The sequence below is a fragment of the Platichthys flesus genome, chromosome 1 (genome assembly GCF_949316205.1).
Source record: "Platichthys flesus chromosome 1, fPlaFle2.1, whole genome shotgun sequence".
Lineage (NCBI taxonomy): Eukaryota > Metazoa > Chordata > Actinopteri > Pleuronectiformes > Pleuronectidae > Platichthys > Platichthys flesus.
The window spans coordinates 25,425,723-25,552,874 of NC_084945.1; the positions used below are offsets into that span (position 1 = coordinate 25,425,723).

At 42.0% G+C, this 127,152-nt stretch overlaps 1 protein-coding gene across 1 annotated transcript; it reads right to left on the minus strand.

Annotated features, from left to right (window-relative positions):
* Positions 1–41,307: 41,307 nt before the first annotated feature.
* On the minus strand, positions 41,308–98,364 carry adamts18 (ADAM metallopeptidase with thrombospondin type 1 motif, 18). The gene is made up of 24 exons (XM_062393005.1): positions 98,338–98,364; positions 97,845–97,926; positions 96,219–96,532; positions 83,064–83,355; positions 81,600–81,814; positions 80,717–80,800; positions 80,464–80,623; positions 78,817–78,922; positions 77,821–77,958; positions 77,574–77,727; positions 76,013–76,108; positions 74,532–74,680; positions 68,597–68,769; positions 67,477–67,607; positions 65,505–65,628; positions 64,985–65,229; positions 56,484–56,604; positions 53,636–53,762; positions 47,823–48,027; positions 45,867–46,061; positions 44,566–44,636; positions 44,217–44,382; positions 43,220–43,415; positions 41,308–42,842 (listed from the first exon to the last, which is right to left on the minus strand). Exons 1-24 carry the CDS (start codon positions 98,362–98,364, stop codon positions 42,727–42,729), a joined length of 3,687 nt encoding a protein of 1,228 aa, XP_062248989.1. The 3' UTR covers positions 41,308–42,726.
* Between the last annotated feature and the right edge of the window lie 28,788 nt (positions 98,365–127,152).

The following is a 127,152-nucleotide window of genomic DNA, read 5'->3' on the forward strand; positions in this document are numbered from 1 at the left end:
TACTTCTGAATTCTTCTGAACAACAGTGGTATTTTTCTACAAGATTCCTTTGACAGAACCAATTTTAATAGAATGATTTATACTACTATCATACAATGGCACCAATATCTGCACCAAGTTTCCCGGCAGTCCATCCAACTATTTCATGATAGCTTGTTCTGCTTCAGCTGATATTGTCGCGCTCCTACAGAAGCTAAACATATGGACATATGGATTATTCAAATATGTTACTTACCAAATTCCTCAGCCTCAACCACATAAGGTCAAAAAAGAGCTTGGACAAAGTAGCCAAGGATCAATATGTCAGAATTTCTGTGTCAGATTGTTTAGCTCCTCTATACAGTTGAGCACTTAAGATGCATCATACTGTGGCAGGGTGTTTCATTAGGAATCAGAAGAACCTCAGGAAAAGAAGGAACAACGAATGGAAGCAGCAAAAAATAAATCCGCTAAAAAAATCTGTATTAACAGAAAATTCATGTTCAAGTCAGTAATCACAATCACGCTGCTGCATCTACACTCCAATGCCTCTGACAATGAATATGACAATTTTTTGTGTCACCCTGGCGGAGTTAAATCCCAGTGAAAATCTCTGGAATAACTTAAAGACAGACTGTCACAATGTGAGTATACTTGAGCACATCTGCATCTTAAGAGGAGAGAGGAAATGTACTCATGTGCAGAGCTGGTACACGTATTGACAACGCCTGGGAGTAGCGCCTGGAAATCCATTTTAAAATGTGTTTAAATTATTATTCAAACTAGGTCTTTGTGTAATTTATTTATTTACTATAGATTGAAAAAACTAAAGACAAATGAGGACAAAAAACGAAAGACAAATGAGGACATTTTATTTGTAACATTAAGTATGTGCATACGTTTTTCGTACAATTAGAAAAACTATAACCATTTCATTCAGGCTTAGTTATGTGGATGATCATTTCCTCAAAAAATGCATTTGCATGGACATTTATATTGTCATCCTCTAAATGGTGCTAAACTGGTTATTATTGAGCCATGAATAAATGCTGGAGAAAAAGAAAAAAAAATCTTTATTTGTTCACTATTCCTTAGTTGAGATGTCAGAGCTACCTCCAAAGTGACCGAGGAGAAGCAGTACGAGGTGTGACAGCCACCCTGGGTCATAGACCCACCATTTCAGCAAATGGCCTTCACTTATTTGCAGGGTTGGGGGCTGCGGGGCGAGGGCGATATTGACAGGCTCATTTGCATGTCTGCCAAGTTGCAGGCAGGAGAGCGGCTGAGGGGGAGCTTCGAGGGAATAGATGGAATGTGATGGCTTGTATAATCCCCCCAGGCCCGATCAGTCGGAGGCGATCATGCGCTGGCTGTGGATGGACAGAGAGGGAGTGACGACTGGATGAGCTCTGTTGAGATGCCACTGTCAATCGAGGAAGTGCTACTTTTTACTCCTGTGTTAACTTATTCGCTATTGTGGAGAACTGGCATGCTTCCTTGATCAAGACAATATCAACACGTTACATTTTCAACTTTATTTCTTGGTCTCGGCATTTCGCTCCCAGTGTTTGTTATTAGAAAATAACAAAGCCTGTATGTAGCATGCATTATTTGTTTTTATATGGCGCGGGGAGAGAGTTGTGTTGCCAGACAGAAGAAATTGAGTTTTTATTGGTGACATAAAGGTTTTGTCATAAATTGGAAACTGCAGTTTGGTTTATCGCTTTTTATGACTTTGGTCAGATAAGTGTGACTATACATAAATTTATATTACATCTGTCTCCTTTGTTGATACTCAGAGTTGTATCAAATCCATGGCTGTCTTTCCTATAATACGTTAACAGCAGATCTATATTGTATTGGTATGCCTTTGCTGTGTTGCTCTTTTGTTTGTTAACCTCTTGTACAATTTCACCTACACTTTTATGCTGTGCTATAAAAAAATGTAAACTGTTAATGTTATAACTCCAACACCCCAATGCATGTCCACCGTATCATTGTAAGGATCAGGGTGAGGTTTGGTAAAGTAAAACATCTGTCAATCCATGTCTTTTTCATTTCATCTTTAAAGCAAGGTAAATCACTCACACTGCAGGTGATTAGACTGAAATTCACTTAACCTCTTCCTCATCTTGGCTATAATGTGTGCACAGATTTTAAGCTTGATGTACAAGGAAAGTGACTCAGACTTATATTATGCCGCATTCCAGTACCCCTCGGAGCTCGGCCCTGAGAATGACATCACACCCGAATAATCCGAGTTGATAGCATTCCAGACGAAAATTTGCTTACAATGTTTATGTTAGCCAGCTAGCCATTGTTAGCAAATCCATTCATCAAATTGTATTTGTATAGCCCATTGTCACAAATCACAATTTGTCTCATAGGGCTTTAACATGGTGTGACATCCTCTGTCCCTAACCCTCAACAAGAGTAAGGAAATACTACCAAAAGAATTTTTAACAGGGTAAAAAGAAGTAGAAACCTCAGAGAGAACCACATGTGAGGGATCCCTCTCCCAGGACGGACAGAAGTGCAATAGATGTCAAGTGTAGAGGAGAACATCAGCAAGATAATGTTTTTTGCAGCATTGATTAAAACATACACTTTGTAGCATAAGGGAATGTAAATTAATTGATGGATTTTTTTCAGTAATGGTCGAGTATCTGAGAACAAATATTATTTATCAAGCATTGTCTTGTTTTAATAATAGTCCATGGTCAGCAACCACCACGATCATGATCCACCATCAAGATCAGATGCCACTATAGTCCACAGTCATTCACCATTAGCAGATGCCAACATGATACAGGATCAGCCGTTATTATCACGATCAACCAGCACGATACAGGATCAGCCATACAGGATGCCCTTCATAATAAAATATTACACTGCATTTTACACATTCTAACACCATAGTTACACTTCCACAGACAGTAATTGGACAGTACTATGTGTACATATTTAATGACAGGAGGTCTAAGAACCAGTAGAAACTACAGCTTTCATGTACTGATACAGGCAGCAGCCTTCATGGATTTCGAAGCTGGTGGTGGTGAGGTTCCTCTCAAGAGTTGAAATTCCGGCTCGGGGGTATAATGGAATGTAGCATTTTATTTTAGAGCACAGCACCAAGCATCTCCAGCAGATGGTGTTTTACGATACTGGCCTGAAAGTTCTCTAAATATATGTCATCAGTGAAAGAATATCATGTTTAACATGAAAAGGGACACAGGCTCATGTATACTATACATGGTTACTGTGTTGGCTACAATCACTGAGTGTTTCAAGGTTTAGATGCAACATGAAATGTATCCAGCTGTCATTAAAACCCACATGTTGTAGATCCATGGGTCCACCACTTTAGGACATAGTGAGATGTGGTCATAGATTTCCCCAACAGTGAAAACATTTATCAATCCATTTACCAGCTCAAACAAACCATGAACAAAATATTTTACTTCTATAAAATATATTATTAAATTAATTCATAAACAAGGGTTAGAATAAAATCAAAGCAGATTTGAAACCCAACAAACTGACATGAAAATGTTTGCTTATTGTATAATCCTATAACAATGAGAGGGAAAGTGCCATTACCAAATACACACTCACTGTGGATAGGTGCTTACAGAAAACGTCATTCTCTTTATGGTACTTTGATTTTTCCTCCATCAACAAGCAGCTGAGCAACTGATAGAGAGTTTTTCAGATCTGAATGGGACAAAACAGCAGATAACATCAGACCAACCGTTATGCAAACCCCACATAAGTTCGATGTCGGTGACTTTCAACAGGGCAGTGTGACGTGTGTGTCTGCATTTTGATTTGGGGTTGACTGCTCATGTAGTTCTTGTACTAAGCTTTGTGTGTTTGCAAAACCGGACCTGCGCAGGAATCGGACATTACATTTTCCAGTATACACATGTGGAGTATTCTATCGAAGCCATAACACTGGACACAATTCCAGCAGGTATTCCCTGTTTTGCTTCAATCTCCAGCCAACCCAGTCATATTCATGTCAGAGATCATCGTTGTTCAACTTTGACCTGACAGATTTGGTCAATATAGACACCAACATATTTTCTTCATTGTCATGCCACCATATTCATGGTCTGGTAGGAACGTAATACTATAAAATCCAAAAAGCTGAATGATTTTGTGTTAAATGATTTTCTCAAAACCACAATAGTTTGAATTCATGTGGCAGTGCATCTAGGGCAGCAATGCTTTCAAATGCTATGTTAATATGATACTGACTAGGTGACTCTTGCTACAATATTATAGTGGCTTCTTACCACAGGCACTTGAGTGTCGATGAAAGAGATGCTATGTAGACACTGAGGACACTCCAGGTGCTCCCAGAAGCATAAGATGCTCTACAAGAGCTCCTTCTAGGTGTGGAGAGCTAAATCCTGTGCCGTTGAAAGGTCAAGTACCACAGAGAAAGCAGGGGGCGGAAACTGTTTTCACCATCAACACCTCTGTGTGTGTTTTGTCTCTCTGCACTGCACAGGACACAGAGCCAAAGGCTAGTAGGACTTTTAATGGTTAATCAATAGAGCCAAGAGTCCCTGGACTATGTGTTGAGATATTTGGGAGCTGGACCAAAATAATAAGCTTGCATCTGCCTGCACAGGCTGACAAGGAAAAGTCAATACTTTTGTACTTGGCCTCCAGATTGATGGCAGATGACCGGCAGTGAGGTGGTGGACCTTTTGGGTGAAACAGAGAGAGACATAAGGGAAAGCCATAAAAAACGAAGAGAAGAAGCTCGTCTTAGAAAGACAGCAGAGTCTCAACATCTGGAGTGTGATATGCGGCAGATAGATCGTATCATGAAAAACAAAGTGCCCCTCTGTTCTGCTTCCATCGTCTCATTTTTTTTCTCTGTAATACTGCAGGTTTATCCTCCGTATCTCTCACCTTCATATATTTATCTGTATAGGGATTCAGTTTCTTTAATGGGGGTCACCTGCCTATCCACAGCAGAGAATATTTTTAAAGGGGAAGTTACAGCTCTTCACATATTTTGATTTGTGCTTAAAATCCCCTTTTACCTTGTGTTCAATAATTATCTATAACCACTCTGACGCTATAGTAATTGTTTGTCATTTTTATTTCTTAGAGGATAAAACCTTATTTGGATATCTTTGTGGTTTCATCCATGGTCACGGTTAGCTGCCATCATGAGCTAGCATTATTCTTATATATTCAATGTATTCCAAATTAACTTACAACTTGGTGTAATATTCAGAGTAGGAAAAAAAACACCCCCTAATTTGTTAGAGCTCACTTTCAGAATTGGCAAACACCAAAGAGGCTTCATCCTCGGCGACAGATCTTGTGCGCATCTTGTTTCGACCAACTACCATTTAGCTACTGTGTGAAGCCGCTGTCTTTGCCAGGCTCTATTTGATTTTCCCCCAAGAGAGCGCCTTATCTCGATGCCTTGATGTGTATCTGGACACTCGGCATCTCATTCTATACATCAGCTTCATTCAGCAACAATATGGATCACAGGAGAGCCGAAGACATGTTCAAAGGCCCATATTGTCATTAAGAGGCCTAAAATATGGTATTTTTTGACTAAAGGCTTTTAAAGCCCATTTACCCGAGAAAAGGAAAAACAGACTGAGGATTAGACTCATATTTAAAGAAGTGCAAGTTGAGCCTTTTTTAATATGCCAACCTTCTCTTTTTTTCTACAGCCGTATAACTGTAGCAAGGGATTTGAAGCGTGTTGTCCTCATTTTCAACAAACGATGCAGCTGCATGAACAAAGGATGAAGCAGAAATTATCAATGCAAAGTATCATGAGACAATGGCGCTGCATATCACTTGAAACACAATTGAACCACATGTGCATCCACATCAATGCAATGTCCATGTCTACGCATGCACGCTTAGACATTGGATAAGAAACACACATACACAAGCACACACACACACAAGCCATTGCTTCACATTCAACACAAGTTGTCGACTCAATAAGACCACGCACAACCCTTTGCAGCACATTATTAGGATTGAGAGACGCTACTATCAGCATTTGTATTCTTCAGCCGATACCTTCCTCACTTAGTCCAAACTTAGAGACTTGATCGTGTCCAGAAGAAGGGTTCTCTCCCACTGGAGCAGAGAAGTCAAGGCGGTACACTGCCACCTTGTGAGAGAAAGACAGGCAAACACGCTGCAGTAGCAGGCATATCAAGCAGGATTTGCCTGCCTAATGACCATTACAAATCACTGGTGGGGAACATTTGAACAGTTCTGTCTCTTATAGCATTGTCACTGCTAAGCAACTCAAATGTACCCCACTTTTTGGCACTGTGAAATCCCTACACAGATACACACACACATTTTTTTTTGCATGCACTTAATATGCACAGAGACATGCTCGCAGGTGAGTCAGAAATGTATTATCAGTGCGCTTTTCAGCAGAATAGAGTGCTTAATCCTAGATGAAAGGACCACTCTGAACTCTTTTGACGAGCATTAGCATGCTAATAGCCTGCTCCCTTTGTTACCCCTCTCATCTGCGAGAATGTCAAGGCTAATCTGTGTAATTCCTAATGATGGCAATGGGGTGATAAACACTGCACCGTGTTCTCCCTTCAGTCTGCAGAGATGGCTGAGGGGCGGCAGTGCTACGGAGGATCTGTGCTTATCAGATTTCTGACTGCTGCAGACACTGGAAACAGAGCAGCATTTTTTCACTATAGTCTTTTGTGGACCTCTTTTTCTCCTGTTAATTTGTCTTTATTTTTTTTAAGTGCTCGTTGGGATTTGTTTCATCATTTCCTAAATTCCTCTCCATCCTCATTGTTGTCTCATTCATCTGTTTCTTTGTGTCAGGTGATTAGACCATGTCATGTTATCTTTCACAAAATTCTAATCAAGAATTCGAAAGGGTTTATATGTCACACACAATACAGTGAAATGCAATATCGCATGTTCTAGATGCCGCACTAATAGACAAGTTTAAACTTTTGTATTTAAATCAAGTCTGGATCATCCTTCGTTTTCAAAACAAATCCTTTGCTTTGTTTTCTCGTAATAGAGGTGGGGATTAAAGAAACCTGTTTTCCTCAGCTGGATTTCTCCTGGAGATTTCTTATCTTTGTACACAGGATCAGTGGGTTTTTAATCAGACTATACAAGTAGGCTCATGTTCACGACAAAGATTTAAGATAGAGAAAATTAAAATGGAGCAGATAGAATATAATGAAATAGTTTCATCTGAAAACTAAAACTAACACAACCGGCAGGAGAACGTCAATATGTCTGTTATCATTAGTGAACATATGACTATCTGTAGGTCTGAACTTATTTGCCCTTAAAGGAGGGGCTCTGCTCTGTCTGCGTTAGTATTCTGTCTTCTCAATGTGCCGTCAGTCGTCTCTGACTATAGCGCGCTCATGGCAGACCACATCGAGGCTGCGTTTGGAAAGTCCAAATAATCTCCTTTCTAATCACTATTCTTGGACTCCGATGGAATACATCATGGGGTGAAGGTAAGATGAGAAACAGAAGACTTAAGGAGTTAGGAAATGAGAACTGTGCAGAGACAATCCGACTCCACTTACACTCTACGTTTAAAAAAAAAACAGAAGGTACGGACAAAAAACACGGTACTTTGTGCTGTAGGCTGTTATAATAAGGTCTGCTGCTTAAAACAAAATGACAAGTCCTGAGAATATATGATTTCATTTTATACAGAGGAAATACTCACAGGAAATAACAATAAAACACATTTAAATGAAACAAACAGGACTGAAATGTTTCCAAAGATATCCAAGTGATGCCGAAGTTCATGATCGCAGCACATTTGAAAAGGATGAAACAGGCAAGACCTGAAGCCAGTTGATCAACAAGCAGTCAATGCCACTTTGGATGAGAACCGTATGATGCAGAGACTGACTTGCTTACACAATCACTGCATAAGGTCATTGCATATCTGCTGAAAGACACCAGTGAGCTGTCAAGCACCCTGGTACAGGTATTCCAAGCAGCCAACCTCCTCGACAACAATACCTCAGTTAAAGATCACTTTGAGCGTTGTTTGGGATATAACAATTCCAACAGTCAATGGCGTATGATGGAACCTCACTCTGAATCAGGTTAAGGCTTTTGTGCCTTTATACATGCAAAAATTGTCCACTGTGTTGGAATGGGATGGGCCAAAAAGCCTTATCTTATCTCTTTCAGCATACACTCAGCTTAGAGGTCTGATCGAAGTTCTTGATCCGTTCTTAGATGCAACTCAGAGTGAGAAAACTCTCACCGTCTGTGATTGTACCCTGTGTCTACACAATTACCTGCAGAAAAAAAGAGGGAAAGGCAGCTACTGTGAACCCCTGGCAAGAACTCTAGAGAGCTCCTTGAAAACAAGGTGTGCAGTGGTGCTTTTGAGTTTGAAATGCAAGTACAAGCATGGGAGACAATAGTGCCAACAGCTTTATGTTCCTAACAAAACTTTTTATATGCACACTTTCAATGTGTTTTTAACCACATCTGATATTCAGAAAAGTTGCAGTAGAATAAGTATTGGTATCTTTTGCACCTGACATTTTTCAATATATCACAAAACATCTAAAAAAAAGTTCCAGCGTCAGTGACGTGTCACTCAATAGTTTTAGAGTCCTGTCCTGCCATGACAGCATTACCTTGACCAGCGATGTCGGGACCTCTTAGACTAGCCTTATTGTCTGAAAAACTATGCCCCATTCTGTGTTTGTATCTTTTTTGCAAGGTAAAATGGCAGGGTAGAAAAAAGGCATAACATTTCCACATTGAACAGACAATGTAAAAGGGAATGTTCAGCAGTTGTAATGCAACCTTGTTTAAAATCTAACATACAAACCAACAAACAAACAAATGGTTATACTTGGCCGAGGTAATGACCATCAGGGAACCTTTCTAATAATAGAAACAAGGAATTTTATATATATATGTTATAAGTACTATAAATAGACATGTATAGTACTTATAGCAGCAGTGTTCATATTTAATTGTTAACATCAAAAGTTGAATTTGAGCTGGAGTCTGGAACTATTAGAAGTAAATATTTCACTTACATAAAATACACAATGTTACCATCACATCATGTGCACTTTAACATGCTTCATGACTCAAACAGCACGAAGCAAGGGAGTTTTGATACAATACATAAATACAAAAGTAGCCTTTTAACAGTCTTTGACTTGTTTCCTTTTTTGTAACTGGCATCAACAAACATCATTTAGATTTTGCATGCATTTCAACTTCAATCACAGCTTGCCAGACATAGTCCAACCTGACAAAGCTCCTTTAGAAATTCGATCCAGATTTGCAAGTAAATCAATTCAACGTGTTCATTTTCTCAAATGGATGACTGATATGCGAATTGACGCACCACTACTGTCTGCTGTCTCTGGCTCTCTGTCTCTCCATGAGTCTCTGCCCTTGCCCCTGGTCTGTTGGTATATCAGGCTGCAGAAGCCATCAAGTTAATGCCCTCTATCAAGACCTTGTTATGAGACCCGACCATGCTCCCCGTAGCAGATGAGAACTATTCCAGTTGTGCCTAATGCTTGTGAGTGGAGGCTATCTGCATGGCCAGACAGGCTTAACAGGGACAGGTAGCATTTAACACCCGGGCCACACAAACATCCCTGCGCGTTATGGCTACACTATCCTGTCACATTAGGAGCCAAAGAGAGGCGTTTGGATTGAAAATTAAAACCCTTTCAACCCCAGCAGATGGAGCTGGGGGGCGGGGAGACAATGTGGGGCGTTGCTGGGAAAATGGCAAACACAAGTTAGCAATGGCAGGGTGTGTTTGTGTGTGTGGGTGGGTCGGTGGGCAGGGGGGGTGATGGGTAGTGTTGCCCATTGCCCACCCACCACCACCTTGACTTCAGTGCCAATGAAAACACGGCAGGCTTGAGTTTGAGCACACAAAAACCCAAGGTTAACACAGATGGAGGGGGGCGATACGGTCACTCCCGCTCAGCTGAAAGAGGAACCCTGATGGCTTTCAATTCCAGTGTTCATCTTGTTATCTGTAATTGTTGAAGGACGGGGCACTGCTATAGTCGCAGGCTGGCCCTTTATAGTCTGACCGTGTAAGCGCCATGCAAATTGATGCTCTCTGTTGCAGGTGGAAGTGTACCGCTGACATGCATGTGTCCCCGTGTGGGAGGGGGGAAGGTGTGGCACCTTTTTCTTTCCCTGGAGGAATGTATGGAGTGGGGTGATGGTGCAGCGGGGGGTGGGACATAATTATGAAAAAGGTCGTTGTCGGGCCCTCCCTTCAGCGTGACAGATAGACGTGCTGCTGATGAGGTGCATGGACAGAAATGAAGATAACAGCGAGATGTGACAGCCGTGGGCATGTTTAAGATACATGTGGTCATTGGTCCATACACATGCACTTGGAACACATGCACGTGGAACACATGCCTGCACACATACAGAACCAGGTTATTCTGTGCAGTGCTCTTAGAGGGCATGAACATCTAATGAAAGAATATTGATTTAAGAATTTACTATTTTTTGCATCTCCCCGCCTGCCCATTAATATCATTATTGGTGATGGGCTAATGCTGTTAGTATCAGTCTCTGGTGATTTCATCTGCCTGATCATTATTCATTATTAACAGGTTTGATTGAGTTAGTACACGTTAGCAATATCACCAAGGTAACTCTTTTCAGCATTGGCTGTGATTCACCTTTGTTCAGCTTGCTGGGCCCTGTGTAAAACTATGATGTTATGTTTGTGCCTCAATCCTGAGCAAGCAATTTTGAGAATTGGAGCACAGAAAAATATGTTTGTGCAAAAACATGAAATTTGTTTTAAAGAGAAGTTATATGCAAGCAAATAATTATTTAATTGAGCAAACATAAATATATGCTGTAAAAGTAATTGGTAAAATCCAGGTTGTCACAAAAATGTTTACCATTATCCATATTGATGTGCATTAATAACCCCTCTCTTACAGTTTGACTCACTCACATTGTGAAAAATTAGCTTTTTCTATTAACTATTTTTGGGTCAGATCCCCAGCGAGGTCAAAAGAAAGAAAAACTTTCACAATAAGTAGCACGCTGGCCTTGTAAAGGGAAACTGGAGTCTTGCTTTTAGATATTATTATTTGTTACGTTGGATTTTGTAGTCATGGCTGCTGCTCGGGCAGGATCAGCAAAGGAAAAAAGAAGAGAAAGGAGTGAAGAACAAAGAAAAGCCAAAAGGGCTGGTGATAAAGCACAAGGTAAACTGCGAGTCAACCTTGGTCGGGGCATTCAGCAGATGGAGAGAATTACGTGATCAGAAAGGAATCAAAACCAATCCTGAATTGCCTTTCTCCCTCCTAAACAGACATGTGCTATGTTGATTATATTTTTTGATTTGTGAGATGTGGTTCGACATAAACAACAAAAGATACACACAGCAAAAATAAAAAGTTGCAATGCACATGCCGAGGTTCATGACAAGAGATGGTGGAAAACTACCACTTCAACAACAACAATGAAAAGGTCCATGTTGGAGCTTTGTGGTCTATTTAAGGGTTTTCATCATAAAAACAAAAGGTAACTCAGCAAGTTATTGTCTTTTTTCTTCAATGTTCATGTTGCAAATTTGATATGGTGTTTTTGAAATATTTTTTTTCAGTGATAATAAAGATATTATTTAGATAATAGTAATGATTTCAATTACTTCCAGTTTGTGTATGAGTACTTTTTCTGTACATTTTAACTGCAATAATAATGATAACCATAATAACATTGGTCACTATAGTAGAATTTATGCCTGCAAATAAACTCAACCTAGCACAGTGTGACATTTGCCACAAAATCCAATGTTCTGTCAGAATTAACCTGCCAAGGGGCGGCGTGCCCAGCGCCTGTGAACACCAGCTCAAAAGTGATTTGAAATGTAAACTTGTTTGAGACAGCACAAACCTCAACAACTGCAAAGATTAAAACAGGATGTCTCAGTTCAGTAAAAGCACCCATTACCTGCTTAAAGTGTGACATATGGGTGATTAGTCTGTCAATCACAAACTGTAGATAAAAATTCCATATGGCCGTGATAATGTATGTAGGGGAAATGTGCTAACAAGACACACTAAGTGAATAATGTCTTCTGTCAGGAAATTAAAGAGCTAATGTTCCTTTTCAAATCTTCTTCGGCAGTCCTCAAGTAAACCTGCACCTTATTTTGCTGGAGTACATTAAATACATTAAATACCCATAATAAAAGTTATGTGGCCTGTTTAGGGAGAACGAGCTGTGCTGGGAGCAGATGACCATATAAGAAATAAAAAAAAAGTAGAAACAAGCTGCATTCAGACATGCACTGAAATGAGGACATCTTCATAAAATCTTCTGGAGGGGCTGTATGTGACACAAACCTGCCTCCTGCCAGCCCCGACGTAAAATGTCTGGGCAATGTACGAGGGTACCCATGTAATGAGAATATTCACAGCAAGCCAGTGAGAGTGTAAAATATATCAGGATAAAAAAGGGTAGCAAAACACGTGGACAATGCTAATGTGAACTTTGAAAGTCAATAGAGTTTTTGTGTAAAATTGCTGTATGCGAAAAACAAATAATTCATATATCATGTCCTGCTTCCCTCATGATCAAACCCAGGCGACCCATCTGGCCTGAACGTGTTTTCCTGTTGTTTCAAACCTGCACAACCTCTCGCTGTGCTCGTAATATGCAATAGATTAATGTCTGAAAACAATTTGAACCCCCTTTAACAAATAAATCCACAAAACTGCCACATACTGTAATACATTGTTTTGGACTGAAACTTACTTCTCGTACACTCAACTGAGAGGTTATAGTTAGTCTTTTTCCAGGGCAGATATTTCTGAAACACCTTCAGGGGAGACTCATCATCACTGAATCATCAGTAGAGTTTATGTAGCTGTGGTGATGTGAAACGTAATTCAATTTAATGATGTACCGACTTTCCCTGGGCCTGTCTGGAAGGGATTTCTTCCATTTTTCGGAATGTCTTGTGATAACTGCGAGACACAGTGTTGCCAAATTGCACTGACAAAAAGGAGCCCAATCAGAGCCCAGAACCTGCCCAGTTATCATGAAGGAATTTAAATAAAGTAATATATGTCTAGAAGGATATCAGAGTAGAAGAGAAAAAATGATTGGTCCCATCGCCTTTGGTCTTTTGAGTTATCAGTGTAATTAGGCAAACTCAAAAGCAGTTACAATAATGATGAAATGATAACAGAAATCACAGAAAAGTCTTGGGTGATGTTGTTGGAAGATGAAATACAAATAGCAGTTAAATGAGCCCTGACTTGTAAAACTACATAAATAAAGTCACATTTTCTGAAGTGATTAAAACAGAAAAATAATCATCAGTGTTAAAATATTTGTCTTACACTTCAGTAAGATTATTATTCAGTAAAATTATTATTTCAGGAAGATTATTATTTTAGTAAGACTCGACTGCCTCCCAAAATGCCTTCAGACGTAGTAGCTTTAATGAAAAGTAAATTTGTTCTCACAAAGACTCACCCATAAGGAAAGAGCATACCTGTGTATAGACACAGGCCGTTTGTAGGAGTGTCTGTGTGCTATCAAAGGGATGGAAGAGGGGACATGGATTACCTTTCGTCTCAGGTGGGACGGCTGCAGACAGGTGGACATCAGGGGAAAGGTCATTCTGCAGCGACGAACCACAGAGGTCTTTTAAGTGTGAGGGAAGAGAAAGAGGAGGATTTTACTTTGTGTGTCATTGCCCAGTGTGTGTGTGTGTGAGAGTGTGTATGTGTGTGGGCGCAAGAGAAAATTGTCACAAAATATCAAAAACTCCAAACCATCACTTTGAGGATTAGCGCCGTCTAACACATTCAATTGTAGGTATTAGTCTTTGATACATCACAGCCGAGAGATTTGATTTCATCTCTCCCATCCTTTGGAGATGGAGGAAAAGTCGCTAGAAGGCCTTTTACTTTTAATGCAGAGGATCTGGGATTTAGTTCTGCAAACACTATCAGTTTTAAGGAGGTTAGATCTCTACTATTTATTTATGGGAAACTTAAACACAAAGTGAAAGAGACTTAAAGGATGAGCATGGAGATCCAAAAGAAGTTATGGAATGGGGATATCAAGTTTTACCTCCACTGCCTGACATGAAATTAAGTTAAAAAAGACTTTTGGGGAAATTAAAATTGCCCCCAGCTGCTCACATCCTTCATTCATTTTCAGACAAGACCTCCAAAGAATATCTGCACAATTGGCTCTGGGGACTTTCTCAGGAGTTTGTCTTTAACACATGAAAGCGGGAGAATCTGTGACATGTTCACAACACAACAATTTCTTTATTTTTATATATATATATATATAGATATATATATATATCTCATCCATACATCATGTTGATTACAGTCTAGCTTCTGAATGTAACAGTGAGACATACTGTAGGTTATCGCAGTAGCTACTGGCTAATATTAACTTCTACTGCAGTGCAATATCAAGGGCTTTGCAAGGCTTTGTGTTCGAGTGGCAGACCAGACCACATCCAAATATTTAGGTCAGAAAATAATAAATTATTAGTGTGACTTTAAAATGTGGAGTTAGTCTGCATCCCCTGGTAGGATTCAGCATTTTTTGTTTTGTTGTTTAGGCTACACTAGTCAACCACAGACTCTTGGTGAGGCAGGTAACAGTGACCTGGACCAGGAAAGTCTAGTGACAAGCGGAGCGAGGGAGAACAAGGTAAGAGGGAGAGATGGTTGGAGTGGATATGAATGAGCAGGGTGCCAGGCTTTAGAGGTGGAGGAGGGAAGTGTGGTATAACTGGCATATGGTCCGGAGACAGAGGCCGGGGTCAAGCTGAATGTGGCGAGTCTGAACAGGGTTTTAATGGCAGGCCTAATCATTGAGTGGCAGCTGGCAACCTGACTCATGCTCTGTTTGTCATTCGTGCAATTTCACACACACACACACACACACACACACACACACACACTCTTAAGGAGGGAGAGAGAAAGACTGCACACTAGGTAGAAGTGAAATCAAAGGAAGAGGTTGTGACATTTTATGTAGGGCCCTATGGAATCTGCATTATAGCTTTTTTAAATTCGGTTATCAAGTCACTTGCCTGCGCCGGGCTCCTGTCAAAAAAGACATTTGGCCATTGGCCCCCATCAAAGGTTACTAGCCAGCGGGCCTAGCAACTTTCCTCAGGCAAACCCTAAATTCTCAACGTATGCATCCTAGCAAGCTACTGAACATGAATAATTCTTCTGTCTCGTTTTATCTGCCCACTAATTCCAAAAACGTCAAAACAGGCAAAAAGCATAGTGCATTCAGTCCTAACAGTTCGTCTGTGGATGAAGTTGAAAATGTGTTCTTCTTCAGCAGTTGTCGAAAACTGTTGCAAGATGATTTTTTGATAATCTGATTATTTTCATTCCACCACAGTGGACTGATAAAGACATTTACGGCTGCTGATCTCCGTCGTAGCAGCAACATTGAGAGTGTCATTTCCTCTGTAGCGATTTCTTTACAAATAAACGCCAGTTGTTTTCTCCTTTGATGCTTTATACTTAACAAAATTAAAGATTGATTTATTTTGAAAAGTCTGATTGCTCAACAGATCTCTGAAATAACTCACATACAATGTATGAAAAAAATAACAGTACATTTTCAAGTGTATATATAAGACACACAAGTAAACAGTAATAAGGTCAATTCAGTTTTCTCTAATGAAAAACATTGACCTTAAAATATGTGCAAAAAAACTGAATCCAGTTAATCTCTGTTCACTTAACATTTTTAGAAAGAAAACTGCGCAGCGTCACCACAGGCAAAGCAAACAGCCAATTACAAACAGGCAGGTGTACACTGCATCTGTCATTGTCCTGTATCTGCATGTCATATTGTATGTTCATTGCAATTGAACAACCATCATTTAATAAGGAATATGAATGTTAAGAGTGTCCACTGTCAGCCCACAGGCAACCCATTTTAAAAACTGGAGTTCTGACCTGTCGATTTCTTTACTGACTATTGTTCCCTGCTGAGGTTTATTATTGTAATGCAGGTGTTTGGGAAGCTGCTAAGCTCTGTGATGGGTGCTCCACACAACTTGTACTCCTTGTTCAAATTCAGTTGGCAACTTGTTTCCCCTCCTTGAGATGGGAAGTGTGTGACTGCTGCTCATATTAGAGGATAACACCGCTCCAGGCCCTGTGGCTCTGGACTGGACACTGCAGCAGAAGATGCTGGCCAGCTTCAGAGACAGTTAAGCTGTCATGGTCTGTCAAAAATGAACAGCCCCCTGTGATGACTGATGATCACATCATAAGATTTTTATGCGGGACCATGACTTTGGTGGCTCCTTTAAAAGATTTGTTGTGCATCATCGACATGTTTTCTATGGTACTCACTTGCACTTAGAGGAATATGAACAAAAGCAGATATGAAGTTGCTGAAATTTAACCATACATGTAAATTAAATTTAACATAATAATTGAACATCCATATGCAACAACGGCACTTTTATGTGTACACGGTTTTAACAGAATAAATACATTATAGCTAAAATTGTAGATGAATGTGTTAATTCAGGGTTTAATTCTCCATTATACGACTTAATGAAATGTAATGATTATTTGATCATTGCTGAGCATTTGAATAGCTTGAGTCCACAGAACTCTTTTTTCAGGGGTAAACAGCGCTGCAGCCGAATCCAATAAGTAAAAAATCAAAAAAAAAACTGAAAATGCCTCCACCCTGCTCCTGTTGTGCTATCCAAGTGTCCAGAAGCCCCGACAGTCAAATTCGACTCAAGAGTAGGATGAGAGCGGCCATTTAGGCTGAAACATGGTGGACATGACACCATCTCCTGTCGTATTGGAATGTTGACAGTCGTTAAAAGAGTGTCATCACTTGACATTAAAACCTGAAAGAAAACCTGTGTACGGCTGATTTCACATGAAACTGCAGCACAACATCACTGCGGTATGAACTTCAAGTTGTTAACGATCCTCCAGTAAACTGAGAGAAGAAGATGAGGAAGAAGCAGAAGCCTCCAACATGTTGCCTCCTTTGTTTCATGCCACCAGTGATGTTGTGGTGCTTTTCATCGTGAAGGCAGCTTTACACAGTTAGCAGCTGACAGTCTTCTTTGAAGACTCGATCTCACACTTTTAACGACTCGTCTCCTCTGCATCATTAGCACCGTTCGTCTCCACCATTTTTCAAACGTTACTCCAGAGAGGAGACGGCGTAGTCACCTGAGCAACACAAGGCCCAGGATTGTCTGGTTTACTGCCCCGACTCCAGGAGATGTTGCCACAGTGTGTGGCGTGCAGTGTTACAGGCCTGACTAAATTAGTCTTATTTTTTAAATCGTTTACAAGTGATTCAATCAATTAGTTGTTGCAGCCCTAATTACAAGAAGCATGAAAGAAAGTGCTCTTAGATTACTCATTTAATGAATACCCAGGACATTCTGAGTTGGCTAACTGTTAGATAGAGATTGACCTGTATGCCTTGTAAAATCCTATTAGAAATGTATTTGAGACACGATCACCAAACATATTAAATAAAAGGTGACTGCTGCTGTTTGCATACTGTTCAGGACAGTATTAAAGAGCAGTTAGAATGTCCGTTAACCAGCACCTCCAAATAACTCTGGAGCAGTAATTGACTGGTGTCTTTGTGTAAACTGGAAAAAGATCATATATGGATTAGGGTGCAAGTAAAAATAAAATAAACTTGTTCCCTTGGAGTTTAATTTAATGTGGGAATTGTGCAGCATTGGTTAAAACCAAACATAGAACACAGAGTATTTGTGAATGAAAACTATGTGATGAATTTTGAAAGAATTGCAAATAGTGGAATATCTTTTGTTTTACCTACTATCTGTTAAAAGGGTTAGGGTGACTATTTTGATTATTTTTGTACTTGAACGATTTATTTAGTGCGTATGACTCTGCATTTTGAACTTTTCACTCACTTCCCTTCCTGCTCTGTATGATGTGGTCGCCACATAGTCTGATCAATACCAACCTCAGTGACATTACCACAGACCTTTGACATTAGTGAGTATATGCTTAGTTAAATGGCTTAGTAGCTGGATGACGACTTCAACATGAGAAAGGCATTACTGCACGAACAGGAGTGCTCCTGTTCACATACATCAACAGCGATCAGGTTATATGAAGTTCTTTTTTAAATACAAAAATGTGAGATTATCACTTGAAGGTATCACCATGAGAAGCAGGTCATTTTCTGCTATCAGGATCAGTTGAAACTAGGGATGGGCGTTCGATTAAATAGTCTTCATCGATCGTCGGGAGAATTAATGAGGAATTTTCGAGTAATCATTCATATTTTCAAGTTCAAAAATTCACTATTTATAGGCTATATTAAATGAAGTGAAAAACAAAGCGTGTTTCCTCATTGAGATCTTTATTACAAGATGAACAAAATATGCGAAGCTGTAATCTTAAACAGCGGAGCCGACAGCTAGAAGACGGCGCTACTAAACACAAATTACCCTCGTTTTTTTTCTCCAAAATAATATAATAATAATAATAATAATATAAAAAACATCATGTTAAACAACAACTTAACCACATCTATATAATACTTAGGTCTGACAGGTTTTGCCAGATGTAACTCAAAACGATCAAACAAGGCACCGAGTCGAGAAAGCTTCATAAAAATAACCAGCAACTCTCATACAACCTCAGCACCAGCCTACGGGTTTGTGTTGAGAAAGATGTACATGTAAACAATCCCCGAGGTCAGACGCGAACGCAGCCTAGTGACCGTCAGTCCAGCCGCCGAAAAAACTCGCTCTGAAGGCCTAATTATAGTCCTGCGACTGCAACCGCGGAATGCCACGCAGCTGCATCGACGAATCCGTTTTGGTTTATGCTTCCTAAAAGTGTTGCCCGTGTTGCAACGCAATTCACAGCCAGAACACTAGGCGGAGTAACTATTTTTTTCGAAAACAAAACACACAAAGAAGAGACGTCTTCTTCTTCGTCGAATGTTTATTTATATCGCCAGTCCGGCTCCTCATAGCCTATATCTGGCGGACAAATCGGCCAGTCAGTGACGGGTTATACAAGTGGTCATACTTTCGGATCTCTTCTGCCAAGTGCTCTTCTATTTGGTCCATATTCGTTCTTCTAAATCTTCCGTGATTTCCGCGTATTGTGGGGCATGAAACCGGAAACTAGACTCCGGACGGGATGTAGTCAGCCGACCAATCACAAGCCTTGCGGGCTGCGTGAGGCCCGCGTCGTTTTGTCGTATAGTTAGAAAAATTGGCGGACGCACGCAAGCCGCCAGAGGGCTCGAAAGGGGCGTGTTGCGTGTCTTGCGTGCATGCGTGCGTCCGTGCAACACAAGTATAATTTGGCCTTGAGGAGACTGACGTCCCGTGATACACAGGTAGCTCCGTGCTAACTTCCCTAGCCTGGCCGCGGCTCCGGTGTTCGCGCTCCCCTCGTCCGTGTCAGACCTCGTCTCCCCAGTCTCTGGGATGGCTTCGCAGTATTGGCAGTGAACCAACTCATTTTTAACTCCAAATGGTCCCACTCTACACTTCGCCATGACCTCTTAATGTTTACTTTGGAAATGGAAATACACGGTAACTCGCAGCCAGTCGCAGGTAACTGAGTAGGCCTGTGGCGTTTTTTTCAAACACTGCCCCCCGTGGTCAAATGTGTAATTAGCGAATTTCTCGATGAAAAAATAATTTCCTCGACGTAATTCTTAATGATCAATTAATCGATCATCGATTACTTATGCCCATCCCTAGTTGAAACATCTATATCATGCATCCCTAGTTTTACCATAAATATACAAAGGAACAAAACCAGAACATCTTTTGAATGCATACATCATCTGTGAGATTTCATAAAAGGTGAGAGACAGGAGGCATACTCTATATGACATCACTCACTTGGTAACAGGCAGATATGTGCCACCTGTTTTTTGTGGGGGGTTTTAAAGACAAGGCCGCACACAGCTCCTCTCCTGGCTCTGGCCAGACTCAAGCAGTTTAAAAATCGATGCCACTGCATCAGGGAAGTGAAACTGACAATATTGATTGAAATCAGTGAATCATTACACCACTAAAAAGGTGCCAACTACAATAAAAAGCTACTTGACTGAAGGAATAACCTGTGCTTTCTCCTTTAAGTGAAAAATGTCTGAGCTGTCAAACAAAATGTTGTATAAATTATATTGAAATGTGTTCCCAATATCCTTCTGTAATGCAAGGTTTACTTCTAATCAGACTGGCGCAAAGTTCTAAACCTGCCGGTTTGGAACAGGCTGTTTTCTCCCCCTGTGTTAATGCTGCAGAGCTACTTCAGAATTATTCCTTGTCATTAGTGAGTCCTCCTCAAACAGTTCCCTTTTCATTCCTTATGTGCTGGACGTTGTGTGCAGAGTTTGTTTACAAACGGTCTAAGTTGCATAGTGAGCTTAGAAATCGTTGCGTTCATCCTACCTGGTTTATCTTTAGTACAGATTGTAAAGTCAATGTTTTCATGTAGTGATACTGAATGTTTCCTTTATTGTGGGGGGTTTTCATACATTGCATGTCAATACAGTCGTCAGACCCAAGTTACAACACCTGTTTTATATGAAAGCTTGCTAATATATCGTGATATAAAGCAAGTGATTCTTTGAATGGAGTTGCCATGACAGAGATCAGCACCTGTGAATCACACGAATGTGTATGTTAGTCTGATATGAAATGATACAGCTTTGAATATGACCAAGGACTTTACACTGTTGTCGATCACTGAAGGCCAACTTCAACAGATTTTTTAATATTGAAAGTATCTTGTGTCCTTATCTTTCCTGGACCATTACCAATATGCAGGCCAGGTGTTAAACTGATAAGATGAATGGTTCTCAAGATATGCGTCCCACACACAGACAGACAGTTTTGGACTTAGTGATATATCAGAACCTCCACTGAGAACAAGGTCAAACTTTTGAGTCAATACTTTAACAAAGAATATTTTACTTGCATTCAACACTATGACATCAACTCACAAGTTAAGTTCGGGTTAAAACCCATCAAAACCCTTTTCGTGAAGAAAGTTAACTTTTACTAACATCAAACCCTCCAACTTCGGCTGAGCTTTATTCTATTGCAATCATTCGACCTCAAGCATCCAATCTGTAGTCCCATAGAAAGCTGTTTCCCCCTCATTTAAAATCATTAGGCTTGACATTTGTTTAGTTATGAACTGTGCAGCTTTCACTCTAAGCTCCCGGTGCTGCCAGAAAAAAACTACCCTGCCCATCTGAAATGACGACTTAAAAACTTTGTTGCCCTGTAGCATACAAGACAATTTATGAAGCAAGTTTGAAATAAGCCTTTGGTTCGAGCGACGCTGCATTTGTCTGGCATTAAAACCGAGCGATTCTTTAAGCACAACCGTATTGTTAACACTTGCCTTTCGGTGGGCTGCGTTTTGGGATAAGAACGCAATGCTGTCAGAAACATTAAGATGTACACATTTGGCAAGAAAACAGAAAAGCAAGCAGAGATGGAGCGGCACCGGCGTGTTTTGATGCTCGAGTGTGTGAGACACCCTATAATAGCAGGCCTCCAAATTAAGAATCCCTTTAAGTCAGTAAGCAGCTGTGCACTTTCCATTCTGCCCTTCACATTGGGAGCTTGTAGTTCGGTTCATGAATAGAAAGCAGCTCATTTTTGAGGTGGCTCTTTCTTCTAAATGGCCCCTCAGATCCTTGAACAACACTTCATCCTCTCCCCAGTGAATACCAAATCCATTTCTCTCCCCCTCTGACTTGATCTGTCTTTCTGAGTCTCGCCCTGCACCTTCCACTCTCGCACTCTGATCTGAAAAGTTGAAATGGAGGGTGTGTGTATGTGTGTTTGTGCATGGACGTGTGTTACCCCCCCCCCCCCGCCGTGACAAAGTGGTGTGACAGGCGGTGTCACATGGTGGACAAGTGGTGGATGGGAGCTCGCAGACACAAGATAGAGCCTGTCAATCTCCTTGGTTTGCAGTGTTTCTAGCCATCTGCCGCCCGATGTGTGGCCTGCAAACAAGGCAGCAGAGACACAAACACACACACACACACACACACACCAAAACCTGCGTTAACCCAGCATCACCCCCGACTTGTTTTTCTTAGCCTGCAGGCCTCCTCGTGCAAGACTCGGAGGTCTGAGAGAGTTGTCTCCCCAAAGACACACAGCTGACACTTTCTGTGCAGCATGTACTTCCTCACCTTCTTTTCCTTCACTTAAATGATCATTCTAACCCGACAACCAGCTACAAACAAGCCCTCTGGACAGCAGAGTCTACAGTGTGGGAGCCCCACGGTATCGACGAGAGGAAACAGAATGAGGAAATAAAGCAGAATAACAAAATGCTGCATACGCCGTGATTGTGTGAGGCAGCATTTGTCAGGGAATTTTGGAGCATGGAGGTTTCTTACGTGCAAACAAATCTGTACATTTATCTCCATTTGTATGGCACTTATTGACCACTGTGTTGATGGAAACACAAACACATGATCTCTGCAGAGAATCTCCTGCTGTGTCATTCATGTGTGAAACTCCTGAGAAAGCTCGGACCCCATTGTGTGGACATTTCTACTGTGTCAAATATGAGGATCTGATTTAACAAAAGAAACAGCCTGAAGTCATACAGTATATATTCTATTCCTTTTGTATATCCTCTATATTTTTCATCAGAGACCATTATTGGTCAGGTGATTATCATTTTCTGTAGTGTTTCATTATTCATGGTACATTTTGTGTTTTTAATGTAAGTTTGTTAGAAGTTTTGCATTTATATTTCTGTATTGAAGTGCTTTATGCTGTTAACAGTTTATATGTTAAATTTAAACTTCCAAAAAAAAGCTGCTCTTACATCTGTTTTCAGATACTGGCACCAGTATCTGAAAAAAACCATACCCAACCTTACTATTGAGACTCACATTAGGGAATACAACACACTTGGTCAAAGTATATTAAAAAGCTACTAATTACTTAATGTGGTACTTTTACTTGAGAAACTTTTGCCTGTGTATTTGTACTTCAATTTAAGTGAAATAGTTGAATACTTCTTCTACCAAGGTAGTAAAGTAATTAAAATAACTAAAGTAGTATAGTAGTGACTTTAAATTCAGTTTGAAATTTCCTTTCAAGGGGAACGTTTTCAGATTAAGATTAAGAGATTAAGAGAGAAATTAAGATGCATTTATTAGTCCCAAACACATTATGGGGGAAGTTAAATAATATCTTGTGTTGTAAACTAGCATTTATGCTAATACACTGTAAACAATGCATCTGGTTCGTCCAATGACATTGTCATGTCCATGTCCAAATAAAATAAAATCCAAATAAATAATCTCCCAGTGAAATGCCTTGAGGCAGAGGGGGCTGCCAGCAGAAGCCGACTCGTGGGCAGGACCGAGGGTCAGGATGTGTGTGAGTGTAAAGTCAAAGGGCGCTAACACTGACCAGGTTCTCTCAGTCCGCCTTCTCTGCATAAATAAAGGGCAACAAACTGTGAGCCTTCACTTTTCTCATTCCCTGTGTTTGACCTCTCTCTGCTTGTGACCTATCGCACCTTCCTCCATCTGTGCTCACAGGAAGCAGTACAGACAGTAACATTTCACTGTACACAGTTCACGGCGTCCTTCTACATTTCATTGCTTGTTTCATGGGTGTATGATGTAGCAGCTGATGTGCAACCCAACTGTAAGAGAGGAACACAAACACACACACACACACAAAAGGTTCTTCCTAAACAGGCTTGTAAAAATTATCTGCGGCCCCCTCCTGTCCTGCGTTTAAACTGCCTCCATCAGGTACAAACTGCCTCCGTTCAGCCAGTCTTTACAACTGCAGGAATACGAAGGGAGGGAAGTGCGAGCACGGTTTATGTCTACACTTAGTCTTAATTCATTAAGTCTGTGAACGCACTGTGAATGTCGGTCACTGCACTTTAATTGTCTGTGTAATTGGGACAAATAAGGCAATCTTGAATCGCGAGCCACGCAAGCATGGACACACAAAAACGAGGCCATTTAATATTCAGGGAGAAAAAAAAACAGACAAGGACAATAAGAGGTAAGGGACAAAGAGAATGAAAGTGGCAGACAGAGACGAGCGGGAGGCAAAAGCAGAAACACAGGCTCTGGGAGGGTAGACGTGTCACGGTGGGTTTTCTTGCTTCTCTCACCGACTAGCGGCTGGAGAAGACATTAAGGAGTGAAAAGCTTATTTGGCTGTGTGGGCACCTTCTGACACCGAGCCCTCTCCCCTCCGCCGAGCGAACAGACCTCCACTACTTAGAGACCCTCCTTCATACCGTCAACTAACACACAAACCCTCCTGTCGGTACCCCCTACCTCTTCACCCCCCAACTCCCCTCAGGCCTTCTCCCACTCGTGCAGAGTCAATCACAGCAGATCTTAGAAAAAGGAGGAAATATTCTCTCAAACTGTCACATTGGACACCCACTATCAGGTGCTGCTGAAACAAGGTTAAGATTACAACTTTGTATATAATGGTATCAAATGGGGGGAATGTAATTATTGCTATTTTTTTGGGAATATCGTTTGCTGGGAAATTTAAACTTAAATTTAAATTGTAAGTCCTGCATTCCTTACTTAAGTAGCAGTACATTTAACATTGTTCATCTACTCCAGGTACTTGATAAACTGCTAATGCAAAGATTTATCATATTGTTTTTTGCATTTTTTAAAATCTGAGTTGAGCTGATGATGTCAGCTGCATCATTGACAAATAAATGTAAACAGAGGAAAACCCTGTTTCCTTGGAGACATTGGAGGCTACAGATGAATCCCTCATATATAACAGGGGTATAATTACAGTTAGATTAAAAGTAATCGAGCAAGTTAACCTACTTTGTTAGTCTCCATGACGAGTTAACACCTCAGTAAGGAAACAATGCTATAATAATAATTATTGTCCTATGTTATCTAGTACTTCTCAAAACAAAATTACTAGTAACAAAAGGTGTGACAAAATTCAAGCACGATACAAATGTTAAACAGAAGAATGAGGTTAAATCCAGGAATGCAGTATGATGAAAGTACGTTTTAATCTTTGCATTAAAGGAAACTATGACATAATGATAATTAAAGACTAAAAAGAAAAAAAATGAGCTGCAGTTAGTAAAAACTAATAAAGGTAGAGGAAAAACACACACACAGGTTTGCGCAGGACTAAGCTTCGGTCCCAATGAGGCTTAGCTCAGTGTTTATGGTGGAAAAGTCAGAAATATTTAACAAAAACAAGCAGCCCGCCCACCCACCCAAACAGACACACACACACACACACACACGCACACCAACACTCATTCCACCTGTATCACACACACTTTGCTTCCTGCTGGAGATCAATGTGAGTAGTTGTTCATAATAAAACACTGACGCTCACATCTCTACAGGTGAGATCTACACGTGTTGCGCGACAGCAGCAGGAGTTTACACGTGGTGGCATGCACGTGAACATCGTTTATGAAGAGGTTCAGCATGACAGAGAGTCTGCAGATCACCCACCTTTGAGATCAGTGGGTGGAGCAGCGGGATGGACACACACAAACACACACACACACACACACACACACACAAACACACACACAAACACACAGTACTGTTGCTCTGTACTGATGATTATTCCACAGGGGACCACACTGTTTCGTGATCGGCGTCTTCCTTATGGAAAGTTCTCCTGCTTTTTATATCACTTGCCTGCTTTTGTTTCATTAATTTTTTTTCAAATTGTATTATAAATGTTATTCTATGTTATGTATTATTCTAGATATATATATCATGTATGTCTCAACTCTACATAAGTGAGTTCTTTGTAGAATGCTTTTTCAATAAAATATAAAAGTACAATATTTCTGTGTCAAGTGAAGGGGTAGTTTGAAATAAAATTATTAATGGATTATTATTTGAAACATAATTTCTTGTATATGGGATAATTCAGTGTTTACCCCTTTTTCAGTTTAGGGTCTGTCTGCTGTTTTCTCTTGTGGGCTCACCAGGACATGTTCTGGATATTTAACCAGCCAGCCAGCTGGAAATGTTTCAGGAAATTTCTTGAGCTTTTGCGTTCTCACATACAGCCCCTTGTATTTTAAGGAAAATGTCCAGACTTCAGTGCATGTCTGAAAGCAGCTGTAGTGTCTTGTAGCCATGATCTTGAACTGCCTCTAAAATGTGTCTGGGCTGCAGATTGTGTTCCACCTTTGTCTGTCCCTAATTTGAGACTATCTTTCTTCCACTCTGATTTTCTCTATTGATATTTTCTGGTACGATCCTGAGCCTGTTCGCTTTGAATAAGACGATACCTTGTGAAACAGTTTTCCAAACTTTCTCCTCACCTCCCATCCTGAGTAAATTAGGGTGGAGACAGACTATTTCTGTCTGCGCTCCCGGGTCTATAACAGCAGCTGATATCCGCAGTCTTGTCAGCCTTTTGTCATTCCATTGTTTTCTTTGTCGCTCCCAGTAATCCACATCAAAAAAGAAAGCCCTGTGAGCATCGTGTCATTACTCTGCTTGTCACGCACTGCTTCAGAATCCGTTTTGTTCTGCAGCGTCGCTCATTTGTACCATCCGTCGCTTTGCAGAATTGGACACTTCAATCCATTAGGCTGTTTACAAGTACAAACTTTTCTGTTTGCTTTAGTCAAAGCGCTGCCACAAATTGAATATATTTGTCCCCTTCAAACAGAGGAAGGTGTTGACAAAATTGTCAGCAGAGTCTTTGTGAGAAGGGATGTTACAAACGTACCAACCACTGCAGCTTATTGACTCTTCAAAGCGGAGAGGGCAGGGTTTCTATGGGGCGTGAGACAGTGAGCGTTGGCAGACCTGGAGATTTGATCGTGTTCATATGGAGGTAAGATAGGCACAATTCAGATAGATGAATACTCTGTAATGCGGTAGCATATATTTGTGCGTTGTTTCAAATGCAGTGTGTGTCTCTGTTGGATTGTGCATGTGTGTGCTTGCTGGCAGCGTGCTCTTTGCAGTCACAGGCAACGGCGCATAGTTCAACCAGACAACAGAGTCCAATTCCCTCTCCTGCAGGTTCAGGTCGGCTCTTACAACGTCCCCCCCCCCCCCCCCCGTAATCTTTGATTACCTTTTATTTTATGTCCATGCCCTCATCTCCTCATCTCCTCCACCCCTTGTTTCTCTCCAGAGGGTTGGTGACAGCTGTAAAACCTTGTATCAAGGCGTTGACCTACGGTGCGCTGCCCCGTCCTCACGCGCTTCTCCTCCCCCTCCAATTCTCCCCCTCGATACTTTGCTGAAGTGTGACCCCCCCTCTCCCCTCCTTCCTCAGCCCCGCACCGGCACCGCTCCGCCGCTGCCACTGCCGCTGATGCTGTGGAGCTGATAACAGCCTCTTTTATCTGTCGCTTAGCAGCACAAAGGGACCTGGGCATTGATCAAATGCCAGCAGACTGATGGCTGCTCAACAGGCTGCTTTTTATGCCCACGACACTGCCTAGGGGATGGAAGGAGGGAGGGAGGGACGGAGGCAGGAGGAGGAGGAGGAGGAGGAGGAGGAGGAGGAGGAGGAGGAGGAGGAGGAGGAGGAGGATTGGAGTCGAGCTGAAAATACAAGGCCTAAACTGACAGCCTGATTCAATGGTAATGGTGAGAAAATAGCACAAAACAAAATCTTGCAGGTTTTGTGAGCTCTCTGCAGTCTGAGCAGAGCATGACATGTGATTGGCTGGATTATAGTGTCACAGCCGCTACCAGTAGCACCAGTGCCGGTAGAAAGCTGGCAACTGTTGCTCCACACGGAAAGTGAATCTTGAAGACAAGGAAACAAATACAGGATATATGATTATGCAAAGAAAAAAAGACCTACACGTTACCCTGTCCTCTTCCTGAAGCTCCCAGAGGTTGGATTCAACTGAGCCTTTCCTAACATGTTTTTAGGAAAATACATCAAAAAGTATTAGGGGTTGATTGTCATTCAATATGGTAGAGATATTCATGGTGCCCAGAGGATAAGACTGGTCATTTGTTTACTTCCTTAACTTTTGATCTGGCAATTCTTCCAAAATTAGTCAATCTGTACTTTGTGATTAGGGCTAATTAGCAAATGTAAGTAGTCCCATGCAGGGGGAACACGTCAAACATTATACCCACTAAACATTATGGGTCAAATCTTCATTCTTGAACTTGGACAAAATTATCTGATCACAAGCCCTACCCATTGGCCTTTTCCAGAATTAACATTACATGTCACAGTCTTCGTCAGAAGGTATCATAGAGCTCCACATGACTTTGAGGAAGAGTGTGAGATACAAGCTCTAGAAAAGGCCTTTTTGTGTTAACATAATTTCATCAAAAGGTAAAGAATGTTTTGAGTCAGAACTAGATCTGTATAAGGGTGATGAACAATATCCTGCTTAGCACATACAAACGCAACAGTTTGCATCAAAATTAATATTTAATAACCTGTGATTTTAGAAAAAACAATATGCATGGTTGAAAAATCGTCATAAAATCTTTTTAAAGAAAATAATAATAAAAAATATCACCCAGGTTCCACTTCTTTAGAAAAATAATCCTTAACGTATGCATCTACAAGATGAACAAAATACTCCCAATAAGATTTTTCTGTGGAGATACAAACCGAGTCTGTCATGGAGGAGAACCTGGGAGCTGTTTTTTTCTGCCCTGAACAAACCAGTGAAACAAAGTGTGATTGTATGACTTTTAAAAGAAAGGCTTTCATTAGTGTTCGACCTACAAAGCCATCAGTAATTATGCTAAGCACTGTTTCTGAGAAAGGCACATGTCGTTATTAAAACACATACCGCCTTTATATTCAGTAGAATGTGTTTGTTTGCTTCTGCACCCTGTAATGATTTCCCTCTTGTTTCCATTCAAGACATGTTGTTGTGTTCGAACCACCCATACTCAATCATTTGCACTGCATAGGGCAAAACCTTGTGTTCGATTACTGATTAATGCATGAATGGACCCGAAAGCACTGAGATCATAAAACTTTTCTGTTCAAATCTCTCCATCCTCCAGTCAGCCCAACATTGCAAGAGTTCAAGAAAAAAAGGAGACTTTTATGTTATTAAACCTGACAGTGACACCTCGAACCCTCGATGCTATCTCGTCTGGATAATCCTTGTCACAGCTCTAACTATTATTAGAGGGAGGTGCCTCTGCATTCATGTGTGCCACAGTCTGTGAACACAATATTTTAATCCTGTTGGAAGTGATGTTAGGTTACGATGTCACTCGGTTCCCATTTTGGATTTCATATGAAATTGCGAACTTTTGTGAAACCACATGTCACTTCTTGGAGCAAAGTCGGAGATGTGGGAGATCCCCCCAGCCGTCTCGGCTAAGAATAGAGACACATAATGACATTTTAATTTAGTGCTGCTAACACAGCCGCTGCTTCGCTTCCCCCCCGTTTTGTGTGAACTGCCAAACCCTCGAAATCACTGCTTTCACATTTAAACAGAGGGTGTCAAACAGGCACCACTGAGAGTGGCATCGTTCTCTTGACACTGTGGCGACACGGGCCACCTTCAGGTTGTTTGTGAAGCTCCAACATGACTCATGCATTTAATTATGGTGGGGCAACAGTGGTTCATTTGCCTGCTTCTTGGGGTAAGTTTCTATAGAAGAGGAAGGCGTCAGCTTCAATTATCCTCTGAGGATTATTTTTGACATTTGAAGTAATGGTCCACTTCACCCAAAGCCCTATAGCGATGCAGATAGTTTTTTGATATCTGCTGAGGTTTCGAGATATCAGGCTCCGAGCTCTCTGCCACCACCACTATAAAATAGGGGTGAAATTGAATCAAATGGTTTTTTTTTTTTTCAAAGCCTAGAGAAACACAAATAGTCTCATTCACCTCAGTCAGATGAAGTTTCAAGAGTGAATATGTGAAAACTCTTGGTACATAACAGCAGAAACCTCCGATATATAAGGTTCAAGTGAAGGTGTATTTTACTATATTATAACTTTTGGTAATGTAGAAGACCTGGATCATTAAGCCAAATGTTTATATTGATCATGGATGACATCAGGACATTTAATATGATCAGGGTCAATCAGAAGCTGTTTTCAGACATGACCTGGGCCTGGACTTTCTCCAGAGGTTTCCTTTCACACAACCCAGTAAGGGGGGGTTGGTCTCTGCTCAGATTTGACATATTAATTCTGCTGCGGAGATCACATGAGTTTGCTTACAGCACATCGACACCCCCGTTGGCTCCAAAAGCTCTCTCTTGAAGCCAAATCATCCTGATGCCGTCTGGTGGCTGGCTGCAGTATAGGACAGAAACTCCCCCATGTTAGTGGATGGGACATTGACTGAACTATGGAGTGACAGCACATACCAGTGATGTTTCTTTCCTAGTTGTTTTCTGTAATTTGAGGTACCTCTTGCCACGCTGGTGTAGGCAGTATTCAAGTACTCATTTTTGTGGTTTAGTTTGAATGAGTTATTTGATGCTAAATGGTAAACATGATTGACGGCTGAGGACGTGTAGCGGTGGGACTTTGATGCCACAGCTCAAAACCATGATGACTACTGAGCAGACGTTGTCAAGGGAATGATGGCTGCACCCGTACCTGGAATATCTCAGCTCAACAACAGCAGAAAGTGGAGACACATCGTCATACACAGTCTACGGCTCACTGTCACCAGTCACAGACTCTCAAGCCAGAGCAGGCAGTTGTTTCAGTAAAAGAAAAGTCCTGTCTTTCCTCCCTTTACATTCTACTACCTGAGTAAAACTAGCAGCTGTGTGATTCTGTGAAGTTTACAGATCCGCTGCTGAAACAGAATATCCGGGGCCTGTATTTCATTGTTCATTGTTCCACCAAAACCTGAAGCATTACACAACACAGGACCTTGCTTTGTTTCAGCATGTTTTGTGAATGCAATCTCTTCACTGTTTATTTATCACCATCTGTAGCACACCTCACTGTGGTGTCACTAGTGCTCTAGCCTGACATCACTTGACCCATGACCTCTCAAAGTTGTTGGACTGTCCATTGATATGGGTTTCTGTTGATTGGTGCTCAGTTCAGGTGTCGGGTGGAAACACTTCCTGTAGGATGAGAGATCTTTTCACCTTTCGGACAAATCATTTGTTCAGTCCAACAAGCTTCAATGAATTGGTCCTTGTTTGCATAATCTCTGATGCTCATGTTAAAAGATTTCACTTACTGTAGTTAATGCAAGAAATATTACAATAATACAGTAATGTTCCATTAATAATTCAGATTGACATCAACACTATCTTCTTGTTCTGTAATGTTTTCATAGGTTTGGGCAAAATATGGTGTTGTTAGTTTTCACATTTTCATTTAACTGTCTCATCTTCTTCATTTGAGTCCACATTTTAAGTTGCATTCACTTTTCTCTTGCATGCCTCCCTGATGTAAGAATATGCAACGATAAACACACACACACACACTTAACTATTGCTTTCATTTCTGCTGTTGATGCATTGCTGTAGTTGTCCCCCCCCCCCCCCTCCTGTCCATCACTCCTCCATGATAGTTATTCACAGATGTTATGCACCCTTACATGCACACGCACATGAGAACTGTACTTTTTTCTCTGACAGTGGGTTCAGGGGAAGCTAAAAAATGCTTGATTGATCTGGTATTGTCACGACACAGCACTCTTTTCATCCTCTTTCTTCCTCCTCTCTTTTCAACCTATATCCATCTATTTTTCGATTTCCCTCTCTCCTTTTTCTTCAAAAGTGACAATGGTTCTCATTTGTCATGCCATCGACACCACTGTAAAACTAAGCCCTGAGAAGATTGGGAAAAACTTGTCTCGGCTGATTTATGAAACCTCCCTGAGTATTGATACCAGAATCCAATGTGAAAGGTGGCCCGGTGACATTTGTCAGAGCCACGCAGTGGATACAGTCTGCATGTGGTTTCTCAGGAAATGAGAAATAGGCTATGTTTGTAGTTTGTCGGGCGATGGCTGAATCTTTCTTTAAAAAAGGTTTAGTTAATTCACCAAAGAAGAATCTATTCAAAGGGGATACAGGCTTTCGACAGGAGAATACTACCTCTGAATACAAAACTGTGAATCTGGACGTTGTGCTGTTCAAAAACAAAACAAACAAAGTCAACTCATACTTGGCTTCTTATTTCGTAGCGCCAGACTTGATGTGAGGTGGACGCTCACACTGGCAGCAGAATTCAAATGATACGTTTAATGGATGCCTCCCGCTCTCTCTTCTCCCTCTGACTTTTCAAAATGAAATGTACAAATAAAATAAGGAGATGTGTACCCACTTGCCTCCCCTGAGTATTCGGCTATCATTGCTAATTCCGGAATATTGCAGCCACTTCAGCCCGCCGCTGCTCCCCAGTCACAAGTGGCTCTCGTGGCCTTTTTCATAGAAATTCAAGGAGGGTGTTCTGGGATTTTTTTGGTATCGCACAGGTGCAGAAACAAAGAGCTATTATCCCAACCTTTTCACAGAAAGCCACTCTGAGATGTGGGTTGTGGAAACAGGCTGTGTAATTTCCTGCCCTCCAAAATAAAGAATGCATATCAAACAATCACAAGCTCGGGCCCTTTGAGGGCACAAGTGTAGCTCCCTACACAGCCCTATTTCTGCATACAATACAATCGAGTGTGCATTTGTGGCAGCAGTCAGTGGAATATATACATGTATACGCTTTTATGTGCATTGATTTCCCATTGCATTTATGAGATGAAAAACATAGTTGTGAGTATTCACTTCTCCTTATTGTTTTAGTCTTACTTTGCAATTGAAACTGATCATTTTGTGAGTCTGAAGGAGAAAGGAAGCATTGCACATGCAACATATATATATTTCATGGGTCTTTTTCATAGGTATGGCAAAATGAATCAATAGCACCGACTTTAACGTAGCCCTCATGGTACGTATCTTTTACATGTGTAACATTATTTAGGCACATGGAACATGGAACATCCCAAGCTGCGAGAGGCAAGATGGTGCAAGGCTTTTTTTTGTCTTTCTTCTTGCTAGTTTCCTTTTTTGGGGGTGAAATGTTTAAATTAAAGCGAAAGAAAAGTGTAAAACAGAATATTATAAGTACAGCAAACATGCATAAATATACACAAACATACTTATGCAAACATTTCTGTTATCCATTACAATCCATTTAAAGAGAAAAAGGCAATTACGCACAAAGTACTGTCATTTGAAACATTTCGTCTTCATATTTTTGGCAGCCTGTATGAACCTTTGCAACCTCCCAGGGGCATCACAGCACATTAAGATGCTACAAATTGAGGATATGCTGAACAAGAAAAACATGAAACTGTGTTTAAATCTACATTTCTTGGATTATGTCCCATTTCCCTTGGACCTCACAGCCCCTTTAAAGACTGCAGGTTGACACAACCTTTCAACAAGTCCTCAGGAATAAAAAGCAAAACACATTTTATGTCTGTGCCCTTTAGAATGACACATTTTCTGATCTCCTCTTAATATTCAGCCCATTCAGCACATAGCGGGAGAGATGCAAAGTGAGTAACTTAGCATGAAAGGTCGGACTGCTTGGCTGACACATTCAACTGCTAAATCAGCTGTGGCTGAAGGAGCCGTCGCCTGATCCGCCGCTACAAGGAGTTTTGCTTTGGAGAAAGTGGCTGCTACCTAAAGGTGATTGTAAATTTAGACCCGTGGCTCAGCTTGCCCACAGACCTCCTCTACTTGTGCAGAGCTAGATTTGACAGATGAGAGGAAACTTTCCACTGAAGGCTGCAGCACAACCATGACTTCGGTGCCAGTGAGTTCAAATAACCACCAGCGTCGACATGTTGTGCTTTTAGACTCTTCAGCAGCATGGTGGTGCCTGTAGTAGCCTATAGGCTAAGCTATTTTCAGTTGTAGGAGTATTAGGACCATACTGAAGAAAACTAATTGGAGTTTTTCAGCATCATAATGTAAGAATAAATAGATTAAAGTCTTGAAGGGGCAAGTCTCTCAAGGTCTTCAAATTTAGTTTAAACTAAAACAAGTTGCTCCACATGATAAAGGAACACGGTGATCTTCAGATATTATCAACGTAATATTGTTATATTAAGATGATCCCCTTTACATGACCCTAATACTCATCATTTATAGTAGCTCAGGTTATGAAAACCTTTCCAAAAAAAGGTTAAGAACCTCAGTCTTATTAAAAATCCTACTGAGATCCTGTGACACTTCATGCTGCTGTTTGCATTTTCTCAGTCTCTATTCTACATTTGGAACATGAGGAGGATTCTGACTTCAACTCACTACACTGACTGAGCCAGGCATCCATTTCTCTTACGTTAGCTCTCCATTTTGTTGTCATGAGAAGAACTGTGAAAAATTACAATAATTGTAAGTAAAATAAAAACTGTACCAAGCACATAACATTAATTCAAAGAGGAAATATTGTGTAGCACATGGTCTGAAAATGTATTGAATACATTTCACACACACTGCAAAAACCCACAGACAATTAGCCCGAATGAAGGTGGAAGGAAAGTTTTGCTTTCCAAAAGTTTGTCAGATTTTTACTTTCAAACTGAGAAAAATGCCTGAAAAACAGAGAGGTTCTCACAGCAGTGCTGTTGACTATTTCTGCACAGAAAAAGGAGCTTCTTCTCTCCCTGGACGTGTTGTAGGCAGCAGGATAATAAAATGAAGAGAGTCACAGTGACACTTGCAGTTCTGCACCATTGTATCAGCTGAATAACTAATCTGCATCTGCCCGCTGATTTGAACAACGCTCCATTCCATACACCCACGAGTAGGGCTGGGGTGGTGCTGGGTTGGGGGATGTCTTGCCTCGCAATCAGTCCCCAGCAGCACATGGAGAGCTGCTGTAATTAAGAAGCAACGTCCCCCATGAATCCCATCCGTGGAGCAGGACTTTAATTCCCCACTAATTGAGGCCGACATGGGGAGGGTGGAGGGAGGGACGGGGTATTGGCTTCTCCCGCTGCGTGGACCGACCACTGAGCTAGATGATTAGCCGAGGTGTAGCAAAGGTAACTGGGAAACTTGAACCTCGCCAGCACAGCCAGACACACTGGCCCACCTCTCCCCGCTCTCCCTACTCACTCCCTGCTGCTCTCCGAAGGAAACCCGGCCCGAGCGGAGGCAAACTTCCCCATTTCAGCTCCACTTTATCGGCAGCTGTTTTCTCTGCTGGTGGGAAGTGGGTGGATGAGGACGGGGGGTGGGGGGCGAAGGAGCAGGCAGTTTGATTGATTTGCCTCATTTGGATTTGCATCCATAGCTGTTGTGAATGCTGTCGACAGAGGTTGATACAAATTTAGAGAGAACAAAAGGGGTATATTTAGAGAGTAGTCCTGGCTGCTACAAGTGCTCCGTCTAATAAAGGGAATCATTTGTAAAATGTGATTTATTGTGTTTGTGTGTGTGTGTGTGCGCATGTGTGTGCGCGCATGTGTGTGTTGAGAGCCTTTTTTGGTTTTGTGTTTGTCGTATTTCCACCGTTTAAGTTCCCAGTAAACACGCTGCAGAAAGTGAGGTGAGCCAAGCCGTCAAACCGACTGACTCTAGCTTCAGGTGACAGATGTTTTGTATCTGTAATGGTGCCGTTCGACGATTTGGCTGCATGTGATGCCTCCTTCACTTTCATGTGTGTACTTCACCAGAGGCACCGGGTAAAAAGCACAGAGGAAGTGGCTGTAAGGCACATTGTCACTGAAATCTGTCAGACTCCTCTCTCTCACTCCGTCTCTGTCTGTGTCTCTCCTTCTCCCCCCCTCTCTCTACCTCCGTCTGCATATATTTATATAAATCTTTCCATTTCAGAGCAGTTGCTGACAGCCACAGACGATTCAGCGGGATGAGATCGAATCGCAACTGTCACTATTGTCTTAAGAAAAGTTGTGATTTATTCCTGCGCAACTTTGTCGTGTGCACACACATAAATGCCATGCATGTCAAGAACACACAGCAAAAAACACACACACACACATTGTTAACGGCCCTAAATAGCTTCTGCTCGTGCTGTCTGAGACGTCACAAAACCCCTCCATCACTGACTTTTTGGGAGAATTTTAAGATCTAAGATTAACAGCACACAGATGGACGCTATCGGTGCCTTTTTACACTAGTTTTCTAAAGCTTCCTGTAAATCCTGTAGGTTTGCTTGATATGAAAGTCACACCAGCCCCCACAGAGCACTGGGGTATTTAAAGCAACGTGAGGCTGAGGTGGGATGACACGCAGCAGCAGCGATTTAACTGGAGCTCGCCTCGGTTTGCGGAACACCGCTTTAGCTCGACATGAAAATTTCATCGAGCCATTCTGATCCATTAAACTGATCTGAGCTGCCAGAGAGGGAGACGATACGAAACATCCCCGAAATTCCCCCCATTGAGTTGAAATAAGTTTCAGCGGATATCTGTCGGATGTCACTTCAGAGGCGTTTTGTTCAAGCATGAGGCCTTTCACTCTCAAAATGCAATATCTTCACCCCTTCATAAAGGGCTAGATAAGATAAAAGTCCTGTTGAAGGTGGACCTGATGTTCAGGCTCCTCATCCACCATGCGGGCCACTTCATGCAAGTCAACGTGCAGCGGGAGGTCAAGTCACAGGGAGCGCTGTGAGCCAGATGTGGGCAGTACAGTTGTTAGGTACGAGGATGTCGGCAACTAAAGTGTGTATCTGAAAATAATGCATCTGCCGTAGTGTGACCACTGCTGTGTCCTTGTTTGAAACACTCGTGTGGCTTTGATTTATTGAGGTTTCTAACCTTGGCCACTTACCTACAAACACGCTCCCTTGCTGTTTTTCCACAATGAAGGAGAACACTTCACTTTCCGCCATAACACTTTTGTTGCTTGCCTTGCACAAAAAAAAGTAATACTTAATCAGTAATAGTTCTGACCTCGTTTCTTTCTGTCTGATGATGTTTCCCCCTGATTATTTGTAATTCGGCTTTGCCCTCGACTTGCTTGGAGCGCACTTCATTTACTTAGGAAATCACCGGTGGTCTAAAAAATCAAGCCTGGCTTGTTGTTGTGCCTATTCGTCTTTTTATCCGCAAGGGGCGAAAATGAAGGATCACCTCAGAGATTCGTCTGGCATGGCGGACCAAAGAGTCTGAAAAATTGATAGGTCTAGAATTAGCATATCTGTTGTGCGATTGCATTCCCCTTCGGCCAGTGTGAGTACACGGTTCATTAATAAAATATGACTGTTACAAACACTGAGCTGACGCCTGTCAAAATCAAGTTTGGGAATGTGAATACTGCAGTTGTCTAGTTTCACTTGGCAGCAGAGGTCAGATGAGTCAATGCTTCTGTTTGGGGAAATAAGAAATCAGGGGGTAATATATTTGCTTGTATCTGATAGGTGTAAGAGAGTATGATTTATGCTTCTTTTTTGCTGTTATTCTTTGTTTATGCTCTTTGTAATTTGCCTTTAAAATGAGCTTTAAAACGTGGCTGGAGGAGGGCGACACGTCTTTGGAATTATTGGGTACACATTGCCCTCTGGTGGTCAGACAAGGTACTGATCAGTGCTGCCACGTTCTCCTCCAGTGCCTGCGGCAGCTTGAAGCCTGCTCCACTGTCAAATACAACATTTCAAAGACTGCCTGTGTGCACATGTGTATTTATACATGTGTGTGTACATGTAGTGTATATGACTCCATATGAATACATTGATGTCAATCCAAGCAATGGATCCCCAGGGAGGAGGAGGGGGAGGAGGAGGAAGAAGAGGATGCAAGGTGAAATGGATGAGCTTTCTGCTTTACATTGATTAATTCACATACATACTGACACTGAACAAATACAACATTAAGGGGAAAAGACAAGTTACACACAGACACACACACACACATATAAAGCAGGAGCTCTCTGGAGCTACTTGGACACTGCTTCCTCAAGGTCGAAGGGTTAACAGGCAGGTGGGCACTGCTGCAGCTGGTGCCCACATGGCCCCGGGGACCCTTATCAGCTCTCAGTGGGGGGAAAATGATGAGAAACCAACCACTCAAAGGAAGATAGATGAGAGAGACTTGCAGCAAACACACAGATCAATAATATTCATAGCCTGCAGGAGAAAATACGTTAAGTAAAAGCTTTTTACCCGATGGATCTGAGCGGGGATGCTCGGAAACAAAGCTGTTGTGTCCACCTTGCTTGAGTCAGAGAGAGGGGCAGAATCAGATTAGGAGCAAGAGAAGAGAAATGATTGGCTGTCATGGCTCTGAAACATACATGCAAGGTGGGAGGGTAATGTAATGTAATGATGTTTAGTATGTTTCTGTACTCGTGTAGGAGAAGGAGGATTGTGTTAGAGTGGTGCTCAGGTAACCACAGGGAGCCGTGGTGCAGCATCACAGAGAGAGACGGTCCAACGTCAGGGAGCAAAATGTTCCAGTCATCAAGAAAACCGAAACTCTATCAAACAGGAGCAAAGGGTCGTCTTTCTTCTTTACTTTACTTCAAATAGAAACTCATCATCCCGATGACTCCCAACCATACGGTCCATGCTCCCAACAGAGAGAGGCTTCTCCTGTAAAGCATGTACAGACACATTTATAGACACGGCAGCTGGTTCCCAGGTGACAGCCACTGCAGACGGAACACACAGCAGGTGGGGTAGTGAAGGGATGTTGGTGCTCCAACAGCACAACCTGAAAGAGATGAGAGGAGAGAGAGAGAGAGAGAGAGAGAGAGAGAGAGAGAGAGAGAGAGAAGGAGTGTGATGAAGGAGAGGGACTGGAGTGGTTGGGATGGTGTAAAAAAAACAACTCAAATGGAGATGGATGGAGGAGCAGGCTGATGACAGGCAGACTGGGAGTGTGTGGTGGTTAAGGACCAGGGCGAGGGTTCAGGGGAGCCAAGGAGGCTTAGCAGGGGCACGGGTGAGATATCCACGGGTCTTTTACCCGACGCTTAAATCATCCAGCGTGACAGAGGCACAAAAGCTTGGCTTGACGCAGAGCTGTCACTCGTCTCTGGAGCTGTTAATCACGGAGATCTGCGAGGGGTAGATCTCTTAACGTCGGAGGAGACGCCTGGCAGCAACAAACGAGCCCCACACTGGAGCTTCCACACAACCGTGCACCTCTTGAGCCCTGCAGCCACCTGCGATCGCCCTGCAGCAAATACCCAGTGCTCCCCTGTGCAGGCAGCCTCCTTGCCTGTGTGTGTCTGTGGGTCTGTGTGTGTGAGAAAGACAAAAAAAAATATATAGGAAGGGGCAAGAGTGTGTCTGTTATCTTTTTTGTATGTGTGAGCACGCGCTCAGTGAACTCTGCCTGATACACAGGTACTGATGAGAGAGGTGGCGTTTGAAATATGACAGCTCTCACTTGTTCTGAGGCCTGCCCTCGCAGTAAGCCCTGCAAAAAAATGAGAGATCACTCTCACGTTCTCCCAGTCCACACACACACACACACACACACACACACACACACACACACACATACACACACACACACACACACACACACACACCGGACACACTCACACACACTGAGATGGAACTCTGTTAAGATGTGATTAGGCTGACTGTCAGTTGTGAGAGGTCCTATCAAGGTTCACTGCACGCCAAGCGCACACAAACGACCGTCTTAGCCGGGCTGCCTGACAGTTGGCTAGTGGAGGAATGTCGAAGCTGGAAATAACAGCGAGCCCTGACTTACAGCCGGACCGACAATGAGTGTTGCTTTGCCAACTGAAATAAAAAAAAGAGAAGATGGACCTGGAGAGCATACTGAAACCACAAAAGAGATACCGGCATCGATCAGCCTGGGTAGGGGAGGTATTAACAGAGACGGGCCTATTTTGGAGTTGACAGAGTGGGGCATCTACTTTGGCTCAGTGTGCGTGTATTGCAGACTCATTGGAGGGGGGGAGGGGGGTGCAGTAAGCTCACTTTGGACAAGGTGTCTCAAGAGAAAGGTTTTTACAGTGGTCCTTGAAAAGACATGGGATGAATCAGGAATTTAGAGAGGACCAAAAATCTGCAGCATTGCCAATATTTTCATATCAGTGCGAATAATTGATCTTACCTCTCTACCAATATATAAACTATATTACTGTATTTGTCTATGCCTTATCTATTTGTATAAATTCGCCAAATGTCCCACTTTCATCAGCGATTGCATCAGTAGCTCTAAGATTGTAAAAATTGTGATTTTAGAAGAGATTTGAATCCTTTAAAGAGTAAACAAAAATATGATAGTTTGATTCTGACTTTCTGGGCACATTGCCATTCTCAAAGCTACATACTCAGTTGTTCTGGTGCTGGAAGGGTTGAGATCCATAACACGTGGGTACGGGTCCAAATTAAAGCCAGGATAAAAACAAAAAAAAAATTCTGTTTCGACCTTTATTCAAGTCTTGGCCTCTTTATTTATCTGCTGCAGTAATGCTCAGGGTCGATGTAGCAACCCATGCTTAGTTAATCAAAATATGATATTATGAACCAATATGGACTAGACGAATGGAATCCCATCTGGAACTGAGAGCAGGAAGAGCTGGAGAAAGAGAAATTCTCACATCAGCCTGGCAGTAAAAAATTGCTGCCCCACTGAGAGGAAGACATCTTAAGCAGGTCTTTAAGGACATGCATATGTATGGAACAAGCATCCTCTCCATTTAAGACAAACAACCTGGAAACACAGACACGCATCCGCAAATCACGATAAACATGCATGCGCGCACAATTTACACATGCATCCTCTCGCCTACACAGATCCCAACATCGCAGACGCACACCTTCACACCTAGCCTGGTGCCCCATGGACATGTTATATGGGTTTGATAGCTGAGTCGACATATTTGTCTGTGAATGAGCGTGGGCCTCGGCTTGTGGTGTCTGGCTCACAGCATGCCAGTAAACAGCATGCAGCCGAGCCGATGTCGGGACTCCAGGCTCCGTGATTCATGCAGACGGTTTGATTAAAGAGCAATCGCAGCCCCCGCAGTGCGAGAGAGGGTGGGATAATCACCGTAAGAAAAACACCGTTAAGCAGCGTAAGTCTCAGCACGCTTCAAGTTATGGAAGTTTTGAGGGGGCAAAAAAGTTATCGAGTGTCTGAAGTTGCCGAAGAGGCCGATGGTGAATGCCGATCCCCACTGAGCGGTGAGACAGACACAGGCCATCAAACATTAAAACGTCCCCTTTGTTCATGGGGAGGGGAAAACAGTTGAGCATAAAGGAGAACACTGTCGTAAAAAACATCAAACGTGCTCTGTTAAATATTTTATTACCAAAATGTATTCAATGAGTAAAATCCACAGAAAACCTCCATCAACCTGCAGTTCCCGTCAGAACGTTTCGGTATCTTTAAGCTCATCGTTTTGGTATTTCGGGACGAAAAGTTTTCATTCACACCCTCTGATAATAATAACTCTATAATCAAGAAGAAAAAAAAGAGAAAGATTAACATGAGCTCGCAGCACACAGTTTGAATTTGAGACATTTCAAATAGTTGAAATACTGGAACAGATGAAGTCATAGCGTAAGTCGCAGTTGGAATACAAGCACTCAAAGAAGTTGAAAGAAGTCAGTTTAAATGTAAGCACTGATTTGAACCCAAGTATCAACTAGAAATCAATGAAAATTTAATTTTCTGACAACACAGATCAGAACAGTGGTAATGAATCCAAACAGTAAGGCCGTGGTCAGTAAATCCAAACGAATTTGCTCAGAGACACTAAAACACTCAAAAGTGAAGGGAGTTGCAGGATGTGTGACAATTCTCTGTGGTCGAGCCCTTCTCATTATCATCCAGCGTGATTCAAATATATATTCTGTCCCCTCAGCCCTCCTCTCCTCTCCCCCAGGCCTGCAGGCAGCTTCTGTTCACCTCCTTAATGCGGCTGTAATCGATAGAGAGAGCGCGGGGGAATAAAGGGAGAAGACAAATAGATCTTCAAGTTGTATTAACATAACGATACAGGAGAAATAAAAACGACCAGTTACAGAGAGACTGAGTATAATGTTTAACGTACACACACACACACACAGGCATGTTTTCATGGTGTTTACATGAATGGAATGCACAGGAAAGAATCGCTCTTTGATTCAGCAGCAGCGAACAGACGAGCGGAGAGCCAACGTGAAGGAGGAGGACAAATTCTGACCGTGGATTACTGACACCTCACATCAAATCTCATGACGTGGATTCAAGGGTGACTGACACAATCTTAGAGTAAATCCAAACATAGAAATAACATGTCACAGATCCACTGTACATCAGACAAATTGTAAATCATATATTAGGAACCATAATAATTTAAATAAAGGCGTGGGAGACCGCCTTTAAAACATACAACATAAAGTTTACAAGCAAGCTGAGAACGCTATTGTCCTTTCCTCTTCTCTGGATGGCTTGTAAATTCAGAGGTTTCCAAAACACTCTGCGAAATAACAACAACATCAGCAAGTCTTCAGATGCTCAGTGATTTGTCTTTCCAGTCTCAATGTGATCACTCACTCAATGACACTGCTTTGGCAGATGAGCATCAGCAACCACTTTGCCTTCTTTCAAGAAAAGTCCACTGATTCTTTTTTATTTGCTATTTTTCCCCCAAAATCCATTAGTCAAGTACTCCAGGAAGAAAACCCACAGTTCTGTGTCTTCGCACCCCGAACCACCTCTGGAGTACAGTGTCCTTCAGAGGCTGGTCGGCCACAGACTCAGATGCACCGGAGCTCTACGGCCTCTTGCTGGAGCAGGACCTGCAGCACTGCTGTCCGTAGAACCTGTGGTTACAGACGCCGTGCTGCGGAACCAAGTGGCACCAGCTGAAATGATCCACACAGTGTTCCTCTGCAGAGAAAGAAAACAGGAAAAGAATTTAATAACAACTACATTTTGTGGACCTTAATTACATTTTTGGATTTGTTATTTGATCATTAAATGATGACCACTCAAGGCACTTTAAAGTACAGAGAGCTGTTCATTGTTTAGCCAAAAATGTCAGGAGTAGTGAGAAAGGGTCAATTTCCCACAATCTAGATTGTGTTTTTCCAATGACTGAGCGTTGCCACTCAGAGTTCATTTTATAAGGATAAAAGCAAGTAAATAAAAGAAGCTGAATATAACATTTAAGAAGCTGGAACCAGAAAATGTTTCCCTTGTTGCTCGTCTTTGGTCACAAGTAAATCAAACTTAATGAATTTGTTTCTTCCTTCTGAGGAATTTACCTTTCAGTGTCGGTTCGGCAGCCGTCATCCAGCCGGGGCGCTGTGCCGGAGCCGGGGGGGCGGCTGGGCAGAAGTGTGTGTTGCACGCCCTGGAAGTGACAGGCCTCTGGTGGGGCAGGCAGCCAGCTGCGGGACGACCTTGCCGGAGACACTGGATGGATCGAGTCTGAACCCCTCCACCGCAGGACACGGAGCACTGAGGCAGAGGCAGGAGGAAACAGCAGAGAGTCAGAAATGTGAAGGGAAGGCAGGGTGAGACGGAGAGAGAAATGAGAAGGAGCGCGGGGATATAAATAGGAGGAGGAGATCCAAATGTTGAAGCGCAGGGAGGGAAAAGAGTTACAAAAGGAGCGGAGGAGAGAGGGGAATCGGTGGAGAAAAAGTCCATACAGAGATAAAGAAGAAATGAATAAAACAAACATCCCATCCAGCATGTTCTTGCCCTCCAGTGAGCTGTCATGACATATCTCTCTCTGGTGGAAACATACAGGGATCAAAGGCTCCACATCAAGCAGAATGAGACACTGTGCTACATGAGGTGGCCCCTAAGACTTGTTACGCCACAGATGAAGTAACACACAAACTACACAACCTGCCCCAAAAGGCTTCGTCACAGAACGGAGCTTTCAGTGGCAGCTGAGGCTCATTCAGCACAGAGACGCCAGTCAAGGTTTACATCTACAATACTGCACTAGCAACAGATGGATCATTGGAGGAAACTGGTAACCGGCAAGAGCTCATCCTGATTTCAGAAACCACGATAACACAAGGCTCCTCCCCCTAAGTTGTAGTTGCCCCATCTCTCATGTCTGCCTAAACTGATTTTTTAAGCTATGATTGAAAAATGTATGTGAGTGCAAGAGGATTAATAAAGTTCTAATGGATTAAGGATTATTTAAGAGAAAGAAAATATACACACGCTACCATTACATCCATAAGTGTGTCACAAGTCTGTCATGTAGTTTGTTTTTTTGTATCAAAGCATGAGCAAGTGTACCTGCTGCCAGGGAGAAGGGTACCAGCCTAACACCACAGCGTTGGAGGTTGTTCTGCCAGGGACGACCCGAGGGAGCTCTGGGCATGGACCTCGGTTGCAGCCCTGCTGGAGATCCACCAAAGGCTTGGCCATGCTCCTGCACCTGCGTACGGGGAACTCTGCATACCTGTGCAGGAGAGAGCAGGGTGCCTGTTCAACATGACTTTGCCGACAGCGCTAATTTTGAAGACACTGAAGTTCTGACTCGGGGGAGGGATATACTACACAGGTGACACAGTGGGGTCCTGAGCTTGTGTACAGATCTATTAAAGTGTGAGGGATGTCTCGGTGTGCAGCTGAAGGCACATACCCTCCCTGGGAGTCTCTCTCCCCGCAGCGAAGCTCTCTCTTCTGGATGCCTGCGCCACAAGACCTGGAGCACTGGAAAACAGCACAGGCAGGGGGGAACAGTTTTAGAAAATGAACTCTCTGAGAATTTGTGTGTGTGTGTGTGTGTGTGTGTGTGTGTGTGTGTGTGTGTGTGTGTGTGTGTGTGTGTGAGATGCAGAGGGTTGCTCATAGCAGCAGACACCACAAGGTCACTGTAGAAAAAGAGCCAAAACACTAAGTGCTCAACTGAGCATTTTCTCAGTAATTAATTATATTTGATGTGTCATCGTGTCTGGGGTCTTCTCTCCCTCCAAATCACGTCAGCATTCTGGGAACCATCTTGACTGTGTTTTATCTTTCTAACATTGTGCTGGAAACAGAGTACTGAGACCAACCATGCATAAGGGGATGACTGACAACGTTTCAAAATCACAGCAGAAAACAAACAAAGCAAAACTGTTAAAATAGAATGGACAGCAGATTGACCTGCAGCTTGAATATAAGGTGAAATATTTTTACAAGTCAATTATTATTATATACCAAACAAGTCCATTTAACAATAAACCTTTCTTGTTGTTAAAACCGTTTCAGTTTGTTTTGTCATTAAACTTGAAATTTAAATAATCTTGTAAACATAAGTAACCTTCAATGTTAGACGAAGCAATTATGTGTTCATCACAGTGACATAAATATCCCGTCATATATAACAGAGAAATAAAACAGAAATTTAACGGGCAATACATTTGTGGCAGTTCCCGAGTCGCGGGGCTCTTACCACAGCAGCCAGAGACAAACCACTCAGGTTTCAGCATGATTTTATAAATACAAAACAAAACTTAAACTCTAAACTTAAAGTGCCAGCTGGCCCCTGGGTTTGCAGTTCAGCTTAATGTGTCTCCACGTGTCCGTCTCAGTCCAATCTAATTTTGATTAATTGGCCTAATAATTAATTCCAAAAATTGTCATGAATTGATTTGACTAATGCAGCATGAAACATTTTAAATTATGATTATTCCACAAATTGTTATATGAAAAATATACTGTTCTTTATTAACCATCCACTTTTAGTTATTCCTTTTCCCCTGACCGACCTCCTCCGCTTCCCAGACAGATTTTATGTCATGTCTTCCCCTCCATGCAACATAAAGTGCGTCACCTTTTACTTTCCCCACACAGCGAGTGCTTTAGTGCGGAGCTTGCCTTGAAATTGTTCAACTGGACACCAGACATTTCACTTGTGATGCTCCTTGTCCCTGAGCTGTGTGTCTCTTTGTTCCTTACCTCTCCCCAGGGAGTGGGTATCCACTGCAGCCTTTCATTTTTGGGGCAGCGCCGCAGGACGCAGGTCTCTTGGGATTTGGGTCTGTGGTGCTGTCTGCACATGCTGTCGGGCACCACAACTGCTTTGGCCCCGGGGTCGGTGCTGCTGCAAAACACACTGCGCTTCCTCAGTCCACGGCCACAGGTCTTGGAGCACTGCGAGTGGAGGAAGAGGAAGTAACAGAAGTCAGCGTGGAGTAAAGGGCAGAGGCAAAGATGATTGCATCATCAGGAGTTTAGTGATTCAATAAGCAAACGTTTAATTATCATCAATTTTACACACACACACACACACTCTGAAACTTATGATTGTTTTAACCTTCAGCTCTCACCACGTTTAAGCAGCAGGCCATATTAACAGAGGTTAAATCCTTGGCACTGTCAATGCATTTGCAATTCACCACATGGTGGACAAGCAAACAGAAGGTCAGTGGTTTGACGACAGTCCATTATGGTCTAACATCAAATACAATAAACCAATAACTGGGCGATGAATGTGACCCTGGCCCATCACAGTCTCCACCAACGGAGACATGGCTGCTGTAAACTCCACGTGAACCGTTCAGAGGCGGACGGCCGAGTCCCACTGCTCCGCTGGGACTGATGACCATGGCCACCACTGCAGTTTATGCAACAACATTACAGTAATTTATTAGGCACACGACACATACACATCTGTGCATATCCATTTAGATACACAAATCCCCAATTGTCCTTTTGTCATTGAAAGGTCCGATTGACCTTTTTCACGCACACTGGCCTCGTCTCTGAGTGACCGCCGGCTGAACTCGGAGTGGCGGTGCAACACGAGCGCCCTAACAAATGATGGCTGAGTGTCCGGACTGGGCAGGTCACACCGGCTAATCAAACTTTGACAAACGATCTAATCTGCGGCCAAGCTGTTAATATGGTGTCCAGGAGAGTGAGGAAATAAAATCCCAGCGCAGTGTGTGACACATAGGGAAAGGTCCGAAACTTTAAGTCAGACTCAATTAAAAATAAACATGACACTTAAAATCATTATGTTTCATGTTTTCATGCAGGACACACTTTAAAAGCTGCAAATGAACATTTGACAAATCAAGAGTTGAATGCGGAACAAGCCAAGACCACTTTTGTGTGGCTGGTTTGTGATTAGTTTAATCAATTCTGATTTAACTGCACAAATTAAAATGCAATAACTTTAAAATAGAAAGTTAAGGGAAAAGAAAAGGGATGTTATTGGGATGACGGCAAAGACTTTTTCAGCAACCAGCTGAAGGCACAGAGTATTCTAATATTTCTGACATCTTATTGAAGGCAAGTCATTATTTTCCCCATGCGTCCAACAGAGGGCAGCAGAGCGTTTATTTTAGCTTGAGTGAAACGTTTTGCATAGCCTGCAAAAGAAACTCAGTATGTATGTGTGTGTGTGTTTGTGTGCGTGTGTTGACACAGACTGATTAAAACCTGTTTTCTTATGTTTTTCCTACAATTCATCACATCACATTATATTTTATTTATTAAGTCAGGTGAGATCTTAAAATTACTATTACTAACAACAGGTCAAACACATTGCATCAGTGCAGTATCACACTTTGATAATGTATGTAGCTGAATTGTCGTGACTGACTGTAGCCTGACAGTATTTTCTGTTCGGAGTCTGCACATTTACATTTTATCCCCCCTGCGGATTTACACCGTGTTCTTACACTCTTCTAAACTCTGCCAGCCTGCAGACAGATTTATCTCTGAAAGTTAAAGCTGAAAGTTTGAAAAATATAGCAAGACTGTGATTCGCAGCCTCAGTGTTGTACAGGCACTGTGAGGCTCTACATCAGCCCGCCAACATGCTCTGAATAACAATGTCAAAATGCTGGTGTTTTTAGATAATGTTTTTTACCATGTTCACAATTTCAAACTCTTCTGCAAACCCACCTGTGACCAAGATCCCGTGCTCCACTCGGGCGGACAGGCCTGGGTGTGGCAGGGCTGGACTTGGGCCGGAGAAATGACGGGGCAGAGGGAGTGAGCCGCCACCTCCTCCCTCTGGTAGGTGACCTTCCTCAGGCAGCGCAGGCTCCTGGTCTGCTGGCCTCCTCCGCACGAGCGACTGCAGGAGCCCCAGTCGCCGGTCGCCCAGCTGTGCAGAGACAGAGAGAGAAAGAGAAAGAGAGAGGGAGATGTTGAGTGAGGAGACTAAAAAAACATGGAGTGCTTGCATCAGATAGTATCAATATAAAAAAATGGTAGGTGTAAAACCAGCCTCATCTCAGGAGAGGTGGTGGTCTAGTGGTAGAAACTTGGACTATGGGCAGAGAAGGTCTCTGGTTCGACTCCACGGAGAAACAACAAAAGACTAACCTTGATTGATCTGTCCAAAAATCCAAGAGTCTCCCTACCCTGTCTAGTGCCCCTGAGCAAGGCACCTTACTCCCCCTAACATCTGCTCCCCGAGCACCGTACATGGTCGCTCACTGCTCTGTGTGTCCTGCACCAGATGGGTCAAAAGCAGATGTTAAATTTCCCAACTCTAATCTGCTGTACTTCTTTTAGGTCCAAACAAACCCACAGCACACAATTTCACCCTAAATTACCAGTGAGTGCCATCAACATCACTTAGTATCATTTAAAGCTCCAAACAGTGAACGCTCTGGGGTCTTCCCTTTCTGCTCTATTAAAACTTGGAACTGCTACTTTTAAAATACGCACAATATTTTCACATATTGATCTAAGTCATTGGTCAAAGTGATATTTAACGACATACAAAGAAAATACACAAGCCGAAATATATATACCCATATCCATCCATCTCTCTCAGTACTATTCGTATCTGAAAGTAAACACGGAAACCATATTGTATAAACAGCTCTCCATTACAGTGGTCCCAGGGCTACATAGCCAACCGCAATATACAATATGAAATAAGGCCACAGACAGATGTGGTCAACAATCCTTCAGTTCTCTCCTCTGTCCATTTCATTCCTCTTTTTTGTACGTTTTTCACCTGTTCATGCTTTTATTTCTCCGGTCTATCCTTTCAGTTCATCGTACTTTTACCTCTCCTCTCCCTGCGTGTCTCTGAAATCCTGCTTTGCCACTGATGAAAGCCTACTGCTGCTGCGAAAATAGCTTCTGTCTTGGCATCGGCTCTGACTGGGGGGAGATTACAGCAAATGAGTGGTTTGACAACCACAGGCTTAGAAGAGGGACGTGGAGAGATGGGCAGATGGCTCAGTCCAATTCTGGGACGACATGCCACCGCAAAGACCATTCCTCCACGCCTGCCCGACCTGCTGCAGGGGAAGAAAAATGCTTTCATTCTCCTTCAAATGCCGCAGACAAAACTGCAATTTGGCAAGAGGGGAAGATGTGAACCATCGGGACCTGAAAGCCTCGGTTTGGGATTTTTGGCTCTGGGACTGTTTGCTTTTTTTTTTGCCCAGGCTTATAAATACCAATATATCATTAGGGGAAAGTGGCTGAAGTGCCACTCTGCTTCGCTGCAAACCACCACTGACCCAGCTGTAATTTGTATCTCTTAAAGGTTACACTACCTGACATATTTTGAGGTGGAAGGTTGCAATTCTGCAGGAGAGGCTCTGGAAAGCTCCATCTATTCTTAAACTAATATTCAGTGTGATTGTAGGTTTTTCTTGAGTAATTTGACAGAACCCAAAATGATTGTTCTTACAAATCCTTTTAAAAATTGGTGGAGTTTGGTGAAATTTACCATCTGTACTAATTTTAATTGCATACTCAGCCCTGCTCTCTTTTCTTTTAAAGTAAAGTCATTCAGTTATATTCCTTCCTTCATTACATTGTTGGTATTCCATGATGTCTTACTGTGACAATTCAACACATCTGCTCTGAAAAAGGCCTGTTAATAGTTCAAATGTAAACCTGGGACAGTATTTATTAAACTGCTGCAGGTGAAATGTTAGATTTCTGAGACAGAAACTTGTAAAACCAAACTTAAGATCTTCTTTTTAACATGCATGAGAGGCCTTGGGGGCTCTGCTCCGTCGGTTCCAGTAGTTTGCAGAACAGAAACAGAGGCGCGCAAACACTGTCTGAAACATGCTACTCAACAATGTGTCATCCAAATATGTGTTATTCAGAATTGTGTCGTTAAATTGTTGAAGCTGTTGCTGTCTACAATGCCATGAGCTCTCTTTTAAAAAAAATATTGATTTCGTTTGATTTTGTGACAACAGTGCAAACAATGGTTTGATTTGCAAACTTTAGTTCCTGCTATGCTGTTGCCTGTGTGGTACTCAAGCATTTCTCTGACCCCATCTACCAGCTGCAGAATCATTTCCTTCGCTTTTTTTCCACCTGTGTAAATTTTACTACAAGTATAAATTGTTATGTTGGGAATATACATATTTAATATAAATATAAAATAAATGTGACAAAAGTTACATGTGTTTTTACCATGTCGTTACATCTTTTTCTTCATGTGGTCATTCAAGAGCTGCTCTTTAACTTTGCTGTGAGTAGAAGTCACATTATAAATGCATCTCATTCTTCACTTTTAACAAAGAAATATTTGACTTGCAAGTTGGCTCTTTAAAGCATTCTTCAGTTTGACTCTCTAATAAACAAAGGCTCTGGTCAGCATCGTCTGCACACTTCCTTTGTCTCTCTTTTTCTGCTCATCTTCTCTGGCACAGGTACAATGTGCCTCGCTAGTGTCCATCTATGCTGCTGCGTGTTGACACGCAGAGAAATCACCAGCCTGTGGAAAGCGAGTCTACAGATGGCCGTTGCCACGAGAAAGAGCAAAGTAACTTCAAACAGCAGAGATGGAGCTCCAGAGGAGGTAGATAGAGAGGTTGTAGAAACTGGTGAAGGGGGCTGGGAAGTGGACAAAGCAAGACAGGACACAAACTTCTATGAAATATGACTTCTGACTGCAAGCTGAGCTGGAGGATTGAACTGACGCCTTTAAATTCTCCTCGCATCCCTGTTTTATGCTCAGGAAGTGCTTCAACGCTACAGACAGACACCAATATGTTGAGTGACAGTTTAAAACGGGTCTAAAGCGTGAGGGGGTAGATGGGAGTGAAGGAGGGGGGGTTTGACTGCCTCTGCATGGCTAGACTGGCCGGGCCCTGTGGGAATCTCGCCGTCTCTGCGCAATAAAACATGGACAGGCCTGTCAGCACCCGAGATACACGCTGCAGAGATAAGCAGGCATTTTCACATTCCCCCCTCACACACACACACACAAGCACGCCGAACCACGTACGCACGCACACACTCCCGCCTCATTGACGATTTTTCTCTTCTCTGCTGGGCTCTTGAATGCATGCGTGGCCATACATCCCGGAGGTCTTAATGCTGTCATTAAAGCTTTCAATTCCGCTCAACCGACTCAACTGTCTTCCTGTGCAGAGCCCATGAATTGGCTTGTACACATAAGAAGACGAGAAACGGTGTCAGCTATTGAGTAATAAACACAGCTTTATTTCCCTGGATGAACAACCTGATGCTATTTATCTGGACTATACCACTGCCTTCACTCAGAAAAGGAGGGGGGATTTCAGGACATCAGCAAAGAGGCTGTTTAATACCTTTCGGCGAGATAAGAGAAATGGTATGCCCGAGATTAGGGGCAGGAAATGCCCTCTCGGGTGGTGGGAAACTTGGTGAGAAACAGAGGCATTATGTTGGAGGCGTAACCGATAGTTGTCTGACTTGTCCAACACTGGACAAAGTTTGGTCTGGACTTTTTGAAGCTTGGCTGATGGCGGACGAGAATGACAAATTCATTAAGATCAGACATAAGCTTCTTGTGTTTATATATTTACCTCAAGGTTTGAGTATTTCAACATCATACATAAAAAAAACTTGTGTGGATATGAACTGTAAATGTGCATGCTGCCATGTATGTGTGTGTGTGTGTGTGTGTGTGTGTGTGTGTGTACACTCTGACTACACTCAGGTCCCTGCCTGTTCTTTGGAGCAGCGCTGTAAATCCAGTTAGCTCCAGTTCCCTCAGCCAAAGGCCTACATAGGAGAGGGGCCATTTATTCAGTGTCATTGCAACTTGTGACTCTGCTGCACTTCAGCCTGGTTTCCTCCTTCGCTTTCTGCACTGGCCTGAATGCTCAAGCCTCCCTTAGAAGTGCCATTAAGTACAACGTCTAGACAACCGAGTTAAAACACGGATTTTGCTGCAAGTCATGCAGCGTTTGGCTGAAAACATACAAGAGGGATGATATTCACAGAAAGCAACAATCACGCTGAATTGGCTCTGATGTCTCCCTCGTTCCCTTCGGCCTTGTCTTTCTTTGTTTTTCTCTCTCCTTGCATATTCTCAAGTGTTCGCTTGAGTGAAAGATCCACTGCAGACCTGGAACCATCATCCTGTATTTACAAAACAGTCAACCATTTTGTCGAACTTTACGTCTGGGGATTCCAGGAGAGGGCAACCTTTCCTGGGCCCTGGGTCAAGAGAGGGCCTATATCAACTTCAAATAAATTTGTCAAAAATATGTAGTTATGAAAAAATGTATAATGTATTTGTGAGGCATATAAAACTACATTTCTATCTTCCCTAATTGTCCTTGACATAGTTGTCGAATACAATTTCCCTTTCCTTACCTATAATGTAAAAAAAACGATTTGGTCCATTACGCAAAAGTCAAAACTGTGACGTACAGTAATGGGCGTCGGCCTTTAGAGATCATCTTGGCTCGGACATGAGACACACAGACACAGATTTTAGAAATAGAGGTCGAAAGTCCATATTCCAAAAACAGAACTCCACCCATCTAAGAAATGTTTTGACCATAACCTCCAACCAAAGTAGAGAACTACATTTTTTGCCAAATGCTAACACCAGCATGCTCAGTGTGACAATAACAGACGTCCATATAAAGATTGACAATAGTGTTTGTGGGATTAAAGTGCAATATCGAGGTCTTACAGTTACACACTCTCCTTTTGTCACTCCCTACCACTCAGCTGTCGATGAAGACGTTTCACCCCATTTTCATTGCATCAAACAATTAATCACAACTATACACATTTTTGCTGTTTTGCTTCCTACACCCTTGTCTGAAGGGTGTAGGGTTGGCAACACACATCCCCCACATGTGCACTGTAAACTTATAATGCCATTTACATGTCATTCTAAATTAAATGCTACTTATGCTAATAACGACAGTGAGCATTGCTTTCTGACCTCTGCTTAATCTAGAGCTGAGAGCACAAGGCTGATATTCCTTTTAAAAAGTGAATGGTGTTTAAAATAGGTGTCCCTAACTAAAGTTACAAATAATAAAAAATGTCGTTTTATGCGGTGTTATTAACATGGGTCTAATGCTGAGACAGAAATAGAGCTGGAGAAAACCCTGCAATGCAATAAGTAGAGACTGATTCAAGAGTTTTTTTCTTGTGTTTTCTCAAAAAGGGAAAAGGAAAAAAAGATGAGAAATTAGAGAGTGAGCAAAGAAGAGAGGAGCAAGTAGAACACAGGCAGAGCTGAGTGGTGGCTGACCACAGCAAATGGACCACAGGCAGTCTCTAGACTGCTAAACCACTGTGTGTGTGTGTGTGTGTGTGTGTGTGTGTGTGCGTGTGTCTGTGTTCGCACGTGCGAATGCCTATAATATAAACAGTGCCTGGAAATTTGGCAACATAAACATACACGCCACAGATGTCCTGACCCCCCCCCCCCACACACACACACACAAACACACACACACACACACACACAAAAACACTCCAGCAGCACTTACTATGAAGGGCAGGGCTGTGTGTTGCAGAGGTGGGAGCCCAGTGTTGGTCTGGAGAGCGGATTACACATGGTGGAGTTGACCTGAACTTTCTGGTCCTGCAGACAGATCGCCTTAGTGGAGATACGACCTGATTGAAGAATAGATGCCAAAGAGACAGAGTTGATTTAGTTGATTCAGTCTATTTTAATATTCAGTTACATTTAGTAAATGTCAGGGATCAAAATCTCTGTGCTCAGTCCGTTTGTCTGTCATTAAACAAGCTTGGGTGGAATTTGGTGACTTGTCAGAACACAAACGCATAAATGGAATAAGAAGAGTCCTGGACTTTGTCTCTGTGCTTCAATATGATAGATGGGCTCTGAAATGTCCAAGTCTTCACTGATACTATAGAATAAAGAATTATTTTTTTTTCAGATTATGTTTTATCCATAATGCCCACATGGTATGAGGCGAGAAAACATGAATACATCTAAATCCTTGTAGCAATTTGGTCAAATTTATTTAATTTATATTAATTTCAATTAAAGCAGGAAAAATGGATGCTGAATTCCAGCTATGAACAAAGAATGGTCTAACTAAAGTAAGTCTTTATAAAAAAGAGGTTCAAATTACTTTTGTGGACATCTGTCTCTCTGTACATATACTGTATCACATCCCAAAACTAAAATGTCTTATAATGTCTTCAATGGAGGAGTTTAATTTATTCTTTTTCATAACTAGTCTCTGCTAATTCCTGCAATTAAACCTGTGGAAGAAATTATTATCTATGATTGCAGTACTAAGGGGATGATTGTATAATATATAATGCCATTGGCTTACATTAGGTTTAAATTAATCCTCATTATCTAAACTGGAAGCATGGAGGGCATATTTAAAAGGGGACATATTAAATAAGAAGTGGAACATAGCCTGTGAGGAGGCTCAGACACAAACAGCCAGCACTAATTTAAAACTACTTCAATATAATTGGTTGATGTGGCTTGAGAGTATGTTATCTGTTAAACTGAATTAATATAACTACTATTTCTGTTATTATGTTTTCAATGTTATGAACCCCAAGGAACTTTAATACATTATATAAAGGGGTGACACAAAATGTGGACATTCAGTTGTTCAACCAAACTCCAAGATGATATTGCAAAGAAACAATGAATCACAAATGTTTTCATTTTGGTAAATAACATGCATAACAAATGACAGCTTTTAACTGTAACCAAACATAACTGTGCTTGGATCAGAAATATGGTGTAAGGCATGTCGAGAAAGAAACTAACATGACAAACAAATGGGATGTTTACAAGTGAATCTGGAAAACATTTAATAATTGAATAAATTGTGCAAGGAGATCTTCACCAGGAGGACAACTGAGGACAAACCCACTTAAAGAACCAACGTGGTGGTAAACCCAGAGGGGGTGGAGGCATGATTTATAAAGTCGTTGCAATGATGTCAGTTTTTGTTTATGTTTATCTTTACTTTGTTAGAGGTACCATTGATTGATCTTGTAATGTGTTTTAGGTTAAAATTTGGCTCTAAACGTAAGGGAGATTTAAAGAGAGTATGAGAGTGTGTGAACTTGCAACATGATAATGCTGACGTCTGTATAATGAAAACTCAATGAAGACATTGTTGAAAAGGAACAGACAGACACACACACACACACACACAGGGGTTGCTGAGAGTCTTTTGGGATGAACACAGTCTGAATTTCTCAGGTGACAAAGGTGCTTTTCATTAGCCTCAACACACACTTCCTGAACACACAGTAGCAGAGGGACATGTACAATACAATACAAAAAACACACACACACACAAAGAAACAGATTGAATCACATCCACTGACATGAACATGCACGTTTCTATCTGTCTTATATTGTATCTGACCACTCACTGTTACTGTTGTACTGTCTGTCACGCACACAGTTTACTACTGTGGTGGATGAACCACTTTGTAGTTTTTGAAACAATGCGTCCTATTTTTAGGACAGAGACAGATTGAAAGACTGTGAATTTAACCTGATGAAATGGTAGAAGACCATGTTGGTCATCTAGTGTTCATACCTGATCTAAATGTCTAAATGAAGCTGGAGGTAAAACCCTGCTGTCAAAGAGAATAGTTAACCCATTTATATTTGGGTGTTGTGATGTACAGTACATTCTAAGACTGTCTCTCCAGGAAGACATTCAGAGTTGTACACATGCACTGATGATATTCCAATGTCAACCTGTTTGAAGAGTAGATGTGTTGTGATGGTAAATCTGACTATATTTACTATCTTATTTCTTATTAGCAACATTGACTGGAGTTGCTTGAGTATAAAGGTACAATTAAAAGCCGAACAGAGCAACTTATATTTATGCTGTAGGTAGTAAACTTGTTATGACTGTTCACACTACACGATTTTTAGTGGCCGATGAGCATCAGAAGTTAATCGTGATTCTTTTGGGATCAAATAGTAGTTTGGAGCCCAGCCACACTGGTCGGGGGGTTACTCTTCAGTCGTGTAGTGTGGACGACTGCAAGACTACTGATCACACTACAGCAAGTTACGCAGTGTGAACTGCCCTGAGATCTGACGACTTCTGCAGTTGTGTTGTATGATATTGGAATTAGCCACTCTTGCTTTAGTTGAAAGAGATAAACACAACGTTTCCGTTCCTTGCACTTTTGTTCTTTGTTTCTGGATTTAAAAATAAACATAACCCTTTTTATGCATTGCTATGTTTGCTTAGCTATGATTGGACATCACTGCTGAAGGCTGGGGTTTAGCAAAAGTTCAGTTGCTATATGAAAACATACAGACACTCGGACAATCTTGTATTGGCCGACATTCAAACAAAGTCTCACCTCCAGCGCACAGAGAAGAGCAGTCCGAGCGCACCACACCCCAGCTGTAGTCAGGTTTCCTCTCGGTGCGAGGCAGAGTGTACTCCCACACCACACCTGGGTTCTTCCCCTGCAGGAGGATCTGTCAGGCAAGGGCACAGTCAGTCAGAAAGTTGTCACATTTTAAGCTTCATTTATGCCGAGAAAGCATCACATATTCAAATGTTCATCATAAACTGGGAGTCCAGTCATCACTTTTCCCTGGCTGCCTAAGCAAGTCATATGAGTCACATATTCCTCCCCCAAAGTCACCAGAAGAAAGATACAAGAGAATTGCCTGTTCAAACATCAATCAATAGATTCTCTAGGACTTATCAATGCTCAACAATAATACTTAACAAGGATTTTGCTTGAGAACAACTAACTGGTGGTTGTCCGTGAACTTATTCTCTCTTATTGTTCCATCTGCAACAAATAACAGACTTGATAAATCCTAATTTTTCTGACAATTTACTCTTACTAGTATTGTCAATTTTTTACAGGAAACAATAACACATCCCTTGTACAATATTCTAGAGGGCAGTCTGAGGAACCGTTTCAGCTCTAATCTTGTGTATCTCTAATCCTGGATAGTATAAAGTCCGCCACACTGTCGGGACCACATGCAGTTGGATGTATACCCTCTCTGAGCCATTCTGTCATTGGATGGACTCCATGAATCCTCACAGTAGGTCCACAATGTATCAACAAAAATGTACAAGGCAGAAGTGAGTCAAAAGACCAGAAGAAAGGTAAGACCATTCACAGTGTGGGGGCCTCATTCAACCATTAGGCTCCCACTGAGCCATTGGAGCTACTACCTACTAACCAGAAAACTTTGAGCAGCGCTTTGTTCCAATTTCTCGTCCAAACTGGCTCCTTGACACCACATCCTTTATACTGGCTGGTGAGGCTGAGTAACCTTTTCAGTGCAGGAGATTTATTTGGATATCCAAGTCGAGCACAGACAAATGGATGAATGACAGCAGATTTGCCCATTACAGGAGAAGCATCAGGCTTTCATTAAAACAACCCTGTGAGGATTCGGTGAAGAAGGCTCATTTACATAGTCGGCTCATGGTGTGTCATTATAAAACATTTCAAAACACTGCACTGAGATTGTCTTCAGTAACTGTCTCTTTCACATCCTACCTAAATTTAATTCAGTTTAGGTGGTTATAAATCCTCAATCCATTAGGTAAATTATATTTAGTCCAACAGTCAACATCCATTCCAACACCTGACAAGCATACCAGTCTATCAGCATCTGAACTAATGAGCTTTGACAAGTGTATTTTCTTTGGGTTTATCCTTCAGTACCAGGGATTCTGCCATCAACCCTCCGTCTTTGGGAAGCCAAGCAACCTCTGGGCTCAATCCACATACAACAGGCCCCGGGGTACCTCTAATGACTGGACCAGTCACTTTGCACTGCTTGTTAACTGTTTCATGTGTATGGTCAGTCGAGGTGAAGTGAGAGATGCTTAGCAGGAGAGGGTAAAACGGGGGCTTCAAAGTGCAAGACATGACTCCCCTGAGTGAAATGTATGAGGCAGGATGATTGAGGTAAAGAAGGACAGGTGCACGCCAGTGCTGTAGAAATGCTTGTTTATTCTCTTACCTGCAGGGTTGACAAACAAAATCCAACAAATGCTTGAGATTCCAAATGTTTATATTCCTGAGTGCTAGCTCGCACTCTTCTTAAGTGCTTTTGTTAAGATAGTGCTACATTTGTTGTCACATTACTGCCACCAATTGTGTCGGTGGAACACAATTTTGCTTGTGTGTGCGTCCATGTCGATGATGCTAACAAAACAAGGGCTCACTCATAAAACATCCAACTCAAACATCCATGTTGTCCATTTTAGCAGCACCAGGCCACCTCTGTCCATCTCCGCCACATTACCAACGTGCTCTTGGCACTAAGCCAAAAGTCAAATCATGGTTTATTCTTCAGTGTCTCAGACTATGTCCCCTTCAAGCACTATGTCTTGCCAACATTGACAAAACTGTGGCCTCTACCAAACTGCAGGGTCCAAAAACACTTTTACACCCACGCTTCCATTTTTTGCTGCCACCCACCACAGCCAAACCCAATCCCACTGCCACGAAACAACTGCCGCCACTAACCACACCAGGACGTTATGTTTATCCAAGGAAACCAACTCTTACTCTCAAAGTTCCTTCTCCTTTGCCAAACAACATCCAGTGATGTGCACACCAGCAGTTTTAAAAACAACATTCAGCCTCTTGTTTCTATTGAATAGAGGACCCACACAACCTTGAAGCCTTGAAGCTTTTAAATAACTGAGCTCCCTTACCTAAGCCATCCACAATGGAACCCTAAACCCAAGCAACCACAGCGTGAACACCATCTGCCAGGACAGACACAGACTTTCAAACAATAATTTTGTACGTGTACAACCCTGTCCCCTCTCCACTTCTATAGTCTGGTACAAGTGAGGCAGACGCATAAAAACTATTAAGAGCAGAGAGGAATAACCTACCTATGCATGTTGCAAACCAAAATCCCACAACCTCCTGCAATCACTTAAATATCAACAGTGACTTTATGGAGCTTGCACTGGCCTTATTATTCCCCTGGAGTCAGAAAAAAACAGCAACAGCACCAACAAACTTCCTTGATATTAGTCACGCTCAAACCACATAAAAATCAATCTATGCTCCACAGCTAGAAAATAAATTAACCTCATCTGAGAAGACGACACAAACTACTGTCAGTGGAAATAGTTAGTGGAGAACGAGTGCAACAGTGACCTCTGAAAGTAAATGTCAATGTTTGATAATAGATTATACTTCACATCTGATCTAAACATGAAAACACACAAGTGTGACTTTTTTTTCTTCTGCAAGATAGGATTTATTGCTGAAGCATTTTTTTATAGCTCGATCATGGTCTGAGAATTCATATCACTTGGCCAGAGCTTGAGTGGCAAAAGGACAGAGGGCCGAGGGTGCTTAAGTGTTTTTGTCCATTCTGCAATCACATCTCCAATAGTTCCTCAATGTTAGACACGTAGAACACTCTTTTGGATAGAGCTACAATCGTAGTAGGCCAAAGGTTCAGTCAGACACACTCAACGTCAAAGGAGTGACCTTTGATAGCAAATGGTTACACTGAGATTTGGCAGTAGAAGCTCTGCTCTTGATGAATCCACAGCAACAGGCTGGAGCATCAGAATATAATGTCAGCAATAAACAGCGGATTGAATGTGATTGGACGTTATGCAGTTGGGAATAATCCATCATTGTGCAATCAATGATGGATTTTTTTAAAGTTCAATATATATATAAACACACAGTGTATATGTCAATATAATGCTTATGCAGTGAGTAGTACACACATAATTGATTGACCTCAGGTTTGGAAAATGTTATGGGGTTTATCAAGTGTTTGTCTTTCTCTGCTCATAAAGACGAGTTTACAACCCCAACCTTCAATCAGGAGCTAAAATCAGTCTAAACTTCAAAATAAATCCTAATATTATGTTTAATGTAATACTTACTGATATCGACTGTTGTGAAAATCTACATATTTATATAATTTGGGGTTAAATTGCCCAGCCCCATAGAAATGTGACTGAGCAGATTACAATTGCAAGTCAGGCTGCTGATTAAAATATTTTTGTAATATTTAATCATGGTTAGCTTCTGACTTTTCAGATGAAACAGACTTTTTCGCTGACTTTTGACTAAAAAGTCCCACTAGTCAGATTTATTATATTTGTGTCTTTATGTAAAAAAACAAACACATGAATGAGTAAGAAAGACTGCTGCACCACTCAATCGCCTAAAATATACTTCAGACCACAGGGTATCTTAGTTTTCACAACTCAGTCGACAGACCACTCATCAGGTCAGGTGAGATTATGATGGATTTACAATGTTGCAGACACCCACTACTCATGTTGACACACAATGCTTTGCCCTTGACTAGCAAAACACTGCCTCACAAGGAGGCCAATCCAGTGGGAATAATCCTCCTTGGTGTCGGCTGAGACCTCCAGAGACAGCAATGTGTCTGCTCTGACCTCCTGCTCCTGTGGACTGCCCCCCCCCAACCAGCAGAGCAGCTGTGCAGATGTGAACACCTTGTCACAGTTTACGCTCACACTCCTCAACATTAGTTTTTCTTTGAGTGTTTCAAGCTGAGTGAGGGTCTGGGAGTGATCAGTGTGTGTACCCTCCCCTTTTGTGCTCTCTCTCTCTCTCTCTCTCTCTCTCTCTCTCTCTCTCTCTCTCTCTCTCTCTCTCTCTCTCTCTCTCTCTCTCTCTTCCTCTCTGTGACAGCGCCAGTTAAGTAGAATGTGTGAAACAGATGAAGATCAGCAGTTAAGTAAAGGAAGAAAAAAAAAGCATTTTCATTTAGTTGAAATCCCACTGCCCTGGCCTTAACTTCTCACATCCAAAGAGTTCAATTGCAGAATTCTTAATCTTTTAATCTTGCTCTCCTCCCCCTTCTCTCTCTCTCTCTCTCTCTCTCTCTCTCTCTCTCTCTCTCTCTCTCTCTCCTCTCTCTCCCTCTCTCCCCGTCTTTCTATCAACCTCTTTCTCCTTTTTGTAATTACAGGACATACTTATAGAGATTATAGGCCGTGTCATCTGCAGATCAGCAGCATGCCACCGCTGAGTCCTCTGCCGGAAAGATGTATGACTTGGACACCCAGAACAGCACGAGGTTAAGCACAATCCTCTCTTTAAAGGATAATTTAGAATTTAGGATTCATGTGTGTGGTTTGGGTCAATGTTTCTACTGGTTATGAAAACACTGTGATTGGATCTTGGAACACAGTGGCATCGCTACAACAGGAATGGGGTAAAAATACAAGCCAATAGTTTAGATTATCAACAGATTGAGCTACCGCATTTGGAGGTAAAACTTAAAGTGCCTGCTCCAAAATTATAATCCCCTCATTGCACTTGAAAAACCCCAGATTGTGTTTCTTTCCTTGTCTGACTTCTTTTCAGTAACATGGCCATGGTCCTCTATCTCAGGAATTGTCTTTTCAATAATGGTGCCACAGGCTTGAGCCGGCTTCAGTGTTATTTTACAGTTCAACAGCCCATCAATGCTTTTCAACTATCAGCCATTGACCAATCATGGAAACTAATGGCAGATGTTTAAAAACATGTTTTAGAATAGAAACCTGGAGTAATGGAATTACCTTCTGTAATATGTAGTATAAGATTAAGTATGTATATTTTTCTACAATAAATATAAAAGGTTACCACTGGACACATTGTGTTTTTTTCCACTGGCTGGCAACCCCATATCCTTGAGGGAAGATCTGACGAATATTGGAACATCTTGCAAACTTATTAATGCCACTAAACACAAAGTGCAGCTTAAGGTTGATTACTAGTCACTAGTTTTGCAGATATTGAATCATAAATCAATAGTATTGACCCCGGGTCTGGGAGCTATGGATTTCTGTACAAAATGTTGTACTTGTCCGTCTAGAACAGGGGTCTTCAACGTTTTAAAGGCCAAGGACCCCCAAATGGTGGAAAGATGGAGCTGGGACCCATACTATATATATATTGTATAAAATTGTGATTTATATTAAACTGGGCTTAGTGCCATGTATAAACATAGCTACCCTGTTATTGTGCATTCAGTACTAAGCTATTCAAATATTACACGGGTTCATATGTTCATGTTTTTAATTTAAACATGTGCAAGGGTGGCCATGCCACTGCCATTTATAAGCATACATCTTGCATACAACACTGAGCTATTAAGTTATTCACAGATTCATGTTTTTATCTTAAACATGCATGTAGAAGAGACAGTGAATCCTCAAGCCATCTGTGGATGGCACACATACTCCTACATTAGTGAGATGTCGAAACCCTGATGGGTAGCAAAAAACTTATCTAACCTTGGACAGATGGATGTTGTCAGGCAGAGGGTCAAATCAGCCCTACAATATGTTGGATGCATGTTAATGTGTATTTAAAGACATTTAAATTTGTGGGAAAAAAATTGGCTCGAAAATAAATAAAAAATTATAACAAATTAAAAAAATTGTCTAATCAACCAAAGAATTTTCAACCCCCCTGCAGTTCCTCCGCGGACCCCCTGTTGAAGACCTCTGGTCTAGAAGATATTTGTTTCTTTTCTGACAGACATTCCCAATACTACAGCCAGCACAGCTTAAAAAATGAAATATACTGAAATGTTATAAAAGTGGCTAAAAAAGATTAAGAATGACATCACACAACCTCTTCAGGGCATGACAATATTAAATGATGGTTAAGTCTCCATCTCTGCATCGCGCATAAGGACACACCGTAAGAATGGACTGTTCAATTGCCAACTACAGCAAGGACTCGAGGCTAAACTGCCCACAAACAGAAGCCTCTTTACTAAAATAACTCCAAAAAAATTCCTGATTGTCAAAAAAGTGACCAGCCAAGGAAATATCACAGTCCTCCTGGATCTACAGGCCGATCATTCTTCCTCTGACCGCAGGACTTCAGCAGCACGAGGGACTGAGGGAGGACTCGCTTTTATATGACTATCACTTTGCTCCATCATGGAGGGAGATGAAACAAATGTCACCTGGTTTCCACTTATGTTGCCATGGCTACAGGTCAGAGTTCAGGAGAAAATAAATACTTTCGCTGACACAGCTATTTGTCGATTAGAAGTTCTGCTGTCAGGAGGATACGCCTGCCCAGGATCCAATTCTGCTGTTTTTAAGACTCGTCCAAACCTCCAACCTTTTCTGGTTTCTGAGACGCAACTGATTACATACATGGGGCAAAAAAACTAATAACAATCAGCTCATCAATCTCCACCTATAATATGCATACATCTCTCTCTGTGCAGCCTTCTGATTTTATACCTTCCATGCGTGCCTCTGAAGGCCAGCTGACGGCCAGGGATTTTACTTGCTCTCTTAGCTTCAAATCACATGGCTGGAACTAAGCGCTTTTGAGGTCAGTGGCCAGGGGGGCCACAGCCATGCCTTTGAATATGTGTACATGGACAAACACGTGACTGTGTTTACACTGGGGCTGGCAGTACCAAGAGCTTCTGCCATGTGAGACTGATCTGAATAGTGAAAGTGGCACAAAGGCTGATTTGGTCTAATTGTGCCACATCTCCCTCTCTAATGTGTGAATATCACCAACATCATAGTTATTCTTAAAGCGTTAGTTCAAGCAAACTACAATGGACATACTGTATTTTCCCACTTGCCTTGATTAACCTTACCCTGAAGGTTTTCTGCTGATTTTGCCTTTTACTTTACAGAAACACTGAACCAATTAAGCTGAATAATCACAGATCTTGTGTTTTCATTGGAAAAATTAATTAATACAAATGTTTTTCTGTTTTCCAGCCATTAAGCTTTATGATCAATTCATTCATAAAGGAGGAGAGTGGGAACCGACCGAAGGGAGGTCCTGTTTAGTTATTAGATCAGTTTGAATTTGAGCCGTCACATAAACCATTTTCAGACAGGACCCCCTGAGGATTTTCACACAATTGGCTCTGGACCTTCTGCGGAGTTTGCCTTTCACATATGAGCAACGCAGCAGGAGATACTCCACTGAGACGTATTCACAACGACACCAAAATCTGGAGAGGGTCAGGTGAGGGGTGGCACCACAGGCGGAGGCAGGACATAATGTATGAAGTCTGCTGCGGAAATCACTTGTTTTTTTTAAAGCACATTGACACCGGCGTGTGCCCTTATCACCAAAAGCTCTCTTGACATCCTGGTCTCTGCATTCTACATGTGTGGCATCGCTTCTTCCTCCTGGGCTAATTGTCTCCTTTTGCTTTTTCTCAGTTTTGCGTCCATCACGTTAGAATCAAATACTCTACAGATTTTGTTGTGGTCAAGGATTAACTACTTTCTACGAAAAGAGAATTGTGCCCTAAAAAAAGTGATTTATGGTGTGAACACAGACTGGGAATACAAAGGTTTACAGCAAGCTCCAACTAATGTCTGTAGAGTAGGTTGGGCAAATAAATGCTAACTTATAAAAATATATATTTACTGTGGATTTAGAAATATAGACACAGTTAATTCTCGATAATCCACCGATTTCACTCTCTTCTGAAATATTACACCCTGAAAACTACTGACTGTGTCCCCTGTGTGAACTAACAATGTAAACGGTTAAGACTGTGATATGATGTGAATCTTTTCACCTGGTCCCTCTCAAAGATGACAGGACAGGCTGATTGAACCTTTGAAACCTTTAAGTTTGTTTCTAATGCCCTCCCACACCACCCACTCATCCACACATCATGCCTGACGTAACCAAGCACCCAACACAATTAATCCCCCACAGAAGCATTGCAGACAGCTACAAACACCCCTGTTCGCCCTACCACCCAAGCCTCTTTTTTCATCTAAGCCTCGTCATGTTCAGACATTTAAAAAAAAGGGACCCTGTCATTGTCAATTGCCACAAACGGACGTCACCAGAGAGCGGCGGCTTACTTCAAACACTAGCGTCTCATTAGTAGGTCCAGCAGCATACAGGCTCTCCGGCTTGTTAAAAGAGCGCTGGTAGTCGAACACAGTTCCGCCCAAGTGGAACTTTCCTGGCCAGTCTACGGTCCAGTCCCCGGTCAGGTAGTACTTCCTTTTGAGGGAGCGCACGGCCAAGTAGCTGGTGGAGACCTCCATTTCCTGAACGTGAATGCTTCGTGCCCCAGCTGGAACTGTTACCATAGAGTAATACTCTGATGGGGAAAAAGAAGGGAGGAAAGTCAAGGCTGAATCCTGCTTAGATATTTGTTCATCACTGTTGTCCTTGAAATTTCTTCAAACCTTATGGAACAGCTCATCACACACACACACACACGCTGTCCTTGCTTTACCCCTTGTATATGTGTGTTACCCCAAATGCATAAAGTGAATCAGACCATACGAGGTTTCTGATTCTGTTTGTCTGCTTAAAATCTCCCTTCGGCTTGAAGAAATGTACAGACTCAGTACAGATAAAGACCAAGATTACCGTTAGCCCTGTGTTGTAGGGTGTATTGTCCCTTGAAGAACTTGCACGTGGAGTTGTCTCCCTTACAGACTCCGCAGGCGTCCAGAGATGCCTTGGAGCCCAGAGTCTGGTCACAGCCCACTGCCTACACACATAAGAACACATGCAAAACAGACACATACCATCAATGCCAGCAGTGCTCCAATAAACAGGTAAGAACTGATTTTTTCTAAAAGTAGCCAGTAGTCAGTGGAATTAACTAATGTGTTCCATCTCTGTTGACATCTGGTGTGTCACATGCGATCCACTGCAGCAGTTAAAATGCTGAGGTGAATTCACGGCTCTGTTCACAAAATGTCTTGTTCCTTGGGCCCTTGTGCATTCTACAAGCAATTAGATGACATCTTGGCAAGAATGACTCCTTAAAGGACAGAGTGTATGACCAACAACATGACTGCTTTTGACAACTTGACAGGTTTTCAACAAATGCCCACTTTAACCCAATTATTTACTTTTTCCAGATGGTAGTTAATAGGGATTACATACCCCAAATGTCCACTGTAATCATATTTTGCACTGCTGTAAAATAAATACAGTAGGTCAAAGAGGAACAAGGGATTTGGTCTTGCATCTTAACACTTGCCTTTGTTTATCTTTGTAAATGAGGTTTAGAGATATAACAGATGCGAGTGTCAAAATCATAGTTGACTCAACAACAAAAAATGACACTGGATTCAGTACTTTGTAGAAGCACATTGTGCATTAATTACAGCTTTTCCTCAAGCTTTGCACACCTGGATTTGAGCCGTTTATCTCATTCTTCCTGGCAGATACTCTCTAGCTCCCTTAGATTGGAAGCATCTGTGAACTGCCATTGTCACGCCTGTACACAGATGTTCTATGGGGTTTAACTCTGGGCTTTGGCTGGGACACTCAAGGACAGACACAGACTTGTCCTAAAACCACTCCAGCTTTATCTTGGCTGTTTGCTTCAGGTCACCAATGTGCTGAAAGTTGGATTGTCGCCCCAGTCTCGGGTCTCATCCATTCTGCTGTCCCCTTTAAGCTGTCTTTCACAGACTGAACATCAGCAGCAGTTGAACTGAGAGCCACTAAATGTTGGACTTTTTTCAATCTGATTCAATGCGTACCCCATAAACTCTCGAGCAAATCAAACAAACAGAAAGTAAACTTGAGTCCTGTTCAGGTCCTAATAACTTCTGTTTTGGTGTTTATTGAAGTTAGTGTAAGTGTAGGCAGGCTAGCGAGGAAGTAGGGTGGAAGGATAACCCGACAGCTCTATTCCTGAATCAGCAGCAGAAATAATGAAAGTATTGGAAACCCTTTATTGTTGCCACTGTTCCTAAACAAATAGGACATACTGCCTTGTTCACTTTAATGGGCTCTCCTTTGTCATTCAGCTTAAACCCAAAATGTTTTCACTTCATCTCTGCTTCACTGTCTGTTTTGCTCTGTGTGAGTGAGTAGGGGCGGGGCTTGACCCTGGGCCTGTGTGTGTGTGTAAACTCCGCCTCGCTTCCATGCTCAGAGGAGAGAAGCAGGCACAACTCGCTGTTTGTGACATTCTCATAAAAACAAACACGCAGGTAAACACAATGGGCAATTTTTCGAGGTCCTGACCTGAAGTTAATATATTGTACGATAAATAGATATAGTAATTATCGTCACAGGCCCTCAAGCCAACATCTTCATTATGGTCTGCTGAGTGTAGATTGATGGACAGAAATAGCAATTTCATCAATTTAAAATAATTTCTTTTGGACAATGGCGTTTGGAGAAAGTAAAGGGCTGAAAATAATGACTCTAAATTGATTGTATATCAGTCACTCAAAAAAAGGTCAAGGAACACGTTTTCTTTCAGCAAAGCTATATCACACACACACACACACACACACACACACACACACACACACACACACACACACACACACACACACACGCACACACACACGTACACACACAGTATATGTACCTCACAGACTCCATCAATGCAGACATCTCCATTGTAATCAGAGCAGGTGGTTCCATCTTTGACCTTGCTGGACATGGCAAAGAAGAAGTCAAAGTCCTCTGCGATGCAGTACAGCATACAGATGTCTTCATCTGCACACAAAATATACAGAACAGTACATACAGGAAGTTAGAATCATTAGAAGTCACAATTCAGTCAAGTTCTACAATGGCCTGCTACTTGTGAAGTTCTAGTGGCTACTGTTCTGCAACCTATTACAGAGAGTATATGCAGCTCCTGCTGAGGCTGAATTGGAAAAGACAGGAACTGACTATGACTGCACCCATGGGTACTCACGTGGGGCAACAGGTTTATTCTGTAGTTCAGATCAGTTATCACAGACAAGTCTCTGCAGCCATCTTTGATTAAAATAAATGACGGTGAAGGTGACTTGGCCCAAGGTCCCAGAAGGCAGTTCAGAATCTGTTCCTCTCTACATCACCTCCCATTCATCAACAGCTTAAACAGGCCTGGGACGACAGCCAAACACACAGCTCTCCTTCATTTCACTCCCTCTCTCCCTCGCTCTGTTCAACAAAGCTGGCCCGCAGGCTTCCTTTTTAAATCTATCCCCACTGTGTCAGAGGGTGCAGGTGGCTACATGTCTCCTATGCACATTACACAGAATGATAGTTTCCTCGAGCTTTTTGGCCCTAATCACTGCAGCAGTAAATAGAGGTTGGCATTACAACTTTATAAGGGAGATTTGGACGAGCCCAGTAGAGCAGGATGCAGAATATAAAAGTTCTAGAGAACTAAGACATGAAGACGCTTGCCCCAAGGAACTGCAATTCTGTGTTTATGTAGTGGGGCTTTGTATTTTAAACAATGAGATTTATTTTCTTTTGCATTTTGTGCCAGGAATACAGTAAATCAAGGGATGTCTTCATAATCCCGAGAAGTAATTTAATATAAATCATTTAATTCACAAAATAATATGCTGTAAATATACTGCAGCTCTTAAAGAAGAATAAATTCACTACATCCTTGTAGCAAATCACACATTTAATATAAATGCACAAAAGGACTAGAAAAACTCTTTCTCTTCTTCTTTTTCGGTCTGATCAACCGATCATCTTACCGTCCACTTTGGTGTAGGGCTTCCATTTGTAGTACCAGCCCCTGAAGGGCTTGCTGTTGTACTCGGCACACTGTTGGGCCCTGAAGTCCACGGCGTTGGGGGAGCATGGCCGAGTGTTACACAGCTGGTTGAGTCGACTGGAGCCAGAGCAAAATTTACCATTGTTCTGTGGCCTGAGCAGAAGAAACGACAGGGAAGAAGAGAAGAAAGAAAAGATTGGGATTACAGATTGGGATTTGATCCATTGGAAACTCTAAATTGACCATAGGTGTAAATGTAAGAGAGAGTGGTTGTTTGTCTCTATATGTTGGGGAGCTGTCGTGGGTATATCCCACCTCTTGCCAAATATCAGCGAGGATAGGCTCCAGCTCCCTGCAAGACCCTCACAGCTTTTGTTACCTTTGGACAGAACAATGCTTGTTTCTTTGTTTCTAGTAAGTAATCTAAAATAAGCTAATCAGCTGTTGCTTCATAATTAGCAGACAGACATGATATGGATTTCCATCCTCTCATTTGATTCTTTAAAAAAGCATCTATTTAAAAAATGTCAATCTTCCTTTTAGCTTCATTAGACACTTTGCCAAAAAATACCCCCAAAATAATTGTGTTGGTTCACCATACTGGACAGTGGTGTCCAAGAAATTATCACTAAGTTTACAGGTGAATTAAACATTAGGATCTCATGTCAGATTTCAGATGCTTTCTAGACTCATGCCTTCCATCCCAGCCACCAACAGAGAAAATTTTGTTTAGCTATTTAGCAAAGTGGCGGCCACAGACAAAGACAAAGACACAGACACACACACACACACACACTGTGGAACCATGCTGATCAAACATGTCTAATAAAAACAACTCACAAAGTTTTACAGTGTAATGGAGGAATTGAAAGAAAAAAAGGGCCTAATTGTAAACACAAGGACCACAAATCATCCAGACACTTGGTTCTTTTGAATGTCCTGTGACACTATTGAATATGTCTGTGTGAAACGAATGCGAGCAACAATCAGAAGCAAAAATGCATTTTGTTGCCTCCCTGCATTTGACTCCAACTGTTCATCCCCTGCGTTCGGACCTGGACTCAATCACAGAGTGACTTAGCTGCCAAGAATGATGGAGCTCCAATGAAGGTGTGTGTGTGTGTGTGTGTGTGTGTGTGTGTGTGTGTGTGTGTGTGTGTGTGTGTGTGTGTAAATCTGCTCTGCGCTGCTCTTGCTTCCCTTGGTGAGGGGGAGATTTGGCCCAGGTTTTCATAGCCCTGATCCTATTAAGACTTAGCGGCAGACAAACGTAGTCCATATGGTAATGTGCTTACGGCAGACCAGTGGGGGACTACCCTGTATACTCCGTCAGTCAAGGCCTTCTGATCAGAGGAGCATAGAAACTGGAGTTTACTTTAGAAAGGAGTTGAATTCAATTCATGGATTATGTACATCTGGCCCGGAGTTTCACAATACTCTCGGCCCTCTGCACCCTTTTGCCTCATCTCCCTAGACCATACATTCTCTGTGCAGCTGTAAATCGACTTCCAACAACAAGACAGAAACCAGATACGACAGGTTTTCGTGTTGTGTATCGGTTATTCTTCTTTCAGTCTCAACACCCAGCTCCAATACAGGACCCTTGAGGAAGCTTTAATGTTCCGTGAGCCTGTTAAATCAGCCTGGCGACAGAAGCTGAGACTGAACTCCTGTAGGTCAGAGGTCATCGTGTCTAGTCTTGTCTCCTTGAGTAACCTGCCGGCCCCTCATACAACTTCACACATAGATTCATATTCTGCTACTGTTCTACAGGCCTAACCCCTGTAAAACACCTTTACAAGACGACCAGGAGACTCCACCAAACAGGGGTCTATCTGAGCACCTCGGCTCCCTCGCCGCACCCCCCCCCCCCCCCCCCCCGCTCTCTTTAAATCGAGTGTGTGACAAAATATGCTCCCTACAAAACCAGGTCAAGATCGTGAACCTAATCTCCCAGGCTTGTTGGTGAGGATTAGGGTGACTGTGTTTGATCTGGCAGGTGGTCTACAGGGTAATGGAGGAGAGTTGGAGGGAGTGAGAGAAGTGGAGAGGATTCATTTTCCGTCTTGGAGCAACTCCCTGACTGGAGGGCTTTAATTGGCTGATCACATGCACTTCTTTACAAGACTGAGCAAAAGATAAATGCTTCCCCAATAAAACAGTTTGAGCAGAATCAAATGATCTAGCTTGAAGATTGCTCCTGCCTAGCAAATATTTAGTGGTAGGGCAGAGGGGAAAAATGTACAAGAGTGTGTCATCTCAACTCAGACTTTATATGGCTACATATAAATATAATTTATGCATATACATTAAGTACAAATAGGGCAAGTTTGACAAGAATCTAAATGTTTTCAAACGTGGCAAATGATAAGAATCTTTCCAGAGATATACCAGGGATGCCCCAGTCTTCCCAGACAGTTCAGTGTTAGGGTGAAGATGATATTAGAGACAAACTGTCAGATTGAGGGTAATCCGTCCTGCTCTGCACAGATTAGGAGCAGAGGGCTGTTCCAATTTAATTGCAGAGATTTAATGGGGGCAAACATATTCTTGATGTCATGAGTCAGGGACACAAAAATGACTCAGTGCAGTTAGAATGAGTGTGTTTTGGGAGTTCTTTCAGGGGCAGGGTTATGATGTCCTATTTAGAAAAAAAACTGCCTAATTTTTCACATTAAAGTTCTTGGGGGATCTGACAACTAGTTGGCCCATTGTATGCATTTGATCATGATATCATGACATGGCATTATTGGATTTAATATTCCACCCTCAACATATTGGCATCCCCCCTCTGCCCCACTGAACCCCAAACTCAGGTGTTTAGCGGTAGCTGCTACAAAATGCTCTTGAGTGCCACAGGAATGATAAATGAACCTGACAGCTAACCTGGTTTAGAGGGCTCCGTGGCCCTTTTTGGTCTGCCAGTCATGGTGTATAATGTGTATCATATGAGGGCCGGTCTGCCTCTGAAAACGCCTTTGATCCGTCAACACGGATTAAGAGACAAGTCGGCTGTGACGGACAGAGCAGCCACATCAGTATCTGCCGAGTGACTAAGCAAGCAGTGATGAAGCTGGTGGAGTAAAGAAGACGGAGCAGTTTGTGAAAATAGGAATGGACTCCTAAATGAAGCGGATATCATTTCAATCTAAAAATAAATTCAGGTTTTCTGAGAAAGATTTTATTAACTTGCAGCCATAAGTTTGAAGTCACTGAAACACTGAAACTGGTGAAATCATAGCTGAAGTCACAGTTGGAATACAGTTGAAACAAGTCAGCATAAATGTAAGTACTGATTTGACCTGAGGTATCACTTGAATAGTAGAGTTCATACCTGTACCAGGGCCCAACAGTCCCTTTATGAAACCACATTTAAATTCACTAGACCTGCCTTAACATGTCCTATTCTTCTCATCAAGATGAATGTGATTTATTCTCTGAGAAATCAGTGAAAATACTGGAAAATTTTGCAAAATACACAAAGTTGGAAATAAAATCCTTGATAGAGATCAACACAAATTGAATATGTTCTTCCATGACCCAACCCTCCCAAAATGTCACGTAAATCGGTCAACTAGTTTTTGAGTTATCCCGCTAAACAAACACATAAATGCAGACAAGAACATCACCTTCTTGTTGGAGGTAATTTAATGAAATTCAAGCCCTGAATGAAAGTGAATGGATTCATATTTGAGGTTAAAGGGCTGAAACAAGTTAAAGATTTAATTAAAGATCGAGATCTGAAATCTGTGCTGATGTGTAAACACTGAAAGTAGTTTGAGTATTTTGTGTAAAATGTTTGAAGTTGTCAGAACTGAAGAAGCTGGGGTTAGGGTTAGGGTTTTAAATTAAAATGTGACGATGTGTGGTTTGTAAGAATTTGAGGTTACTGTAAGTTCAATTTAGGTTAATTAGAAAGATTTATCATAGAAAGCAGATAACTGTGATTAAGAATAAGAAATGAAAACTATTTGTTCATGGACTGTGTGCAGTGGAAATAAAAGTTACTTAATTTATACTAATATTTCTTGAGGCTGTCTTATAAACGGCATGATACTGTCAAGGTGCACGAGTTTTGTGAACGACTGTGTGCGACAAAAGTCATTTTGATATTCAAGTCAAATGCACAGACTTGGCTGAAAGTCGGTGTGTGGGGACAACAGAAATGAAGAGAGCGACTGTATCCCTGCTATCTTCAACATGACAAAATCCTCTCACCTTTACTTTAACACACAGAGACACAGCATGTGGCCATGCATGTAGGATTGGATGTGACATGCCCCCATGATCTAACACACTGTGACTAATTCCTATATGATGGCAATCATTAACTGCACTAACCAATCAGCAGATTCTTCGTGATTAAGTTAGAGATCTGTCCACAAATCAAGGTGGTTCCTTGGATGTTAGCCATTAGCCATGATCATACTGGAAACTTAATGTGAATTGTGTGTCTTGTTATCCTGTGCCTGTGGGTGGGTGTGCTCATGCAGGAATATAAGTCCTATTCGACAATGCTGTTTCCTTAAATTGTTTGAGATTCACAAGATATTCAATAAATTACTTCTTCCTCTTTTTTGTTTATTTTATACAAAACTGCCCAAATGTGACACGACACTTCCTTGTGTGTGACATGTGAAGCTGATAAGATGAAGGGATCTTGAGATTTATGTTCTACTGCGAGATATTTCTAGATGTAGATATGAATACGATTCACTGAACAGCAGGCTACAAACACGACAAGGAGAAACATCAGAGTGGCTGTATAAGCTGAGGCCTTGTGTTAGCTAGATTTCCTCTTGATTGCTCCCACTGGGGGAGATAACGAAAACACAGTTAATTGCCTCCACCATCCCCATCATGTGTCTATGTGTTAAAAGATTTTAAGCCCCTCTCAAAAAAACAAACATTGCATACAACTAAACTAAACTAAACAGTAAAGGATGGGAAATGACTGAATGAATGAATGGACAACAGCAGATAAATCATATCTCTAGATATCAAAATGGCAGAGAGCTCGCTGTATTGGATTTAAAGGGATGAGTGTTGTAGGGGCTGGCCAGCAAACTGCAGGCTACGACTATCGATGATTTGATCTCACCATAGCAACAGAACAACAATAAATCTGTCCTGTATTGTACGACAGTAAAAGTCATAGAGACATTTTATACACCTCCCGAGTGGTTTGGGGAATACCAACAAGTGGCTCTATGTCTGTCATGAAAGACAACTTTAAGACAGTGAATATTTCACGTCTGCGTGATGACGAGCACAGAGCCCCCTGCTAACAAAGAGCTGCATGTGAATGAGCAGCAATAGGGGACGTTCGCTGGCTGTACCGGCAGCTTTCAGAGAAAAGAGCAAGCTATTAGGAGGTTTTTCTCATCTGGAGCATAGGCAGATATAGTCTGTCTGTCTGTCTGTCTGTCTGTCTGTCTGTCTGTCTGTCTGTCTGTCTGTCTGTCTGTCTGTCTGTCTGTCTGTCTGTCTGTCTGTCTGTCTGTCTGTCTGTCTGTCTGTCTGTCTGTCTGTCTGTCTGTCTGTCTGTCTGTCTGTCTGTCTGTCTGTCTGTCTGTCTGTCTGTCTGGACTGTCTGGACTGTCTGGACTGCCAGCCTGACTGATGAGAGCTGCATGTGTGTGTGTGCGCACACAGTTTGTGTGTGCATGTCTATGCTGACAGCAACCTGGCAGGCAGCACTTTCAGGTGTTCAGAAGGGGAGGACTTTGGGACATATGGCCTTCAAGAATTACTTTCTGGCCCGACCAGCAACTCAGATTTACATAGTGGAAGCAGTCACATGACCTCATGAATCACTTTGTCATCTGCGTGGCTCGTATATCCATCCAAAGGGATTAAAAGGGAGGTGATGCATCCGATAAGAAGACTATGCGAGTATGTGCAAATGTATATACCTTGGGCTGGTGCAGGAGCGCTCCCTGGACATGACCCCTCCTCCACAGGTTCTGGAGCAGTCGGACCACTGGGACCAGGTAGACCACTGGCCGTGGACCGCCCGGGGGCCATGCTCCCCGTATTTAACACACTGCCCCCGCCGACACCACTGCAGAAAGGAGAGACAAGATAATGAAATATGAGAACAAGACCCACATAGATAGCTTTCTTATCAGGACTTGAGCATTGGCCCAGGTGTCTCCCTGAGTTTCCTGGTTTGGATAAATGCCCAACACCACACCTGGACATCAAAACTCTACAGCCAAAACTCACAAACACGCGCGCACACAAACACACACAAACTGTGAACCACACCCGTACCGAGCCAAGCCAAACTCTGCACAACCACAATGGCACCTCTCCCTCTTTCTAAATATCAAATATCAATATGTGAAGGAGTGGAGTTGATACGTGTCCAGCTGAGAGAACTTACAGTGCATAAATGCTTCTGCAAGTGCAGACTGTACAAGCATGACTGATTCTTTATAGATTATTGATATTAGCTATTTTTCTTTTCATCCAGTAAGTTTCCATTTAAAAGGATTCAGTATGAGCTGTCTCTGCCTTTTCAGGTTTCAAAGATTTGCCCTTGCTCCTTTCTTAACCTGAAGAATGATTGCATGTTCATAGTCCCTATCAGTTATTGAAACTGCTTAGTGACAATAAACTTCATGACGTCACTACAACAAAGAGAGAAGTGACAGGAAATGAGCAGTCAGATGTTCAGACAAGTTGTAAACATGGCAGCAGTTTAGACAGGCTGGGTCTGTAAACTGTGATAGATGTTGATGGACCATCTGGGTAAAGTATGCCCTTCATAAGCCTGACTGATGATTTGTTTAAAGGACTGGCTTTTAAAAAAAGCCCTCACTTTCTTTGTTACAGTAACTTAGATGAAATGATCAATATGACTTTCTTTCCAGTGCAGTAAATGTGATGCTTGCAATAGATGCTAGTTAGCTCAGTTTAGCACACAAGCTGGAGTTACATATAAGATGCAATTTACAAGTCGTACAAAAACTAAAGTATATAGATATCAAGTTGTGGTTTTATGATGTTTAACGATGCTAAGACGACTTCTTGGCTGGAAGCGATGACAGCAGAGACTACAGTACGGAACTTTACTCAGCTGAGATAAGCTGGCAGCCCTGTACCGTAATTATAATCAAAGTGTAATCATTGGATTCTTCTCACCTTCGAATGAATCAAACATATTTTTACGATTCCTAGTGCCCAATGTTGAGTTGCCTATGTCACCACCACAATATGAACTCTGACCAACACATAATGATAGTTTTCTTTCCCTCCTGACTACACATGCTCTGTCTCTCTCTCTCTCTCTCTTTCTCTCTCTCTCTCTCTCTCTCTCTCTATGATTATAATGGTGGCTGATTATTGCAGTGAGTGAATGGCCACTGTGAACACGCTGGTCTTTCCTCACCATGTCCGGACCACAGCTGGTTCCTTCTGCAGCCGGCATGAACTTGGTCTCACATCGGTGTCCTGTGCGGTGGCACCACAGTGACTTACAGATATCCTGACAAACAAGACAAGCACAAACATACATGATAAGACAATCATCAAAACTTGGGTTTTCTGTGATCATAAGTATGGCACCTTTTGGCACCGTGTTCCTCCCATCTGTCCTCCCTCCTGACCTGACAGCACCTGCTTCTTGGAAGGACCACCATTGCACTGGTTGATAAACCCCCACTGCTGCGATAACCAGGAATAAGCTTCTGCACAAAGCCTCGATGTCCAATCTAATCACTGTACTTCTTTAATGAAACAAGCTATAATTGCATGTGTCATCTGACCCAACAATACGGAGACAGAGCGAGCGAGTGAGCACAGAGGGAGAGCCGAGGTCGAGAGACAGGCGGCAGAGTCTGGCAGCGCGCCCGACTGCAACCGGCAACGGGAGAGAAACCAGGACGGAGGGAGGGTAAGAGCAGGAGAGACGGCCCTGGTGTGTGTGTGTGTGTGTGTGTATGTGTGTTGAGTCTTTGTCTTCACTTCTCTGACACCAAGCAGGTGGTTGACAGCCACACCACCATAAAATACAAATCTTTCTACATGAGCCCATCAGGGAGAAAAAAAACGAAGCTTGTGTGAAAGGCAGCCCCAAATCCACTATTAATCAGTGTGTAGATTAATTTACCACCCACTGACTAGCACGCGGGTCGGAAAAGAGAAATGAGAGAAATGCAGATGTAGTGCTTGATCTTCTGTTCGTGAAACGTAGCCTGTCATGGGGGCTAATCCCTCATATATATACGATTTGGCAAAGTTGATTTCCCAGCAATTATAGCCCTGCTAGAAAAAAAGCTTGTGGTATTTTAAACAGCATTTACATGTGAATCAGCGTCACTGAATGCACTGAACATAAAGGCTTATACCAAGACCATAAGGATTCAGTGGGGGCTACATGGGGGGGTTCCCATTCAAATGATTGAATACATTGTAATTGGGGGGTCAAATGTGAGGGGGGGTTGACGTTGTTGTTGTACAAAGATCATGCTAATTAATAAAGAGCCAGTTTAGTACTGCATGGGTAAAGCCTTAAAGCACACAATACCAGCCCCTATACCATCCAAGTGCTCAGCCTCATTACTGGAGCCTCATCTGGTGCACTGTGTGACACGTGAATAAGAACCTATTAACATATGTTGGCGTCCATGTAAAACCAGATCTGCTCAACTACTATAGTTGAGCAAATGCACCAGCCAGGGATAATATAAGGATCTATTGAAAGCCTGATCTTTCGTTTGCTCTTCTCTCTTCAGTGTAGAATATAAAATAATTACATCACACTAGGGGTAAAATGTTGTGGAAACTCCTTTAGGTTGAAGGTTATGTTATAATGTGATAAAGAGGTGTGTTTGTCTACATAATGTGACTTAGATCCTCGTTATGTCTTAATTTGATTATTGCTGATTCTGAGTATGACTGCTAAAATAAATGATCATAACAGCTTTAAATGAAGTGAAGACGTATCTCACCTTGACGAAATCCAGGCTGCACAATTTGGCCTTGGAGCCAAACTGCCACTTGCACTGTGTGTCTGCGTCGTACAGCTGCCCAGGAAGCTGTTCGGGGTACTTGTACTGACCAATCTGTTTGGGCTCGTCCACCAGACAGGATGCCTGGGCTGTTCTGGTGAACACAGCACACCACCCGCGTCAGTCAGACAGAAAGCGAAGACAAACGACAGTTGCAAATTCGACCCTGTGCGTGTTAGGCCTATACCCAAGGAAGCGGCTGAGGTACTGTCGGCTGCAGGTGGACCAGGAGAAGACCCCGTTGTTTCCAGCCAGAGTGGGAGACATGATGTTGCCTTCTGTCTTGCGACAAGGGTTGCCCTCGCCATCGTGGATCATCCCAAAACTGGCGAAAGAAGCAGGTGAAGCAGGTGACTCACACAAAGCAAAACATATAAACACAGTGTGAGGTCTCCAGTAAAAGTGACAGTTTTTATTGATTGAATCTTTTGATTGATGGTGATGATCAAGCTGATGTCATTGTTTACCCACATTTTTTTCTTTTACACTATGTAATTAAATGAAAATATAGCGAGTTGTATTGCATCATCACTTCACTGTCACAAGGTTAACAATTACTTCTCTGTCGATTTGTCAGTTTTGGATCTTGAGTCGACATGTTTCTGGGTCTGCGCTGGATTAATTTGGCTAATTCCATTTGGATCCTGCAGCTTATTGACTCTCAGACATATCATCACCTAGCCGAGTTATAAAAAAGAAAAAACATGTGCCAAGCTTGTGTGGCAAGCGTGCCAGGAAAACAAAAGACTTTTACTGCGACATGAAATCGGCAAATATCAAAATCAAACTGACTTCTATCTCATTTGAAACGTAAAAACATAAACACAGAGCAGTGGTGCCTCGGGCAGTTTCCATAATTCTCTCACTGAGTGTCATAGAGTGGATGAAGTAGTGCTCTAACGTAATGCTCCCATTTCAGAGAGTATTTGTTTCTTTAAATCAGACCATGCTCATTTCATTTAATGTAGGTTCATTACAACCAGAGCAAGAGCAGAGGCTGGTACAGCGCACGGCTCGAAAACCTCACAGACATCTGACACAGTTTCATCTGTTTCAAGTGACTGGTAGGATTTCTCTCAGTGTTTTCATCAGCTGAGTGAAAGCAGCTTCTCAACCATGGCATCAGAGAGTGATTTTGTGTCCAACATTTATGGATTAATTAAGATTGACTCAATAAACATACTTGTGTCCAGACTCGTGAGCGATGGTGAAAGCCAAGCCCAGCCCTGTGTCCTCATTGATGGTACAACTCCTGTACTTACTGCACATGCCGCTGATGGGGGCGAACCCTGCATAGACAAAGGAAGAAAGGAGAGAGATAAAGCTATGAGGAGTACTTGGGATACTTGGTTATATGTATTGTATTAACGACGCACTGACTGCATGAAATGGAAAGGTTAACAAAACCAGACCTGAAAATCTGTAACTGAAAATCCTTTTGTCTCCTTTTCTTTGCTGTCACTGAGCAAATTCTTTCTGCTGAAACCGGAATACTTGGCAGGCGACAGATGTCTGTCACAAACGCACTCACGTCCTCACATGCATGGAGTGGAATTTCACACCAGCTGCAACGTGCTACCTCACGGGTCTGGTCTATTACCCTTATTTCTTTTAAGACTGATTAAAAGACTTTGATAGATGATCAGGTTAAGACGACTGATGATGGACCTGATAACGCCAGGAGAAACAGACGTGATGTTACTGTAGCCGACCAGCTGATGAAAATATTCAATTGTGGCCTCTGTGTGTTTTTAAACTATTTTCTGGCAGCAGGTTTCTCCTGATGGAACCAAAACTGAGAACATGTACAGTTGGAACTTCAATATGTGGTTGATGAATGTGCCTCTGACTTAAAGAACCAGATGTTCAATTTAAACAACACTGGCACAACATTACTGTTGTTACTCTCAAAGCCAATTCCTCCTGACCTCTGTTTCACAACAATTTTATGGTGTCTTTGTCAGTGGCCTATTTCTAACAGCCTTACAGTAGAGATGATAAATCTCTGTCCTTAAAAGTAATGTTCAATCTTTTCTTTACCCACACCAGCTATTGAAATTGTGTTCTGCAAAGATCACTAACATTTAGTCTTGTGAAAGCACTACTTTGACATTAATGTAAAGGATGAACAAGTAAATGCACGAGTACACCGGTCACTTCAGACATGTTGGACCACGGGTCTTGTTTAAACTCTATCACTTCAGCTGTTTTCAGACATCAACTTAGGGTCCGGACATTTTCTGGAGTTTGCCTTTCACATATGGAGAACAAAGCAGGACAGATGCATTCATAACAACAGGACAATGTCTGCAACATTCAGGTGAGGGGTGGCACCAGGATAGAGCAAGAAGGAGGAAGAAATCCAATGTTTTTGTTTACAGCAATTCAACATCATTGTCAGCCCTCAAAAACTCTCAAATGTTGTTTTCCAAGCGGACATCCTATCGGCATCCTGTTCGTGTACGGCACTTGTTGTTCCTCCTGAGATATTCGTATTATTTCTGGTGTATTCTCAAATGGACTCACTCTGACTTGTTTGTAACGATATAAAAGCGGGCCAGCATGTCTGGAGAAACTGACTCAGACATTTACGTTCTTATGTACAGTCCCGTCGGAAAATCTCAGGACTACAGTGCAAATATGGTGACATCTTTTATTCATCCAGACCCAGGTGTGTGTTTACATTTGTTGTTTCTCACGCTGTTTGGACAGACAACCATGGCAGGATACTTTTTAATGAGGTCTTTTCCCCCCAGAGTGACAACTGATCAAGGAGATTTCTAGCTTTGGACCTCTGTTGCAGGTCATACGACGATGATCACGGTCTTACCCAGGGTGTCACAGGGCTCGTTCTTCCAGGAACAGATGTCCAGTCCGGTGAGGAGAACAGCATGATCATGCCGCTTACCGCCTTTCCCCACCAGACCTGACTGCCACTGACAGAAGCTGTTGAGGGACTGGTCAGCATGGTGATTTATGGTCAGGCCCAGCTGGAAATGAAGGGAGGGAAACAAAGATAAAGAGGATTAGGGACTGAGTGAATTAAACAATCACCAGTGTCCAGTGCAAAAAAATCTACTCACTGGGTCTTGTTCCAGCAGCAACAAGCTGACTACCACAATGTTGATGTCGCTCCCAATGGTGCCATCTTTGAAAAGGCTAGAAACCTAAAGAAGCATAGGAAACAGTCTTAGTTAATATTGTGCCAAAACATTTTGAAAACCACACATAAAGCTTTGCAGCGGAACCTTCCAAGGAGCAAACAGACTTTTGCTGCTTTCAGACGTGCACTGATCTCTGGATAGTCTACTGAAATGTTCCTGAGGGCTGTATGGGAGAATACATATCTTCCCAGCAGATGCTTCCGATATTGTCCAGTACTACAACTGCAAGCCCCCTATAGTAAAAATGTGAGCTTATATGTGAACAGAGCAGGAAAAGGGAGAATTCAAAGTGAAAAAAACACAGTCCTTTTCGCAGCAGGATACATTTTTCATGTGCTGTCTCCCGCGTTCTCTCCCCAGATGCAACACCTCTCCTGAAGGTGCAAGACATTTTCCCATTACTGTGAACACCACCAAAAGCTGTTTGCCTTACTACATAGAAAGGGTAGATTTTAACGTTTCTTTTTCCTTTCATTTGTATCACTATGAACACACTATAAGAATTCATTCAATATCAATGGCTTTCTAAAAAGAGCTGAAAAAGAGGCCTTTTGAATTTCTTCCTGGAAAAATAGTCGACATGCTATCCTAGAACACTCTGGTATGTGCTAGCTGGACAATATATGTCAATCATGTATCTGTCACGTAACAGATAGCAGGCCACCAAATTGGTAGATGCTCCATGAATAATGAGACCAGGCTCTGGGACAAAGAGAGAAATGGCTTTCCTTGCATCAGGTGTTTTACACGCCACCTTCTCGTTTTCCACCTCCTCCCCTCTCCTCTCCTCTCCCACCCTCACCATGTTCATGACGGTGAGGACGTAGGTGGTGACGTTGTCCCGGCCGTGCTTCTCCAGCATCTTCCTGTCTGCCACCACCAGGGTCTCCACATTCAAGCCACCCACCCTGTTGGAGTTTATAGGCGATCGCTTTGCCCTTCCTGGCCGTTCCACCTCGGGTGTCGCAAACTCGTCAGGCATGATGAAACTGTCCTCAGCGGGAGGCTTGGGAGCGTCTATGATGGGCAAAAAGGGATGGACGGAAGGGAGGAGAGAAAAAGAGATTATAAAGCATAAAGACAAAGGGAGAGAGAGACAGCAGTGAGGGTCAAATGAATGAACTTTTCCTGGCTCGTGTCGGGTGATAAGAGTAAAGGCTCGGCTGTTGAAAAGACAGGAAAGTCACTCCCCACACTGCTTCCTTGCACTCATCACTAAAAGGAAAGATAAGACTGCAAGCATGGCAAAGGGTTGAGCAGCTGATGGCGCCCTTTTACAAAGGCCTCAGATACATTTGTGCAATCAAATGCACAGACAAATAAAACACAATGCATTCTTCAGGATTGATATGTACAGTTTAAAGATGGAAATGCTTTAGGGAGAACAACTCTGAAAATATATAAAACAGCATTGTGTGTGATGATGTGGTGATAATAATATAATAATGGTATGACAATGGCTTTGTCATATAAGTTTGTATTGAAGTTAAGTCAGTATTATAATACATATCATATTGTAGTAGCAGTAGTAAAATTATATTTTTCACTGTGTGAGAGTAACTTAACCTTGTATCTGTGTCAAGTCTCCAGTCAACGGTGGAGTCAACATCCATGTCAACATTGTAAAAGTTTTAAATTTGACTCAAAATAATTTTCTCTATAATTCAACATGATTACTATCTTCTATCTTCAAATATATTTAAGTATTTTTATACTTCTAGGTTTAACCACCACCTCAGGAATCTGTTTTAGCAAAAAAACAAACCAAAAAAAATAACTATGCTGGTGTTGCTTTTTTCTCTCACTGGAAAACTAACAATGTAATATCACATTTTTCATTCACCCTGAAATGTAATTTATTATTAAAACAATGACTGAATAATGTGTTTGCATTGTTAAACTTAATACTGACAAATTGATGTATTCAAATCAGCAGGTTAACTACATTTACTGTTTTCAGATCCAAGCCAGTGATGCATAGAACACTGTGCAAAAATGTTGATTAACGCTGTGCACTTCAGAGGAGAGAAGTGTCACTTCCCTGCAACCCCGAATCAATCATGAAGCACAAGATTAAATAGCAAATTCATGTAAAGGCTAGAAACGGCCTGATTTATATCACACATCACAAAGTCTGTATGAAGGATGATTGCAATAAACTGACATCTCACAGCGACTTCACTTCCTCATCATTAATACACAATTATCAGAAGGTGAAGAAGATAACATGAGGAATATATAAGGAAAATAAGGTTCCCTTACATACATTGCTTGCGGCGTCCGCAGAAGTGTTGCCTCTGCAGCTTTCCATGCTCGTAGTCATGGGGATGGTACTGCTGCTCGTGATGTTCATGATGGTGAAGGTACGGATTGTCAGGTGTGGGTGAACTGGTGCTGGAGGAACGGCTAGGACTTCTGTGGACCTCGTGTTCCGCAGAGCGTTTGTAGACGACATGTGGGTGGTGACCACTGGGGGCGCTGTAGTTGTGCTGGGTGGCCAGATGTTGCGGTAACGGGGCGATCAAATACTCCTCCTGAGACAAGCGGATCAAACCTGACTGAAAAACACACACACAGAGAATAGACAATGAGTAAAAAGTACAGGTTTCTCACAGAAACCTTCCAGATAAATATTTCATGCTTCACTTGCTGTTAAATATTTAGTAAATTTAGTAAATCTTTAAACAGCACAGTCTCCACTACCTGGCCTTCACAGAACTGAAGCAGCCTCTGGCTAAGACAGCAATCTCTTCCTGCTCTATAACCACAGGTTTAACACACACTTCACCCCCAGTTCCACCCACATGAGCCCCACCTAAACTCAGAACCTCCACTCCATCCTAATATTAGGCAGATGTGCACAGTGCATACAGCTGTTGAGTGGAGGAGATGTCTTATTTAGCTGTAAGACAGACAAGCGTAAAAATTGCAGTTTTCATGGAGAGCCAAGATATGTTTTTAGCTGATTATAGAGAAAATCTAAATCATGGGCACACACAGAATGAGTTCAATCCAGTTTAGGAGCTTTACTTCAAAAAAAATGTAAGCAAAGCTGCTAAATTCTGTGGTGTTTGTTGTTGACATATTCATATAAACACAAATCTGCCCAGCTTATGGTCCAGTTTCTCTAAATAAAGTTTACGGGTAAAAGTTCTTTTTTCAATATTTCATTCAGTTTTGAAACCTCTAATCCACTTCTTTCTTCTATTCCCTAACCCTTTCTAATCCTATTTACTGGGTTGACACAGTGAACTAATGTTTCGTCTAATGTCTTACTGGAAAACGATATAAACATATGGACATGCATACAGAGCATGGCCTCACTACAGTAATCATACTGATCTAATCTATTTTGACTTCTGCAGAGGAAGGCTACATTTGTGGATATTGAGCCTATGTTTTTTTGTTTTTGTGCCCAGACACATTACGTAGAGAATCAGCTTGGCCAGCTTACCACTATAATGTCAAGGTCATAGGTCACCTCAGTGCGCTGGCTCTATGTTTTAATGGAGTGGCCTTAACTGCCCTCTGAACTGAAGGACTGAGTTGCTGAACCTTAAACATTCCGTCTGACCAGGGAGTTCTACCTAATTCACTCCACAAGCCACTGAACGTACACAAAATAGCTGTGCAATCACACACACACACAAATATTTGATCAAAAACATACACCCTGTGACCCAGTGACCTCTGCCTTTAGTGTGTGTGTCCATGCGTGTGTGCACGTGTGCCTGCATGCGTGTGTGTGTGAGAGAGAGCGAGGGTTACACGGCCCTGCTCCTGTTGCACTGACCCCATTCCCCCCAGACTAGCAGGTGGCAAAATAAACAGAGGCAGGACAAAAGGGAAGCCATGGCGAGGCTCTTGTTGTCAAAACAGTGCCTGGATATATGGCAAACTGCCATCATCAGCTCCATCCATCCGTCCATCCATCCATTCATCCATCCATTCATCCATCCATCCATCCATCCAGCTGCCAGCACATCTTTCATCTGTCCATAAATCATATCCTCCTTCAATCAGTGCTCTGTGGCGCAGTTGGAAGTTTTGCAGGAAGTCAACCGTCAGACTTCATTATTTTGACTACATGTAACATCCACATGGGCCAGCAGTTGGGAGTTCTGTTCTGCAGCGTCAATGTTTTGAACTCCAGCACATCGAAAACTGCCAAAACAACCTTAAGCAAGACCCTTCACAGCTACCAGCTACAGCATCATCGCTCAGAAAGGCTGAACCTGTGCGCACAGGGTGGAAAGAACAATTCTCCCCCAGGCCATGAATGAAATATATCAAATCAAAGGGAGAGAAAAGGTCCTTGGCCAAAAAAGTGACTGCAGCTTCGCAAAAGTAGATTGGAATTCAAAACAGAGCTGGAAGAGGTCAAAGGAGGTGTCTCCCGTCAGCACACACTGCTGTCGACTCTCGTTAAGTCATCTTTTCATCTGTCTCTCTGTCTGCCACTTACAACAGCCCTGACCTGTAAAAACACACACCTCATCAAATATTCCTCCTTTTAAAGATGAAACACTTTTAATCTTTTCTTTGTGGCTGCTCCTTCACTCGAGGGATCTGTGTATTCAACTCGCAACACTGGGTGATAATTTTATAAATTTCCTCCCCTAACCACAATCTTGAAACCATCACACTGGCCTCATTAATTTATCATGAAAACCGCTTTTTAAAGGTGAGATTATGCTAAAAATAATTTGCCATTGGAGAAATATGGAGTTATGTAAACCCCAGCCCAAACAATCTAACATGAAACTAAAACTGAAGGTCCAACAGACTGAAGTTAATAACATTACATGAACTTCTTTCTCTCTCTCTATCCCTCTATAATCTGCCAGCTCTCCACTTTGTTATCCAGCAGTTAGCAGATGGAGGTGACTGATGAAAATGACTGATGAAATCTGCAGGGATGGCAATGATGGTGTGTGTTTGTGTGTGTGTGTGTGTGTGTGTGTGTGTGTGTGTGTGTGTGTGTTTGTGTTTGTGTGTGTGTAGAGAAAACTAGTGGGCCTCTGAGATTATTTCTCGGGGAAATGCCCCCCTGGATCCGCCCCTGCTTCCAGGTTCCAGTGGCAGTAGTCTTTCATTGCAAAGCTGAACATCAGTGATCACCATTCACTTTTATTTATATCTAAAATAAGAACTGCTCTCTGCTTGTAATTAAAATAATTGTCTGAATGGGAGCTCAACATAATCCTTTACTTATGCTGCATTTTATTACTTCATTAGTTCCAGGCTCAATCCAACTACTTTACACATAAAAGTCCATTTATTCACAATGGGATGTAATACTCAGCCTCCAGAAACAATTGTAAAATGAGTAATTCAATTGTTTTCCAAAAATGTGTTTCTACTTGACTATTAGTCAATGCAGACAGGTCAAGTTAAAGATGTCAGAATCTACTAGTTTCACTGCTAAAACCCCCAAAAAAATTTCACCCCAAAGATTTAGATTTTTTACAATACATTTTTCAAAATATATAGTCTTTTGCAGATTATCGATTTAGAACATTATTCCTTGTGACAATTTTTTTTTTTCTCATTTGGTGAGAATCAGGGACCGGGCTATACATTTAAGGCATTAAAGATAGATGAGCTGTATAGAGTTTCACAGGGTTTTTCAGGGCGTCTGCAGACTACAGGGGGCCAGTTAGTGATGATACAGCAGACCTATAGTTACGTCTGTACATTAACACTTGTAAGACTTAGACTAGATTAAAGGGATGAGCGCTCTCTTCTAAACACCACTTTACTTTCCACCTACATTTACACGCAACACTCTCACATTTCTCTGACTCTCCCTAACAATCCCCAGAGACAGACAACAGGCTGAACCAGGTCACCTCCAGTCCAGCAGTTGTGGTATTTTCAACATGAGAATAAAACTCGAGACTTTTCCGATTTCCTTGGATAAAGTCAATAGAGGCAACTCCAACAAAAAGTTCTGTCTCTTTGGCAGCATACTGATTCATGTCAAGGGAGACGGCATCTTTAGAATGTCTCTGTATAAACTGCAGCTCCCTTTAAGGTTTCCCACCATGATATTATAAGGCAAATGAGTAAGTGCTTACATGCTGTTAAAGACGAGGGCCAAGTGGTGAGAAGCCCCAAGCCGGTGATTACTGCGCTCTAAAGCACATCTGCACTCCAGCTCAGCAGAAACTCATGTGAACACAGTGTGTGGTGTTGGGGGGGAAAAAGTCATTCAGGAGCAAAGCGGGCCCTTCAAGCATCAAACTTATTCAACGGAATCATAATCTGAGTAATTACAGTTTGCTCAAGAGAAATGATGTGTCTTTAAAACGAGGTAAGAACCGGTTGGAGAAGGAATGGTAATTTGGGATCTCGGATTAAAAGAAGACAGGAGCCAAACAGCAATGACAGGGCACGACATTGGTTGGATTTATCCTCCTTTAGCGTATAATGACTGTATATCACAGCACTGCAGCATTCAGAGAGAGAGACGGCGGGATTGGTGAACTGCAGCAAAGCCATTTAAAAATCACTCCGTTGCTGATGGCATGTCTAGATAACCCTCCTCATGTACGACTGATTAGGATCACGATGTGTCAATAGCTCAGGGTTCTGTAGTCCTCGTTGGGCCACGCTAATTGTCTTTGAACAACCTACTCACACCGTCTGAACGTGTCTGGGGAACATAGCAGAGGTGGCCATGCACAAAAAGAGAGAAACTGATGGCACTGGATGAGTCTTTTGTCATTTGGAGCCTCTGGGCACGGTCCCACTCGTTAACCAGTGGAGACACAGCAGGAAACAGGAGGACAACTCCCACACCAGTTCATACACATGGAAATGTCCTCCTTCCAAGTGTTGTTAACTGCACTCTAACTGGGTTATAGCACAGCTGTAACACTTTTATTGACTTTAAAATGCACTGCTGCTTTGATGCAAATTAGTGCAATTAAATCAACTTTAAATGTGTGCAAGAAAAAATGCATATTAATGAGCTGGAGATGTATGTGTTCCCAGCAAAGGTCGACCAGGTCTGTAATACCACCTGGGGCTTGAAAGGTGGAGATGATAGAGAAGGGAGGTCACATCCTATCACACGTTGGACTGGGACACCAACAGGTAAACCAGTCCGATGATGGGCTACAAATCTCTTGACAAATTATGCTATTTGTCCACATTCGGTTAGTGTCTGTAGTCATTGCTGAATTGCACCATTCTAGCTCAGTGTTGCACAGGGCAAATCTTCAACAATAGAAGGTCTAATACCAGATAAGCAGATACATTTTCGATCACAAAATATGTCCACATATGTTATTGACTCACTTTGATGACGCTGATAGCTGCTCTAAATAAGTTAAGGCCAATGTATGCTTCTCAGAGTCCGTTACGGACGGACGGACGGATCGGACGGACACTTTTTGATTCATAGTTTTCGGTCCTGAAAACAATTGGGCGCCAGAACAGTAGGTGGCGCAACGGAAGACGAGCTTAGAGAAGCCTACATCATGAGTTCTCAGAAGAAGTCCACGTACATTATTTACCTGCTCCTGGCTTTTCACACACATGGTGTACGATGGCAACTCAATGAAATAAAGTGACACCCAGCGGCTCATAATGTCATGTTATCGTTTCTTAGCGCAGCGGTGGCTCTCCACCTATGCGACGTGTAGTTAGAAAAGTCAGAGCTGCACGAAGAGCTCTCCGTGGAGCCTGGAGAGGAGTCTCCACGGCAAAGAAGGCGGTCCTATCTGTCAAAACAGAGAAGCATACATTGGCCTTTATACTGTTTGTACAACTTGCCTTTTGAGACAGAAGAGCACACAACTATATCTGACTTTTTTTCTGAAAGACCATACATGGGATTTACTTTTCCCAATCCTCCCTTTAAGTACAATGACAAAATGATGGGTCCCACTGAAACAATAATTAGATAACCCCTTGGCAGATTGTCCAGGAGGCGACTTATTTACTACAGAACTAAAGGTAGAGCATCCAGTAAACGTGAAAAGCCCTAAAACTAATTCTACACTCTACCATGAGAAAAAACATCCGCACCTTGACAACAGTCTGACACTCTTAAAAAAAAGCAGGTCAAAACCAGATAAAACCATTAATCCCAGATTGTACCTTCCCAGAACCTGGAGTTGAGATCACGTGTCACTTACTATGGGGCCTGAAATGTTGAAACATACATACAATCTCAAAAAATCTAAAACTACCAGACCACTTATTACTCTTCATCAACCATGCCAAGTTTACTGGTGAGCCTGGACTGTTTCCCCACAGCATCAGTGAATGTAATGTGCTGGTGACAATAGCAGGGCACATTTGATGTATGGGCTCTGTTTGTAGAAGTTGCAGCATCCACTTGAAGAATTGAACACCATCCATTAGTCTTGTGTGAGAACGACCTTGCACAGACTATAAGGGACGCACGCAAACCCCCACACACACACATACACACACGTACTTTCTGTTTTTTCTCTTCCTTTCTCTGTCACACACACACAACATCTCACACCCATGCTGAGAACCTGACCCCCCTCTCCTGCTGGCATCTAACGGTGGGCACTACATCACTGTCAGTGTCTAGACCACCAGGGAACTGCTCTGGGCCACTCTCCTCTTGTAGTGCCAAGCTCTGAGCTCCTCTGTGGCCCAGCCCAGTCGCTGAATTATGGCCAAGCCAGAGAGGCACATTGTAGTGGGAAGTCCAATTTGTTGGCCTTACAGAAAGCGGACAGTTACAAATAGCCTGAGTGGTGCTTGGAAATCGGTCATTCAAGTGTCATTTTTTACTCTGCAAAAACCTAGGGGATTTGGAGCACACTGGCAAACATTCACACATCATGTGCTGTCTGTGTTCCCAGCCCGATGGATGAGTAATAATATACTGTCTCAGCTCCATGAGGAGTCTAATGGGATCACATCTGCATATGTTAAATATTGAAACAGAGCTAGTGAGTTTTTAAATGTATGTCTTTTAAGCCAAATGGTTTAATTTGACAGAGGTACAGAAAATGTTTCTGATATTTGAATGTCATGTTCAATATCCTTTACAGCAGTTTTTGACTAGAACTGACTTTATTATTCCTGAAATACATTTAAACTTTCAAAAAGTAAAAAAAAAAAAAAGACTTCGGTACTTTGATACCGGAAAGAATTTTTCTAGAGGATGTCACATTTCTTAAAGAAGTAATGGGGCTCATCCTCTCCTGTATTCTAATCACATTGAGATGTGTCCTTCAACCATAAAGCCCTCCAGAGGCTCCAGTACAACCAGCATCAATAACAAGGGTCCGGGAAAAGAGAAAAGGCTTTCTTCACACCACATGTAACCTTGTGCCTGCTGCAGACAGACAGAGGTCGTAGGTTGAGCTCCTGTCGTACGACAGTCACCGGGGCCTGCCACAACATGCGGCACCGTGTCAACGACAGGCAATAAACGGCAGGTTTGATCTGAGATGCCTGACAAGATGAAGGGAGCTGGGGGGAGAGAATAAAGGAGGTGTGTATTGACACTTTCTTTAGTGTTCGTTCTCTCACACGTGGATGTGCAAACACCCTTTAGGCTATAAACTGTAATACTACCAACACATATCCAAGTTTGGTCTAGGGCTTATCCAAAACTAAACCATGGTTAAAAACAATAAGATTATTAGAAACTAATAAGGATTTAAGATATGTTACTACAGAAATGTGTCGGGAAGAAAGACAGGCACTGGTGGTTCGTGTGAAAAAAATGTCTAAATCTAAATGGCAAGTCTGGGAAATTTGTAGAAGCTAAAGAAAAAACTGTACATTGATTTATCTTTTATTTTTTGTCTCTCTGTCGGTTTGTTTGCTGAAACAGCCAAAGATACTGCTCAGCTCTATTATGAGGATCCTGTGCCATCACTTTTAGTCACTAGATGACGAAAAATCTGCTTATTCATTATAAAGGAGTTGTGGATTTTAATGCATCAAATTAAATTATAGTAGCAAACAAGTGATTTGTACAACATGTTATCCAACGAAGTCCAAAATCACAATGATCTGATCTGACAAGCCTGCCGTCATAGAGAAGGTTGAGATGTGATTCAAAGATAATGGTTCAGTTTTCAGACAGTCTCTTCAGAAAGGAACTTGGTTGTGTAACAAAGGGAGAGGGAGAACTACAAAAGTTCAAACCAAGTGCAGTGAATGTGGGATTGTTGGTTTCAGGAAATGTCGGACACTGACACGCACAGCTGTGACTGAGGACATTGGTTCCTTTTCAGTTCAATTTATATAAAAAACCTTATCTCCTCAGCTTTTCCTCACAACTGGACGCCACACACTGAAAAGTCATTAAATGACACAGCTCACGGTGGAGCAACATAAGGACAGTGCTACCGTAGAGGAAAACTGATCCTTTGACTTGCACCTATTGGTTTCTCTGAACCTGAGTGCTCAGTTTCCACAGAGCCCAACCTGTCTCTGACCTGGCCTTCAGGGGCCTGGGAAAGGTCAAAGCAGAGGTCATGGTCAGCTCTGCCACAACCTAAAACAGCCAGCCTGACGTGTGTTGCATACACCTCTCAAATGTGTCAGTAAAGAAGTCGTGATGAGGATTGCCAAGTCATCAACTCTATGATATATACCAACACTAACATCATCCATAAATCCAAGTTAACTGACAACAAATTAACAATCCAAACTTTAGATGCTGACTTCTACAGGAACATAGAAGCAAGAATATTTGGTGCTCTCTAGATTCCCCAAAAGGCATTGCATCATAAGCCACTCCCCACATTCTAAACTATATAGAATTATGTAGTTTTATGGGTTAACATTATTTGTAAGTTAACTGATAGAATTATTTGATTTATTTTAAAATTGATTAAGAGGTATTCATCAAATACCTGCTAGTTCCGCCCCTACTTATTTTGTCCAGACGTTTGTATGTTCTTCTTCTGGTCTGACATTTTATTGCCAAATGATTATCATTACATAGACAAAATAATCAAATAAACTGTTGGGACTCAATGATATTTCCACAATTTAAATATTAAATGGTATCCCCCACCATTGCTGATGGAAATTCACATGATGTGACTCAGGTCACCTTCACAGATGAGGCAACGTATTAAAGTTTAATCAAGTTACGCAGCGAACGGCACTGAATAATAGTGATCCACTATGAGTGACAATAAAAACAGTGGACGGAAAAAATTACTAACTGGCTAACGTGCTAACTGGCTAGCAGAGGGTTTTTCATTGGCTATACATGGTCAGACATTTAGACATAGAAGAGACAGGTAAAGCTGATATTATAAAAAGGCGACAAAACTTAAAACTCCTGTTACCTAAATGAGGATTTCTCTAGGTTTGAACATTGTTGACAACATTTTGGGCAATGTTACGTCTAATATATTTGATTGTTTGATTATTTATATTAATTCTTTGTTTTCATCCATTGAGAAGCAGCAAAGAAAATGATTAATCTTATTGGGGTGTAACTTTTTTTCTCAAAGGAACCAGTACAGTGGCAGCGTAGGACTCAAATCTGCCCTCATCAACCCTGGGGAAGAATCCTATCCTGGGAAGGGACTAGGAGGACAGAGGGGAGCAGTAAATCACCCCTCTCCTCAGCATTCACGAGAGTGGAGAGCAGCTCTGAACTTGCTCTATATGCAGTGGTAAGAGCCTGCGAGGGTCCAGGTTGAGACCCCCTCCAACCACCTTCCCATGCACCCACCCCCCATGGCCCAGAGAGGATTGGGGTCAACCAGCGAGGCGACCTCAGATGAGAAACCCTCAAAAGAAGAAAGTAAAGAGAACCAGCCCCCTCCTCTGCCCCCCTGCCCTCCCCTCCATTTACAAATCAGGGAGCATTACATCTGAAACGACATCCTTTCATCTCTCATGCAAAAGCAAAGCAGACCACTTCATTTCACTCAAAGCATGAAATGCAGAGCTTTGTAGGGACACAGAGAGAGTAATTAAAAACCCGCAAATAACACCATGTTCAATTAATGAGGATTTCCCGTGGAAAATCCCTCATCGCCATCTATCCATCCAGCCCTGCTCTTAATACCATCTTGGCCTTGTCTTCATTAAAACTGCTGAATCCCACATCCATCTGCTTGGCTCAGGCCAGGGTGAATGCTTAAAACAGGCTGGTCTCGGTTTGGCCCAGAAGCTGGTGCTGACACCTCAGCGCTATTAACAAGCAGGGTCAAGTCCAAAAACCCTATTTCAGACACTCGCTTTTCCCTTTTCTCTTCTTCCCTTGTCTCTGTTGAAAGGAGACACTGACGTGAGGAATGACAGAGCAATCTTTCTTTCTTGACCTCACCCCATTTCTCCTCCAAAGCTCTTTGACATAAACTCAATCCATCTCTTCAACTCTCCATAAAGAGACCATCCAACCTCCCTGGGAGCTTCCACCCAAGACAATGAATTCACATTAATCTTGAGCAGCAGTTTCTCTAAGCTCTTCCAGCCCAGCCTCGCTCACTTCTCGCTCATTATTTCACCCTCTTTGCTTTCCTCTCTTGTTTTTCTGGATTTCCTTGTGTTTTTGTTCTGACTTCTTCCTCTTCAGCATTGTTTATAATCCCACCTTAATCTCTTCCTCGAGCTCATCACTGCATCCAGCAGTCTTGAATGGCTCCTTCCTCATTTGTACTTAATTCAAATATTCTGGGCTGAGGGCCAGATGCAAAGCAGGGGTTAACTGCTTTCGTTGTTGTAAGCCTTGCAGCAGACTAACAACATACACAGTGAGCTGCACTAAGAGAAAGAAACAGGCAGAGGAGGGAAAGTCAGAGAAATCACTTTTGATGCACTTTTTTGATTCACCTTTCATTTCTGTTGCTCATCTGCCAGAAATATAAAAGACATGAGTCCATTTGAACCAGCTGAGTGAACATCCAACCAGCAATGGCCCTGGAGTCCCACTTGGGAGAGGAAGAAGGAAAAAAAAAACAAGCAAAAGCTCAAGAGGAGAAGAGTAAAAAATAGATCAAAGCGTTCATCGAGGCCCATTCAAATGCAATCACGACCCAATCACATTGTGTCCTCGCAGCGCTTTTAAGAGAACGGGTCAGTGGTGTTTTATTGTGGGTGGGAGCTAGCCTAATGAAAGGGACAATGTGAAGATTAGCAGTGCCAGCCAGGCAGCTCAAACTTCACCCTGGCGTTAATTGCTGAGAACAAGAGGAGACGAAGAAGCAGGCCAAACAGAGGACAAAAGAGCAGGGCAAGAAGGGAAGGAGGAGGTAAGAGGCTGTATGAAGACTGGATGATGAATGGAGGTATGGCTTTTATGGAGTGCAGTGTGTCCATCTGGTCCAGGCTGGTGTGAATCAATCTAACAGAGTCAGTAGCTTGGTGAGCAAAGAATGAAGGCAGAGTTAAACAGTAGCTGACCTGACTCTGCTACTAGAAAAAGAAAGACAAGTAACATGTTGGTGCTATGTATTACAAACAGTAAATAACCTGCTCAATATGTCCAGCTAGGGTTAGTATGGACAGCTTTTTACCACCAACCTGTAAACAAAATGCTGAAGCCCCTTTTCAGACATGAACTCTGGCTTTTACACTTAATAATGTTGGAGGAGATTTAATTTCCATAATTGGGCCAGGTCTGGGTAGAGCATACAGAAGGCAGGATATGACATATATTCTGTTGTGGAGAGATCAGTGTATTCGTTTTTCCTGTTTGCTCTTATCGCCAAAAGCTCTCTGATTGAATTTCTTTAAAAGAAGCCTCAGTTCAATATCCCTGCACTTTCCCACTGTATTTTCACATGGACTCGACTGTCCACTGTACTCTCCCAACATTTTTTTAGGAGCTGGCGGGAAAGGATCCGGAAACTGTCTTGGACTGTCTTTGAGTTGTCACATACAGCCCCACAAGAAAATTTCAGGAAAATGTCTTAAGACATCAGTGCATGTCTGAAAGCAGCTTAATTGTAATTTTTTAATTGCCATTTTGCATGATAACACATATCTATGCGTACATTTGTCTGCTTTAGAGGTTCTGGTAACCTTTTTTGAAGCTTTTTTAGCAACAACAACAAAAGCCATCCTATTGGCCCAGCTTCCTACATTACATAGCATTTCCTATACGTACACCTTAGGGGAGAAGTCTAAATATATTTTTTTTACTTGTTCCAGCAGCAGGTTTTATAATCCATATCACTATCAAGGCATCCACAGATGTCTTCTGTCTCCCTGGAAAGATTAAATGTTTTCTTGAGGAAATATTTACAGACAGCACTGGCTATTGTCGCAGTCTGCGGAAATATTGGATTGGAACTTTAGTTTTGTTCCTGGGAAACGCTTAATGCTCCAGGCTGAAAGCAGATCTCTGAGATCACAGCTTGACGATGCAACCCACTTCAGGATAACGGTAAAAAAGATGTTACGAATTTTCCTGCTAGGGTTTTTTGAAGGGAGTGCTATGTAAGGGAAATCATGAAGTAACTTGCTACTCGGCCAATAGGCTAAACCGGTCCTAACACCAGCTCTGTAGCAAATTACAAAGAGGTTGGGGATAGTGTTTTTTATCACTCTTTATAAGAGAAATAAGCCAACTTCCCAAAAGGTGAACTACTCCTTTGAATATTCATTATTACAGTGCAAAGGTGCCTGAGGAAAAAACAGAGTTAACACTGAGCAAAATTAGCATAGATGTGTAAACGAAGGCATTGATGCATGCTTCCACAAGGCAACACAACCATTCCTGCCCTAGTAGACTGTTGTTTAATTAGTGCTGTTGTGAAAGATGGTCTGGTGAGCCCGCTAGTCCGTTAACCATGTCGCTTCCAAAACCAAAGTGAAACTAATGTAATTTCAAACAGATATTACATCACGAGGTTGACTGTTAAGGAAGTACACATTAAATCAGATCTCTCTGTGATTGACCTTTCTGATCAATAAGTTGCGTGTGTCAATAAGCAGTTGTTCTGAAGCATTTCTCTCCACCTCCTCCTTTCGTAATTATATTCTCCCTTTTCACTCCTCTCAATGTTCAAAGAAGTGGAGGACTGATGATTACCCTTATGGGTAATGGTGTCATGTTACCCGGGATTTAGGTATGAATTGGGCATACCATTTTTCATCAAAACATATGGATCATTACATTTTTGGGAATTAAGACATGGAGCTTGAGGCAGGCATCAAGTGTTAAAAAATATTCTATAAACTTTTAAGAAACTGAAAACACAACATTCCTGTTACGGGTCATTAAGCACAAAAATGGATTGGCTACACTGTCCCCTGATGTTCCTGTGGTAGTGCTGTGTTTGGTCAGTATCAATTGAATGGACAGACGGCTCCCTTCATATATATTTGGACATATCTAACGTTAAGACTTAATTAGTCCTAAGTGGTTTTGAGGTAAAATGATGTGATGTTTCAACAACCTTAGGGATGGAACACTTTTCCAAAGTTAAAGGCAGAGACTCACCAGTCCACTGCATGTTGATATTGCTGCCGAGGAGGCTGTCAGGTTACGAATAAATCCCTGATACAGGCAGTTGTGAAAGCCTTCATCCCCCATCACCGTGGCGATGCCGTTTGAGCCGAGCGTCTGCACGGTGAAGCCCGGGCCGACCACAGAGGACGGATACAGGTCCAGGTGCATATTGTGCCCGAAGGCAGAGAGCCGGTAATGCAGAGAAGAGGAGAGGGACCTCTTGCTGCGATGCCCTTGCCTGGTCACATCATGCGTCAGGTATCCCCCTTCAGAGTCCACCTCCACAGGGGTCACAAACACGTAGTCTGAAAGGCAGAGGATGGAATGGACGTCACGTTAAAAAAGGCCAAGAACAATTACTTGATACGAGATGATGGTGATGAGAATTGATAGGAACAATCCTAACTAGCATCGAGCGAGTGGAAGGGTTCACCCTGGACAGATCACAAGTGGAGAGTAACATTCACACCATATTAAAGGTCCAGTGTGAGATTTTAGGGGGATAAATTTGTATAATTGATTTATAGTATAAGGAAATGTGTTTTTGTTCGTGTATAATAAATTAAGATTTGTTGGGTTTTCTTCATCTTAGAATCAGTTGGTTGCCATCTGCAACCTGACCACTAGATGCCACTAAACCCTATACAGTCAGACAATAAAGTTAGTGGGAGCCTCAATTCTAAACACTCCTGTGTGCTTTACACTCTTATATTAATTTAAAAAAAAAAAATTGGCACTGATTTACTGACTGAAAAAAACTCCTAACATTTGCTGCACGAACATTTCTGTTGCTATTTTAGATGGATGAAGAAAATCGGATGGATACATAATCTTTAAAGGTTACTTAAGGAACTGTAAGTAGGGAACAAAACCTTTGTCTATGTTCTGCTCAATTGTAATCCAGAGTGCAGCCAGTCATATGGATCACAGATGGATTTTAACAGAACCGTTTGTGCCAACATCATACTTTCATGCATGTCAGATATGGGTCAACACTTCAAAACCTGAGGTTGTAAATTAAGAATGTCCCGATTTCATGCAGTTGTCATGGTGTTCAAGTCGAATAAAATGCTACAATTACTGCGATGTTTCAGTACAGGAGAGCAGTGAGCGTTACAGTTTTCTTTCCCATCTCTTTTCTGTGTTAATTTGGCTAAAGATATGACTTCCTGTACAATAACCATTCTCTGGTGTGCTGGCGAGAGAGGCAAGATGCTTTCTGCTCAGCCAGAGGAAAAAGTCCATCTCCCTATTTCCCTCAGCAAATCAAAGTATGTAAATCACTTCAGCTTGTTTCCTTGGTTTCTGCAGGACAAAGCAGCCAAGAGGGAATCCCTGCACTCACAGGTCTTGTCTCTATAGCCACTGCAGCAGAGTCAGCGTGTTTTAAAAAAACTTCTGCAAGGGTCCATCACATTTTTAACAGATCAGCTTCAGACCTGTCACCTCATTTGACACGGCAATATTCCTAATTGCTATATTCAAGAAGGCCTGCGCTCCCTGGTCCTTTAAACGGAATCAACAAGTGCCCTCAATGTCGTTCGCATTCTCTCTACAAACACTGGAACTGAGCCAGCTGGAAGAAACACCCACACATGTCAGAAGTCAAGCACTCACCATGATTTAATCCGTGGCTGTCGCTGGAAGAATAGCTGGCCGTAACGGTGTGGGAGGTGTGTGAGCAGTAAACGTGCAGCGTCTGGAAGAGGAAACAACATATAAGTGGACAGGTAGCAACAGGTTGCAAGCTCTGGGAGAAGTGGAGGCCAAAATAAAAGTGATAAAAGGAGCCCGTCTGTCGAAACATGACTTTAATTTGGGATGACAGTCATCTGTCTCAATTTTCACCACAAGCACCGGCTTGCTGTAAATCACGCGCTACACAAACCAACGCTCCAGAGTTGCATGTGTTGAATGTAACAGTGTGTGCATGTATAATTAAATGCCACATGCCTTGATGATATTCCAGGACAGGAGGGTGGAGAGGAGCCTGACTGAGGTGCAGCCGACCAGCGGGCTGGGTAACGTCCACATCAGAAGAAAAAGGCAATCCATGATGATGACCTGCACGCTGACACCTCCACCCCCGTTACCTCCTGGAAGAGCGCACCAGTACTAACAACCTGCGGTAACACATGATGCCGTGTGCGCGCATTGCTTGCTCTGCTGGTTCAGGTGAAGTCTGCAGGTTGCAGCAGCCGGTGGTACGCGCAGACACGGAGCGCACTCATGAGTGTGTGCGTGTGTGTGTGTGCGTGTGCGTGTGCGAGTGTGTGTGTGTGTGTGCGGAGCAGCGGCAGGCAGCGGTGTCGGTGACCGGGAGCAGCTGACTGAGCACCCGGCCCCGGCTCTGTGAGGGACGGCTTGCTGGATGGAGCACAAGTCAGCGTCCAGCAGCCAATCAGCGCGCAGCATCATTCACCACGCGCAGATACAAGAGATTCTCCTTTTGGCAGCAGTGGGACCGATGCTGCCTTCACGTGCCGCTCGTACATTTCTATCTTAAAAAGTTCCGTTAGCAAACCTGTGCGCTCGTGTAAAAATGGGTTCTGTGAGATTTTAGTGACGGAACAAAGAACAGAAAATGCAAACATCACGCAAGTGACCTCTACACTTCTATATTTTAGCCTTAAAAGTGTAATAGGATAAAATATGCATGGAAAATATATAATACAAATACTGAATTAAAACATTATTTTACATGTGCACGTTCAACTGTCTTAAGTTAAGTATTTTCTTATAGATATCACTGATGTTTATTGCCAACCATTTGAACATTATTTACTTTCACTAACCTCCATAATTCTTAAATGCATATATTGTCCTGTACGTGTGTTTTAATCTCCTGGAGCCCAATGTTTCTATCAATTTCAAAAGATGGAAACTTTATTTCGATCAATAAAGTTTCTATCTTTTACAGAAAATATTTACATTTTCTGTCACTTTTGCTTACTTACAAGTTGAGCAGTGATGTTAAATATACTTACAACAAAAGAATTTCCATTTTTAGTTTTTATAAACTTTTCACTCCACTAAATTTGACAGTTTCAATAAAAGTCTGGTTTAAGATTGTATAACTAAAGAAGCATCTGGTAAACTTTTTGTTTTATAAAGCATTTTATTTGATAGGTAGAATGTTGTACTAACGCTGTTTGCTTAGGAATATAGTTGTAATGGTTCCTTCAAAAAAACAACAAAGATGTTCAGTTTGACTTGAAGTTAAGCTTAAAAAAAAAAAGGAACTACAATTTCCCCCACTATTTCAGTTTGTAAAAATATATACTGCTTGACCAGATGGTGGTGCCATAACAAGAAATGCAGAGTTTGGGCCCAGAAGACCAGAAGCAGGAGCTCAGCGATACTTATGTCCCACAGCACTAACGAATATGCACATAGCCTAATGATTTCATCACACACTGTTTTCCCACCCTCATATTCTGTATGAAGTGTAAAAGACGATGATTAGGGATGAGAAGATTGACACCAAAGTGGCTGTCGTTTCAGACCTCATTCAAATCAGTAAATATTTTTCGGAAAGTTGTACACTTACATTTAAAAAACTGCTCTTACAAGATTTCCAGAAACCTGCAGCACAAGCACAGAAAGTTAGGAAGGAATCAATTAAAGTATTTAGTGAGATGCATTTTTACAAATTAACAGATTTTATTTTATAGATAGTTATTTTGATGATGCAATTGATATTATAGATCTCATGGTTGTTCCTCCCTCTCTGCATCAGTGAACTAGCGGAAACGGGTCTGCACGTTTTCACAGCAGTAAAAAAAGTCTTATACAACTGAAGGGCTGTTTAGCGGCTCATCAGAAAAAAACATCGTCATAAGTGAAGGCAGAAGAATCAGGGACACTGCAAAACCATGAATAAAAACAAAGGTCTTTACTGAAGTCTTTGTCAGGCTGTCACATGCACACATTTGATCAGTCTATGTGCAATGATAACTTTTGTTTCTAATGTCCTACAAATTGGCCTCAATCTCCACAAGTTTTCATTCTCAGGGCATTTTATTGTCTTCATCCTCTTCATGGTGCAGAGTTTTGCATTTGTTGTGAGCGGGCTGCACATAAACACCTGGCAGCTAAGATGCACAAAGAAGAGAGGCTGCAGATTTCCTGAATACTGCTTAAGGCTCATTATTTAACTATTCCACTATGTCATGATCATTTGCATGAGTCCCTGAAGTACTTTGAATCATTTTAGGCACCGTTTCATCTGCAGCTGTGGAACTGTCGGCAAAATGTTATATCGTCGGGGTACAAATAACATTACGTTCTCCTCACATTGTGCCAAACGCAAGGACAAATAGAAAACAACAAAGCATGTGAATAACGCTAACAACATATATGCAGGGGATATAGAACAAATAAAACAAATTTTAAGATGTTTTTAAGTTGGTTTTTTAGCAAATGGTCTTCATAAGTTACATATGAACGAAATATACACTGTATGTATGAATTCAACCTCTTTCCAGGGTTCACTCACATTACAAATCTAACATTGCTGACAGCATTTGAAGGCAGAACTATGCTTTAACCATCCAGCAGCAGTGTTCATTATTAGTTGAACTAGCCAAAATGGCTAGCTAAAGCGTTAAGGAGTCTGAGATAAATCTGACATGCTAAAGTGATGAGTCAAGTGCACTTTCCTGGTTCGTATTGTTAGAATTTGTGTGTTGTCCTGATTGTTGTGAGCAGGTGGTCCCGCAGCTGCCTGTTCCATTCCAGTGCCTGGCAAACACCTGGATAGGTTGCTGGAATGCACTGACAGACTTTCTCAGACAGCTAAAGAGAGCATGGCCCAGCTCACCACACCACACAGATATTCACACTCCGCCGAGCATAATAAGGCTTCTCACAGTTCACGCCAGCTTTTCTGCTGGAGCACAAAGTGCTTCAGGAATAAAGCATCACCTTAATGACCCCACAATCTTCTCATGGGCCCTACAAATGTCTCCACAACTTAATCATGTATTTAAAGGAAATTTACAAAATCAGCCTTCATGGCATTTTTTTTAATCACACATCTATAACACAATATACAACAATAAATGCATGATGTGCTACAGGGACACTGTGGGGACAGCTTCATGCATTCTTACTGATAGTATTATATACAGGATGGAGTTTGTATGGTGGCTGTTTTCAGACATGAACTCTAGGGTGACCGCACAATTGGGTTTGGACTTTCTCCTGAGATTTCCTTTCAGACATGAACAGGAGCTCCGCTGCTCAGATGTGTTAACAACAACACAGACATCTCCGTAGTGTTCAGGTGAGGGCTTATGCAGCAGGCAGGGACAGGATATAACATATTAATTCCGATGTAGAGATCACACGTTTTTGTTTACAGCACATCAATATCGGCCATTATCACCAAAAGCTGTCTCGACATCTTCATCAGTGTCTTCTACGTGTGTGGCACTGCTTTATCATCTTGAGATATTTGTATTGTTTTCATATTTGTCATTTTTATATCTATCACGTGTTAGAAACATCCCCAACACGCCCATTCGCTAATGGTGAATCCTGTGGAAGATCTCTGCTGTATCCTCACATTGGCTCATTCTGAAATTCTCTAGAGTTTTTACAAGGGGGCTGGATGGAGGAACTCAGGAGAAGTTGTGTAGGCTCTCAATCAGACATTTGCCTTCTCGCATACAGCCACTTCAAAGAATGTCATGAGATCATCTGGAGTTCAGTTCATGTCTGAAATCAGCCTATGTAGGATACAGCATGCCGTTTTACTGGACTTATATTTCAGTCTCCTTGAACAATTCTACTACATAATCAAAGGTATAGTGAAGTAGAATATATAGTGTATAGCTTTTTAATATCAGCTCTAATTTTCTTCCTTGCTTCATTTATTTGTACTTTTATAAGTACAAGATGCAGGACATCAGTCTCAGCACAGGCTGCTAAGAAGTTAAAGGGAATATTCTGGTTGAGCACATGCCAACAGCACATGGAGAATCCAGAACTTCAAGCTTGAAAGCAAGTGAAATTACTTTATAATGTAGCAAATGGGCCACTGTCTGTTTTTGAGATTTCTTGTGTAGCCAATTGTAGTAACACACAACCTGTTGCTGTAAGCATCCCAAACAGGCTGCACATTCCACTTTGCATGCCAAAGCATGCAGGACACATAATCATAGCATCCTGCACATTAAGGCAGCAGTATGGTGGGGGAGCTGCAGATCAAACATTAATATTACTAGCTTAAAAGTTAGATACATTGTTTTACTAAACAACAGATTTTAATCTAAATTTATTTTACATAAACCACATTTTGTTTGGTACTCAGATGTGTTCCAGCAAAGGACCCTCCACACCCACACGTTTCATCCTTAATATTTGTTTTGAGCAGCAGAGCCAGAGCCAAAAGCTTTGACATTGTCATCTTGAAAGTTTGCAGAACTGCACTTTGTTCCCAGGGGGGGGGTTTAGGAGTCACTAGCATGTACATAAATGCATCAGTGAACAGGGTGGTTAACGCTACCCTTTATCACAGGCTGTTGATGTGTTGTTTTCTTTCAAATAGGCTACCTTTATAGGAAAGTATGCATACACGACCTGAGCATGGACCAGGCGGGTTCGTACAAGAATCTTTAAATAATATTCAGGTTTGGGTCAGGTTCGGTCATGTTGGCTCAGCATTCTACTAGATCGTCTTATACTGCTCATGCCTATAATTGGGGAAACATCAAACTCCGGGCTCGATACATAAAACAGAATGCCTCCGAGGTTCATATCAGGCTTTGGGGGTTCAGGCAGAAGATAGTCCCAAAAAAATAGTGAAAGCTGAAAATAATGAGAATGTAAAATTGAACTACCGTTTTGGGTCACTGATAAGCAGTGTGTTAGAAAAAAAAATAGAGTGAATGGTTTCTCTCTCTCCTGATAGAAGATGTCATACAATGGCACAAACCTCTTCATGGGAATAGACGTCCATATGATTTTATACCTTATTATAGTGTCTGCTTGTTATGTAGATATAAGATGCAATTTTGGTGGCCATGTTCTCAGCCTCAGTGTTAGTGGAAGTGTCAGTGATTTGAGGTTGCTGGAAAATTTGTTGCACTGTACTTTGGAGGGTAATTGCGCTGTCATCTGCACATTCAGAGGTAGAGTTACTGAAGAAACTCAACCACAGCGGTTCCTCAGTTCACAGCGATGGTCCCGTAAGCTTGTCCATGTTTGACACTCCAGCTGACTACCTGATTACTCTGCGTTGGGCCCACCTATTGGTTTCCATGTCCAGAGCCAAACCGAAACATACAACATTGAAAATGCACAAGTGGAAAGACTTGTGGCCTCAGAGGCCGATGTGGTTATTGTCCTTTGTTTCTTGCCTTTTCTCCCACACTGCTGATTGGTTTCTCTCAGCATCTCTCCCTCTGAAAATGGATTTGATCTGTCATGATGGCTGCAGATGTTTTTAAATCGGAACAGTGTTACACGCCGCTGCACCACAGCTCGTCGCACCATGCCAGTGTTGACAGACGAAGTGCTTATTTATGGCGAGCTAAACCAACTGTCAGGAGCCCTTAGCAGGATCTCCCTCTCTTGCTTACTCTCTCACAAGGTCTCTCCTTCAGTTGTGTTGTTGAGTAACCAGGGCCTGTCAAGCCAGTCCGTTGTTTGTTTCCACAAAAGCAATACAACGGATCTAGTTGCAGCTGGAAATATAAGCAATTGGGTTGTCCGGCCAGCGATGGAAATAGACCGTAGGATTTAGAGACCACACTGAGATGAGATCTATCCCCTACACCTTCTGTCCTGGGAACCGCACGTGAGAGGAACCAGAGTCAAAGACCCTTTGACAAGTCGATGGTATCTTAGAACTCGTAGACTGCAATAATATACCTCCACAGACATAATGTGTTTGAACTCAATGGGTAAGAGCATATGCATGGCATGAAAACACTTATTTACAAGGTGGTTCTCAAAGCAGTTTATCGTGAGGGTGAATATGGTTTGCTTGACCCTGTGCTACTTCACTTTAAACTTGCTGCTGCTTCATTGAATTTACAGTGAACATTTTTAATTCTCGATCTACTCCAAGTGTGATTATTTATCAGCCTCTGTCTTGACAACCACGGTGCCCAGTGGATGACTCCCAGTGACTTTGATGTACCGCTCATTTTGCATCTCGCGCCACTGACATGTTCTCACTTATCCTGTGAAATATCTCAACATCTGCTGCAGGGATAGACACAAGATTTTGCACAGATGTTCATAGTCCCCTGACGATTAATCCAAATGACTCTGGAGATCCCCTTACCTTTCTTCTAGTGCCAGGACGAGCTTAAAATATCAATATCCTCTTTCCTAGTGTTGTGTCTGAATGTCATCAAAAACACAATGACAGTAAGAATTACATTCCTCTCCTATAACTGGAGTATTTTTCGTCTCATTCAGTTTTGTGAAGGAATACAATTTACTTAGTGCTAACAAGCAACCCACCGAAGGAACAATATGCAATGTATTTTTAGGAGGTTCAGGCATCTGATCAGGATGCCCCCTGGTGACGCATTCCACTGGAGGTTTTCCAGGCCTATCTGACTGGTATGAGGCCCCAGGTAGACCCAGAACATGCTGGAGATACAATACAGTATATCTCATCTGGCCTGTGAACCCCTCAGGGTCCCTCGGGAGAGGCTAGAGAACGTTGCCTGTGAGAGGGACATTTGAAAAACCTTGTTTAACCTACTTACTGTCTCAGATGCTGCAGGTTATCCCCACATTCACAGTCCTGAGTGGATCCTTGGTTCAGGGGATGAGCTGGGCCCCAGTTGCATCACTCATCAGCATTTATACATTCTTAAAACCCCTGCACCACTGAGTTACCCATGGAAGATCCCTCTCATCCAAGGTTGAGTCTAGTGCTGGAGAAAGTAGGTACATGCTGTTTCTAATTAGATGCTGGGCCTATTTACTGAACAGTCAAACACTTGAGTGAAGCCCTAAGAGGAGCAAGCTGTTACCTCAAAAATATGTCAGCCTTTCCCCTGATTTCTCCGCTTTTAACTTTGCTTTTGTTTGTATGTTTTGCCTGTCATGTGGCACTGCATTTTCCAGCATGAGCTCCAGATTGTAAAAACTCTCCTCTCTCCTGTCCTTGCCTCTCTGCCTCTATCTGGTCCTCGTTTCAGACCGTATAATTTCCCTACTGCCCGTATCCGTGGGACGTTTTTGGAGCAAATCTCTGTTTCTATTACCAGGATTATTTTTGGCTGTGTCAGCCACAGCAGCAAGCATCTGTTTGCCTGTCACTCTCGTTTTGTCCTTTTGCGGCTCTGTGTGATCAGTACTTCCATGAGGACACCCAGAGTGCAGGCTAACCACGCACAGGACATATGTGCTTGTATCAGTTTTAATCCGTGTCCATGCCAACATGCCTGAAACGCACATCACATGGACACTCACGTACACTGGGCCTGTGCGTGTCAGTATAAACAGGAAGGCAGGCACTTGCTGTTGTACACAGATTGCTCAAATAATCGCTAGTCTCCTACGCATGTAAACAGTTGTTTCATTGTAAAATACAGAATTTAACTGCACAACAGCAATTCCTAGACAACCGGGTCAGTAACACTTGTAATCGATTATCCATATTTGCATTCTACACTGGTTGCCGAGGCTGATGCTGGTTGTATTCTTCTCGATGGGGGTCAGGTGATAGGGGCAAAACGAATCAGCAAAGGCTATATGATGACCAAAAAAAACAATCAGCAAGCAGTTGTCATTGTTTCAAAATATCTCAATTTCTGTCCATCAAAATTAAATTACAGCCAGAGAAACTAAAAACTAAAACAGGTCCAGCAGACCAATCACAGCCTTGTGGGCTGAGTGAGCTTGCGGAACTTTGCCGTAAATTTTAGAAAAGGGGGTCGACACCCGTCAGCACGTAAGGAGGGATACATAAGCACGTAAGGGACCCGGAAGGGCTCTTGCGCTTACGGGCCCGTGAAAACGCAGAAGCATGTTTCAGGCTTTAGTCAGTGTCATTAATGGCCTCACCTTGTCTGGCTCTTCTGCTGCCAGACCTTCTGGCACTATTTGGTAGTTTTGCGTATATATATTTCTTTTCAATAGGGGGATTCTTTTGTCAGTTTTCTTTTAAAGAAAACCATAAAACTAGTAATTTTTCTATTATTGTCTACAAAATGATGCATTACACCAGTTAAGTCTTTTTTATCAGTGAACTCATTCATCCATTTGTACCCTGCTCTGTTGTTAAATGTCTTGGGTTTCACATAATGTGACCATAATGACTTAAAAAGATGCTTCTCTTGAAACCCTGTATTTAAAGAGTTGGAACATCTAAAGAATATTTACAAAAAGGAAATGACAGTTATAATCATCTCACAGCTTGCCACTGGGAAGAAAAATTAGGTATATGCATATCCAAGTGTGTGTGTGTGTGTGTGTTAGTCTAGTGGGATTTCCCCACTTTCACTTTGAAGTCAAAGGGATCATTACATGAAAAGGGAGATGTCATCAGTTGTCAGCCAGGTGCCAGGAGTCAACAGAGAGCCAGAGAGATCATTTCCTATCCCATCAGCACCTGGGATTTCTGTCTTTGATGACGACAAGTGGGCCCGTGCCAGTGAGGGTGCAAAGGAGTGTGTGTGTGTGTGTGTGTGTGTTTTTTTCATGTGTCTTTGTTACCAGGCAGAACTAAAGCCTGCTGCCCATATGGCACTGCAAGAGAGTATTTTCAGATTCACTTCGTCACTGGTGAAATTTCATTAACAGAAAATCAAATGAATGTGGGTAAACCCTTGTTCTAATTAGTGTCTCAGTCTAGAAAGCTTTCCCAATCCACATGACAAATAAAGAGGAAACTTGGTGTAGAGCATATTTCCGTCAGTCGCAACAGGCTTTGTCTATATAATTGTTTCCTAAAGTACTTTGTAACACTGTTTTGACAAGTGATGGATTAGTAAAGGCTGATGTAATAAAAGTAAGAACAGTAAATCAATGGCAAGTCATTCGATGTGCATCATGTTGTTAATTTTTAACTCAATTCAAAGACACAAGGTCCATTTTCATTTTTATGACTAATATGTTTTATTTGTTGTCTGAGACTGGCGGGGCTTATAATGAATATGACATGAACAATAAATGAAACAGGACAGTGGCTTTTGCAAAAGGTAATTTTATATTAAATAATTGTTTAAATGTCGTTTTCCTCAAGTCTATGAAGCACTTTAGCATCTTGTAGTTCATCGTTTGGGTTGAAAGGCATGCTAATGACTTTCAGCTAAATACATGGACTCACCCTCACGATGCTATTGTGTCAATGTCAATTTTATATAGCACATTTAAAACAACTTGGTTGACCAAAGTGCTTCACAGGTGTAAAGATGCAACAAGAGGACAGTAACAAGTAACATACAGCTCCTTAACTGGAGTGTGCGTATGGAGAAGTTTGGCTAAGTAGGGCGGTGCCAGTCTGTTTAGGGATGAAAAAGTTGACGGTAAGATTTAAAAATCTTAGCAAAAAAGAAGCCAGGATAGTTGAGTGGTTGTTATATAGGTATAATAATGTTTACAGGTATAATGTGTATCATGCTCACCATTTTGGTTAAATATGTTAGCAAGCTAACATTAGTGAATTTATAATCGAGAATTTGATTCATCGGTTTAACAAACATGCGCACAAGGAAAGTGATGTGAAGTATTTTAGTGTTTTAGACCCCTATGTGATGTCATGGTTCGTACTTTGCAAATGTAGTTTTCTAGGAAAAGCGATGACGAAATAATGAATTTATTCATCAGTTCAACATTTATCGGATACAAATTGTGGGGTGATATAACTCTTGTTGAAATGCAGCTGAAAGCCGATGTGATAAAGGAGAAATGCAAAATAAAGGTCTGGGAAACCAAACAAAGTAAGAATCATAAATCCAAATAAATTTAAGTCAGCAATGCTGAACAGGAATTTAAGTCCGAAGACCGAACGTTAAATAGGAAGGGTGTCGAATGAGGGATGTATAATGTAAGAAATAAGTAAGAGGTCAGCAAAGGACCAGACTTAGATAAAAGATTATTCGACCAAAGAAAACTATTTAGATCCAAAGACTTAACTGTTAAATTCAAAAAGGAATTATAAGGTCCGACGACCGAACATAAATTAAGGTCCAATGACTGAAGGTAAAATAGAGCACTGCAATGGATATGTCATGAAGACCTTGAATGCAATTAGTGTTCGGAGTGACCAAATGTGATGATCTGAGGAAAGTGCATGTTAAAAATGGAAAGTTGCTTTTGTTACCAGGACAACCAAAGCCAATGAGTGATATAGTGCAAGTTGAATGAGGGAAGTAAATGTAGAACTAAAAAAAAGGTCAGCAAAGGACCAAACTTGAATAAAAGGTCATCCTGGACAAATATTAAGGTCTGAAGACAAAATTCTATAAAATGCCAGAAGAAATTTAAGGTCGTAGGACCGAAAATAAATTAAAGTCTGCATGATGATCAGAAATGATGGTTCAAAAACTGAACAGAAGATGAAGTGCACAATGCATATGTAGGGATGACCATATGCAGTCCTAACACCATGGAGAAATGAAGACCTTGTATGGAATAGGTCTGGAAAATTAGTGAAGATCTGAAGAAAGTGCATTTTGATAATAGAAAATGTTGCTTATATTTCTAGCACAATCAGAGTTTTTTTTTTGGTCCTTTGTGGCCTTGAACAGGTTCGGGCGGGGCAGCCGGCTGTGGTCGCTTGATTGTGCTCACGATGGGCTCTGCGATATATATATCGATTAACAGCTTTTAACAGATACCATTTTATTTTAATCTAGAACGGTCATTTTAACTAACTTCACCGACAGTTTTATTTTTGCATTGACCAGGTGTGGAGGTATGAATGTAGAGTAAGATTTGAACTTCTCTCCGAAGCTCCATTTTCTATTCTTCACAGGTTTAGTGTCTATCACCTTTTTGTGTGTAATGACCCACATTTATTGTAGGAGAGACTGTCACAAGCTTTCCTCCCTTTTCCCCTATTTTATGGTTAATTCAACAGACCTTTAAGGCCTAATAACAGGCATAATCTTTTCCTACGGATTTGGTTGGATAACACATTGCATCTAGCCCCTGAAGATGCTTGCTCATTGTCTCGAATGGCACCGTGTCATCTCCAGACTGTCACTGACACAATAGTGCAATGTAACAGAAGTATGGTAGTGGATTAATGGCATATCTACAGTGCTGCTGGAATTTAGAAAACATCTATTTAGGAGACAGGACAGAAATTAACAGCCTGATGTCACTTCTACTTTAAATACAGTACACAAAGTAAAAATTCTTTTCAACCACAAAACCAGGTTGGACTGACTCACTATTTTCCTTTTGAAGGAAAGTCTTGAAAATCAGAAAATAATCACTTCAGTGCCCACATAGACACAGTTTACTATTTTTAGATGAAATGAAGAGAAAACTGGAAAAAACATACCCATTTGTAAACCAGGTATTGTCAAGGGTACTGTACATGTGTTTGATATTACGATTAAGATTAAGATGCATTTATTAGTCATAACATGCAAACACATGCACAGACATGCAAAGGCACACTCATGCAGGTAGGGAAATTTAACTTCTGCTTTTGACCCATCTGGTGCAGGACACACAGAGCAGTGAGCGACCATGTACGGTGCTCGGGGAGCAGATGTTGGTGGAGTAAGGTGCCTTGCTCAGGGGCACTAGACAGGGTAGGGAGACTCTTGGATTTTTGGACAGATCAATCCAGGTTTGTCTTTTTGTTGTTTCTCCATGGAGTCGAACCAGAGACGAACCAGAGACCTTCTCTGCCCATAGTCCAAGTTTCTGCCACTAGACCACTGTCCTCACACACACACACACACACAGTTCACACAGTCTTTCAAAAGATGACTCAGAAGTCTGTGGCCAACTCTCCTTCTCAGTGATGAGTAGGATGATGGTAAGGCTGAAAGGTTTAAACTATGCCAATGAAAGAGAATCCAAGCAGCTTTCTACCCCTCCCCTCACTCACTCTCCTGTGTAAATAGGAAGCCCTTTATAAAACTTTTATCGGACTAAAGTATTTATAAGGTCTAATTCTTTGATACCTCAATATTCCTCGACAAAAAGGCAAGTCTGAGCCAGATATACTAGGAGGCCGATTGGCTTGAAGGACCAGTAGCTTTTAACTTACACAGGGGAGTTTGCCCTGCTTTCATACACTCACTAAATGGCTGACGTTTTCCTGGGTTTTTCCAGAGGGTCCAAGTCAGTTGCTCTGGATATTTTCTGGAACTTTCCCTGTGTCTGGAAAGATTCACTGCAAACAGGTGAGCATGATAATGAAGTGCGGCAGGATGCAAAACTGCAAATTTAAAAAGAAATACAAATAACTAAATTTTTACAGACATTTTTCTGGAGAGAAAAACGTATGGGACATTTTACTTTTCATCAATCAAACAATAAAGGTTTATCACCTGTTTTGTGGTTGTATTTGCATGACTAAATAGGAAGTTCCCCATCTGTGTGTACGTCTGTGTTTGTGTGTGCACGGGTGTCCACTAAAGAGAAAGGGTAAGAGAGTAATTGCGCGTACACATATGTAAGCGGAGCAGCATTAACTCATCGCATTTCCTGCTGGAACTGCAGGTAAAGAATAACAGAGGGCGTTTGTTTTGTGTCACATGGCGCCCTGGCGGCTGCAGATACCTGCTTAATGGCTTCACACAGACAAAGAGTTGCAGGCGTCAGGTGACAGGTGCTAAAAAGAGCTAATGTTTGGCAAAACCTCCCTGTCAGCACTATTCCATTCATATCTAGGTCTTTTCAGGCCTCTGAAGTAGACTGCTTTCCTGTTAAGAGGCCTTCAGGTTACAGAAGAACACCATATCAGTGTGAGCAGCACTTATAACACACCTGATTGTGGGACGCAAACATGGCAGAAATTAACATCGAGGATAGGGAATAAAAAACAAGTTAAAGTGTGTTATTGGTTGGTCAGGTTTGCTCCAACACTTTTCGAACATCTTGATGAGGTGTGAAGGATCATATTTTTTGCGAATAATTTTTGGAACACTGATTGTACAGCAGATGGACAGATGGATAACAGTTAGTGAGAGAGGTGACTTTACCATAAGCTGCACTATTTTAACAGGTACTGGTGAAAGAAAAACTAACACTGGTTGACTACTTAAATGACAAAGACAGCTGAAGAGCAGTCTGATTACAGAATCAACATTAAAATGGGTGCATTAGCTAGCCATTACCTTCATCAAACCCATCAATTATGATAGATCATATGTCAGTATGAGCAAAATGACTCCTGTAACCAAAGCTGCATAAACATGACATGATCCTAGATTTATGTAACAACAGGGCCTCATCAAGTATCACCAGCCATCTATACAAGCCACCAGCTGAGCGCAAAATGCTGTAAAGCAAAGCTAAAGATTGTTTTACCAATCTACCCATATATTTAAAAAAGGCAACAACTCAAAGTGTAGAGAAACATTATATGATAAAGACCATTAAAATGTATTACTGAAATAGGAGATGAAGCTTTAGCATGAGAGAAGTATCATGTAAAGGAAAAGAGTGGAAGCTTAGCCAAACTGGTGGCACACAGAGGTAGTGAACAGTTACTGGGGTCATCATTTAGAGTAAGATGTGTTAGAGGCCATATCTCTGTCCTCTCTGTCGTTGTGTATTCAAACTTGTTCTACAGGCAGAGGGTGTTTTTCATTAGAACAGCATATCCTAAAGTAAGACCATTACTAAAGCTATCTGACCTGTCCTCGGCAAGGAACTTTTGACTTGTGCTGTGAAAGTACCAAGGAGAAAAAGAGCAGATGGGTCTGGACAGATGAATGTCAAACCGCTGCTCTTACAACCACAAATTATATATAAGTTCTTGAAAGCCTATGCCACACACACAAGCTTCAAGATGTGTCTCTTCAGACTAGAGACAAGATGTTTCCATATAATAATGAGATTAAAAAGAAGTATTCTAAAAGGGTCTACTTTTAGAACATGCTCCAACAACAAATATATGGTGTGGAAGTTAAAAGGATGTTTTATGAAGCTGAAAATTAGTCCAAAGTGTTAGCACACCTTGCTAAGGTAGAAAACGATTAGCCCTAATAAAGGGAACTTTAGAAATTACAATTTGTCTCAAAGGCCTCAACAAGAGAAAGGAAAAACGACCAAAAAAACATAGAAACCTCAGATTGAGCCATATGTGAGGGATCCCTCTTCCAGGCAATAGTTGCCGTTTGTAGATGAACACGTGGAATGGTGTGGTGTGTGTCAATGTGTGAAGTGATTAAACATTGGAAAATATCTGATTGGAATGAATGGAAAAGTCCCAAAATGTTTTCCTCTTCTCAGCACTTGTTTCACTTTAGAGAAGCTGCAAATCCAATTGAATGGATTGACATCAAATTTGAGAATGGTAAGCTTGTGCGTGCTAAGCCAACTTGTTTTCAACACACTCTTTTTCCTTTAATTCCACATTTGTCAGCTGTTCGGTGACAGTTCTCAGTACTCAGCTCAATTGCTTTTTTACACAACATGTATATACTATATGGGAGGTTTCAAGGAGGCTGAACTATAGCTAACAATAAACTGTTATTTAACATGGCCAGTGCTGACACAAGGGAATTCAAACAGATAATATTAAGATGAATGTCTCTTAGCTATATTAATTGGTGATCATTTTTAAATGTTCTATTTAACAAATGATTTGAAGTGGTTCTTTGTCTACCTCTCGCTCTACTTGCAGGGGTTAAGAAAGAAAGAGTAGAATAGTTAAACTATACTTAGCCTGAAAATACAGTGGAAGAAAGAGGAGGATGACGATGCAGCAGCTAAAACCGAGTGAGAGGGATAAGTCTGCCTCAGTGAGTCACTTCAGAGCTGCTTGGATAACGAGGTCCGGCCAGGAGCCTCAGACATGCGGTTCTGTTTTCCACCATGGTACAAACACAACGTGACAACTGGCAGCTCTCATCCCTCTCCATCTGCGAAGGCCCTCCTGCCAATTGCCCTCCCGTCTCCCCTCCCACTCCGCAACACAGCTACCCCAAACCCATCCCAGTCATGTCATGGCCCACTGTCTGTTGGCTCGCTATCAGTGCAGGAACACTGGCTTGGCCCTGCGTACTTGGATTCCCCATATTCAGTCCTGGTGTGCCCTTAAACCCCCCCTTCCCCTGACGCTGAGTCGGGCCCACTCACTTCCTGGGGGGACGTGACAGAGTGCAGGTCCGTAGCTGTGCTGTCATGCCATGGTAATATGGGCTAATTGCCGCTTACCATGGTTTTTTTTATGCCACACGTCATTGATATGATTGCTGCCGAGACCTTGGCCCAGAAAAAAAGTGATGTGAACTTTGATAAGCACTGACTAAACCTTTTATGATCCACAAATTATTGGGGCTATATTCTCAGACTCTTTGAACATAGTTTTTTAGATTATGTTGACAAACAAAGGCCACATCTGTCATTGGTTCTCCTGATAGAATCTGGAGAACATTTCTGAAATCTGTTTTTGCAAACGGCTGTGTAATCTGTTGCAGTCTGAAATGAATCGCTGTCTTGGTTCAACAGTGCATTTGAGAGTTCTGTGAAGTTTTATATAACAATGTTACTAATTATTTAGAATTCTTATGTGGAGAAATATGTGAACTCCACGGGACACTGTGTCAAGTAAAGTGCACATAGTGTTCTGCATTATAAAGCTGCTCTCAGATAAAAACTTAAAGCTTCAGTATGTAAAATTTATTGACATCTAGTGGTGAAGTTGCAAGTTGCATCTGGATATCCCTTCCAAACATGAGAGAGAACCTGTGGTAATCTTCATTAGTCTAAAGGTTACTCAAAAGGTGTTTAGTTTGTCCAGGTTGGACAACTAAAAAATGTAATTATAAGGTTATTTTATATACAATTTCTGCCAATAGATCACTTTCACCTTAGGCCCAATCCCATTTCACCCATGCTACCAGCTTCAGATTGCTAGCAGTGGTCTGTAGGCAACCCTGCCAGGATGCATTGTTAGTAGAGGAGCAGTTAAGTTCAGTAACATCGCTTCTATACAAAGGATAAATCAAGTGCATCATGTATCTTCAAAGATGGGAGGATGCAACATTAAATTATTTCAAAATTGGGGATTATCATGCAAAAACGATGTATCATACTAGCGACACATTTAAACCATATTAAATGAAGATATTATATTCATTATCCTATTTTTTTAATCCTAATTAATGGAGAAAATACTACATCTGTCATCATCTTGCCGGTGATCTGCAAGGCATTCTTCATGAACTCAGTTCATGAAGCAAGAAAAGCTCAAGTTATAGAATGTCCCTATGCCTAACTCTTGCTCAGTCCATATTTTGATATTCCCCAGCCCCTCACAACCCTGAGGAGGATTTTATATAATAGATGGACTGATGGATTCCCAATTATGGATTACTTAAACAATTTCTTTTTAAATCAGAAAATACATGCAATACAACATGGTGGAACAAAAAGGTGTTGAGTATTGGCTCAAAATAAGTAAAGTGGGAATTAAAATGGGCTGCATGGATATGGGGAAATACTGTATTCTTATTTTTGATTGTGTAAGCCCTTCAGTTTTGCAGTCGTTGGGATTTAAACAAATCAACCCCTTGGTACGACTGAACCTCTTTTAGTCAGTCAACATATCTAATGTCAAAACCCCAAAAAGGATCAATACGTGCTGAAACAAAATTTAAAAAGTGTTGATTTTTGTTGAATTTCTTATGTGTAGTGACTGTTATCCATTCATGTAGTCATCAATAGATTACATTGTGCTGTTGTGTAAAGGCAATGATACACGGACAGAGTGGATGACTTATGCTCCACGTGTTATAAAGAAGTAAAAAACTGTATGTTAGTGGACTGCAAAAGATATTTTCAGACTTGAAGCCGTCAAAGCACAAAACTCAGCATAAATCAGTTCGAAGTATGAAGCTTTTCAGTAGCCAGCGTCCTAACCTTATGAGAGGTGATACCCGTTGCACCAGTATCGTTATTGTATCAGGCAGAGGAGAAGCTGTGTGAGCGGCTCGGCCTCAGTCTGTGCCAGTGGTCAGCAGCCACAACCTCATTCCTCCCTCCAGACTGCAACAGACAGACACAGAGACGGATGGATGAACCAAAATTACAGCTCAACTGGCATTTTAAGGATAAACATCTCCTGTAAAAATACACCAAGCAGCTAGGGGCAGAAAAGCCAGCAGGTTCGCCAGGGCGCAACGGGGGGAAGGCACGTCGGCCTGCTGTATTTAGAACATGTCTTTTCATGGATAATCTCATCCTATTTTGCACATGCATCTCAATTTGTGGCTTCTCTGAAGGACTTAGGGAGGAAGGGCCAATCTTTGATGTAGTTATAAGTAGGCCTTGCTTGTTTGTAAAATGCACCACAAAGTAGAAGGGAAGCAGAGTGCACAAGAGAACTGTGAACCACAGGGAGGTCATTTACTTATGTTAAATTTTGTATTTTTTGGCGAAACCATCATAGTGTAAGTATTGAAACCTTCTGTTTTGGGGGAAAAAAGAGATTATCTTGGGGATATCTTGGAGCATGGTAAAAAGCTAAAATTGAATCCCTAATGTCTTGAATGCTTCAGGTGAAACTACTTATGATTGATTTTCTTTCAAATTAATTATTTTCCGACAGTCAAGATCAAAAATCAAACTTGCCGAGGTGTGAAGTCCAATGACCTCTCTGACCTCTTCTATCTGAACTTGGAGCCATGTTGTACTTTGTCAGTCCCGTCCGCCTCCAAGGGCCCCATTGTCTGGGTGTAGAATGTGGAAACCCTCCCCTGGCTCTAGCCTCCGCGGCTTAACAATGGCCGAAGACAAACCCTTGACATCCTGTCCTCCAAGGGGACAGCACTGGATTATTGCCGGTGATGTTGACTTTTCTATCTCCTCTCTTCCCAGTGATGTGTATGTGTGTGTGTGTGTGTGTGTGTGTGTGAGTAAGCCAATTTGCTTTTTCAATGGAAAGAAAAACACAGAGGGAAATACAGCGAGAGAGAGGAGAGGACAAAAGATGGAGGGCCTCAATGATGAAGTGACCTGAAGAGAGGTGAGATCATTTCAAATAGGATTACACACAGACACACACACACACACACACTCACACACACTCACACACACTCTTCATTGTCACCCACCCTCCTCAACCTACACAATACGGACCAGGATATTGCTGCACCATACAGTCTTTTCACTCTATGGTCTCAAGCCTGCTGAGTTAACAAAAGCTAAAGCTCAAGGATTTTGAGAATTGGCAAGCACTGAATGTTCTCATGAAGTCAGTTACAAAGCAAAGCAGCAATAGTAGAAAAGACAAATCATTTTCCCGTCCACTTCTCAAATAAGCTGATGTAAACAAAAGGTTCCCACTGGTGCCCATGTTAATAATGAAATTTGCAGACAGATGTGTAGACACAAAACATCTGCAGCATCTTCCTCCTCTGCAAGTAACCCCAGGAGCTGGCATAATGAATCGAGCAACACAGCAGCACCGGGCGACAAGTAGACTTCATCAACGTGTCCCTGGTGCAAGTTTGTCTTTGTGTGCATGAGACAATGAGATGCTGTCTTCCAGTTTGTGTCAATAAAACAGTGAGATCAGGACAGTTAAGACAAGCAGTGCGTAGTCAGTAAAAGCTAAGAATAGAACAAATCCATTTGAATGATACCACAGTAGATGGCTCTACTTACAGCGTTTCTTGGACATGTGCACATCTCTTGGGTGGATGACTAGCTATAGCCATGTTTGAGCATTTTTAGATAATTTATAAGATTTCCCACATTATTGCAAACATGTACAGACCTGGGTAAAAACGCGTTACTTACATAGAAAATCATTTCAACAGTCGTTTCTTCCCCGAGCATTAGTAGGCGAGTAAATGGGCAAATTACACTGTTATCTCAAAAGCAGCTTTCAGACAAGAAAATGTCCACACAATGGTGTCTGCCTTTCAAGTATGATAACTGAAGCAGGAGATTCTCCGGTCAGACGACGGTCTGTTCAGGTGAGAGACGGCATATAGCATGAAGAAGGGAGAACATAGTTTTGCGAAATTTTCTGGAGAGATCACATGTTTATGTTTACAGCCCGTCAAACACCAGTGTCCATCAGTCTAGTACGTGTATTGCTCCTTTTTTATCTTCTGATATGTGTACTTTTTAAAGATTTTTCCGTCTGTGACGTGTTGGAAACATCATCAATGCGCCCACTTGCAGTGAATCCTCTGTATTATCTCTTGCTGACTTCTTACATGGGCTTCTTTGGAGATTCCCTTCTGGGCTCCGGAGAAAGTACAGAGCCTCTGACTCTGCCATTTGTATTCTCACATACAGCTCCTCCAGACAATTTCACAATATAATCTTTATATGTATATGTGAAAGCACTGACACCACAATGGAAGCATTATCTCTAAATTACAGATTGGGACATTTATGAAAAAACAAAACACACAAACAGACAATATTTTGATGCACTTTATTCAGTAGAGCATATCACAACAATTTCACATATCGTTTTTTTCGATTGTTGGTAGCTCTGAACAGATTTCCTTTAGTTGAGAATCAGCTACTGGGCAAATAAGAGATATCTGAAATAATTTCCGATGGGAACACAAAATGTTCCAGGACATTTTACTATGTGAACCCTGCATCAAGTCTCTGTCCTATAGAAAGGAGATTAAGAAAAAGGTGTGTCTTTCTATAGAAGAATTTATCCTCTTTCTCAAAAGTAAAAACATAATCACTTTTATTATCCTAATACAAATAATAATAATAAAATACAAGCAATGACCCCATCAGGGGCAGTTGTTGAAATAATCCACACTTACATAATGTTAACCAGCTCAACAAATTAACACAAATTGAAAATAATAACTACCATTAAATTTAGCTAGACTTCAAGGACTTCATGCCTCAGAAATACTCTGATAAATGTATCCATGCCTTTATTTTAATAGACTTAATTTTTGTGAATTAATTATTGTGTCTTTTAAACTGCAGCTTATTTAAAATGCTGCTGCCCTAGGCCTCTCTAAAACCAATAAAGAGGAACACATCAGCCCAGTTATCAGAGATTTGCCCTGGCTCCCTATGAAATAATTGATTGCAGAGTATTAATAATGATTTACAAAGCACAAAATGGTTTGGGGACAAAATACACATCTGATATGCTGTTCTGTGCATTTGTGCCTTAAATATGCTGATAATGAAAAAAAAAAAATCACATTACAAGGCAGAAGCAGAGACCTACGCCATTGTTCAAACTCTTCATGAAGCAAAACAAGAATTTGCAACAGTTATATAACGATATCCACAGAATATGGCTAAGCCTAGTATAAAACTGCAGTAGCTAACAGTAGCACCAGTGGTGATATGTAAACTACCTTTAAAACAACAAAGAGCCTCCCCTCATGAGTAGCATTTGTTAACTTGTGTGATGTAGTCGTAGACTTATTGATAGTGATAGCTATTTTGAAGGCTAAAACATGGAGGCCTCATGCATTCAAACTTTTTTTAAATAATGCAAATCAGTCACTTACCGCTATTGTGGGAGTGATGACTGGGCAGTAAATCAGTCCCTTGTTATTTCCTGTCATGACAGTGGAGGTGTCCTGAGAGCTGAACCTGCACCAGAATCTGCCTCACAGTGGAGTTCTGCCGGCTGACACCTCTTGATAATCCTGGGATCCACTTCCAACATTTTGAGATCAGTTGAGATTTTTCCTTTCCTTATTACAGTCTAGTACAGCTTTACTAGGCCGTAACAAGTAAAAGAGAGAATTGTGCTGTAGTCTCAAATTTATTTTACCAGTCCCCTCGGTCAACATGGGTGGTGGAGGTGAAGGGGGAACTTGGTTCTTCAGCTCTGCTTGTCACTCCCCCACTTCATTAACAAAATCCAACAAAATCAATCATGGGACAATCGTGCATTGTTTTTCATCCCAGGGAATCTTGTCACTAGATTTTGTTTCTCTCTGTGTTTTTAAATAAATACTTAATTTCCCCTCATCACTCTATCTTATATTCTATATTTTCTAAGGAACCGGGTGAATTCTTTCTGTGTATTGATCAAATGTCACTATGTGCAGCAGCATCTTGTGACATTAATGAGGTCACAAATTTGGAAGATACAGTGACACGCAGCTCCTGTGGTAGGACAGTACGCTGCTGGTGCTTTGCGGTGATTTCAAAGCACCAATGGTACAGTGCTGACTTGTGCAGGATGGACGAGCCGTTCCCAAATGACCAACCTGAATCAAAGGCTTGTGTGGCAAGGAAAACAAAGCGCCAACTGTTAACCTACTAACGGCATTGTAAACAATGCATGACTGAATCCAAATAGAAAAATTACTAATAGTGCTGACTTTGCCATCTGCTGACGTCCGTTCAACATTGGTGGCATATAATGTCTTAATGGGGTGACTTGTACTTGATTTAAACCTTCAACAGGCAGTGTTCCCACAAAATTCAGCCATGTGACCTGCCACTCTCACCTGATAGAGATTTGATATACAATGTGTTTCACTGCCGGCTTGTACACACCATGCCAGGTAAACCAAATCGAGTGCAGCACTGTAACACTACCTGAACAAACCATTCAAAAATTTACAAAGATAAAATTATTCAGCCTAAGCACTGGCAGTTAAGTATGACAGGGCATAATCTGAAGTAACAAATGGTGTGTGGCAAAAGTACCATACGCAGTGGGGCTCACAAACAAGCCCCGTGCATCACACTGACTCCGCATCACACTGACTCCGCATCACACTGACTCTGCTGACCCCCCCCACCCCCCCCACCCCTGAACATAATTTATAACTCTATATTACTGGCACTATCACCAATCTCTGCACCTTAAACCCGCACGTAACCCTTCTACTGTATATATATATATATATATATTTTTTTTTTTTTAATATTGTTGGTTTTAATTTGTTGTTTGTAAAGTGCATCAACCACACCAAGGCAATTTCCTTTATGTGCAAATATACATGGCAATAAACTGAATTCTGATTCTGATTCTCAAGGAACTTAATTAAGGGTGTTTTGTAGGAAAAAAAGAACAAGAGAAGATGAAGAAAAAAGGTAATTACATCTTCCTTTTAATTCCAGCGTATAGTGTAAAAAGTATGAATTAGCAACAAATATAAAAATACATTCGTTTTCTCTCTTGTAGCCTGCTTGCTACCCCTTCTTAGGCAATGTTCAAACTATGCCTTTTCCATATTTAAGGTCTGTCCATTTATTTCCACAGATACAGCAAGCCACCACTGTCAGCAGGCATGTAAAGAGACACGTTCAATCCATCCATCCATTATCCCTACTGCTTATCCTGTGAGGGTCACAAGGGGGTGCTGATCATAGATGACATTGGGTTAATATGAGAAATTACTGCTACATATCTTAATTGTAAAGAAAAAATCTTACTGGTCTCTATTTTGAACATTACCTAACAGTGTATCACAACATAACCCAATCTAAATAGTTGGTTTCAAATAAATCTAGTCCCATGATACAGGATGTCTTCACAACCAAACATGAACCAATGGACGTGACTGAAAAGTACACAATCATTAGTGTGTGAGATAGCTGTGAAGCAACAAAAACACATCCCATTCAAAGACTTAAAATCAACCATCGGTGGTCTAACAAAAACGTACTCAGTGATGTCTAACCAAACTGTTAAATCAGATTTCACCACAAGGCAACATCATTCAACAATGCGCTAAGTTGCCTATTTGATTATATATAAAATTACGTATATATATAAACTTCATGAGTTAAAATGAGTTTCAGAATCTTAATTATACTACTACAGAATTAAACTGAGAGCAGAGAACCAAGGCATTCTTCTCACAACCACATGAGGACAATCAACTTCGGTAGAAATATTTGTCAACAGATATAACAAATCTGTAACAACTATTGTTACTACAAAATGAGTGTGTATTTATTACACTGAATTCTACATGAGGAGAGATTGTCGGTCCTGTGCGTATGCCTGCTGAGCATCACGTTTAAGAACAAGATAAATGTGTCCTTTTCTCATCTGTATATCACTGCACTGCTTTGAGCCAGGGCAGCTGTGAAAGCACACTTAACAGATGAGTTCTCAATTAAGACTCCACAGCCAGTTCACTCCCCGTTTAACACCAGCACAGAGACACCAGAAGACTCGTGAACTTTGAAACGCTGCCTTAAATCATCCTGCTGACCCCGTTTCATCTAGTCGTTACTCTGCCACACACCGTCCCTCGTCAACGTCAAGTACGTGAACATAAAATGCGTTCTTGTTTCCAATTTAAGGGGAATTCAGAGGATGTTTGCTTGGTTGTTGTTGAAAAGAAACGCTGAGGATTAAGGGATTTTCTACATGGTGGGAGGTTTCATCTCTCCAGTGATTTGGACTGAAAGTGATTTAATATCAGTATCAAAGAGACAGAGAACTGAGGCCCATTCATACACACTGCAGCCAAGGCAGCTAAAGAAAGCAGAGGTCTTTTGATAATCTTTCATAGGGCTGACTAATGAAGGTAATCTAGCCATAAATGTGACAATGCCACATTATTCCTGTTGCTATAAGAGCCCTGTGACCAGAGGCAAGATATAATCTAGCTGCAAGTAGCTTTAAAAAAGAACACTGTAATGTTATATTCTTTATCACCAAATGAAGAGTGTAAACCCAAGTGCGATGCTGCCAGAGGCTTCTATTGCCTGCTTTTACCTCCCTGAAGATATAGGCTTCTACTGTTTGCAAAATTCTGTAGGCAAACAGCTCTCTCACTGCTCCTTTGATAACATTATACACTGTTTTAAATATTACATAAACTGTGTTCTACTTTGTGTCCCAAAATGGCCACTTGAAAGCAGTGCGAATATCTGCAAGTCAAACATTTACGTCGTATAATCTTCTGATGTTATACATGGCGAAGTTAATGAAGTGTCTCTTATTTATACAGTGAACAGACATCAAGCAACATTAGAATGGATTTGCTTCTGGCCGCCTCAGCCTAATATCACTCCTATAATCACTCTTCCTTAAGCCAACTCTGTTTGTGATTACAGCGGGTTTATATCAGCACTTTTCACTCAGAACAGCTGCCGGCATCTGGAAACCACACTGATGACAGCAGTGAGAGTGAATCCAAACAGCAGGAGATAAAGATCAAATAGATGGCTTAAAGATGGTAAATTCTCTATTGAGGAGAACCTCACTGTATCAGTGGATTCATCACCATGAGCAATCTCTTTCATATTTTACTCAGGCATCTGATCCATCAAGATGAATGATATTGATTATGGTAGAACACAACTTCACTGTAGTACTTTAAAGTTTTGTTTACTGGTAATTAGGGCATTTTAGCATCTAAAAGACTGCGCTCAGGTCCATCTGGTAAGAATTGAATTCACAATGCAAAAAAAACGTATTTTAATACTACACATGAACTGAACCATGGTTCACTTTGATCCGGGCCAAGACCACCTCTTTTGGTCTGGAGGTCTGGAGAGTGATCTGAGGCCCTCTCAGGATTATTAATTTGGTTTGAACTGAACTGGAAAGTCAGAAGATCCGGAGCAGACAAGGTTGGTGTGAAAGCACCATTAAACTAGACATCGGTTCAGCTCATGGGCAGTAAAGTGAGTCCTTCATGTTTTGTGCTGGCAGCGATAAGTGCAACATAAGGCAATTGGTAAAGGAGCATTGTGCATTATGTCCCTCCAAGCTGTAAACAACAGGAACACCTGTCTTCTACAAGATGGGGTGATCTTGCCAGTAATAACAGATTTTTCATGGTTTCTGATCTGTGCTCTTGTCCACAAAGAAGTTGCATGTCAGCGTAACCAAACACCCACCGGAGTAAATAATGATAACAAGAGCGACCAGCAGGCACATGAGCTCATCCTCCGACAAGCCCCACCCCTCCCACATCGGCGTGGCAGGGAGCTTCAGAGTGGTGACACGGCTCTTCTAGTCATCTGTTACAATAGAGGCCTAACTCATTTCGTCTGATCCCAGCGACTGCTTTCATCCACTGCCAGGGCCATAGGAAGCCAGTCATCATCAGTGTACAAGTGTGTTTGTGTGGGAGGGGGAGTAGTTTGTGTGTTTGTGTGTGTAAGTGTGTGTGCGTGTAGCCAGCAGGGAAGGGGTCTCTTGTCCCTCGATTTTCCGCCCTGATTGGACTGAATGAGTGGTCATTCTGTTGCTCAGCTGAATCTGTGTATCTCTCTTTTTCAATGAGTTCACAGCGTGGAAGAAAAATAACTCTCTTACAGCTCGAGACATGACATCATCTCAGGCTTGATACTTGCTTACGTGCCAATGACGCACACGACTGAGAACTGTTAGCTTTTAAAAAGTCTTTATATTTGAGATATTTAACGTTGCTGCTTCTCAGTTTTAATGGATTTTCTATCAAAAACATGGCTTTTTCAAAGGAACATACAGTATGGACTGAGAAAATTACATTAATAACTTTGGTGTAAGCAGGTCTAAGATCCCTCTGAGAACAGGGTCCGAAATCATATATCAATAAAATGGAGGAAAAATTAGAAAGGCATGGAAAAGTTTCTGTTTCATCCACAAATAAATAAACCACAAGAGATGTACTGATATGTGTTTTTTTTAAAAGGAATAGAGAGGAATTGCCAAAAAAGCTGGAATATTTGCAAAAATGTTCATATCAAAATTTTACTTTACGAAAGACTTAGCTTCTTCATTGAGAAAAAAAACTTAATTAATGACATACTTGAAGCATTGGACTCAAATGTTGAATGATGCTTCCATGACACTGGCGAAACAGAAGTTGTTCCATATCACATCAGATGTGTATATGAACCAATGAGGAGACTTTAATGTTTTTTCAAATGAACACGTGTAAAAACATAAATGCCATTGTTCTATCATTTGTTTTGTTCATTTTGTTGCATTACAATGGCTTAATGGCACCCAACTATTTATATGAACATGCTCACTTCCTATTATTGTCATGACAGGAGTGCATGGAAACACATATTATCATCATTTTTTGGGAAATAAATCCAAAATGAGTGCTGTATGCTGCAGCCTGATGTGCACCTCCCAAAGTGTCACACACTAAAACAGCCGATTTGTCAGGCCGGGCGAAGGGACAGGACTCAGACGCAGAGCGGATGTGTTCGGAGAATGTTTTATTTATCCTCCACACAGAGTATACTATGGTACAAAAACAAAGCGCTCCAAAGGGAGGAAAAACCAGGCTTCATTCAAAATAAACCTAACTAAGACTAAACACCGAAACTAAAAAAGGCTACATAGAATAATCACTCTACGGAGGTAAAACTATAAGCATGAGGCTAAGCAAAACGTAAACTATGATACTGGTATCTATGGCTTGGGCTTGAATGACGACAAAAGACGACACACTGGCACAAGACAAAGGGGGACACAGACTATATGAACACATGGGGGGAAAAGGGAACAGGTGGACACAATCAGTAATCAGGGGAGACGATCAGACCGGTGACACATGAGGAAGGGCAAGTGACCTGAAATGAGAGGAGAGTTACCTTTTCAAAATAAAACTGGAAATGACGAGACAAAAAACAAGACAAGATCTCACCGCGGTGTGACAGAGCCCCCCCCTCTAGGACTGACATCCTGACGGTCCAGGTTGCTCCGGGTGATCGCGGTAGAAGTCCTTAATGAGGGTTTGGTCCACTATGTATCGGGATGGAACCCACAGCCTCTCTTCAGGACCATAACCCTCCCAGTCTACCAAAAACTGCTTTCCCCGGCCCCGGCTCCGTACAGCCAGCAGCTGCTTGACTTTATAGACCGGACCACCCTCCACCATTTCAGGAGGCGGAGGGGGTTTGACTGCTGGAACGAGGGGGCTGTCTTTCACTGGCTTGACCTGGCTGACGTGGAAGGTGGGGTGGACGCGCAGGGATCGGAGCAGGCGAAGGCGAACAGCAGCAGGACTGATGATTTGTGAGATGGGGAAGGGGCCCACAAACCGAGGTGCTAGCTTCTTCGATGGCACTTTGAGGTTAAGGTTTTTGGCAGAGAGCCACACTCTCTGGCCGGGCTGGTAGTCTGGCGCCGGTCTCCTTCTGCGGTCGGCCGCTCTTTTCATCCAATCTCCTTGTCTGATGAGCACCTGCCTTGCGGCTGCCCAGATGCGGCGACAGCGGCGGAATAAGGCATGGGCAGAGGGAACTGAAACCTCCGGCTCATTGTCTGTGAAGAGAGGGGGCTCGTAGCCAAACACACATTTAAAAGGGGTGAATCCTGTGGCCGATGTGGGGAGTGTGTTGTGTGCATACTCCACCCAGAACAGGTGTTTGCTCCATGTAGCGGGGTTCTGTGACACAAGACACCGGAGGCCGTTCTCCAGCTGCTGGTTGAGCCGCTCGGTCTGGCCGTTAGCCTCAGGATGGTATCCCGACGTCAGGCTTACTTTGGCTCCGATGAGCTTACAGAACTCCTTCCAGAATCTGGAGGCAAACTGGGGCCCTCGGTCGGAAACAATGTCTCTTAGAAAACCATGGATCTTGAATACGTGGTTGAGCATGATTTCTGCTGTTTCACTGGCTGATGGGAGTTTAGGTAAGGCAATAAATCTAGCCATCTTGGAGAAACGGTCCACCAGGGTCCTGACCGTGGTGGACCGTGAGATGTTGGGAGCCCAGTGACGAAATCCAGGGAGATGTCTGACCAAGGCCGAGAGGGGATGGGAAGTGGATGGAGCAGTCCCATACGAGATCCGGTGGAGGATTTATTGCGGGCGCAGACCGAGCAAGCCTCGATGTACTCCCGGACCTCCGGCTCCATAGACGGCCACCAGAACCTCCGGGAGATGGCGAACATAGTCCGCCTGACTCCCGGATGACAGAAAAGCGGCGAGGTGTGAGCCCAGTGGATCACCTGTGAGCGCAGATCGGCCGGAACATACAGCTTATTTTCAGGGCACCCACTAGGAGGCAGGGCTACACCGTTGGCCAGCTTCACCACCCTTTCTATTTGCCAAGTTACCGCTCCAACCACACAGGACAGTGGGAGGAGGGGTTCAGGCACCTTGGCAACAGGCTCGGGGTCAAAGAGTCGAGACAGAATATCCGGCTTGATGTTTCGGGACCCCGGCCTGTAAGAGAGGGAAAAAGAAAAGCGATTAAAAAACAGCGCCCACCTGGCCTGGCGAGAATTAAGTCGCTTAGCTTGACGTATGTACTCCAAGTTCTTGTGATCCGTCCACACTAGAAAAGGCTGGCTGGCCCCCTCTAACCAATGACGCCACTCTTCTAATGTCACCTTGACTGCAAGCAGTTCCCTGTTTCCGACATCATAGTTTCGTTCAGCCTTAGACAGCCGCCGGGACAAATAAGCACATGGGTGCATCTTACCGTCCTGCTGCAATCTTTGAGAGAGGATGGCCCCGATCCCCTCGTTGGAGGCGTCCACCTCCACCACAAACTGCCGCTGTGGGTCCGGCATGGTGAGGATCGGAGCGGTGGTGAAGCGGCGTTTAAGCTCCTGAAAAGCCGCCTCCACCTCTGGAGACCAAAGAAAACGCACCTTGGAAGAGGTTAATGCATGTAGCAGAGCAGCTATAGCGCTGAAACCCCTGATGAACCGCCTATAGAAATTAGCAAATCCGAGGAATTGCTGAAGCTTCTTGCGGCTATCGGGTGTGGGCCAATCAGCGACAGCACTTATCTTAGCCGGGTCCATCTGTACTCTCCCAGGGGCCACAATAAAGCCCAGGACAAGATGGTGCCGGCGTGAAATTCGCTCTTTTCAGCCTTGACAAAGAGCTTATGCTCAAGAAGCCTTTGGAGAACCTGGGTCACGTGAGCCTGG

What these genes read in the sequence shown, in the direction of transcription:
- adamts18 (XM_062393005.1), bottom strand. Translation starts at nt 98,364, where the DNA reads ATGTGTTACCGCAGGTTGTTAGTACTG. An exon ending in TATCAACATGCAGTGGACTG is followed by an intron (nt 83,356 to 96,218) that starts GTGAGTCTCTGC and finishes TGTGTTTTTCAG; the next exon opens with TCAGGTTTGATCCGCTTGTC. An exon ending in GCCCTACACCAAAGTGGACG is followed by an intron (nt 67,608 to 68,596) that starts GTAAGATGATCG and finishes TTTTGTGTGCAG; the next exon opens with ATGAAGACATCTGTATGCTG.